General features: G+C 49.0%; 3 protein-coding genes across 3 annotated transcripts; 2 read left to right on the top strand and 1 right to left on the bottom strand.

Moving 5' to 3' along the window:
* The first annotated feature begins 14756 nt into the window (after positions 1 to 14756).
* Positions 14757 to 64323, top strand: LOC149364627 (centrosomal protein of 104 kDa). Its single transcript, XM_089574592.1, has 23 exons — positions 14757 to 15063; positions 19225 to 19316; positions 22481 to 22562; positions 31320 to 31458; positions 31884 to 31952; positions 33789 to 33817; positions 36235 to 36344; positions 39407 to 39462; positions 41151 to 41306; positions 41922 to 41952; positions 43544 to 43763; positions 44597 to 44699; positions 46950 to 47117; positions 47851 to 47912; positions 48907 to 48979; positions 49888 to 49953; positions 50579 to 50703; positions 52170 to 52383; positions 54010 to 54182; positions 56412 to 56520; positions 57682 to 57820; positions 58481 to 58630; positions 59972 to 64323. The coding sequence occupies exons 1-23, from the start codon at positions 14951 to 14953 to the stop codon at positions 60166 to 60168; spliced, it is 2676 nt and encodes an 891-aa protein (XP_089430718.1). The 5' UTR covers positions 14757 to 14950; the 3' UTR covers positions 60169 to 64323.
* Positions 64324 to 73520: 9197 nt separating this feature from the next.
* LOC149364628 (uncharacterized) lies at positions 73521 to 108922 on the bottom strand. The gene is made up of 9 exons (XM_089574589.1): positions 108809 to 108922; positions 94883 to 94941; positions 91263 to 91314; positions 84826 to 84893; positions 81087 to 81190; positions 79557 to 79616; positions 78172 to 78279; positions 77161 to 77192; positions 73521 to 73709 (listed from the first exon to the last, which is right to left on the bottom strand). The coding sequence occupies exons 1-9, from the start codon at positions 108859 to 108861 to the stop codon at positions 73586 to 73588; spliced, it is 660 nt and encodes a 219-aa protein (XP_089430715.1). The 5' UTR covers positions 108862 to 108922; the 3' UTR covers positions 73521 to 73585.
* A 28026-nt stretch (positions 108923 to 136948) lies between these two features.
* Positions 136949 to 138764, top strand: LOC149364629 (uncharacterized). Its single transcript, XM_089568723.1, has one exon. The coding sequence runs from the start codon at positions 137076 to 137078 to the stop codon at positions 138762 to 138764; it is 1689 nt and encodes a 562-aa protein (XP_089424849.1). The 5' UTR covers positions 136949 to 137075.
* The last annotated feature ends 5415 nt before the right edge of the window (positions 138765 to 144179 follow it).

Genomic DNA, 144179 nt, shown 5'->3' on the forward strand with positions numbered 1-144179 from the left:
CATCCTGTATTCTGTCCCGTGCCCACACCTCAGCGCCGCCAGTGTGCAACAACTCGACGTCATCATTCCCAAAATGGTGAAGCGGGCGTTAGACCTCCCGATAACAGCTTCCACGAACCGACTTGTCGGTCTGGGGGTGCTTTGCACTGTCAGGGAGTTGCGGGAGGCCCACACCGTTAGCCAGTACACTCGCTTGGCGCAGACGAGGCCAGGACAGCGCCTGCTCAAGCGCCTAAAAATCACACCACCCTGCGTACCCGAGGACGAAACTCTTCGTATCCCGGGGGAGGGGGCGGGGGGGGGGGGGGACTGGCGACACAGGCTCTGGGTGGACCCTGTCCCACGCAGTATGAATCCGAACCTCCACGATGGCCAAAGCCGCCGCGGTGGTTCAATGGTTATGGTGCTCGACGGCTGACCCGAAAGACGCGGGTTCGATCCTGGCCGCGGCGGTCGAATTTCGATGGAGGCGAAATTATAGAGGTCCGTGTACTGTGCGATGTCAGTGCACGTTAAAGAACCCCAGGTGGTCGAAATTTCCGGAGCCCTTCACTGCGGCGTCCCTCATAGCCTGAGTCGCTTTGGGATGTTAAACCCTCAAAACCAAACCACGAAGGTCGGCGCGCAGCTCGAACGCGGACGCTGCACTCCAAGCACGGCGCCAAACCAGGTGTCTACTACGTCGATGTGACTGGTTCGACCTATTAGGGCCACTACACGGCCGCGGTGGTGCACCGCAAAGCATAGGTCAATGGGTTCTCTTTCCTCGCTGAGAGTGCTCATCGGCCCGAGGAAGTCGCAATTGCCCTCGCGGTTTCCGACCCCAAATGCCGAACTGTCATCACCAAATCGAGATTTGCCTGTGAAAGCTATACGCGCCGTGAAGTTGGCACACTGCTATACGATGCGGTCCGCGACGCAGAACCCCAGCCTAGGCGCATGGTGTGGGCGCCAGCCCATCAGGGGACTCCCAGGGAATGAAGCTGCAAAACGCCGCTGCCCTTATCCTCCGGGCACCCACTCTCCGATCCCCCGATGACGAGCTAAGTCGACGGCTGTTGCGGTTCTGAGGAATCATTGAAGACTGCAAAGCTCGGCACCGACGGTATACCCTCCTTCGACAAACGGGCTGTGGAAGGGCGACGAAGCGTTCTGCGGCAGCTCCGGACCAACACTTCCTGGCGACCTGCCCAGGCTACTTGCTACGGCCCGAACTTGAAGCCCGAGTGTCCGCACTGCAAAGAGAGCCGATGCTCTCTATCCCCCATGATGTGCGCATGCCAGTACAGTCCCCACTTCCCTCCCCATCCCACCCCACTAATGAGACTTGGTTTAGCGATTCTTAATAATTTGGGAGCTTGTGCAGGATGGGTGGGTCATAGAATAGGGGGGTTGCGCAAGCCTACTTGCTGCTAAAGAGGCTTGGGAGGCCTTCCTCCTGAGTGCTCGACGGTCGGGGCCCAAGCGACCCTTGCCTGCCGTTCTCGTGAGGCGGCTTGCACTTGCTGCGGTCCAGTCTAGGGCTGCTGACCATCTGAGGCCGGCACTCACCATCTTCGCCGGAACGTGTCTTATTTGATTGCGTAATAAAAGATGTTTCACAAGCAAGTTGTGAATGCGAGCGCAGGCGGCGGCTGTGTGAAGACCCAGGCTGTGCACTCATGAAGCGGAACAAAAGCTTCAGCGGCGAAGGGATTCTGACGTACGAGATAGCTATGCCCAAAATATGAGACAACGGCGCCTGGATCGGGAAGTACACGCCCGCGATCCCGAAGCCGTTATGCGCAGGATGCACGCTGATCGCAATGGTGCCACTCAAACGCTGGAGCGTAAGTTCAAAGGCATGCATTTCGGCTTTGTACGTTTGGTCCATTACAGACTCTTAAAAGATGCGCATAATCACTCCATTCATCAGCAATGCCATAGTGAGGTGGGGTTAAGCGATTAGCTAGCGCTGAAATTCTTACTAATTTTTGCTTCAAACCAGTCAGTGCGAAGTTGTATCATGCACGAAGTGCGAAATTTTTGTACGAAACGGCACGAGTTGCTTATAAAGGAGCATGTTATTCTTCATACGCAGCCCAATCTTCCCTCATAATCTCCCCATTCCTTCCTACACCTCCCCCCCTCCCCGCCTTCCGCATGACCTTGCGTCCGTCAAGCTAGTTCGACTGCCTCTCAAAACACTAGCTGTTGCACAAAGAAGTATACCCTTTTCACTTCAAATGCCGGATCCGGACACACGCTGTGTTTTATGTTTGATATTTAACTGCTTAAAACACGATACTGTGCTGTTTTCAGGCATCAGGAATATTTCTTAAAGCTAGTGCGCGGTTATGTTTTGTGAAAATTCGACTGCTGGAAAGCGTCCTTCCTCGAACACATTGGAATTAACGAGCCATTCTGCTAATGCGTTCAGATATTGATTAGGCTGTGGATGAGGTCAGCTGCCGCATCGTAGGAGTGGCTCTCCTCATGCTGTGGTCGGGCCAAACCAAAAAAAAAAAAGATATATATTGATTTATGTTCAGTCTTTGTTAGGTCGCATATGCCTTGCCATTTTTTGGTCGCATAGTGAGAGTTCTGTGCACGCTTCCCCCATTTTGTTGAGGTTAATGAGAAACTTCCGGCTTTAACATTTGTCTGTGGTTTACGGCTAAAAAAGCTCAGTTGGATTCGTTAGCATCACTATACCCGCAGCGCGTTAGCAAACATAATATGATTCATGAAACTAGCTTGAATGGTCAAACAATAATCCTCGCAGTATTTATACTGGCATTCTGCATGCGCTGGAAGAGTGAGTGGAGAATGAGTTCTAGCACGTTTGGTGAGAATAGCGTTATGCGTTTTCATTAAAGGCTTTCTCTAGCTTGTTTTAGAAGAGTAGTGGTACTTTGGTACTCGATTTCATTTCCTACTTACAGTTCCAGCTGTAAGCAAGCAAGCAGGCATCCAGGACAGGGTAGGGCAAGCAGGGCAGGCAGGATAGGGCAGGGCGCTTTAGACGCTAAGTTGGGAAGGAACCGTTCTTTAACACCCGTCGACACGGGAAGATCAGTTTCCAGTTCGCGAATTTCGCCGTCCTAAGGTTCCACATTTCCTGTTTTATCTCTTGTATATGAAAACATCACTGGCGATCAAGCACTAAGGTACACTTTTTGCACCCTCCTGCAAAGGCGAATTTTGTCGCTGACAACCCGCTCAACGTTCTGACACGGCGTGAGTTGCCGACATCACTGCCAGAAATCTGTGAGCTTTCGTTCTTTATATACAACTTAGAAACGTGCTGCTAGAGTTGTACAAACGTTTCGTTTTGCACCGTCGTCACAGCTAATTATCGTAGAGAGTAGTCGTTCTGTTTCTTCCCCTGCATAGGGGCGTTTGAGGTATTAAAAAATAAATTAATTAATATGTCGCGCTGTCTCTTTTGTGTTCTAAAGAAGCGTGCTAACGACGAAGCGCTCTAAACCGCAGGGGTGTTAACACCCAGGCACCTGTACTGTGTTGCCGCCCTTGTGTCTGTTTCCCAGGTGTCTGTTAAACGATGGCAGACGCGCCAGTGCTTTAACACGAAAAGAACTTATACAACGCCGAGATTGCACACATGTGACCTGGTTTAGACCTGAGCTTCAAAAAGTAGTTTTGTGTGTGGGGGCATATAAGAGTGTCTGACCACTGCCGGGCATGTGACCGGCTAGGAAATTGTAAGCGACGTGCGCCAAAATTTGATAACACCACTGTTCTTTTCACACACCATAATCAACTCACACACGAGCTAAAACAAGCGTATTACATTGCAAAATCAATCGACACGTGCATCAGCACCCCTTCAGTCACCCTAACAAGCCATGAAATATCCTTTCTTGATGGCACTTAATTTTAAGGCGGAAGCCTTTAATGCCTCATCGTTGTAAGCAGGAGTTGTCGACAGAAATGTCACGCTTTTCAATTGGTCGAAATGGTCGCGACGTCACAGTGCGCGAATTTCGAACGGGCCAATTGTACTTTGGCTAGTAACCATGCAACCAATTAAAGGGATGGTATAGTGGTGCTCCAAGTAAGATAAATAAATAAAACCGAGAAGGAAATTGATCGAGTGGGGGATCGAACCAGGGTCTCCAGAGTGCGAGACAAGCACGCTAACAACTCCGCCATGCCAGCTCGATGGTTCGGAATGAACAAAGGCGCAGTGAATACGGTGTCTTCTTTCACTCCCATCTTCCTCCCTTTCCTTACGGCGAGGTACAGTCGTCCTCCGAGATATGCGAGAGCGCGTGAGATACATTTTCTTTCCTCAAAAACAAATTTACCGTCCAGCAAGGTGTAGAGCCGAATGGGCGATGGCGTTCCGTGGACTCCCTGGTAGCGTTGAAAGACGCTGTCGTGTTCCACTCTTAAAGGCGAAGCTTAACATCTTAACCACACATCAGTGACACAAGCAGCAACACTGCGCTTAAGGCTTTCGCCTCACCGCAATTTAGGTCAACAAAGCGCCCCCCTGAATTTTTTGTCTCGTGTATTTCTTCTTTTGTGCCGATATTCACTGCGTTGCTCTAGCTCTCATGTTGATGCGCGTTTAATCCGTTCATGAATAGGATTCCTGGTGCGGCGTCATTGAGCCTTGGTCTCTTGCTACTTTGCATTTTCACCTTTTTGTGTACATATTGCTGTTTATTTCCAATAAACGTTCACTTGCGAGTGAGCGCTTGTGTCGTGTTGTCGTCTTCTTGTCTTCGTATTTTTGCTCCCGTTAACCATGAATGGAAGAGTGTGTGGGCATACAAGATTCGAGGCAGTTTTAAGCGATTGCGCTGCATAATAGATATAAAACACGGGAACACAAGCGGGCCATAGTGTCATCGCACTGCGTTGGAGCAGCTCGAGTGGCTCTGATGAGTCAGGATTGTCCATGTGCCTCTCGCTCCCTGTGAATAAACCTCCTTCGAAACACATGAAACCGCAAGGTATAGTGTGTTGACATCAGAATGTTTGCATTCAAGGCGTGAGTACAGGTGAAGTAGAAATTAAACAAAACCGCATGAAATTCCGTCTTCACCGGTGACGGAATAATTTACCTCATCTTTGAAGAATGCTGAAAGGGCTTAAGTGGCAGCCTATTCGTGAAATGCAGGTCTTCTTTGTGTTACCAAGCGCTCAGATTGACATCTCCGGCGCCTGCGTGAATTGCAGTTCGGGAGAATCGGGAAGTGGCGCAGAATTTTCGCGTGCTGCTGATCAGATGCGGGAAGTTCCGAGCGACTTGGCGAGAGTAGGATCACAGGCCGCTGAAACTTTCTATGCTTCCTAAAGGTCTGAAGTTCAGTGAAGCTTAATGACACGCAGGAAAAAGAGTAAATAAAGCTGATATTTTGCTCGGCGTTCAGAACCGGTATTATTCATTCACTTAGCACTGACAGCATTGACGGCCAGAACAATACACGTCGCTTTCTTCCTAACTGTGAAATCAAGAGAAAGATTCAGCGGTGCTCATTTCGAAGGGAAGTTGTGGAATCTTGTTTAGTTTTGTAGATTTTTCTGAAAGTTGGTTAATTTTCAAAGTGGCTCTTCGCCCTCCAATTTTTCGCTAGCCAAAGAGATCGAATGGTGCAGTGAGTCAGTTACTGGTGCCTCTGACACTGTTAGAAGAGCGCTCTTGAACGCGAGGGAGAGATTTGGCCCAAATCCGTCCAAGCTGGCCCATTTAATTAAAAAAAAATGTAGATAGAAAGAAGGAGTTCGGTTCGCAAGCGCACGACCGACATATCAATTTTGCCCTATTAATTTAGCACTGTGCCATCGTTCGTCGGGTTACACCTGAAACTGGGTCAGTAGCCCCCGCCCACCCAGCATGGCGCCCCATCGGGCGCACCGCCGCCGCTCTGCTGGACGCTTTCTTTGTGCCCGCTGTTTTCCTTCGTTCGGAGCTCTACGTCGGCGTCATGGCCGAATACGTGACGCAAGCCGCGCGGCTGAGAGGCGCGGCGCACGTTTCACACGAGCAGCGTGCGCTGCTGACACCGTGCCGCAGTTAAGAATCCCCCAGCGAGTTCCCCACCATGTCGAGGTCGGCCGCTGCCGCCGAGGCTTGGGTAACACGCAGCAGCACGTCTTATTAGCAGGTTCTCTTTGCAGCCATTGGCAGTCTGCTCAGTTTTCGGAAGAACTCACTCACTCACTCACTCACTCACTCACTCACTCACTCACTCACTCACTCACTCACTCACTCACTCACTCACTCACTCACTCACTCACTCACTCACTCACTCACTCACTCACTCACTCACTCACTCACTCACTCACTCACTCACTCACTACTCACTCACTCACTCACTCACTCACTCACTCACTCACTCACACACTCACTCACTCACTCACTCACTCACTCACCCACCCACCCACCCACTCACTCACCCACTCACTCACTCACTCACCCACTCACACACTCACTCACCCACCCACTCACGCCCTTACTCTCACGCCCTCATTGTCACGCACCAACTCACTGACTGATTCTCACTCACCACTCACTCGATTACTCAGTCTCGCACTCGCCGACCTCAACTTCTTCTGTAGAGGGGGGGGGGGGGGGGGGGGGGCTCGTGGCTGCACGCGCTTACCTCTCTGTAAACGGACTGGAGCACGCTCAAACGCGAGCTGCATTTCTCCCGCTGATAAGAGTGACAAAGAGGATGAAAGGCGTGACTCTAGTGATTTCCAGAAAAGACCGTTTATCTTGGACACTTTAGTTTGTCTCTACATTAAGAATTTTGTATTCGACCTATGCGCCGTACGAGACAAGTGCGCGTTAAGAACATATCCGCAGGGACACCTAATTACATTATGTGGTGGCAATGCGTTAGCATTAGATTGTATTAATGCCTCTACCTGAAGTGACGTCACTTCCGGTCAGCTTGTGAGAATTATCTGGTCCGGTGACGTTATTTCCTTCCGGCTAATGAGCGGATTTAATGACTGATGACACATTCTTCCCCCGATGAGGTTTCTAATGTTATCGCATTAATAAGCTATGAACAGTGCGCAGTGGTCGACGTCGTGTGTATGTCAACGAACTGAATACAAGTTTATGCCGGCATGTTTATGTCTGAACCATTGCTTGCCCGTAATGCTGCATACTCGTGACCGATGATGAAAGCCGTGTGGAGAGAGCGCTCAGAACCTGTTCATCATTACGCGGTAATTCTCTCTCTCGGCACCTATTCAACCTCACCAGCCCTCTTGAACTTTCTGTGTTTTGCCTAACTCGGAGCATGCTGGCCGTAAACAAGCTAGCTGCGAGCCGCACGTGCTCGGCCAAGGCTACTCTGGGGCCCACGGGAATGCGCAATGGCGTACAAGCGGCCGTGATCACCACTATCTGTAAAGAGAGAAAGAAAAAAGGCTGCGCGGAGCGAACGGTGGAATTACTGTTGCTTGTATCCGCCTACGCGGCTCCACCCGCGCTGTACTCCCAGCGCTGCGGATAAACGGAGCTTGGCACATTTATTCTTTCGTCTCTCTCCGCAGGCTGTCGTTAAATATTAGAGCATGATGTATTCCTCAAGCAAAGAAAGTGAAAACACTGTTGTCCCTTAAGCCTTTGCTCATGGCGAAAGGATGAGAGATAGAAGGCTGCCTTCTCTGTTTTCGCTTGCTTGTCGACTAGTGGACATATTTTGTATTTGCACACACACGCAAATGGCACAAGTAAATAACTTCAAGAGAGAAAAAGAATTTTGCCATGTCCGCTGGCAGGATTGCGACCGCTCTCTGCCTAATCAAATCCGAAGTCCATGGAAGAGACAGGGTAGGCAGATGGTTCTTAACAATAACAAAGTGAAAAGGGAGAGAAAAACATCAGGGTGCGTGCCAACGTTTTGGCAAGGGGACTTGTCTTCGTCTGGGCAAAGCGTGCATCATTGGGAGGGCTGAAATAGGGTCTTCACTCCGAGGAGGAAGGCTTGGTGAGGGAGAGGAGGGTGTGAAGTGGGAATGATATTCGGAGGTAAATCCAGAGGTATACAGTACAAAAAGAAAACTCTGTTTATGCAGCTGCTTCACTAATTAGGAAATGAGGTGTCCGTGGCTTTACACTTTTCTCCCAGGAAGTTTCTCCAATATTCTTGCACGTGGTGCTGCTAATATTTTCTTAACTATTCTCTTTGGTCGCTCAAATAAATGTGCTTTCCGGGCTGCCTTTTCCTGTTCTTTTTTATTTTTGTTCAAATGCTCATACAATGACACGCCGTTTGTTCTAGGAAGGTGACTCGTGACGCTGAGTATGACATATCAATTGGAATAATACATGGGATTACCTCTGTGACTTTTCACTCCTCTCACTACTTCTGTTATGGTTCCTTTTCACTTTTGCGTGTACGCCACCCTCGCATCGCTATCGTATGACGCTTTCCACCTCACGCGCCTCTCATCTTCATCGCTGTGTCGTTGCTTTGTAACTTCGCACTGCTGCTACATCGATACTTTTGATTCCCTGGAATCCGGACAGCCAACCGAATGCATTGCACTTCGGCTACCTTTACCGTTCTCTAGAGGCCTACGCTTCCGCGCCGAGCTCGCACTAGAGCGGCGTACTCGTACTTGCCACAGTTTATACCACTCTATTATAACTCACAATTTATTGCCACTGCTCACTTGAAGTGAAGCATTTCTTTCGCCCTAACATGCTTCCAAATCACTGCGGTCACGTGACACGCGAGCGGTGACCGCATGTGCATGGTGTCTCTTCAGTGTTCACCACTTTCCGGAGCCTTCGCTGTTCCTGCTTGTTTTACTGCAAAAACAGTGCCGCCCCACCCCATCTCCACCCTCGACCCACATCCGCTAATTTCGCCCTCCAGAAAAACTTTGTCGCGTGTTTGAAGCCTAGGCTTAGAGTGAAATCATCCAGTAGAATTAAAGCATCAACGTAACCATCGAGGGTAGATTCAACTGCTTTCGCAAACTTTCGCATCAGGTGCCTGTAAGTCTCGCATTTTTTTCTCTTGGTATTTTTTCCGCAACTTTTTATCCCTTCGCATAGTACTTCTACTAAGCCGTTATTACAGAGAGAGAGAGAGAGAGAGAGAGAGAGAGAGAGACTCTTTAATGAAATGCAGAGAATTTAGCCGGCGTTTAAAAATCGCTGGCATGCTACTCTGCGTAGGAAGGGGAATTTGGGAGAAAAAGACAGGAGGAGAGCAGCGTGGAAGAGGTAAAAAAAACAAAAAAAAACCCGAAGATAAAATGCGGCCATGAAATGGGTACTAAGGATGCAATGGCGAGTATTGATGTAACCTATGGAATGATGGAGCGCATAATTCGACAAATGGGCTGACGAAGTTCACTGCATGAAGAATGCATGAAGGTAACGTGCAAGTGAATTTAGAGCTTATCAAGATGTCCAACGTCTTTTAAATATATAAAAAGAAAGTTCATTGCAAGTCTCTGTTGCCTGAAGCAGGCTAAGGGACCTAAAACTTTGTCCATTGTTAAGGGCACTTTTTATCCCTTCGCATAGTACTTCTACTAAGCCGTTATTACAGACGCTATCAATGGCTTGAGAGGGTTTCCTGCACATAGACTCTAGCTCGTGTAAATGTAAGGTGAAGGAAGAAGAAAAGATGACGAAGGAAGAAAGATGACGAAGTGCGCAGGACATTAATTACCCACATGTCTGGATGTCTGCAGGTGCATAAAAAAGAGGTATTGCTTAAAATCCTTGGACAGCAATAGCGGCGCAGCGAGCTGTTTTGCAGCCCGACTTAGTCGGCTACATAGCACCTGCGTGCTGCGCACGTGACGAAAGCCGAATGGCCTAGGCCTTGGCTAGCGCTTGCGGCAGGACGTAAAGTACAAGTTATTTCGCTCGCACTCGATGGTCAGGACACCTTCAATATTCCTTTGCGTCCGACACCTCACTCTTACGCTACACTGTCACTGATAAAAGGTGACTCTGCACGCTCACTGGTTAGTAGTACAATCGTGTAGTGCACTGAGGTGCCGAGCACATTGTGCATAATTTCCTACAAAATCAACCTAACATAAAAAATTTAGTGAATAACACTTCTGCAAGTTGCCCGGTCTTTATTTTTATTTCTCTTGAAGGGCTAGCAGAAGTAAATTTTTATACTGTACGTGGCAGGTCTGCAGCTTTCAACTTCTGATGGCCTATTCAAACGACTGGTAACGTTTGCAGCGATAGCTTTATGGCGTACACTGCCGGGCACGCGCGTCGGCAGTCCACTGGAAACCGCGCAGCGCCTCATAGCAGTCGGGCACAAAACAGCGAACGAGCCCATTGGTCTGCACTCTTGGAGCTCAGTATAAAACCGACAATAAAGCTGGTTATCAGAGAAGAATCAGCACTTCGGGCAGTGAAATCCACGTTGACATGATCCGCGGCGTACCGCCCTGTCTCGACAAATACCCTTTCAGCGTTTCGCTCGTTATTCCCAAATCTCGCTTTGTGTCGCTGACACAAGAAAACTCAAGCAATGACAGAGCAGATTTTATATCTTGTTATCTGTCGAACATCCATGTAACAGGGCTTCTATATTTTTGCGGCCAAACTCTTGTCAGCGACGTCTGAATGTGCTCGGGAAGCACTCACGGGATTGTGCAAATGACGTAGATCCACGCGAGCCGATCCTGTTTGGTCTAGTTCGTCGCAGAGTCACGTCTATTTTCTGAAAATCACCTATTCTACCAAGTACTCTACGGTGTTTACTGATCAGTCAGTACAGCTCTCTCCTTTTGCAGTTGTTTTTCCTGTAAAGAGTGCACCACTGCAGAAAGACTGTTCTTGTGGTGAAGCTAACTTTTATGCCGCTGTTGCATGCGTTAGGGGTTGCGAGCGTAAAAAGGAGTGATTCACTTCATTTGTTGTGCGCAACAAGCACGCAATTCTGTTCACTTGGCCTTCCCGTAACGAAAAGAACTGCTTTGTTTTTACATCTCTGAATTATTTGAGCTTTTGGTCGTCCGTTTTGAGAAGTCACCACAGTGTTCCGCATGAGAACATTGTGCTGCATAGCACACCGAAATTCGAAAATGGCAGTGATGAGGACTTATATCCTGATGTGCAGTGCTACATTATCTTACTACCAGCCTTCTGGCTCACAGCGGTGGTGGTGGAGTCTTGTGATGCCGAATTTAGCGAAATGCTTTAAGAAATGCTGTCGCGAGGTGCAAGTGTGATGCTGGCTTTACCGCTATCGAAATACAACGTGGCCGACCTGAAGCTGGCCCTAATTTCGTTCTTGTTATCTTAGTAAGCATTGGAATAGAGCGTTGACGTTCCAAGTTGCAGTTTGTAATTCCGTAGAAGTACAGAAACATTGCTGATAGCCTGTGGGGGTGGTAGCAAGCGGCAACAGTGTGCTCGCAAGTTGTGGCAGCAGTTAGAGTGAGCGCTTACCCTACGAGGGTGTGATGGCTAGCTGTGTTTAGTTGAAGGGCGTGTGGTTGACGTGCAGCAGTGCATGGTGCGTGCGTGCGTGCGTGCGTGCGTGCGTGCGTGCGTGCGTGCGTGTGTGCGCGAGTGCGTGCACGCTCGAGAATTCGACAAATAACTTCGGACGGGCAGTGCATTCCCATTTTATGGCTGTTATCTTCGAAAATGCAGACCGTTGAGTTCGATTGCGCTTGAAAAACAAGGTAAGCCTGCGCGTATTGTAATGGCAGGAAAAAGGGAGAGCTTTGTCTCCATCCAACAAGTTAATTGAAAATTCCAACCAAACAGGCAATTATGACAGTGTATCGTTACGGTACCCAAGTACTCACGCGCACACGCAGGATGTATTCGTGTTTTGCTTAACTTCGGTCTCTATTCCTGTTTCCTGTTTCTAAATGGCACACTTTAGTGCTCCCTTCTAGTGAGACACCCCGTGTTAATTCAACCACCGCTGCTGTCCACCAGGCGCAGTTGAAATAACGCTTCTAACACGCGTGCTTAGTAATTGAACTCAGCTTCACACGATGTCACCGCTAGCACTTTGTCTCTCGGCTGCTCATCAGCACAGTAGTAATGCCGGAACAGTTACACCTGCACGTCACGCCTTAATTCTTTGATTCCTTAACAGACTGGCACGTCGCCCAGCAAGCGTTGCACAGGCAAAGATTCAGTGGCCTAGACTTTCGAAACCGCCGCATACGTGACAAGCTACAGTCGCCGATCGCCGCTGCGCAGCTATTCGCCAAATGCGGCACGTGTCCGACGAGACAAAGACGAAAAGTGGGGAAATACCGGACTGGAAGCGCAGGACTTGAATATAATTACCCTTCTTTATCTTTTTTCCTTCCTCATTCAGATTTTCTGAAACATTTCGAGAATCATCCCTACAGGAATCATTTAATTCCAGTCGCTAATGGTGCGCAGAAAACCTGAGACACTCTGGCGTAATAATACGCCGATGTTTCTAGATTTATTTTTTGTAAGCTTACACTGCTGACTATGGACCCTCACACGCCTTGAAAGTTCGCGGCAACCTGTGTTGCAAGCCCCCCGTAACGACGGGGGTGAGGATCGCCTGTCCCCGCGCTGGAGTAGCAAGGTGTCGCAATCCATGCAGGTTTTTCCCGCCTCGCTTTATAGCGAGAACACGCCAGCGGGGGAACTGCGCACGTTTAATCGACAGCTCTTCGCAGAACGTGGATCGTGTTCGCAGATTTCGGACTGAAGAACGCACACACGAGAGCACGCGCACACGTGTTGACGCGTGGAACCTCCAATAGAGGTCCTTCCCTCCGCGTAGGTTGCTTCCACTTAAGAAAATACCGCATTCAAAGCAGCGCTCAGCGTCGTCTGCCTGCAGGTGATGCACATGACATCCTTTTCTTCTTCTGCTTTATTGTTTCGTTCTTTGTCGGTTTAAAGAAATGCAAAAAGAGGTTGCATTCGAAACTTGCTAAAATGTTAAAGAAATTCGGTTTTTTTTTTCGCTCACGCATTTTAAGGGTGAGTTCCCGCAGTTTTGGTGACGTTTGCCCTTAACTGCTGTTCAGGCACAGCTACTGAGTGCGGCTGACCAGACGCGAATTCTGATCTAAAAAAGCATTTGGTTAATTCAGAAACGAAACATTCGTTTTTGTTTCAGGGCTTGTGACAACACTTGCCACTATTGCTCATTAGCTACTGAGTTTTCGATCTGGGCACGATAGGCATTCTGACCACACTGAGATGGCACGACACTTGGTAGTTGCTCGTCGCCCATGACTGAGTGATGGTTTATGGCGCCGCCCACACAGCGACGTCGCAAATTCAGTTCATCGGCTTTTTGTGCTTCGTGCTGCTTGCATAGCGCTTGTCCTGCCATCCCTCTAGCTATGATGAATGACACGACGCCTCGACCGTTCCGAACTCGCTATTTTCTTTCTTGGCTGTTGTGCCAGATACTTACTCACGTGTGGAGGAACACAGGACCGGGCAGCGAGCGCCTAGTAAAACGACTAATACGCAGACGGTGTTCAGTGCTAGAGAACATGCATGCTGAGTGGAGTGGCGCGATCAGATGGAGCAGCGACTGCATGGAGGCGCTAACGCAACTTTAGCCAGACAATAGGAGCTTCATATATTCTTTCGTATATACTCTGACGAATCAGCAAAGGCAAAAAGTGAGTGAGCGAGTAAAAGTTTATTAGAGATGGTGGCAGCTGGCGTGCATGTGGATAGGCCCTCAGCCTAGGGGTCCGGAGGCTTCTGCCGACTTTATGTCATTTATAAGAAGCGCTGCTTGGTCGTCGAGGTGTGCTCCGGTAAGCTTCACCTCCTCCCACAGCTCCAGGGCCTCATTACATTGCAAAGGGCAATTATGCTAAAGCTATAGCTGTGTGATATACCGAGCGACTGACGTTTCGGAATGGGTATAAATTGGTTTAGCGCAGGAAAAGATTTTGAACCTTTCTTGCTACGTTTTGTGCTGACTGTCGTTTTCATGTGCCAAGTAAGGCGACAGTGATAAAAAGGTAAGACCTTACATGAAGAATTTTCGTACACAGCAAGGCGAACACAGCAAGAGAACAGATTTCCCGGTATATATCTATGTAGCTGTCCATTTCAGAGCACAAGAATTACACCCGATACATCAATCGACCACAGATAAGCTTAAAGCTGCTCCTAATCCTTTCTTTTTTTCAGGCCAATACCGAAAACAGGAACGTGTTGAGCAGATGTAGCTAGACGGGACAGCAAAAATCGAGCTTAGTTTAGCATAATACGTATGCGAAATACAGATAAGGAAAACCTACAGAGTACCTTCGCAGCTGGTGCGTTGCGTTTTTAATACGTAGCCTCGCACCTAGCGTCACGCTTAGTGTCACGGCTAGGCTGAAATGTTTGGGCAGAGAACAGACGGACGAGAGCGGCACAAAGGAGACCGCAGAAAACTGTGTTCACTCAGAACTGGGGCGTTAAAAGCGGTACTGCTTGGTTCACTGAGCTAATCTACGACACGGGGTGTAATATATATCGCGATTTTCAGCACCTCTAATTAATATTTTTTTCATTACAGGCGGTGCTTCCTGTAACGCTAGCGCAAGTGAGGTGCACCGTGGAATGCGGGGACACCGGAGGGTGAAAAACAGCGCCAGTGCCTTTTTTTTTCTTCGCCGTCGCTAGGGACAGAGTGAGAGCGTAGGTGGGGAGAGGGGGGCCGTGAGAGGAAAATGGAAGAGTACTACGACACCCCTGGCAACCGTCAGCGTAGAGAAGTAGCTGGGGGTTTGGGGAAAGGGTGTTGGAGAGCGAGAGCAGACTAGGCCCCGCGAGGTGGCCGCCGGTGTGCCCGCGTTGTGCTCCCGCTGCAGTTTGGCCGCAGCAGTCGCAGAGCCAGTTGTATTCGCCCTCCCGTGCGTTTAGGAATGCCTGGCAGCAACGGCGCGCTTTGTGAGCGTGGTGACGACGTAGTGCCCGTGGCGTCGTAGTTGTTGGGTGGGAGTGGTGTGTCGGTCGGCAGGGATGCCGCGCAAGATCAACTTCAGCGTGGTCCAAGTGAGCGCCGAGGACGAGAACTTCCCCGCTTCCGAGCTGAACCTGCACGGACCAACTGTCAAGGGATGGCTCTCCAAGAAGTGAGCGCCCTCGTTTATACCCCCCGCGTTCCAACATTTTTCTTTTTCTATTTATTCCGGACAAACTTCTCGCCAGCGTTTGTACATTTTTTCTAACGCTCGTGAATAATTTGACACTTCGGGGGGCAAAGCCGAACTACTCCAAAAACACACTAAACTGAGTAAAACTGGCGGAATTGAAAAGAAGGCAGCAGGGAAGAGCACAATCCACAGTATAAGTGAAAGGCGGACAGCTCAGAAACTCATGTAGTTGTTGTTGGCGATTCTACGCCGACAGCAGCTCACTCACTTGTCCTGCGGACGTTAGTATGCACCGTTACGAAGCGGCTGTATTGGGCTTTGAGCGCGTAAACAAACCACACGTCGCAGGTGTTGGCGGCGTACGTTTACATATCGGGACTACGGACGTACATGACCGTTTGACATAACCGTGTTATCGGGCATCGCCCTCTTCTCCACAAAAGTTACCTTCAGTAGAACTGCGCATCCCCCGCACAGCGCAGCAATCTTCAACGTCATTGAAAATCAAAATCTGGAAGAATTGCGATGACTGAATGTCTATCTTGCCTCATGTTTGTTGGAACGAAGAAATAACGCTAGATGACAGCGAAGAAATGCACATGCGAGACACGTACAAAGCTGCTTGTAATGTGATCCTTTGTTTTCCTTCCTAACTGAAGATTACGTTACTGGATGGCATTCCGCGCTCGATTCTATCGCTTTTCATTCAGACAGTGAGTTTAAGGGTGGCACGCGTTGGCGTTTTTGTAAGGTTGTTTTGTAAACACATGCTTAGCTGGTCAGGAAGAATAGAGAAGGCGTGCTTTATTTCCGCCATGGCATGTGCGTCTTCGTCGTCGCGTGCCGTGCCGATGACGGCCACTGCGCGCACTCTGAACTAGAACTGCTCACATAGAGCGCACGCATTGAAATTCAAAGCTATAAAAACAGCCTTTAAGCCAACTCTGCGCATATTGATGGATTCGTAGAGCATAGAACCAGATGTGCAGATGTCAGGGGTTTGGTTTTCACTGGCGGCGTGGTTTTATCTTTTTTTTTCTGTAGTGTATGAATTCATATGCATTCATAATATTAGACGAAATTTGCTAACTATTCTCTTGGCTTCAGCCGTCGAGGTGGCTCAGTGGTTATGGTGTTCGGCTGCTGACCCGAAAGACGCGGGTTCGATCCCGACTGCGGCGGTTGCATTTCTATGGAGGCGAAATTCTAGACGTCCGTGTACTGTGCGATGTTAGTGCTGGTTAAAGAACCCCAGCTGGTCGAAATTATTTGGAGTTCTGTACTACGGCATCGTTCATAGCCAAAGTCGCTTTCTGACGTTAAACCCCATAAACCAAACCATAAAGGAACCATCTTCAAATATTGCGTTCCCAAGTATACTCACTTAAGGAGTTTCTCCTGTCCCTCATGTTCTTTTAAACTGCAACTGAGAATATTTTCTTCGCCTCCTTGATGTTCCTGGCTTCCTTTCTTTCTTTTTATTGAGAATTATTTAGGATAAAGCATGCGATTAAGAAATGTGTTGCAAGCGCCTGATGTTCTCCATCTCGCTTTGAGGCATACACATTTTGTGTTTGTGTAGAGTTTACGTGATGATCGAGCATGCGCTGGATGTTTCTAACAAAGTGCAGAGAGAGAGACAGAAGGCGAGATAACCCAATAGAAAAAAAAGCGGTATTTGCCGCGCATTTGTATGGAGTGGTGAGTGTTATATAGCGGGTGCCTGAGCAGTCAGGTGATAAACGCGCAAAATTAATTGCCATAATCACACTGTTCGATGGAACTAATCTGGTATGCTGTAGTTAAAACAGGGGCCAACCTCATATCAACGCAACATTTAACTTTATTAACGCTTTCCTGTCTCGGTTTATTGTTTCAGAGAATCATACCCGTAAACCGCTACTCTGAAGTTTCTATTTTTAATGAACTTTTGCGCTTACATGAAGCCCGTCATTTAACGAATTCCTATTTAAGCTAAGTTCTGCTCATCCCTCTTGACTCTTGCTATGTATTGTTCCTTTTAGCGTTCTCAGTACTCTGATTCTTTCTTGTTTGAGTATTTGCCAGGAACAGTTTCTTTGTTTCTCAATTTCTGTTGTGTGTTTGCAGTAGTGCACTGTTCCTGTCTTTATACAAAATTCTTCCTAGAATGTACGCACTGTCACCCCTGCACTCAAAATACTGACTTGTTTCGCGGCGGCAATGTCTTCGTTTATTCTTGGTTTTAGTTTCTGTGCCTGCACTTGTACGCCAGTATATTTTTGTGCTTCAGTTTCGCCCTTTCTGTAACAACCGCTGAGAGGCTAACAGTATGATATAAATAAAGAAATAAATAATAGAACGACACGGAACGAAAGGTGGACCGTTTTACATTGTGATGTTTAATAATTTATGAGGGAAAGCGATAACAACTGAGGATGTAGTCTCGTGGCCAGTGACATTTTTTTTTGTTCGTTCTTATTTATCAAAGAAACAAAAAAAGTAGAATGAAAAAGTTTTACAGGATCATATCCATAAATCGCTGCCGTGAAATTTTTTTTAATGTACTTTTGCGTTTACATAACTCAACAAACTTTTGCGCACTGACTGATGCCACAAGTTTGCCGTTGCTAAAAGCTTGCTGGTAGGTGTGTGTGAATAGCACTTTTTTCAGAAGGGGGTCGAATACGAATAGTGTTGCTTTTCTGCTGATTCGAGTACGAATAGTGTTACTAAAAACCGAAGTAGGTACGAATCGAGTAATAATAGAACCAGATGGAATAGGAATTGACCATTTTTACGTGTGTTAGCTACTCGTGCGAATATACGTACAAAACGAACAACCGTGCGAAACAGCGAAGCGGTTGTGACGGCGCTGCGATACAGCACTATAAATTATAGATTTAAATGTATAACTGCTTAAAGACACATCACTGATCTCCACTATGCGATACGCAAACGGAGTCAGTATATTAACTCCATGACTGCCATGTCATACGTATAGGAAAATTACCTTTGCTACAATGATGACGGCATCGAACAATCAAGCCCCGCACCTCAGCAGGTGAGAGGGGCGGGAATAGCGTCTAAGCCATGACTTGAGAGGTCGGGAATCAAAGCAGGTTTTGCTGAGCCTGTTCGAGCCCTGCTTTGACGCCCAAACTTGAAGCCAAGTGTGAGCATTATGAACGCTGGGGACTAGAATGAACTGAGTCACGGCGCCGAACCCTCCATCCCGTGCCTTATTCAGATTTCGTGCCACTAATTCGAAAAATGTTAGCAAACTTGAGAATATATTCGTTTCGGACAATTTTGATCATGCACTATTGATTCGTTCGACGACTCGAATTAGAGGAAATTTGATTTGATATTCGAAACGGAAGGATATTCGCGTACCCCCTGCTTGGTGACACAATTATTTTACACACAGAATAGTACATTCTTACTACCTGATTGTAATCTTTTCTTTGTTTGAGCTTAAACAGCAGTAAATATCATCTCCGATGTCTGTTCAGGTGTTGTGCAAGCAAAGAAATTTAAATGATTCACCCAGCGGTCTTATAAATGCACCAGAGTTTATGTTGAGCTGTGTAAAACAGTGCATACTGTAATTTCAGCTTCAAGAAACATCACCCAAAATTGTCTTGTGAAGTGAATTTTTTCAGTTTTTTTTCTTCTAGGCTGTTTTTTAGAGTGTCTATAATATTAGCTATGGATAAAAAGTCTGATATCTTTAAATGGAATCACGTCATTTGATTTCTCCTTGAAAAAGAGAGTTCTCAATACTTCGGTTTCAGGCAAGTAAGATATTTTTTTTTTTTGTACACAGTTCTCCCGTCCTCCCGTGTCCCGCAGTTTTCCTAACCGCCATTCGTTTCTCAAACAGGACTTTTGTGCTCTGAATATGCATGCGTTGCTCGCTGCTGTCTCCAAACCAATTTCTGCTCTTCACATCTTGGCCAAACTACGGCTTGGCCAGAATGAAAGAAGACTGCAAAGCCAACATGCTATTTTACACTACACCTTCCCTATGTTTAAATCACTAAGCCTCCAGACGGTCTTTGGCTACCGGCTCAGGTTTCTGGTAGCAGGCAACTCTAATTAGGTGATACGATGCCATTGCGTTCTTCTGAACCTGCCTTCTTCGTCCGTTTCCCCTAGGTATTCAACGTATCCCCAAGAGATCGTCATTCAGCTGGAGACAAAATGCCGAATTTGTCGCATCCAGATTCTTTCCCACCAATACTGCATAGGTGAGTGCCGTCGCTTGCAGTAATGGGTGGGTTAAAAGTTGAAGTTCTTTGCACGCTTTAAAAACAACGTGAATTTTCTGGTGACCAGGAATTTTTTTTTCTTACTGCTCCTGCTGTTATTGCTTGTTTTTCAAATTAACTATCCCAGCAGCACAGCTAGACTGCCTAATCATGGCAATGTGTTGGCAAAGGCCGGTATTAACAGAGTGAAACTATTAATTTCTAATATGGGGTCAATTATCTGTGCTACACGGGGTCGTTAATTCTTGAGGTATCAGTGTTGTCGAGCACTAATGAAGAAAATTCGCCTGAGATTGATCCCACGGGAGCTCGTTTGACTTGAGAGGGCTAGGCCACGTCCGAAAACAAAGAAAAACACCGACCAGTCGAGCCTGTTGCCACCAAACGTCGTTTGTTTGTTCTTAAGTTATGTTTTGCTTATGTTTTTTCTTAACCGTCGGCGGCATGCAGCAGAGTTACCACATTGCCCCCTAGAGGCGCGATTAGATTTCCCTGGTTCGATTGTAATCGCTCGCGACACTTTTTAAAGCGTTCGATGTCGTTGTCGATGTTTTAAGCACCCTTTCTCGCAAGTTCGCCGTCACCTATAAACTAAGCATAGCCGAAAGTGCCCAGAAATCCGATGCTCACTGACCACCGAGCGCCCCTATACTGCTCTCGCCGCCGCTGAGTTCAGTTCTTTGAGGACACATGCTCGCCCGAATGAACAAGTTTGTTTTTCTTGGCGTTGCGTTATTCTCTGAGTGCTGTCACTGCTGCATGGTGGTATAGGGAGGTGTGTTCAGAAAGTGATCAGAAGTAAATTCACAGGCCTTTTCCTAAGGCCTTTTCTTGGATTCAGACGCGGTGCGGATAATGCGACTGCTTTTAGTCACGTCTATATTGAATCTCAAGGTTTCGATGTTCTTTAATGTGGCATCCTGTTAGAAAATCTCGTTACAATAAAAGCGCATGTTTGTTTAGTGCTGCGGTATGCGAAAAACGTGTGCGCGAAAATCAATAGCAGCGCATCGGATCGTTCGGTAAATGAGCCTGGTTCCACGATTAGAGTGATAGCCCTCGGTGAAAACTAGATGCTTGCGTACGAATGAGGGACTAATAGGTGAATTACTGCTATAGATACCACACTATCTTATCACCTCTTTTTGAAGAAGACTGCCGCGAGAAGTTTGAAAATGAAAAATGTTAGTTTTATTTTGACTGCCAAGAAGTCCACCGCGGAAAATGCAGTGTTGGGCTGCATATAAAAGGTTTTGCTAGGAAGTTCTTAATCACTTAACCAAAAGAGTTGTGCGTGTGTGAAGATAGAAAGTTCGGTGTGCAAGCTATGGATGATTCATAAGGATAATGCACTGCCTCGCATTGCACTCGCTGTCAGAAGGTTTGCTTGAAAAATGAGTTATAATCGTTTCGTATCTACGATAAATCCCAGACTAGGTTACATGAGCTATTCTGTTTTTCTTTTGCAAGCTCAGGAGGCATTTTAAAGGGCTCCAGTGTGCCCGAGCGGCTTGTGTCCAAAAGGCATGACGTATACATATGCTCTGCAAACGTCACAGTTGATTTCCTGTGAGGCTAGTAAGAATGGAGGAAAGACTTGATGCTTTGTGACCGTTCTCATGAGCCCGGCTTGAAGGGAGATAAGAATAACTGGTGAATTCTTGTCAACGGAAAAGTTCTATGTAAAATTTTCTTTACCTTCGGGCACACGTTAAAAGCCAGCGAGTCTGCGACACTGCCCAATATTTACTCTCATTGCCAGTTCACCGATTTTTTTCCCCTTAAAAAATGCAACCTTTGGTTCCCAAACCCACATTATGGCTTTTGTGTAAACTTCCGAAATGAACGTCGCTCGAATGACGTAATGGCGCAGTTGTAGTGACAACTCACCTTGCGGACACCGCCGATTGATGCCTAGGTTTGTCGATAGTTCAATATCGCAGCTATCATTTAGGGCATTTTTAAATGTACCACTGTAGCAGTAGAATGATCTGTTCTATCGGCAACAAATGAAGCGGGGACGGAATACTGAAGTGTCAACACATAAACAAAAATGCTCCTCAAGAAGAAAATTAAACCGGGTTGATTACCACTTCTAGAGGACAGTCTTCGCACCTCATAAGTGAAATTAACCTGCGCGAGTGTTGAGCTTCCACCGGCTAAGATCTTCTCATCTTGCTGTTCGTGTTTCAGTTATTGCTGATAGCATTTACCATATCTGTATTCGAACTGCTTGTCTTCTGCTCTATCATTCTTCAAGTCACCGTGCAAGAAAATAATGCGCTAAAAATTTTCATAGTGAACTTCAAGGTAGAATGAACGCCGGCATGTGTCGGCATCATACATGGGTTCTATTTTTTTTCCCTTTAGGTGCTTGAAGTATATAACAGCTGTATCTTGCGGGTACTCACCTATGGGGCAGAAACATGGAGGATACCGACAAGTTTTCAGCTTAAGGACAACGCAGCGCACTATGGAAAGCAAAGTGATAGGTGTAACGTTAAGAGACAGGAAGAGGGCGGGATTGGTCAGGGAACAAACGCGGGTTAATGACATCCTAGTTGAAATCAAGAGGAAAAAGTGGGCTTGGGCAGGGCATGTAATGCGAAGGCAAGATAACCGATGGTCATCGAGGGTAACGGAGTGGATTCCAAGAGAAGGCAAGCGTAGCAGGGGGCGGCAGAAAGTTAGTTGGGCGGATGAGATTAAGAAGTTTGCGGGGATACGGTGGCCACAGCTGGCGAAGGACAGGGTTAATTGGAGAGACATGGGAGAGGCCTTTGCCCGCAGTGGGCGTAGTCGGGCTGTTGATGCTGTCTTAAAATGCAGGTAAGACTTGTAGATTTAATAAGGACATTCTTACTCATTTTTACGGACAATCTTAGAGTCAGTGAGTGATTTTGACACGCTGGCGAACTGCCGCTATTTCATTCCTTTAGTTCTCAACTTAACTCTTTTCATCGGCAGTTGAGTTTTTAACCGAACAAAAAAAAAACGATTGTTATGCATCGCGGTGCAGGCAGTCGCGTAATATTTTTCATTCCTTTCGTTCGCCCCAACATACTCTTTGTCTAGAATACGCGTAGACGGTCGCGGCTGTACCCTAACCTGCAGCGCTTGTTTGGGGGGTTCCTTATTTACAGCCACCACAATCGACATCTACGTGGGCAACGTCCCCAAAGGGCTCGACGTGGCCCTCCACAACGCCCGCTGGACTCATTTAGGGTGAGTGCACCGTGCGTCACGCTCCAACACGCCCCCTCTCTTTCCCTCACCACCCTCTCCCCTCCTCCCGAGCGTTCGAAGCGAGCGGACAGCGCGCGTTCCTTGGCGCCGCTACTGTCTAAGCTACCGGGCGACTGGCCGCGCGGCTAACGTCCGGCTACAAACGTGCTGTCGGCGCACGTGATTCATTACTTACGGCTCGGCGCGGGTGCTTAACCACGATGCACGCTTTCCACCCTTTTCTTTTGCGACTCGCTTTAGGGAGCACACGACGAAGCTCGCGGGCTTTTATCCGGCCCGGCTTATTACACCGCCCCGGGCAAAACCGCGGCTTTGCGCATGCTTTGGTCGTGAATAGTGGATGCGCTTTTGTGTGTCCGCGTCAGCAACGATGCTCGAGAGCAAGTAGTGTGGTTATGTAAGCGGTTGGCTGGTTTTTGGTCGAGGCGAGCAAATTTCTCTCTGATCATAGCGATAGCTTGCAGTGCGCGACTTCCGTGTAATGTTGATTATCCGCAAGCGCGTTCATCGACTACAAAAGAGAACGTCGTGAGAGGAACAAAGCGTTTTATGTTCTATGTTTTATGAATTGTCTCGCTTCAAAGGCTTGCTGCTCGTAAAAGGTTCTTGTATCAGCACGCCCACGAAGCCTGTGACGACGCAAGTGCTTCAAAGCATGCGCTTTAAACGAACCCTAAACGTCCTTACATCAAAGCTACTGCTTATTGTCTTCGAAGCTTTTCTTCTACTCCTCCTGGCATTGCTAGCGTGCTGGAAGCAGCAGGTGACAGCGCGCTACAGCACTTGCAATGCTTCAGATATCCTGATTCTCAAATGCATTCATGTTGCGCCTGTTTGGTCTTCAATGACAGCGGCAGCTGTTTTCTCTGAGATTTCGGTGTAGCTCGATGCTGACGCAACCGCGAAGGAGTGGGAGGAGAAACGTTTGCGGTGAGGAAAGGGGGCAAGAGGCGGGGGTGGGGGGGGGGGGGGGGGGAGGCGGTGCCCATAGCGACGCGACCCACCTTCATCTTTCTGCTTGCCACTGCCGAGCGTACCGTTGATGTGATGACGTGACTCTCTATACAAATAATAAACCGCTTCACAAATAACCCCCTTGAGTGACTGCTTCAGACGCCATGGAGATACCGGGCCAGGGGACACACAAGCTCTGCGGCGTGCACAGGACCGTGAACAGCAGCGCAGTGTCCGCGAATACTTAGCTCGTAGCGCAGCCGATGCCATATGAGAATGCCAAGAGAGGGAGAGAGAGAATAGCATTTCTTGAAGAAAATAAAGTAAGAAAGTGGCGGAGAGTTCCTCGGTAGGAGGCTCTGCTAGTCCAGAAGTCCTCTGGACGCAGCCTACGAAAGGGTCAGGAAAACCAAGGTGATCTCCTCCTCTCTCCTGGGCGGCCTCCTACCAGGAGGGTAGTGATAGGGGAAGGATTGGCAGGACTCTGCCCTGAGTGCTGGGCTCGCCAATACGTAGTAATACAGATCTGCTTCCGGATGGTAGCATTGGCTACATTCTGCTGAGGATGTGGGGAGAGTACGAAGACAAGATGCAAATGTACACGCCGCACACATCGAGACAAAACCACGCAGACGCGGAAACCCAGCAGTGCAGTCAGCCGAAGCACAGGTAAAACGGAGTCAAAGGCGAGACTGAACAGTGTGTGCTGCGGCAACTGAGGCGCAACGACGCAGGGAGACGCAACAACTTATATGGATATTACTCCAGACGTCTCGCAATAAATAAGGCGACTGAGAGTAAGAGTTAAAAGTTTGCTCAATATTAAACAGTATGTGCTGCAGCAAGTGAGACGCAACGATGCAGGGAGACGCAGCAACTGATATGGATATTACTCTACACGTCTCGCAATAAATAAGGAGACTGACAGTAGGAGTTAAAAGTTTGCCCAATATTAGTTAACCAGTCGTCTTAGCTGCATTCTGATGCGCTACGCCGTTGACAATGCTATGCCGAAAAAAGGGGTTTTATAAACCCAATAAAGACTATTTTTAAAAATTGCTTAGGTGAAACATCCGGTATAGTTGCTCTGTCTACTGTCTCTGTAATTCTTGTTACAGGTGGTAACCGTCCTGTGAGTGTTTTCGTTTTTGCTACGTAATTAACAGCATTACAAAGAAAGTTCATAAGAGCGCTACTCGCCACATTGCCTTCTTCAATACTTTAATAAAGGATAACAATAAACCGAGCGATCGCAGCTGCACACGTTTAGATTGCAATCAGATCTAACCTGTATACCTCGTTGTTCATGCATTTTGAATCTCTTTAACAATGGGAGGACTTGATATTGTCGCGTCGTGTGGCGACGTGGTTGAATGGAGAAGAGGTGACAGACGTGCGAGGAGCATTCGCTTGATCTCGTACGGTCCTGCTCCCAAGCATACCTTGCTTTGCACTTGCAAATAAACCAATTACATTCGTAGCATTATCATTTTTGAGCACGATCAAATGCTGTTAAAATTTTTAGCCTTTATCTTTACTTGGTACGCCCTGCACTTATGGAATATACACATGTAACGTTCCTGTTCATGAAAGAACAATTTGAAGGCATAGCTAGCGTTGACAGCTCTCCTGTGCTCTCGTTTCGATAGAAGGGAGACGCAGTTAATGAAAGCCCAAGTGAGGTGCTTACTGAGTGAGGTGCTTTGCAAACACTGCACTAATGTCCAGACCTCAGTACAACCCATAACCCTGCCCCGGGGTAAAGGGCGCTCGCGGGCTGCACGGCCAACCATGGATGAGGAATGCGCGGTGCTCATCTTGATGAACGAACTCCGTTCGGGCCACAATTCAAGCAAACGTACAATGTGAGCCCGTTCGCCACCCGTGCTTATGAGCTCCTGGCAAAGGTCAGTGCCTCTTTCTGCTGCTCGGATCGTTGCTGCTTCGTTCGTTTGCCGCTCGCGACCTCGCGTTGAAGCAACGCTGTAACACGTGACTGGGAGTGGCCCAATGAGGTCACGAGGCCGAAGAGGGAAGAACGGAAGGGAGGATGATTGACAGGTGTCTCAGAAAAAAGCTCTCCTTGGAGAACAAGGTATCAGCAGCTGCCGCTCCTATTCCACTAGCAGAGACCTCATGGAAGGTGCCAGATGAAAAAAAAAAAAAAAAACTGTAGCTTAGGGCACGCGCTCGACTCGCAAGGAGCACTATCCCTACACATTACAGGGATAGCATTCCCTCGAAGCCTGGTGCTTACCTCTTGGATAGATATCTATGCTATGCCACCGCCGGCGCACTCCTTACTTTTCTGCTGTCCACGCATGGCGCGTTCTACACAGCGTAGAACATAATCCTTATCGCAGAATAATTGCCTCTGATACTTTTTTACAGTCATTTAAGCTGCTCTTTGTATTTCGTTGAGAAGAGGCATAGATAGATGGATAGGTTTAAATGAAGATTAATTCCGGCTGCTGGCTGAGGCAACTATCCTTACACAGTACAGTCCGCGCTTTGCAGGAACAAATATGGTATGTGGGATATAAAGGGACACTGAAGACGAACTGAAGTCAGCCTGCATCGATAGATTACCATGTTCTATAGAACAACTATAGAACTAGTCCCGTTTCTCATTATAAGGAATAACGGGGCTAGTTTAATTTAAACGAAACTTTTACAAGCTAGAAGAGGCGAAAAAAAAAATAAAATTCGGGACAGGCATTGACGCCATTGGCAGTTTTCGCCACGAAACAAAGATGATGCCCAGAAAGTTTGGGAGTCACCGGAATAGATGCTCCACTTAGTATTGTTAGGGGAAGGGGCCAGTAGGGCCCTACCACGACCACCTCTCTGTACTGTAAATATCTAATTGATGATAAATGTTTTTCACCATCACCGCCGATCCCTGAGGCTATAGGCTTCACCTCCGTTTACTTGTAAAGTGTGATCACGGAGTCCTCCTCAGTTCTGTCGTCGCAAATTGGAATCGAATGACGAGAAAGAAATGTTCCATTTTTAAATGTAATTTTCTCTGCAATAAATGGAATTTGCTTCCGAGCAAACATCAACGTACCCACAAGGAGTCGAGCAATCGACTTTTTCTGAGAACAAAAGTTAGATGCAGTTGTCTTCGCGTCCCTTTAAAGGAGTGTAGACACCTAATATTTGTGGCTTGTTTTCTCCTCTAAAATTATGCGGAATACACTACTATGCATAAATATCTAGGTGGCATTCGCCTACGACAGCTGTATAATTTGTTATCGAATATTTCTGTTATGCTGTTCTGGTTTTTGTTTAAACAGCCGAACTGTGGCTGTGACGTCAAAATGTGGTTATATATCACGTGAGGCACGGAAAAACTGTGATATAAACGCTGCTTCATCGTTTTAATTCACTGCAGTGCTGATGCCAGCCTTCCCCAAGAGCCGGAATGACAACGAATATATACTGAAATTTTTCTATGTCTCACGTGACCTATAACCACACTTTGATGTCACAGCCATAGTTCGGCTATTGAAACCGGAACAGCACGGGAAACAAATTCGATTATAAGTTACTTATAATAATGCCTGTATTATAATTCATGTAAAATAATGCCTAACGCATCATTGTAAAGAAGAAAACACGCACCCAAAGGTTAGGTGTCATTACTTCTTTAATGTTCCAACGTTGCAAAAGGGTTGCCAGAGGCGCCGAAGAAGAGGACTTCCGATTAATCTTTACCATGCGGAGCTCTTCAAAGTGCAGTGACACCGCGCAGCCTACGTGAATTTTTGCATTCCGTTTCCATCGAAATGCGGCCGTTGCGGCCAGGATTTGATCCCAGGGCCTCGTCCATTTGAAGCAGCGGACAGGTGTTGCTTATTCTTAGTGCAGATGCTATTGCATATTAGTCGCTATGTGTAGTGCTGGTGTGTGTGAGACCGTCTAAGTTTTGAGTTCTGCAGTGTCATTTAGAACCACCGAATTTACAGCAGGCGCCAATATTCAGGGCACACATTTCACGGTTGTTCACCTTAAAAACACCTAGTGGCCCCGTCCGGGTTGCGGTGGTGGCAGTCCTGCTTGTTTTATCCTTTTCTTTTTGGTTAGTTGGATGGAGCATTGAGGAGAGAGAGGCGAGAGGGGTGTTCGGGAAGCAGTGAGGGCGGAAACGTGAGGGGCATGTTTCCAGTTTAGCTGAAAGTGAAGTAGCGTAAGACTTCCCAGCAAAGCTAGCTAGGTACGCTGTCTCAAGCATTCTAAATATGCAAAAAGGCATATAAATGCTTAGTATGAGGAATAGACAGTGTAGTAAAAAAAAAGAGAAAAGTCACTCTGAAGGATGACATATCGATCTACCGAGGAACATGGGTTCCTATGTACCGCTAAATCTAAGGTGACAACACACAAAATTTTCTATTGTCAGCAGGAAAATGTGTGGAAAATGCAGCACTCGGCAAGGACTATATGCGTTTTTTTTTCTTTTTTATTCGAACATTATCCATAAGATATGATGGGGACTATATGTCTACTGACAACATCGCGCTTTCTCACCAGCGTTGCGGCTAAAGAGCGAAGTGGAATCGTACGCATAATATGGCCTGGGCGTATCTACCTATGTCAACGCGCAATCCTTTCTTTTAGACTTTTAATCAGCGTACACGGGCTGAAGCGAACGTTGGCACAGGGCACAGAAAAAAATTAATTTTTTGGTCTTACTCTGCCCAGCAAGAGTAATGGAGTTCCCCCCAGCAGGGCACTTCCTGTTGCAAACGCAGCGGTGACGTCGTCGTGCTTCCGGTATCAGGCTGGAGCGCGCCGAACGCGGTAACTCATTCACGATGAGGTGGTCCTCCGTGGGTCCGCGGCTGGCAGCCAGGGTCGTTGACCTCCGCTGCTCCCTCGGCCGAGGGAAAGCGGGAAGGCAAGGGAGGAAAGGGAAGCGGAAGAGACGGGGGATGGAGAGAGGGGATAGCCTAACCGTGATTTGCCAGCGTTCGCGTTACGTGACCCTGCTGCTCTCGCCGGCCTGGACGTGATTCTTACTTTTATTACTTTTACCCCAGCCGTCGCTGGGTGCTTGCGCTTGGATTTTGGGCTCCAGCAAAGCGTACACATTTCTTTCCCCCCATTTTTTTTCTTTCTTTCCCTCGTGCGGTTTTAGCTTTGTTCTTTGCAGTGGCTCCCACAGAGGTGGCTGACCTTTGCCTCCCGAGCTGGCTATGACGCCTGCTCCAGACATTGTAGAAATTGTCTGCGCGAAAGGGTGTTCTTGATGAGCCTTTCCGCCTACTGGAAAACTGTGACGCTTGACGCATGGCTCTGTCTGCGATGCTGTGTTGGAGAGCGACCTATTTGCCTGCGAATTATCGAACTAGCCAAGATGAAACAAAGTTGGAGACTGCTTGGTTTTCAGGATCCATTGCTCACTATGGCGGGGTGCCGCTACAGGCTTCGTACTTTCGGCGGCAAGCGCTGTATTCGTATCTTTGGAACAATGTAAGGCACAGCCTCAGTATGATTTTGTTCTGACTGCTGGCCGGAATTTTCTCCGTGCATTCGAAGAATTCTGAGCTGGATAGACGTCTTGAGGATGATTCGTGGCACCAGACGTGTGCCTATAGGCCAGACGCTGGGCCTATGTATAGGATTCCCTCGGTGTACCTTAACGGGTGCAACGTTTCTTATCGCCGATAGCGTTTTTGACATCTTTCTCAGGTCATTTTTCCTCGGCATCTCCTGGAATGTTTGCGAGCGCAAGTACCGCAGGTCGTATACTGAAAAATATCCACCCACCGATCTTTCCACGCATCATGGCGCATTCAGAGACAACCTCTGTCTCCCTCACGGTGTCTACTCCAGTCATACGTGCGCTGGTGCAAACATCGGGAAGGCTGACTTCTTATCGATCGCAAAACCTATCGATCTGTGCCTATAACATTGTTGTGTATAGGTGAGAAGTATGCACGTATTAACGTTAGGCACTGATGCCTCGGTCTCGCAGATCAGTTTCTCAGTTGATGTTGCGGTCCTAGTAAGACAGGGTTCGATCGATCCAGGGTTGTCTTCCACGATGACCGAACTCACACAGGCAGTGCAGTAGAACCCTGATATATCGAGCTCGAAGGGGATCGCGAAATAGTTCTACATATCGGTAGTTAGATATACAAAAAAAGCAATAGATAAACTTTTGACAACTTAGAAGCGAGGGTACATTGAACCTTCGTTGTATGACGGGCTTCTTAACGCGACCTGTCGCCCGCCAATGTGCTGGCACCGCACCGTTCCCTGGAAGTTGCTAGGCTTAACCTGCTTGGTTAGGCCTAACAACTTCCGTTTCTTTGGAACTGACCACTGCCTATCATAAGATGTCTAACAATGTTACCAGTACGCTAAAAATAAAATAGTCTCATTAAAATTAAGATGCATTTAGCTCTCGCAACGCCTTCGGCAGCGAAGCACGCCAGACGAGGGCCGCCGCTAGGCTTTAGTTAGGGTGGCTTCACCGCGTGTGGCGTGGAAAAGGAGTACATAGATGTGGCGTGGAAAAGGAGTACATAGATGTGGCGTGGAAAAGGAGAACAAGAGGTTGAAGGCCACCCTCAAGCACACCCTACGTTCACCTCGTCACGCGGTTTCACAGCACTAGCGCGACCAGCAGATGCTCAAAGCCAGGAAGCCGAGTCATCTCCGAGCGTGAAAGTGATTATACAGCGCCGTTAGAAGCGCCGCTTGTAGGGGTTAGGCGCGTAGTTCGATATATCGAACGACCGGCGAAATTGCAGTTCGATATAGAATGCGACCTTCGTATACTTTTACATAGAATTTTCAAGGGGATAACGTGTGGGTCGGATATGGCCAATAATTCGAAATATCCGGGTTTGATACATCGGGGCTCGACTGTAATCGGCGCTTCTAATTTTTGCCTTGCGGGCTCTTGTGTGCTTGAAAAAGGCCTTGCAAGCAAATGGTTTCGGAAATTTTCGGGGTCTCGGGGTTTCGGAGGCCTGTCCTCGCAGCCTTCGTAGGCGATACGGCTAGGACACCACGACCATGTATACGGATGTGGCTTCGTGTGCACAGCCCCATAGATATGTCTGCGCTGCTCTCAATCGCGCCAACATCCCCTATCTTGGAGGTCGTATACATAAGCAACTTTCCCTGGTAAACTCCTACCACCTAAGATGCATCCAAACACTCACTTTTCCCCATCTCCACCACCTACACCGCATTCACTCAAAATTATACGCTCATGCATGTTCCTGGTGTGGTGGTGTTCCCACATTCACACACATTACATGGGCACGCACAGCTAAATCCAACCACTTCCGCCCAACTCGGCGCTGGAGCACTGGTAGGTGACGATGGCCAACGGCACCCTGGGAGACCAGGAAGCGCTAGTGGCCGTCTCCAAAGCGTCGGCTGAAGCTACTGGAGTCCTGAACTGAGAACCTCACCCACAACCCGTTCCGATCTCCCTTTTTTTGGCTGTAAAAGCTTAATCTCTCTCTCCCTTTCCTACTTCCACCCGCGAACCCTCCTCTCTGTCCGCTCCCCTGCTCCTCTCCACTTGTAGGGAGAGGAAGGAGACGTTGGATCACGCGAACTTACAGATACGACTCACGAGTGAATGACTTCCATGTTATTGCTATGACCTCGAGTAAAGCTTAAAATTGCAAGCCATGTCACGTGGCGCTGATGCCATTGAATAGGGATTAATTGATTCTTTTTTTATATCCCTAAATATTTGGATATCTTTTGATAGCACATTTACGTCACTCAGAGTTATTTCCTGCCTTGCAGGGAAGTCTCCCTGGCGGACAACCTGCATTCGGAGTACAAGTCACGGGAGCTGAAGTCGGTGCTGGTGGATGCCATTGGGGATTTTGTCAAGTTTTTGATTCACGCGAATCACGTAAACAAGTACAACGTCTATAACCAGGTGCGTGCCCCGTTTACGCCCGCTTTTGATTGCCGTTGCAGTGTAGCAGAGGCTAGGTAGATAAGGGAAGGAGACGGGCCTTTGTCCCCGCGCCGTGCGGAGTGGGTTTTTCGGGCTAGGGGTGCGGAGGGATGAATGGGAGGAGTTTACTCCGTTTTTGCTCCCTTCTGTTTAGAGTGTAGGGTAGCTGAGGCGACTGAGGCAGCCCACTCCCCACGGCGCGGGGACAAAGGCCCGTCTCCTTCCCTTATCTGTCTAGCCTCTGCTGCAGTGCCACAGAAACTTGACCGCGAGTGCAGCTTGTGCACGGTTACATTATGATGAAACTAAGTGTTGCGCTTGCTCGACTTTGCGTGATGTGTGCGCAGAGCGCTTACCTTCCCGAAATAAGACGGGTGTTCACTCTACTCTGCGGTTGCTTTCAGGTCGGAATCGTGGCCTTGAATGTCATCGGGGACGACGTGCAAGGCCTGGACGGCTCTGAAGAAGACGAGGTGAGCGAGGCAGGTGTAAATCTGGGAGGATTCCAGGTGACGACTAACGATGAATTTAACTGCGTCGACAACCACGTTTAACTATACGTGGGCTCCGACAGGAGCTGCCTTGGAGAGAAGACGGGAAGATGAGATTCTTGATAATACGAAACGAAATGAACAGGCGTAGAGGGGGAGCCTCGGACCGGTAGCCAATATTTCGACGAAATAACTTGTCTTCGCCTTCCTCTCAGGAAGATAAAGACAAATCCTATTGTCTGAATTACGGAGGGCACTTAAGACTACTTACGTACTTTGAATGCGAGATCATTGTTTCTATATTTATATTTTTATTTTTTTTTCTCTTTCTAATGCCAACCTACTTATTAGCACATAGTCGTAAGATGGCGCATATACAAGGTTTACCTTTGTTCGCTAAGAAGCGACGCGGTTTTCTGGCTTATGAATTGCGTGCTCCCCTCGCATTTTGAAAGTCGTGGGTTCAGTTCCCCGCACTTCCGGAAGAAATTTTATTTTACTTTGATACCACAGTGACGTCATCTGAGATTTTTCATGACCACTTTCACCCAGGAGGTGAACTTCCAAGCATGATCAATGAGCTAGACAGGCAGAGCAGAACGGCGGGTCTAAAAATTAACATGCGGAAAACCAAAGTAATGTTCAACAGTCTCGCAAGGGAACAGCAGTTCCCATTTGGTAGCGAGGTGCTGGAAGTGGTAAGGGAATACGTCTACTTGGGGCAGGTGGTCACCGCTGATCTGGATCATGAGAGGGAAATAACTAGTAGACTAAGAATGGGGTGAAGCGCATATGGCAGGTTCTCTCCAATCATGAATGTCTCTTTGCCATTATACCTCAAGAGAAAAGTATACAACAACTGTATCGTACCGGTACTCACCTATGGGGCAGAAATGTGGAGGCTAACAAAGAGGGTTCAGCTTAAGTTAAGCACAACGCAGGGAGCTATGGAAAGAAGAATGATAGGTATAACGTTAAGAGATCGGGAGCGGGCGGAGTGGGTGAGGGAACAAACGCTGATTAATGACATCCTAGTCGAAATCAAGAGGAATAAATGGGCTTGGCCAGGGCATGTAATAAAAAAAGGCAAGATAACCGCTGGTCTTTAAGGGTAACGGAGTGGATTCCAAGAGAAGGCAAGCGTAGCAGGGGCGGCAGAAAGTTAGGTGGGCGAATGAGATTAATAGGTTTGCGGAGATACGGTGACGACAGCCGGCCAAGAACAGGGTTAATTGAGAGACATGGGAGAGGCCTTTGCCCTGGGCGTTGTCAGGCTGATGATGATGATGATGACCACTTTTGCGGTTAACAACGCTGGGTTTCCCGGTCGATGAGCCATATATTGCTTTCGCATTAAAAAGTTGGCCATCAGACAGAGGCTTGCTCTCGACCCTTGTCTTGACCCTTGCTACAGTAGGATTATGCGAATTCGGCTCTAAAACTTGTTTCACAGCCATGCATCGAACACGCGACCTCATCGCAGGTTCGATACATGGCTGCTGTGACCACGTTAAGATGGCTAAGAAGTGCGAAAACCAAAATGACCGACATAATACTTTGCTCTAATACATTGCTTTTTCAGTTTTCGGGTCTCATTTTCGTAAAAATAAAACTACCATTAATTGCTGCAAAATCTTAAAACTGAAATGTAATCTCCGATGTCGTTCCATTTCATTTGTATGTAGCAGACTTCGCGTTTTGTTAACCAACGAGCGAACAGTTTTCGGTGCTGGGAAACGTGTTGCTATTTTGCCGTGTTTTCAGCAGAAAGAGTCATTGTCTTCCCTTATTATTACACGCTGCACTGGTTTGTAAAAGAAAACGACGTGGCAGACCATCATCAAGCGGTAAGTGGGAACCACTGTAACGAAATACAAGTGTCATACACCGCGCATACGGAGCTGTTCATAGGGTCCATTGCATTCTACGTGTATTTTGAGGCTTTTAACCGGTGTGCACTGAGGGGAATGATGTTTTTCTACCGTGCACAAAAATATCCAGTTATTTGCTTCGTAATAAATTCGTTTTTTGACTATAGGAGAGCGAACATTAGAACACCCATGTATGCTGCTGACCTGTTCATGATCCTGCAGAGCGAGTTGAGGATAACAACTGAGTGCTAATGAAGCTAATAACGCACATTAAATGAACAATTAATTAATTAATTAATAAACCAATTAATCAACAGACGGATTGATTGATTGATTGATTGATTGATTGATTGATTGATCGATCGATCGATAGATTGATTGAGTAATGGCATATCAGCGCACGTTATGGAACCTCAGAAGGTCAAAATTAATCCAGAGCACACAACTGCGGCGTCTCTCAGAATCCATATCCAGCTTCGAGAAGTTAAACCGAACATACCTTGCACCGAGTCCAAAGACCTCTACATTGTCCTTCACAGCGTACTACGCTCTGGCTTCGGTACGAAAATTCCGCTGCAGCTTGTTTCATTTAGCTGTTACACCTGCACAGACTGTCGTTATCGTGCTCTATAGGGTTTGGAGCATTGCGAAAGGTTGCCATTGCCTCATGGCGCTATCACTTTTGCAATCGACGCCGCGTCACGTTTTCGTGTCACCAGCCGTCCGTCACAGTCCGCATAGCTTGCTCGAGTTCACGCTCTCGCCGAATGACGGACACATGGCGGGGCTCACTCAGCGTCTGTACGTGCAGAAAATAAAGCACCCACGGCTTAAATGACAGCACAGAGAGGACACAGTGAGAACTGTTGAACCTTGGTTTTGTGGCGTTTTTTTTCTTTTTTTTTTCTGGTTGCGTTTGTTTCGTACCGCGCAAAGTGTGTGGAAACACTGCAGAACATTCGGTGGCCTCTGCGGTCGAGGATGGAGGAGCTGTGCTTGCGCTTTTCTGTATCTTCTAATTATGCATCATTTTATCGCCTTATCTGTTAATGAATGAGCGCGGGTGGAATGATCGTTACCACGCCCTGCCGTGACAGAAACTACGTCAGCGTGGGAAGGGGTGAACGCCTGAAAGACCGGTTGCTCCGCGAAAAATAAATGACTGAAAACGGATCGCAGAAACAGTGCTTTGAAGTAGACGACGTTGTTGTTCTTTCGAGACTCTTCATCACGCTGCCCATTTCGAGTCGCGAAAAGGCAGCCTGAATATCGCTGAACGTCCTCGTTTGCTAGGAATTTTATCGGCCCTTTTGTTGAATGTATGAGTTTCGTTTTTGGTTTGAGATACACATTGCAAAGGTAGATCACATAATCCGCCGCGTAATTCTTAACTAGCTGAGGTATGTACAACAACTGTTGTTTTTTCATGACCAGCTTTTCTTGGCTGGTTTAAGGCTTTCAACCACGTATCAGTTCACACAGCTTTCCTTCCTTGTAAATAACAGAATGCAATCCTTTTGAATTGTATGCAGCGATTTTTAACAAGCGCTCCATGTAGCTTGTAGCCGTAATGTTAATTCGTAAGCAAGTTAAGCTGAACAGGTGAACGGCTACAGCACTCAGAGAAGCCATATGACTTAAGTGAGGCATACCTTTGTTCACCGTAACTGGGTCCAAAGAAAGTGCACAGCAAAAAGAAACATGTCACCAGTAGTGAATGAGCTCACGACATTTGTATGCCACATGTTCAAGTCATCCAACGCGGTGCCTTTGGTCACTTTTACGTTTACTGGATTTTGTTACGTGACTGACATTGAAATGGCTAGTTATCAAGCGCTCCTAGGGACCATTATGGCAGATACCTGCCATATTTTGCCGCACTGCAAGCGCCATTTGGCACGTGATCTCAGTTCGAAGGAAGGAACTTGTCAACAGCCGTCAGCCTAGCTCAATTGTTAGGTGAACGCAAGCAACGTCTTAGGTTCGATCCCTTTGAGCAGCGTGTGTAACTTGTAACCTTTTACTTTCTGTCCATTTCCACGAAATATTAATAAAAGAAAGTTTTTATTTTGCGTCTTATGTAGGTGTTAAAACTCGCATATTATTTCTTCATGTTAAGAAGCCTTTGATCGTGCTTATTCGATCAAGTGCATCAGGCTGACAGCGAAATTCTGACCCTTCCGCACTGCTGAACCACCAGAACCCGCTCTAGCGGCAAAGACAGAAACAACCTTCCTTCTCTTGAACACGTAGTGTCAAGGCACGAGCCTTGCCTTATAAGCTTGCTCTTCACTGATCATTAGCGCGTTAAGAGGATGTGGGTGCCGGGGCACTTGGCCACGTGCTATTATGGAGCGCGATTCAGCGGTCCTTGCCGCGTGGTGACGCCGCAGGAACGAGGAGATATCCCCCATGGACGATCTGGCCTTTGACATGTACGTGGACACGGAGGTGGCGCAGATACTGCGGAAGCTGGAGGCCAAAAAGAGGGACGCCATCGCCGGTGAGCGACGAATTTGCTCTTCTTTATCCGCGCACTCGATGCGTCACAACATGTGGGAACATTGATGGCAAGCCATCACTACCTGGTTCGAACTATGCATGTACAGTCAAGGAGAAAAGTTTGCGGGACGCAGATTCGCGGGCAAAAACTTATTTCTTCAACTTAATTCTTCGTTGTTTCGCCAGACAGTCGGATGGTAATATTCTAGCAGACGGCGCCCCAAAGCTGCACAGGTAATCGGCCCGATATTGCAAATGGATGGTTTCACTCTGCTCCTTTGCAGGACAGGCCTTTTCAATTCAATTCAATTAAATTCAGTTCAATGCGTTTCAAATATTGGGCCGATTACCTGGGCTGATTTGGAGCACGCCTGTCTCGTCACGCTTCTATGCACTTCATTCACCTGCTGTGCCTAACCGCCTGTCGGTCTACAGTACTAGTTGTGGATTTATCACTGAAGTCAACTCGCAGAAAGAGCAAGTATTTGAAGCTGAAGCATGGTTACGGAAAGAAACCGGGAGAAAAGGATGCGTTCACTAGAAGAGTCGCTCTGGGACGTTAAACCCCTATAAACTGAACCAAACCAAACAAGAAGAACGGGTAGATAGGACAACGCTTCCAGCGCCGTCTAGCTGTCTATTCCTTCTTCTTGTGAACGACCCCTTTTCTGCTGTTCTTTTTTTTTTTTTTTCTCAAAAGAAGTTTGTGAGCGCTGTGGAGCGAAAGTTATAAACCAAAAAATAATCGTTGAAACCCCGTGAAAAAGAGCGGTTGGCATGAAGCATCAGTGCAAACCAATCTCAGCCGAGAGCATGAGTGTGTTTAAGTACAAAATCCGTAAAAAAAATTGCCCTGCATAATTTTTTAATTATGAATTTGTTTTCACCTTAATTACCAACCGTTGCGTTGGTAATGTGGCGGCGGTAATTAAAAGCAGCAACAATGAGAAAGTCTAATTAGTGTTTTTTGCTGATAAATATTCACCAGCACATTTAAACGCGCCATATCCAGCGGTACATGAACACTGTGTGCCAGAGAGCGGCACAGAAAAAAAAAAAAAAGGAAATCTTGCTGCTGCCCCTCAGCATTCTCCGCATGGACACTGCATAAAGCTGTCTGAGGACAGGAGCTTCACTGTTGTTGGTACCAAGCGGTTGGCAACGTAACTAGGAGCTGGTACTCTGTCTTTTTTTTTGTTTTTCTTTACTCGCCTTGCATTTTGCGAGGGCCGTCGAGGCAAATCACCCGTGACGAGGGAATGACCAGCTGATGTGCTTTTTATGCTAATGCGCACTAATTTCCGGGAAAAGGGAACGAGGTCACGAAGAAATTAAGAAGCAAGAGAGTCTTTTGTGCAACTTCCAAAATCATTATGGCGTTTCCCCATGCGGCACTTTTTGCACGGCAGATTTTTGCTGTTCGCTGGTGGTAGGCGTTCGGCGTTGCGTTCAGGCTTCAAAACCGCGTGACCGTGCCCGGATGACGTCAAAAAAAAAAAAAAAACGCACGCACACATAAAAAAAAAGTAAATGGGTTTTCTCCCCCATCGCCTCCTCCTACTGTGATGCTGACGCATTTATAAAATATATGAGGACTTTTGCTGCTGTTTTCCGTTTAGCGTTGAGTGCTTCCGAGAACGACTCCAGGAATGATAATGACCATACGATGTCCACGGAAGCCAATGAAGGGTGCGGCCCTTCTTTTTCGGTTATAGTGAAAAAACGCTTGTATAGAATACGAGCTCTTATTGTGAACGACTTCCAAGCCGCAGTTGACGGAGAATGAACAATCGACCCTGTCGCCGTCGCTACACAGTGGAGTGCGAACACAGAAGAGCCGCCTATCGTGAGCATCGCGAAATACGAAACGCTCTCATAAACTGGAGTGCTAAAGCAATTGTTTCTGCTCGGTTTTTGTTTTCGCGACGTCGGAGGTGACGGTGCGACGGTGTGTTCCGCATGCAAAGCAGCGACTAGTCTTTATTCTTACTCTCTCTTTCTGTTCAATCGCTCACTTGCGCAACTGGAACAACGCCGCGAGCCAGCGTGATGATCGCTGAGACGAAACAATAACGCCGTACTGGATCGAAGAGTTTTCTTTCTTTGACACCGCAGTCAGGAGGAGCCCTTTTTATTTAGGTATTGTTTCTTATTAATCGCAGCATGTTCCCCTGAAGAAATTTCGGCTCGAAAGTTTTCACGGCATTTATTTAAACTTTTTTAGCGCATTTTTTAAAGAAGCAGAAAGTACGCGAAATCCAAGTCGAGGATAAGGTGGCAGTGGTGTGTTTGGAGCTCACCGGATAGGTTGGCTGATAGGTGGATGTATTTGTACTAAATGCGGGTTTGCGGGGCTTTGGTGCAGTTTTCTGCAGTTTCGGAACTCCAGTGCACTACACCTTTCCATCAAAATTCCGTCATTAGCAATGCGCAATTCAACCTTCATGAACAGTAGAAGCAGATCGCGAACTAATAAAAGCATGACATAAGAACGGCATCTTGCTATAGTTGGTATAGTGTTCTGGATGACACTGTAGTCAGCTACAACTCAAGAACGAAGCGGCTTTTCCCCGTCAACGGAGCGTTCTTCCAGCCAGTAGTGACGGCCGATTAACTCATCAACTTGCTAGCGTTACAATGCAGGGAGCGACGTGATAATGCAGGGAGGGGACTGACTCCTTTCATCTATCACTCCTTGCATTGTCCCTCTAGCAGCCTCATGAGAATTGGCCGACGCCATTGTCTGGAAGGGGATCCTTTGACGTGAAAAAACCGCTTTGTTGTTGAGTTGTATCCGACTATAGCAGTCATCCCACGCATTGGCTGCCTGACCATTACAGGGTTGAAAACCACAAAGCACCCCGCACGTAAGATCGCTTCGTTATTGGTTGGCACCCGCAATCTGATCACTCGCGCTAGCAAAAAAAAAAAAAAAAAGTACGCTTATTGGAAAGACGTAAGTTGCTAGTACGAATGAGAAGCTCCGTGAAGAAGGCTCTCTTTCCGGTTCCATAATTACCCCTAATGTCCCCGGTATTGTTCCTCCTTGGCTTTTATTTGCAGAGGAGAGGTTCGTGTTCGCGAAGAAGCTGAAGAACGCAGTCGTCGAGCTTCAAAAGGTAAGACAATGCAAATTCACTTGTTTGTTGCTTTCCATTTTTCTGCACTCCAAGAAAAAGAAAACCCCAAGCAGCAGGAGACTGTCTATACTTTGCCTGCACATATGTTTGGACAAAAACAGAGTCGTCTAGCTTTTATTTGAGTACCTTCGGCAAATAATGTTTCACCGGCGGATAGTTTTGTATAAATGATTACGGCATCCGAAGTTCGTTAATGCGCTGAGCCCTGTCTCTGGATGGGGAATGAAACCCCATTAACTTGTGCGAGAGACCGAATGGTAGTTCAGTGTTGCGAGCCGCATCGAACCTGATAAAGCGCTATCGAATCGCATTCCGCTCGTCGTTAGCATTATTACCGACGACGCTTCTGGGCGTCACGGTGTCACGTGATGTTCAGGTCTCAAGTATGGTTCCGCCCATCGGGTGTCCACCTTAATGCATAAGAAAGCCCTGCCGCTGCATTGCGGGTATTTTTGATGGCCTGCGAAAATCATGTCTGAATGCATTTGGCTCATCTTTGAATAACTTTTACAATGCTTCCGATATGCCTGGAACTCGCCTTCGTCCTTCGGACCATTCTCACCCTCTTTACTTCAACATTCAACACATTCTTCACTCAAATGTCGGATCGAGGCAGCCTTCGATTCAATGAGGCTCGCTCTTCACTTCTTATAAATGTTCCCTTTCCCGTTGATTCTTCCTACACCCAACTTGGGATCATAAGCAGGTCACGTCATGCGACCTGTGGGCATCTACACCTCCCACAGGTCACGTGACAGGGAAGAATCCGTCCTCAGCCCTTGCGTGTGTTGTTCTCGCGTTGCTAAGCGCTCATACGTATACTTTCGCGCACACAGAACGAGTGATCTTTAGGCGCTTTCAGTTTAACATAACACATTACTGCTTCTAAATAAAAAAAGCTTAGTTTAATACGTGCCCTCTTACGCCTCTAATCCCTGCTTTAAGTGGTAGTGACACTTTATAGCATCGTTTGTCGAGGCGCTCGACCTAACGGGTCCGGAAAGGTTGCTTTAAGACGCTGAAGGTAGCCCAGCCTTCTTCCTTTACAGTGAAGTCTGGCTACGCATCTGACACGCCTGGTTTGTGCTGGGGCAGAATGGGCTTTTTTGGAGTTAACGCGGAGGCGGGGCTGGAAACCAGAACTGACAAAGGCACGTCCTAAAACCGGTGCTTGTGCACGCTGGTGTCAGTACCCATATGTGTATGCGTGCGTGTCTGTGTGCTGCGAAGAGATCTGCACTATACGAGCAGTCGAACGACATGTCTTGCGCAGCATTACCAGTCGCATTACGCGCTTCATTTACCCTGTCGCAGCGAGCGAGACCACCCCCCTTGTTTTAATCTTTTGCTATAATGGGCGGAAAGTTTTCCCCGTGGTTTGTTGGGTCTCGTTGTGCTAATGGTCATGGTCCGTCGGCCACGTAGTCCTGGACCGTAACCACGGCTGTAGGAGCGTGTTAGCCAACTTTGTTTTGCAAGAGTTTGCAGTGTGCCGTAACATGCCGGTAATCTGCCTCGCCGGTGCCATAGAAAAAAGGGCAAGTGGAAAGCGGCGGGAACATTTGCTTCGTCGAATGCCACGATTCTGCGTAATAGTCGCGTTTATGCTTGTAATGTGAGGCAGGAGTTTCTGGGGGTCTTAAAGTTCTTTCCACATGCTTGGCGAGGTGGGTGAGAAGCTGGGGAAGATGGTGATCGAGAAGCAGATGGCTGTCGAGATGGAGGACTTTGACCGGGCGCGCCAGAAGAAGCAGCACATCGAGGAGTACCGCCTGAATGCCTACGAGCACCTGCGGCTGCCCGAGCTCATGGAGATGGAAGGGGTGAGGACAACCACCGCCCCATATCCACTGGCACGCGTTGTGTGTTGCTTTTGGGTGGAGCGCGTGTTTCTTGACTGAAGCCAGGTGCACGCGGATTAGTGTAGATGCCCGCAGAGTAAAGCCAATACACCGAAACCGGTTTTGCTCAACGTGTAAATTAAACGAATCTGTTTCTTTGAGCTCGTTTTTTTTTTCGTGATTTCATTCCATGTTGAGATTACGAAATAATTCACCGACAGTAATGGCATCCTAGTCGAAATCAAGAGGAAGAAATGGGCTTGGGCAGGCCATGTAATGCGAAGGCAAGATAACCGCTGGTCCTTAATGGTAACGGAATGGATTCCAAGAGAAGGCAAGCGTACCAGGGGGAGGCAGAAAGTTAGCTGGGCGGATGAGATTGATTAGTTTGCGGGCATACGGTGACCACAACTGGCAAAGGACAGGGTTAATTGGAGAGACATGGGAGAGACCTTTGCCCTGCAGTGGGCGTACCAGAATCGTGCTTGTGGAGTTGCAAAAGAGGGCTAAGGGACCTCTAACGCTATAGGCGTCCGGCTTCCTAACATTTGGTTTTACAAATTTGCAATTTCGTTGACGAATCATTCTCTCTTTCAGTACAACCCTGAGCGGGACTCAGCTCTTCCAGGTAACTTTTGCATTTTCTTAAACACAGAAACCAGTACGCTGCACTTTAAAGTTAATTATGCTGCTGAGAGACGGGTCAGCGCAATTTAGCGCACTTACAACGTCTTAAGCACTTCTGTAACTTTATGCGAGCTCTGCTAGCCCGCTTGTAAACTAAAATAAATCGGCATGGTACAGCAAATCTTTCTGTACACTTCTGGCCGGGCTCGAATCGTCTCAGCACGCTGGGCGCTTCAGATTTTCTGCAAATCGAGCCATCAGCAAAGCCGGCGTTCTACAAATGTCCTTCGATTACATGCAACCGTTGACTCATGTCCCGACCCATGAACGGTTTCACTAGACAGAATTTTTTCAATCGCTTGAACCTCGAGGGTAAAACCGTTCGCTTGCCCAAGGGCTCTTGTACCCATTATGATAAAGTGTGGAAACGCGGTACCATGAGCCAAACACAGTGCCTCCTGCGTACTATAGGCGGAGGCTGTGATGTTATGCGTACTTTTTGTGCTTAGATGGCACCGAACAATATATCGCCAATGGCTGGAAAACGGGCCCACTACTTCGACTGCGCTACCTCAGTGGTCATGGGGCTCGGCGATTGAGCCCAAGGTCGCGGGATCGAATCTCTGCTGAGACGGTCGAGTTTCGATGGAGGCGGAATGCAGAAAGTCCCCTGTACTGTGCGATGGACATAAAAGAACCAGATGGGAGATAAAAGAACCAGATAAAAGAACCAGATGGAACCAGACTGTGCACATAAAAGAACCAGATGGTCGAAGTTCATCCAGAGCTCTCTACAATGGCATTTCTTCCTGCCTCATTTCACTCCCTCCTTCATCCAGTCCATCCCGGCGTGGTTCAGGTGCTCACCGAGAGTGCGACATTACTGCACCTTCCCTTTCCTCACAAAGAATTTAAATTAATTTCATTTCGCTAGTTGCGCCCATCCTTAGCCTTCAGCGCATGCAGCGTCTTTTATTTGGTAGCGATCTGCCCAAGTATAGTCGGCAACAACTCAAGAACAAAGCGGCGAATGACCCTCAAAGGAGGCTTTCCAGCCAATGGTGTCAACCGATTTTCATGACGTCGTGGTTAGTCCTCTTGAACCCGGTAGCACGACATTGCAGGGAGTTGGTAGGAGCAAGGGCATTAACAAGTTAACAACTGATTACTTAACGAATCGATCGCGACGTCATGAGAATTGGTCGAAGCCATTGGCTGGAAGGCTTCCTTTGAGGGCCATTTGCTGCTTCATTCTTTTGTTCTATCCGATTATAGTGGATTCACGTGGTTCGCTTCCTTGCAAAAATTTTTTAGACAGTCTATGGACTGTCTATAGACATCTGTCTATAAAGTCTATAGACTCTTTATAGACAAAACCCATAGAACAGTCTATAGATAATACAAAAGCTTATAGACAGTCTATGGACAATCTATAGATTCATGGTCATACACTTTGAGTAGACTTTTGTCTATAGAGACTCTATAGGCTATGAAAGACAAAAAGTAAGTTATATCTATAGGCAGGCAATGTAGTCTATAAGAAGTCTGTAGACTGTCTATAGACAATTTTTACAAGGGCTGTTCGGCCGCAGGGCCCGTGCCTCCTCCCGAGAAGGTGGGCAAGGGCCTGCACGTGAGCATGGACCCGCAGCTGGAAGGTCCGGGACGCAACGCGCCCGCCGAGCAGCGGGCGGCCGTCGTCTCGCAGCAGCAGCAGCAACAGCAGCAGTCGGCGCCCCGTCCGCCCGCTGCCAAGGTCCCCAAGAACTCGTACCTCGCACTCGAGAACCGGCTCGTCGCTGGAGCGCGCAAGTACACATGTCATCGCTGGCTTACTGCGTCGCGTCCGCAGAGAGAATTGGGGAGTAGTGGCATCTCGGCTTAGCCAGTAGTTCCATGTAAAATTCTTTATGCCATCCGCAGAAATCGGTTTAATGTCATGGCTATATTTTGTTAGTTATGTTGGTTTACGGATCAACACAGGATGTGTGTGGTGCTCATCAACAGCAAATATCCGAGATACGAGGCTCTGCTACCAGCTATAAGCGGCGCCTATGGGAAAGTTTTAAGTGAATCAGCCGACGCGAACAACATCAGTAGACTTCATATTCAAAGCCTGTCTTGTGCCTTTCTGTACCTGATAATAGGCCCTGTTGGCAAGTGTGTATATATATATATATATATATATATATATATATATATATAAAGAGGAAGAACGAAGGCAGGGTTGTTAACCAGAAGGGCATTCCGGTCGGCTGCCCTGCACGGGGAGGAGGGATGAGGGGATTGAAAAGAGAAAGGAAGAAGGGGTGAGGAGCACAGTCAAAGTTTGTCATTCAAGCCAGTCGCTCTCAAGAATGGCGTATGCACATGTATGCGTATGCAACCTTCTTCAAAATAGTGCAACGCGTCTGGAGTGTTCGTAAACAATGTTTTAAGTTCCACAGGAGTAGTGCAATCACTCTTTGACCGCAAGTTGTTTCTTTGGACTTTGTATCGTTTTAGCGTCGCCCTCGTCTCTAATGGCAGCTTGTAAATAAACGTTGTTGAATTGGGGACACCAGGGCTGCCTCCAAGTATGGAAGCTTTACTCAGGTAAAGCTCACTTTGTTCCCCTCTCTTTTTCCTCGGCTGTCACGGGCCAGAATGGAGAGCGAGGAAGACGGCAAGGAGTTGGTGCTGGGTCGGATGTCACTGAGGGACCGCCAAGAGGCTGCTCTTCCTATTGAAGTCTTTGGACTACGGCTGGTAAGGTCAGCTCTGCAGCGTTGTTTCCCCTCGACAGATAAGTGCAGCAAGGAAGAAACGAGTTACTGGAGCTCTAGTTTTATTAAATAAAGTCAAAGCCCACACGTCTATAAGTTAAGAATGTTTGGAGCGATATCTCCACTACGCCATGTTTCGCCAAGGTCATCTGGTATTGCAGTTTGACCTTGAGCAGGAGAAGCGCCAGAGGTGTGGCTGTGACGTCACAGCACGTGACTCGCCGCTGCTCCGTCCGCGGTGCGCCGACCGCCGCTTCGCTAGATGTAGTCATGTGATTATGCACGTGACTCTGCGTTCGCTTAACGAGGCGACGCCGCTCTCGCATGCAGTTTCGCCTTGAATGAGAGCGCGGCTGACAGTGTGTGCCTGAAACCCTTGCGAGGTGTTTCAAGCGTCTAAGCAAGCGCAGCCAAGTGTAACGGAGCTTTCGCTCTGTCTGAATAGACAGAGTTAAACCGCTGCCACTTCTTTCTTTTTTATTTTAAGGTGAAAGCCTTTAATGGCTCATACTGTCGTTAGCAGACGCTGTCGGCAGCCGTGTCGACAGACGCGTCGGCAGATTTGTCCGCCTTTCGGCGTCACTGCTTAAAAAGAAACTGCGCCGAGGGTGGGAATCGAACCAGCCTTTGGCATTTGAAGCGGAGACGCTACCACTCCGCCACGAAGGCTCAAGGTTCGAGCATGAATAAAGGCGCATCTAGTGAATGCATGGGTTTCATTAATAAAATAAAAGGAATAAAGTGAAGAAAATAAAAATAAAAAATAAAAATAAGAAAATAAACAAAAATAAAAACAAAATAAAAATAAGATATGAAAATGAAAATAAAAACTAAAAATAAAATATCAAAAATAAAAATACAAAAACAAAACATGAAAAATAAAAGATAAATAAAAACAAACAGTGCGCCAGGAAAAGCTTTCGCCTTGCAGCACTTTAGAGAGCCAAAGTGCCCCCTGAATTTTTTTAGTGTAGAATATCTTCATGAGCCAGAACTCTGCTCGAACTATGACACAAGCTAGCCAAAAAAGAAACAAAGGCAGGAGGTCCATTAGTCCAGGAGTACTTACTTCCTGCTCTCTGTTTTGGGTTCTTGTACGATAAAAAGTCTATTTGTGCTTGTATGCTGCAAATATCTGGCGCCTACATCAGTGCACCTCCACCATAGCACGCCTCCGTCGCAGAGCGCAGACATGGGCAGTTTTTCTGCCCGTATTTAGGATCTTTTCACTTTGTAGATGACAAAACCAAGTGCGAACATTAAGTTGAATGGGCAGTTTACTAGAAAATGTAGACAATAGGAACCGTATTTTTCAACTATTCCTTCCAGGAGAACTTTTTTCCCCATTAGTTGCGGCTGCCTACGAGGTCAGGGCTAATTCAAAGCCGGCGTACACTGGCCATTATACTCTCTCAATTTGGGTGACACTAAACTAGAAGCCATAACTGTAACCGCGAAATCTGGGGCCGAGTTTTTCGAGCCGTCCTCATGTTTAAAACGGTACTTGATTAGTCGGCACTTTTGCTATCGTATACGTCAGGCTATCACGCCAGCCAAGAACTGCACTCACGTGCGCGATATTCTAGCTGTCGTGCTCCTGATTTGCTAGCGTGAGTTGTAGTGTCCACTCTATAACCAGCAAGTTTTGAGGTAGAACATAGGCAGAAATGTTCCCACCAAGAAATTATGAGGCATAGCATGTCTATAGCAGTGCGCAAAATCTGGCGCACGGAGCTCTCTAACAAAGATTTACAGACAATCAGTGCGAATGATGCGGCAGAGTACACGTTAGCAGTAGTGTTCTTTTGGATGAAGCAGCCGCTGCCGTTGACTGGGCATGATCCAATCCGCCAATCACCAGGCGGCACAAGCCATCGTACCCCCGCCCCACTCTTCCATTCCTGCCACCTGTTGCCTGCCACCCTCTCTTCGCCATCCCTCTTCCACTCTCTCTCTCTCAAAGGGGAGAGAGATAGCCTGAACCCTTGTATGGCAGGTGGCAAGTAGAGAGATAGCCCTCTCTCTACCTGCCACCTGCCATACAAGGGTTCAGACAGATGGGCGGGCGTACAGATTTTGCCGACTTGAGGGTTCTAATGCTAATGCATCGAAAAATGTATCGACGCAGTCGTTTAAGCCGTACCTGCCTTAAAAAAATAAACCGCCTAACAAGATCAGTGAACGAGCCTGCGCTGTGAAGGAATGTCGCGCTGATGAGCGACCACCGACGCAGGTTCAGAAGCTGTACTCCAAGAACTTCATTCAGCGAGAGGAGGCCTTCAAGGAGATGCAGCGGTTCCTGGAGCGGTACAACTCGCGCCGCAGCCGCCACTCGGCCGAGGACGTGCTCAAGGCCGTGACTTTTCTGCTTCAGAGAGGGGCCCGGGACAAGGTGCTCTCGGTGAGCGGCTGCGAAGCGTGAACGGACGAAGAGCGCGCATTCTGCCACACCGTGTCTGGAAACCGCGCATGCATGCCAAAGTCGCTCCTGGTTCATGCTGACCCGCATTGGAGCAATGAGAAAGCAAAACGTCCACATACTATATCGACGTCCGTGGCTCTTCGGACGTCCATGTACTATATCGACGGCCATGGCTATTTTGACGTCTAAGTGTATTTTTTTGCGTTTAATTAGTGAACTAATTACACCTCATCAACCAATTTTTTACGAAATTTTATCACACACTGTTACAGTTACATTTTCGCACATTTATCTTCAGAGAACGACGTAATCGTGCGGGCAAAATTACGAACACTTTTTGCTTACGTGCAGAGCCATATAATGCTCTCGCATTAATAGCAAGCTGGTGTCATTACGTGGTGAAACGCTCACCTAACGCAGCTCAGACAGCCTGGACAGTGCGCGCACTTGTGTAGAACTGTCTAGGCCGCACTAATATGGAGTACGCTTCAGTGTTCTATCCTCACGCATTTAGCAGAGGAGACCGGAACGTTTATTCTATTTATATGCGGGCGCAGCAGCGGAATTCGCCAGCGTATACGTACTATCATTGTCTACTAAGCTCGGCTAGCTAGGTAAGACGTGAGAGTAGTTTCATCGTAGAAGCGGACTTCGGATTATTTTACGTCTACGACTGTACACCAAACTTTAACCCCTTTGTTTTTCCTTGCAGGTGTTTATACAGGCCTTGAATTTGATGCAGACATTGTTCACGCGGTTCACAATCGTCCAGCGGTGAGTATACGTTTCTCTTGCTTCCGACTCCTGCCAGTACTCCCCTTCACGTGTTAGTCTTGTGGTACTTGCATGGGGAGTAGAAGTACTTTTATATTCTTCACGGGGGAAAAACTAAACACTCCGAAGAAGTGACCGCCCTACATGCAACGTGGCCCACCCACTGCTCCTCCCAATATTACTTGAGCCACGTAACTGTAGACGCCACAGATATCTAGAGCAGCGTATGGCTATTGTCCTGTGACCGCAGTCGATGGCGGGAGTTTTAGTGGCAGCTGCACTACGATGCCGCTGACAACCCAGTTTGAGTCCGTCATAGAATTGCTGCTCTCGAAGTAGTCGTATCGCTCTCCTGAGAGCATGATTTATTTTTAAGTCTTGTCTTAGAGAGGTACTGAAAACAAATTGAAGTTGTTTAGTATCGACAGATAACCGCGCCGTAATTGCAGAGACGCTACTTTAACTGAAAAAGGAGCTTTCATAAGCTATAGGAAAAGCCCGAACTGAAATACAGATGTCGCCACTACTGGCCATTTTCGCAAGGAAATTGCGATGGCGTCGACATTTTTTTTTTTTTGACCTCGGATTTTTGAGACTACATCACCATTTGGGGACTGCGAAATCTTTTTCCCTGTTGACGTCAGCAGTTCGAATCGCGTGGACGGAAAGAAATGTTAAATTCTGAAAACCGCTTTACTTAACACTAAATGCGTATTATTTTTGCCGATCAAACATCAACATCGCCGGAAAGAGATATAGAACCGATTTTTACTGTGAGCAAAAATTGTATAAGGTTTTTCTCAGTGTCCTTTTGAATGACGAATGATGTCCTGTATTCAATTAAGTATGTCTTAAGAACTCATTTCCAGGTGGAAAGTGCTCAGTGACTACATGCTATCGTTGTATACATCAAATTTGTATGAAACTTTGAAATTTTGTCATGACATTTCCGCTTCTGACATCGATGCCAACCGGAAAATTTCTTTTATTCCAGAATATCGAAAGGAGACGTGACCGTTGCTGTCAACAAGACTGTACCGCGGATCCTCTACCGTACAGGCGACACCGTACGTGACCTCCATGCCTTTGTGCTAGTGTGCTCTGCTCGCGGTCAACTTTGTGTGACACTGTATCAGCTGCTATGCGGGAGAGGGACCGAGACAGGCCTTTGTCCCCGTGCCGTGGGGAGCGGGCTACCTCAACTGCTTCAGTCCTAGCAACACTGCACCTTCTATACATCTTTTTCCCTTTACCCTTCCTCAAACCTAGCCCGGACATCCTTCCCATGGCTCGGGGACAAAGTCCTGTCTCCTACCTTTTTCTGCCTAGCCTCTGCTACAGTGGCACAGAAAGTTGTCCGCGTGTTCAAATCTTTTCTAAAAGAGAACTTTGAGAGCCGCCATGTTGGGCACTGGGCTGTGCTCAAGTACAGGAAAGAGTTAATGATTGAGATCCGTCTCGTTTTCCCCACAGCACAGAAAACCAACTTTCCCGCGGGTCGTGAAAAGGTCTATAGAAAAGACTGAGTGTCACGAGCGCACATCTGACGCACGTGCTTTCGCACCGAAAAGACGGCGCAATACTCACGAAAGCCAGTGCTTGACTTTGTGATGAAATCATTTAGTGCGATCCCTTTTAGTGCGCTCGAACTGAGTGAAGCAGTGCAGCTGTGCATACACGCGGCTGGGTACCCTAACGCGCACTGGCAAAAGAAAGTTTTTGTAAATTAATCAAAATTTGTACTCGTGTGAGCTGTATCGCTATTGGCTTATTGCGCAGGTCATGCAGATCAATAAATGTCTGAAGTGCAATCTTGCTCGCCTCGAAAGTTCACGATCGAAGGCAATACTGAGGAAGAGCGAATCTCATGAGGAGCAGTGACACTAGAAAGTGAAAAAGGTAGTCGTCTGTGCATGATGTGTATGTTGAGAGCAGAGGTTAGTAGGTTTCTCGAGCATCGTGTTTTTCATCGCAGGCGCCTCGAGTGAAATCTGTAGCCATCGACTTTCTTCTGGAAATGGGCGACTACGAGGACGTCAAGGTGAGAGGGCTACACCTATCTACACTATCTACACCTCGCTCGGAAGGCAGAACCGACAAATCTAGGGGAGTGCCGTGGATACACGGCCCACTCGAAAATCTCGCGATAATGCAAATTACTTTTGTTACTGAGATGTACACTTTATCAGCAACAACCCCTTCCTCAACTGCTGAAACATCGAACTGCGCGAAGATATGAGAGGTGAAACGGATGCCATCGATTTTATGGTCTCCTTGGCTCTTATTAGTGGCAGCAGCTTTTTCAATGTGCTTATTTAAGGCTTTGATATTGAATGCGAAGAGGATAACGATGAGCAAGGAACACATAGCGCCTTCTTAGTAAATCAGCACTGCTATCGTCTTGAACAGTTAGGTGCAGAAATAACACGTCTTGCGTAACTGGAAAGAAATACCTTTTACGAGCTCGAAAATTATTGCCTCTGCATAAATCTGGATTGCTGATTTTCCTTTGAAGAGACTGACAGTGATGCACAAGCGAGAAGTTGTGCCACGAGGTACTTGCATCATGCACATTTCCAAGGATTCCACATCGCTTCATAGCTCCTACACCCCCGAAAGTCTGAGCACCACTCTCAGTTTTGACACAGCATCTTCTGTCCACGCAGGCGGTCCAAGCAATGCTCCACAACATTCTCCGGCCTTTCCCCGAGTCCACCAATCCAAGGCTTGCTCAAGGCCGCTGCGAACTGGTGGAGCAGCTTGTCGCCAGATTTCCACCATTGAGCCAAAGGTACGACGATCGTGAGCTCCGCATAACTTATCGAACCAGTACAGGTAAATATGTTGGAAAGGTGATACAGTGCACTGTGGTAGTCTTTTTTTCTTTTTTAGTTACAAGCATCCCAGATTTCTTTCCAAACCTTACCTTTTTCTTTCCCGAAACCTGTAGATCAGTTATTAAATGTAGTTCAGCTAAGGAAGCTACAAACACATGTCTGTATATATACATTTACATCGTTTCCAAGCACCAGTGCGCTCGTATTACAGCGTGCCATTTGCACTATGACTGTATATCTATTCATTTTTATTGCAAAAGCAATACTGCTCACAGTTTGAGCCCTTCAGCGTAGCGCCTCGGTGGACACGTTTGACCTTTAGCGTGACCTTAGACGTGACGTCATACTAGCTGCGAAAAATCAGGGCCCCAGCTCGGCTCGTCAGTGTAGAGCGGCGGTAGACACGGCGGGCGGTGAGTCTCTCGCTTCTCCCACTAGAGGCGCTGCGGTAGGAGTGACGTCACACTATCTGTGGAAGAAAAGGGCCCCAACTCGTGCCGTCTGCGGAGAGCGGCGGTAGACACGGCGGGCGGTGAGCCTCTCGCTTCTCCCGCTAGGAGCGCTGCGGTTGGAGTGACGTCATACCAGTTGTATAAACAGAGCTCCAACTCGTGCCGTCGGCGCAGAGCGGCGGTAGACACGGCGGATGCGGGCTGAAGAAACGGATGAAGTTGCTTTCGCAATTTCCGGGCTTAACCAAGCTGAGCCTCTGCCATTTTTTTTTGTTGCGTTAGCAACACTACGCCAGATTTTCGCCTCGTCGCGTAGCCGGTGGCCGGTAGGCACGAATGGCCTTGAACAACCGTTGCCTAACAACCGTTTCAGCCGAGCTCCACCAGGTAGCGTCGTCGGCGCCGCGCCGCTGCCGCGCGCGTAGTCGCTCGCTCCCCCCAGATGCGTGCTCTCCGCCGAGGTAGAAGGTGAGGAGGTGGCTCTTCGCGGGGGTACATGCGCGCTTCACCTCGATGGAATCTTGTCGTTATGGAGAGAGCTAAAGAGAAGCAACGGCAACAGGACCAAGCTGAAAGAGACAACGCGCTCGAGAGACAGCAGAAGAACGCGCTGCACGACTCGAAAAGCGTCGCAGCTAACGCAACTGACCAGGCTTAGGCAGAGCTAAGCCACGCCTAATTTTTTTTTTGTCCAGAAACGTCCTCTTCGGACGGCACGTACCAGTCGTGTTGACAGTATTTCTCTGGCTGATATAGTGTTGCAGCCATTAATGAAAAGTGGATGAAGGATGAAATTCAGACTGTACATATGTGGAGCTATTTATAGTACAGCTATCAGGCCAGGCACGTGGCTGTGACGCCGAGCCTGATGAATATCTTTCCTCTCTCCTTACCATCAACACGTCTCTTCTGTACGGTTGCTCACGAAACCGTGGGGCCGAGACCTGAAGCCGATTTTTCTATCGCAGTGACCCGCTGTTCGAGCACATGATGGCGTTCGCCATCCGCGCCCTCTCGCACCCGTCGCTGCAAGTGCGAGAAGTGGCCGAGCAGATACTGCTGTCGCTCTACCGGCTGTTGGGCACCCCCGTACGCCAGTGCCTCGTTCCCGAGTCCACAAAGACCTCCAGGAACTTCACCTACAAGAAGGTCTTCGAAGAGTTCGAGAAGATTGACAAGGAGGTACGGCGTTTAGTAACGGGTGCCAATATACCAGGTGTTCCAGGGAAGAGTTTCAAAAATGTTCAAAAATAGGCTTCTTGCGGTAAAAATATGGCTGAATTGCGGTCTGGTATTACCAGTGTTGGCGCACAAAACCGGTGAATCGTTTTGAGTAGTAAGCTCGTTAGCTAATTTTTAATAATTAACTTTCTAACCAGTAAAGTTAGACACCTAGTTGCATATAGAGATTTGTAGCCGCTCGTTTGTTACAGCCATATCAGTTTTTAGGATTTATAAAACGCGATTACCCTTAGCGCTGTGGCTCGACAAAATTTGGCCTCTCTGACTAGTTAAATGCACTGAAAGGTTGCTTTGCCTGCATGCTTTTCGAAAGCGCATGTATTTTTTCACGATGTATCCAAATATTGTTAAGCCACAGCACCGACGATAATCGCGTTTTCGAAATTATAAGAACTGATTGCCTAGCTGTGATAGTTAAAAAGTTAATTATCAGAAATCAGTTAACCAGATTACTACTTGAGACAATTCACCGGCTTTCCGGTGTCCGCCAACACTGGTAATACTATGCCGCAAAAGCCGCGTTTTTACCAAAAGAAAATCTACTTTTTAAAATGGCTTAGTCTTCCCTGAAACACCTGGTATGCTTGCTAATTCAGACACCACGCAGTAGACTCATCTTGTAGTCACGAAGCATTTCAGAATATGCTTCAGAAACGGCCCCACAAATTTTTGCTTCTTCGTCGGCTACGCAGATGGCCGGAAAGAACAGAGGAGTAAAATTTTGCATTATGCACGTAATGTGTCTCAGGAATCACAAAACGAAAAGGTGCCACTGTCGGGTGGCATAAGGGGGTAGCAGGTGCACGCTACAGCACAACACAATGTAGATGCAATGCAAGCGCACAATACAGGTTCTTGTGTGTCGACCGCGTCCGTTGCGCTCTTATATTAATTGAACACTGAGAACAACTTCACGCAGTTGTTGTTTTCAGTAAAGATTAATTCTTAGGCTCTTTGTGGTTGTTGCAGTTTGTCCGGCAGCTAAAGTCTCTGTCGTTGGATTTTGAAACGTTCATTAAATCCTTACCAAAAGGCCGGGTTGCCACGGTTTTCAAGTGAATGTAAATGTGATGTAGGCTCTGGGATGCTCGGCGGAAAAGCTTGCGAAATCGGCCGGTGGCGGCGACACCTGCACATCAATTTTGGTCTTCGCTAGCTTATAAAAGCTCACCTTTCAGTGAGAGTGATCTCTTTGTCGTTAGAATGATTGATAGAGGCCAACTTGTCCTCAGTTTCTCTTTAACCGTGTTCTTACACAAACTAACTCAATTTACTACTTTAATTAAGAGCTGATAGTGATTGATGGTGGATAGTGATGGTCTCGGAGCCGTATTCGGCTTTTCGCCTCTCTACTGGTATTTTAAAATGCATAGTGGCAAAATAAAAGGTCTAAAGAACCTTTCATTCCTTGTCAATGGGAGTGGTTACTGCCTAGCGGACGCACCACAGCCGATAGTCGATGAAGGCGTGTGCGGGAGCATCGGGCGTCCAGTATCCTGCTCGACCACCTGTTGGGAATTAGCGCTTGAGGTGCAGCTTTGCATTCTCCGTGTACCCGCTGCGCAGCCCGGCAGTGCCCAGCGGCCACCCCGTCGCCAGCGGTCAGCGTCAGCCGACAGCCCCAGTTCGGGCTCCGGTCGGCGGGACTTCGTGAAGGAGGTAGCCGCGCCGTCCAGCCGTTCGCTACAGGAGCTGCCCAAGGCGTCACAGCAGGAGCAGTCGGCGTTCAACTTGGACAAGTGAGTGCACGGCCTCTTGCGGATAAGCGCAGAGACGGATCTTTGGCCACACCACATGTAATTTTTTGGCGACCTAAAAAGGGCTTGAGACACATGATGCACGTCGAATGTTATGTTTCTGATGGCGGTGCATCTGCAGTGGTAGGGCCACGCTAAGCAGGAGTTGTTCGAGGCTTTACCATACCTTACAAAAATTATTTTAAACAGTCTATAGGCTGTCCACAGACTTCTGTCTATAAAGTCTATAGACTCTGTATAGACAAATGTTAGAGAAGTCTATGGGCAATACAACGCTATAGACAGTCTATAGACAATCTATAGATATATGACCATGCACTTTTGGCAGACGTTTTTCTATAGACTGTTTATAGACTATGAATATACAAAAACAAATATCTATAAGAAAGCAATATAGTCTATAAGAAGTCTATAGATTGACTGAAAATCATTTTTATAAGGGATAAGTATTGTTTTCACGCCAGAAAACTGTTTTTGCGAGAAACGAGGACAGGGATAGTCCTAGGAAAGCATGTTTGTACTAGAGGATTATCCAGTACTTGAAGCATATGCTTTATAGTGGCGGAACGACCGCATCGTATGCGGAGGGTGATGACTTCGAATCTCGGCAACGACAGAAAGCTGACATTTCTAGTTAGGAAAACATTGAGCTCGGCAAGTTGGTAAGGATTCATACTGTTGAAACAGAGCAAGAACAAAAACAAAAACGACAGACCAGAAGAAAGGAAGACTTAGTACAAGAGCTGACTCACCACTAAGGCTTTATTCGGATAACTTAGCATTTATAAGAAATGTTCACAGGCATAACACATGATCATACAGAGTAAAAACAAGCACGATCGCCAAGAAACGCGAGCTCCTTATCAGACAGACAAATGGAATGTTTACTAATGCACCTTTGTTGCTCCTTTACGATATGAAAAGATTCAACAACTTCCCGCGCGGTCTGATACTGGTTTGTGTGTAGTGCTTGTGTGTGATGCAACGATGCGGTGCACGTTATCTTATTTTTCTTCATTAGCTCCCAACTTTGACAGTGAGCTACAAAATAAGATAGGCCGCTCGTATGTAAAATTGTTTCTGTGCTCCTTCAAGTGGTTGCTTAGGCAACACCCAATTTACCCGATGTATCGGGTTACGCAGGACAGGGTAAAACTGTACATAACTCCGGTGCTTCAGGTAACGAACTTACACATTAGTATAACTTCCAATTGTCTTTCTGATAAAGAGCTCATGTTTTTTGGCGATTTTTCAGCTTTGAGCGTATCTGGACTCGGTTTTTGTACGTTTTTACTGTTTATGATGGTGTGTCATGCCTGTGAATGTTTCGTTATAAACGCTTAGTTTTCATAACAAAGCATTAGTTGTGAGTCAGCGCTTGTCTTTCTGTCTTCAGTTCTCGTGGTCGGTCTTTTTTTTTAGAGCGAAAGCTCTAATTTTTGCACTACAACTCCCAAGGTCAAGTTTGGTGCGTGTTTGACCTTGAGCCGGCGGAGCGGAGGTGTGGGAAGTGACGTCATAACACGTGACTCGCTGCAGAGAGGCGCCGAAGCTGCGCTCGCTCAGAGCCTCACCGCTGCTGTACCACGTGACTAGCGAGAGAGACAAACAATTTTATTGCCAAGGATTTGTAGATAGTGGGCGACGTGACTAGCGGAGGGTATAACAGCTGCTTCGTTGGCGCTCGGTCGCTCAGTCTCGTCATGGATGAGGCGCGCGCCGGACCGACTACGGCGCCAAACCGTACGTAACCATGTTTAACAGAGCTTTCGCTCGTGTCACTAGGTTAAACAAGCGCTAAACCTCTGCTAGTTTTTTTTTTTGCGCTGTTTTTACGACTATTTATAGTCGGGGAAAGCATTCCATGGCCTGGTGTTCAGATTTTGCTGCAAACGACGGTTGAAAATGCATCACCCAGTTTCTGCAACTGGGACATCATCGTTATTTGCGTGCGTGCGCTGGCGTAAGACTCTTGGTTGTCAAGGAAGACAAGTTCTCGAGTGACTGCACTGATACGTACGTCCGTGCACCGCATTCATAGGAACTTGTGTCGAAAGTTTAAAAATCACGATAACAATTTCTAAACGCCGTGGCGCGGAGTCTATAAACTGCGTTTGTTTAGCGACGAGCAAGCAAAACGAGGCTGGGGAAGAAGACTGGAAGTATTTTAAGAGGCTGAGTAATATGCGGGCATCATTCGTTCCCTCGCAGGATGTGCATGTTCTGCGAGGAAACCAACGAGAAGTTCAACGCGGAGACGCTCAACTACCACTACTGGACCGAGTGCCCCATGCTGATGCTCTGCTACAACTGCAAGCAGGCGAGTCTGATCGGCATGCTCGACCGCGCGGGGTCCGCGAAACGCATTGTGGTGAAGCTGAACGCGAACTATGTTTCTGTTGTATAATGCCTGTGGCAACACCCGTCCACAAATATGGATTGTTTTTTATGCGGTGAAAATGGAGTCATGGGCAGTGAATTTTCCTTCAGCGCAGGAACGGAGGACGTTACCTCAGTAGCACAGGTAATTTCCTCAACATTGGAAACGTACTGGCAAAGGCCAGTCTTACAAAGGACCAGAGTGAAACCATCCATTTGCAGTGTTGGGCCGATTACTTATGCTACCGGTATCAGGTGTCCCTATATCCATACGTCAGTGCTTAATTGTATTTAATAAGTTAATCAGGATCTGAGTGGAATTTCGTCAGCCTAATTGCTGCACCGGCGCATCGTTTCTCTGTCCTTTATGTATTTCCTCATGTGCATGTGCGCGTGTCTGTGAGCGTGTCTTTTTTTTTCGCACAGGGTTTCTTCTACAACGTAGCAAATGTTGGATAGAAAATACAACATTTACAATTCAACAGAACTTTTTTTTTGCCGAACAGATATCAGTATACGCCGAAACACACAACTGGAAATACTCTACTGTTTTAATTCACTCAGGCGTTCCTCAAGTAAGCATACTGAGGCTCCTACTGTCCCTCGTTTGCGTTTCTGACTTGCCCTCCCGGCTGCCCTCAACAATACGTCTTTTTGCAGGCAATAGTGCTTTAAATAAGAGTGTTGAAAAGTGCATCATACATCAAAGTGCATGTCAGGCATCTCCCGAGTTTTATATCCTTTTCTTTATGTAATGCCCTTCGGGTTTTTAAAGGTACAATAGATTGTGATGATGATGAAATGGTGATGGAAGCAGACGCCGCGATAACAGATGCTTTAGTCTGTCTCCGTGGTTCTTAAAAGACGAAATTGCTTGAAAACAATCAATACAAGTTCCAATAAGCGGCAATACGCAAGGCGACTGCATATCCTGGAAGGCTATTCTTAGATACAGAGGGAGAGAGAGAGAAACTTTTAAAGCGAGAAAGGCTGAAGAGGTTCCTCGATGTATCCACAGTAGTAAGCAAAACAGTTATCACCGAGTGGCTGTAAAGTGGTATTTTCAGCATGTCTTTCTTTCTGTTACCTTCGTTCGCGACAGGTTGTGGAGATATCGGGACTGACAAGGCATCTGCTAGAAGAGTGCGTGTCGCGCAGTCAGTACAGGCTCTGCATTCGATGCAAAGAAGCCATCGCCAAGACCCGCTTCGAAGGTCACGTCAAGCTGAAGACATGCGTCCGTGAGTTGCACGTCACTGCACATCGGCTTTAGGCCGCACTCTTAAACCAGCCCGCCAATTGTCTTGCATTATTCCAGCAAATTCGGTAAACGAACTTGACATCGGTGGCAGGATGATCCCTTTGCTAAGCACAAGGGACTGCATTGACGTTAGTGCCGCCGAGTAAAATATTTGTGAAAAGAGAATAATCACCCGTTGGCGTCCACCCAAGCGCACTCATACGGCTAGAAAGGAAGGCTGTACAGCTTTCACAGAGACCTTGTAGTTCAAGGCGTAGTTCAAGGTAGCATCTGCATAACGCATCTGCAGCCTCTGTCAGAGTATATATTCAAGCGTCCTGAATAGATGTTGATATTCGCTGGTTTTCGGACCCTGATGCGCGAAAGTTCCGGTAATGCGGAATTTCGACAATTTTAGGACGCCTGCAATGAAATAAATTGGATTACTGCACGACTATTTTCTTTTAGATGACATAACACTTTCTTCAGCAGCCCTCGGAAGTGTATTTTTATTTCTTTCATTGTGGACCATAAGGTTCGTCCCCACTCACTTTCGATGTCGAGCTCTTTGAACAGCCCCGCAAATCGTACAGCTTTGCATGCTTCAGCGATACGTTTTTTTCCTTTTTATTTATTCGTTACTTACGGTGTCTTGCTGCAGCGGCGAAGCCTCCCCACCAGGCCAACCATTGTCCGCTCTGCCACCAGAACTTCGCGCCTGGTGACGACGCCTGGAAAGTGCACCTCATGAGCGAAGTGGGCTGCGCGTTCAACCCCAGGCGGAGAAACAAGTTCTTTCGATGGCGTTCCGGTAAGGGAACGTGTACCGAACGGCCAAATACACCGGAGGAATCAAAGATCTCCGGGAGAAACAACATTTCTTGCGGCGCGCTGAACCGCGCAGCTTGTGCGGGAGGGATTTCTCTCGAAACGTGAAAAACGCGAAAGTGAAACGCTGCTACGCATGTTTGATGCACCAATACGTGCGTCACGTTTTACACCTACAGTTATTATTGATGGAAAATTGAACAAAAATTCGATACTTTCTGACGTTTCGTACTTTTCGCAGTCGAACACGCGAATGAAAAACACAAAAATTTTTGCACCGAAAACTGTTATGCGAAGACTGACTCGGAAGGCACTTCACGTAGCCTGGCAACAACTCACCGGTAGCGTGACCATGACGAAATGACGGGTCACGACGCGCCTCGCTCCAGACACGTGACCGTACAGCCTTCGTTGTGATCGTCCAAGTAGCCATAAAAACTGTAGGTTTTAGAATTTATTGTAGGTTTGCCATTACCAAAAGACAGGAAGCGGCACAGCGACAGCTTTCACCGAGTTTGCCGCGTAATTTAGCAGAGAATAATTACTTCATAATATTTTATGCAGTCCACAACTGTAGCCGCGGGTTGCCAAGCCTACATGCCAAGCGATCCCTGGATGGGCACTAACCTCGATCGTCAGAATAAAATTCAGCTGCGGCAGCCGGCTTATTTAGAAAGACTGTGGCGTTGATACGTCAGTGGTGTTTGGTTTATTGGTTTATTAGGGTTTAACGTCCCAAAGCGACTTTGGTTTGTGGGGGTTTAAGGTCCCGAAGCGACTCGGACTATGAGAGACGCCGTATGTGAAGGGCTCCGGAAATTCCGACCACCTGGGGTTCTCTTTAGCGTGCGCTGACATCGCACAGTACACGGACCTCCAGAATTTTGCCTCCATCGAAATTCAACCGCTTCGGTCGGGATCGAACCCCCGACTTTCGGGTCAACAACAGAGCGCTATAACCACTGGGCCACCGTGGCGGCCACGTCAGTGGTGAGACGCAATAGCATATAGTGGTCATTACTGGAAAGCCACGCGAAACAGTGAGAATTCCTGCACGTCTGCAGAATCGGTAGCTGAATTAACCCGCTGCTTCTGTAGAGCCGTTTAGTTTGAAGGTATGAAGCTAATCGTGGCAGTCAATCGGCTAATGAGAATGAAACTAGCTTCCCGCGACGGCCAAAAGCTGTTCAGTTCGCAACCGCTTTATTAGTGTGCCAACGTGTCGATACTTCTTTGAAGTAACAAAGCTCTACATATGAGACTGGTCATGGCTTAACTAATGCACGGGCTGTTCCGCGATGACTGACTTTCTGCTGGCACGCAGGTTCAGTGTGGGAGCCGGAGTACAGCGTGACGGTGCCGGACAGCATGGCGGGCAAGTTGAAGATCCTGGGCGCGCTGCCACCCGAGTACCGCCAGTACACGCTGCACCACTCGCGCAGCAAGTCAGAGCCGGCGCCCGCCAAGCGCAGCTCCGGCACGCAGACCAACGACGAGGACGACGAACCCAAGGCCCAGTGATTGGCTCTGCCGCGCTGGGCTCATGCTTCGCCGCTGGCGCCCCTTGCGGCCACAGGCGGCGATAGGTTAGGTGCATCAGTGAGCGGACGCAGTGACTTTTTTGCAGAACCACGTGGGGCCGTAGTGTAGAGAGAAGCGCTTGTTTGGATCAGCGTAGCGAATGTCTGTGTTGAAAAAAAAAAATGAATGCATACTGTGAAAATTTTTCAGCCCACCGTGACGGGGGCGGAACGGTAGTGCTGTCCTTGCAAATTTTTTTTTATACAGTCTATAGACTGTCCGTAGGTTTCTGTCCATAACGTCTATAGACTCTCTATAGACGAATCCTACAGAATAGTCTATAGGCAATACAAATGCTATGACAGTCTATAGACAATCTATGATGTATGGTCATACACTTTTAGTAGACTTTTATCAATAGACAGTCCATAGACTATGAATATAAAAAAACAAATATCTATAGGAAGGCAATAGTGTCTGTAAGAAGTCTATAGACTGTCTATAGACCATATTTATAAGGGTGCCGAGCGTGCGCCCATGGTTTCTGCGGTCGAGGAGGTGTCCCTTTCGCTCTCACGATGCCTCACTATAAGCAAGAGCGTGAGAGCGAGAGGGACGCGCCTCCTCACTCTTAGCAACAGCGCCCCCGCAACTCAACAGTCCTCCCGTTCCGATCGCGGTCGCAGTGGGCTGCAAAGTTTTGCAGAAATTGTACGCAGAAGAGCGTACGCTTTGCATAGATTTCGAGGCGAGCGTACTGAAGTGGTAAGAAAGCGACGGAGAGAAGTTTTGCTTTTTGAACTATCAGAAATGAGAAATCTCGTTTACCGTCCACTTGCCTGTCTCCCTGTCTTCAAAATCTACTACCGCGTGCCGGCCTCGGGCATACCGACAGCAGAAGACAACGAATAATGAACGTGTATACCATTTTTCCATCACCGTGCTAATCATCGTCTGAACGACGGAGTTGTTTTTATACTCGTTCTCTGGCAACAGTGGCCTACTGCCTGGAACTTTTATCCTGCACGTTAGTCCGCACATATCGTGCGCGGTTCACTTCTGTGAGCACTTTCATTGTCTTTACTATGCTTCACAACACAATACGTTAGGTAATTGTACTATGCATGCCTTCAATTACAGGCGCCATGTTCATATTAATATTGTAGAAAGAAGGATTGCGCACTAAAGCTAGGCAAGACCGGCATGAAAGAGTGTTTCCACGACAGAGGAAGGTGGACAGTAGGACTGAACTGATCGATCATCAAGTTTCGTCTATTGCACAGCCATATAGGCACTGTTGCAGCACACGACTCTAAAAGCGAACTTCAGAATAACGACAGTGGTACGAACAGGAATAACCTTGCCAACTGCTTTCGCTAGCATATCTTCAATTGCCCCTCGTTCGCTTTTTGGTTTCCTCTCCTTACTTGCCATCGGCGCGTAATTCCATTCTCTCGAAGGTACAACACACTGGCATCTGGTTCTGCCTCCTGGCACCTCTCTGAGGTTTCTGAACGGAGGTATTTGCTCATAAGGATATCAAAACACAACCTAAAAGTAAACACGCCCAGGGGAAATGGTAGACACCTGTGCTATTAATTTTTGGATAAAAAAGAAAATGTTCCTATGAACAAGAGGATTCTACCTGCTATCTTGTGGGTTCAGCTCTAATCGACTGCGCCTCAGAACCGGTGGGAACGAGTGCTTTTATTTGTGGTCTTTTCGATTCTCACGAAATTTCTCCTATTTGGTTCTAGGTGACTCTGGTTTAACCAGAATCTGTTGGGGGGGGGGCACCACTCTCATCGGCGCCATGTTGGTTTTTTTATTACTCTTGGCTTCACTGAGCACAGTGTGACGGCGAGAGCTAGCAAGAGAAATATTTGCCGTTACTTTTCAGAATTCTGCACGTTTGGTAACCTAACAAGACGGAGTGGTACCAGAAAATGTTCGAATAGTGAAATGGGCTTAGCTACGCAGAACTATTTAACATTGCACTCTACGTCGAAATATTTAATATTTCACACCTCATCTTCCGACAAACTCGGTGCCTTGTGAACAGTGGTTCCCTTTCGACAACGAATGCGTCAAATTTTCTCTCAATTCTTGGACTAAAATACTCCAGATTAGGATGCTTTTTGAACAGTCAGGATTACTTATTTTCAGCTGCAGCAAAGCCACATTTCCCTCCTTTCCCCATTCCACCCGCGGTACAAAAGAAATGATCAAAAGTGATGAAAAATGGTTCCCTTCGTTGCCGTCGCTCAACCTACTCTCTATACGGAAAGGAGTAAAAAGGGGTTAAGCTGTCCTCTAGCACACTCCCTTTTATAGAAGGGAGTGCGATTGTCGTGCGGGCATGTCCTTGGGTTATTCTCTTCTTCGCTCTCGTTTGGGGGAAGTGTTTTTTTTCCGTAGTGAGTAACTGACTGAGTTCTAAACTGCATGAGTCCAAAGTGTGCTAACTGATGTTGCCCATACAGAAAGCGGGAGCACTGGGGCTGTAAGAAGTCGTTTTGGAGTGGTTGATATGACCAGACTTTTTTGCGAATCAGTCACTTTTAACAGTTGACTCTTTTCTTATTTTTTTGTTTGTTATAAATAAATAGTTAACCCAGTGTTAAATTTCAACCTCAACTAACGCCACTTAGCAACTGCGAATCAGCAAGGCGCTATCGCGCCATATCATCAACGCTGTCCAGTTGAAATTACCGAAGACACTTTGGAAATTCTAAAGTGTGCTTGGCGAAAGCCTTGTGGTCAACCCACTGCCGCATCCCCGAACCGCTTGGCGCTGAATCACTGGGTCGCTTTGGAGCCATGCGTCTCACTCACTCGACTGCAACGAGACGTCTGGCGAAGGAGCGGCGGTGTAGCTGTCACCGCCGACGCGCGCGTGCTCATTCTACCATTACTATGTGACGTCACGGATGCTATGCACAGCTGCGCCCCCACTGGCGTGCCGGTTGCTAAGGAGGGGAGGAGGTTGCGCCGCTGCGCGGTGGAGAGGCCACAGTTGGCACGATTCCAGTGCACGGACGGGCACCGCGAGTATGAGCCATAAAAGGCTTTCGCCTTATATCGTCCAAACAGAAATGAAGCTGTCTGCGTGATTTGTTGTTTAATGTGCCGCTAGGAGAAGCAATAGAGAAAATATGCCCGTTTGGTTTCAGATGCCTCCTCATTGGTTCTGTATAGTGCAGTGCAGAAATGAACCCATTGGAAGGTAAATTTCCTGTTATTGCACGAAATTGTGCATGTTTGCCTTGCCCGGGTAGCACCGAAACGTAGTGAGAATGGAAATTTTTTTGTCAAACTTTAATACATTGTTGTTCGTGTCATTTTTGTAATATTTTTCGAACGCTACAAATAAACGTAGGAACAACCTCTTCCTAACCTTAATGAAACATTTAAGCAACCTGCATGCAACTTTCGCCAGAATGTTAGCGTAAACCTATAAGACCGGAGGTCCGCCAGTTGTGAGATTACTAAGCTGAATTCAAGTCTCTGCAAGGAACAAAGGGCAACGAGGACGACACGCACTGCAATACAGCTCAACCAATACCTACAACTCGTATATTCACCATCTAACGGCTACCACATGGCCCCAAGATTATATAGCCAATCGTGAAGGGTGTCGCATAAGTGGCAGCGGTGAATGCATAATACGCAAAATTTTTGAATGAAATGTTCGAGCTGTGCATGCAATCTACGGCCGAAATCATCTGAGGAATGTAACTGCAAGGATCCGTTAGTTGAAATGTCGTTACTGCTGAACAGAGGCAAAAGTTCTGAGACTGTGCCTGAGATTGATTTCAGCATTACAACGTTTAAAATTAGAATGTTCTCTTATAGTTATGTCTTGAACGTTAAATTAAAATTTCGAAAACAACATCAGCAGAATGTCTAGTCTGAACGTGAAACGAATGTTTACATTACAGCGTTAAATATTTATTACACATTAGCATAACTTTCCAATGCAGTATGTAACGTTACTGTGACTTGCCCAAGAATTTTAGAACATAAATGAATGGTCGGTGCTTTATGGGCGGTGCTGTAACAAGAGAGATGAATCCGAAAATGTTACCTGCTCCAAAATAGTCATTTGGCTGTTAATCTTTTGGCGATAACGCTCGAACAACGAATTTAACGTAACCCTGCACAGTTTGGTGGCCTGGATTACGAATAAAAAGAAAACCGGAATAGCCTCTGTCTGTCTCTTTTCAGTGCAGTTTGGGAACAAAACGGGCCGTCAGAACTCGTCGATCACCGTGCCATCGCAGCGACGGTATCACACAGTAAAACGCACTGCATTTGGCCAGGACGTTACTGCCACGAGCAAAACAAGATGTTATGGCTTTTGACAGTTCTGTCACATTATTTCAGTAACAATGCTACTGCACAGCGACCTCATAACACGCATAGCGCTCCGACCGGCAACGGTCGAACCGACATAACGCCGCGTGGCGTCAAAATCGATGCGGGCTCCGTCAAAGGCTATGCTATCTGCACCCTGCAAGCGGATGCGTGGGTATCTAGGCATCGCGGGCATCGAGGCACCCTATAAGAAGCTGAGTGAATGTACCGCTGAGAGAATGGAATCACGCCTTATTCAAGAGGAGAATGTATTTGGCAGCATTTTTGGGTAATAATTTATCGATCTTCCGATGATCAGAAAAGAGCAAAACGCTGAGGTAGCGTATGAGTATCGAGCGTTAGCAATATCGAACGAATATTGCATCATGGGCTATCTTTGCTGTATCCGGTATCCGGCTGAAAGATCACAAGAATGACGTCAGAAACAAGAAGGTGGCTTCCAACGCACTTGCTGACCATGCCGAAAGCGCGACGCACAGTATCGCTTGTGAAGAGGCCGCAGTTATCGGCCGTGAGAAAAACTGGACGTCACGCCAATATCTGGAGTCCTTGTTTGTACAGACAACAGATCACACGCTGAATCGTAACATCGGTAATCTGTCGCCCGCGTACGCTAGATGCCTGCGGCGATTAGTGCAGCGTACTTAAGCTCTAAGTTGGAAATTTTTTCCTTCAGTGAAGAAGGCTTCCGTGTGGAAGCCGAAACGTCTGTCTTATTGACTACACCTTTTTGGTCGGTGCCTCTATTTTTAACTTTCAAGAAGGCATGGTTTGGGGAACCAAAAGTCATCGGTGCGAATCCCTCTGATATGCTACGCTTTCATTAGACTACTAATGTTATGCTCCGCGTTGAATCGTTTGATACCACTCCAAAAATTCTACGCCAATTAGGCGGTACCACCCACTGGTCCCACTTGAAAGGCCTTGTGTTTCATGCTAACGCGACCTTGAGTAATGCGAGTATTAGAGCTCACGCTCTAAGACGAAGAGGAGTGCACATATTCCAGGCATCGGGTCTCTTGTTCGCAGAAGCTGAAGGAACTAACCAAAGATGCGCCGAAGTGTTTTCCGAATTTTGCAGCCTAAAACCTGGCTCAGTAAGATTTATTCATAAAAAAATCTGTTCTTCATTCTTTCCTCAACATACTCGCATCTTATCCGTAATTTCCCTCCACGGGTGATGCGTAGTGTACTGCAACACGCATGGACGTTTATCCTGTTTGGAACCTTAATTTTATTTTGAATCATTACCTGTAACAGTGTCGTTTCGTGCCCACCTGTCGTATACAGTGAGAAGGTGTCTTAGGTTGTTTTTTTAAGCGATGTTTATTGCCTCAGGGCATAAAAGGGTATGTAATGATGAATGACGAGGATGCTTAAATAAATGACAAAAGGTTCGCTGATCTAATGAAGTCGAGGAGTGAATGATGATGTGGTCCCCGCGTCCAAGCGGTATATGTATCAGGATTGTTAGGCGATAGACCCGCTGCCGCCAGGTGGCGAATTCTTGTCGGCTTCAGCGCCGTGCACAACCAGAGCAATGGTGAGTATCGGCCTCAGTATTTCTTTTCTTGGAGACTGGGCACCCGGGGGCGATGTGTTAGGAATGTTCGCAGTACAAAATAAACAGGGACGCAGAGGAGGTACCAACAGAACAGGACGTCCCCTCTGTGTACGCGTTTATTTCGCGCTGCGAACATTTTTAACATGGATCAACACCACCTGGCTCAAGAATCTTTGCTTCTGAAAAGAAGTGCTCGGATTGCTCCTGCGGCTTAGCGAAAATTTACTGGTGCTAGGCACCAGAATGGCTGGTGATGATGAACAGCCATTTGCGCTCTGCTTCAGTGACACGATTTGGCGTCTAGCTTACCCATACCTGCAGTGGGAACTGCTTCTGTTTAATCTGCTAGCAACATGTGTTTAACGCTAAGGGACTGGACTGGGAGGCATACGGATCTTGACATGCTTTGTTCAGTGGGACCGTAGAGGCGGCCTTGGTTCGAGTGCCAGTTAAGTAGCGAAGGAGTTGTTTAGCGTTGTAAACCAGTACTTGAATAAGACAAGCCGTTGACCCAGTTGGTGCTGCATCCTATTGGTCAACAGCGCTTAGAGACACGGAATACAAAACAAGACGACATATGCGCTTATGTCGCTGTGTTTTGTGTTCCGTCCGTGCCTCTAAGCGCTGTTGACCAATATGTAAACCGGTGCAGTATTTGCATCCTTTTAATGCTGGGTGGATCACCGAGGCTTTGAGAATACTACGCACTCTTGATTTTTCTGAACAGCTTTTTCTGGAGTATCTCCGTCGTCTGTTCCGAGCTCTTCGTACTCTTATGACACTTGAATAGCAGAAAGGCTTTTGACGGGACCAGGGCGGTCTAAAAAGCAAGAATGGACCGCCGAAGTGTCGGTTTTTTATTGGCGCGATTTTAAGACAGTTCTCCACAGGAATCTTGCGGCAAGTCCAAGGGCGTCCGCAGAATTTTTTGCAGGGGGGGGCCCCGTTGGTGCCCCGGGGGGGGGGGGGGGGTATGTTCGTAGCAAAAAGGCGCTATTTGCGGAGTAAGTTTATTTATTTATATATAAATAAAAATTCAACAAAATGCACACATGAAAGAAAAATTACAAACAGCAAATTAAAGCGCGGCTAGGAGAGGTACATTGGAGTTTATCAACGAAGAAACAACTAAAATTAATAAAAAATGCAAAAAGATGCTATATCACTTCGTGGAGAAGAGTGCTCAGTCTTCCTGCATACGGGTTCTCGACTCACCCGGATTGATGACCAGCACACAGCACAATATGTTCGCAAACACGCAACTACAGTCACTCAGTCAGTCTTCCTTGAACAGCAACTGTAGGCGCCTCGGATTTTTCTGGGCGAATTGCGTAATTACACGTGTGATAAATTCACTTCTGTGCTTCATTACACGCTCTCGGTGCACACTCATCATACACATTGATTGGAAAAACTGTTGAACGCGTACGTTGAAAACAAAAGATGACTATATATACAACGAAAACTTATTTACAAGATAAATGCACGCTCGCAGCTTCATACACCTCGCTCCATCTTGCTTGCGCATCCGCACAGTCGAGCAACCCCACACACACTGCTCGCCGCTCGTCGTTTTCTCGTCCGCTGTCTTGGTTGTTCTCAGCTTCGCTGACAACCGGCCACTAAAAACACCCAAGCACAAACACAGAGGCGCGCACACGTGCGAGGCCTTACTTGCCGCAGTATCCCCGAATGCGCACTTTGGGGGTGAAAGGAACGCCGCGCAACTTCCGAGGGGAAGGGACACTCGCCACTCCGGTCGGAAAATTTGTTTTTGTGTTTTTATGGGGTTCAGAGCCCCAAAACGACTCAGGCTATGAGGGATGGAGTAGTACAGAGTTCCGGGTAATGTCGACCACCTGGGTCTCTTTACCATGCACTGACACGCACAGTACATGGGCGCTGTTGTGATTTGAGGCCCAGCCAGAGGTGACAGGCGAGCCAGGCAGGCGCCATCGGGCTGCGTTGACCAAAGGCGCTGGTTTTCACAGAAGACGCAAAGAACGCTGGTGTGGGGGCGCCTCGGGAGACTGCGTCGCCGTGAACAAAAGCAGCTAATCCCCTTTGCCGGAGATTCTGAAAGCGGCGCTTCTACCGAACTGCGCTACACGTGGATCGGAGGAGACAGCGAGCGGCGGCGGCGCCAACTCATCGCCCGCTTGCCCCTGAGCAGCCCGACAAAGCGGGGGTGGACACGGCTGATTTGTCCTTCCCTCCTTAAGAATTCATCGGTGACCGGCGTAACGACATAGGCGAAAACAAGATGCCCCGTGCACTGTCTGCCTCCGTGTCGCTATCTCTCTAGAGATCAAAGAAACAGACACCCATCTCAAGGCGGCTCGAAACACATGCTCGCCGGTGCCGCTGTATGTCTGGAACAGGTCGCCCTTCAGTAGAGCTAACGATGGCGTGGTTTGAAAACGGCGGAACGACGCACGCCCGGACGCGGCATTTCGCAGATGTGACCATGCGGGGCTGCTTTTACCCTTTTGACTGAGCGCACCACCGCCCCTGGTGTGCGGCCATCACTCACGGTTCGAGTGAGTGATTTTCCAGGGGGGTGCAACCGCCCCCCCTTGCCCCCCCCTCCGGACGCCCATGGGCAAGTCACATATACCTAGGACCCTGGAACACTGATCATCCTGGTCACGGCACCAGTTAACTTTAACACTGGTGATCCTCCTGGTCGCGGCACCAGTTCACTTGAAACTCTGGTCCTCCTCACGGCACCAGTCAAGTTTCTCCTCCGGATCGTCGTGGGAATGGCCGGTTTGGTCGGGTCGGATGCTCGTCGATGCGACGAATGACAATGACTCGAAGCCCTTCACGTCTTCGTCCGCTCGTCCGGCGACACGTTGCCGGTTGGGGCAGCAACTCCAAACTTCTTGCGAAGCAAAACTTGTTTATTGAAGACGGGGCCGAATACAAGAACTTAGAGAAAAAGGCGGTTTAAAAAAAAAGGCTTTTAAAAGAAGGGCTGTAGAAAAGCGGCCGAGTCTGAGACTCGGCGAGCTCCCCTCCGCTCTTTGCTGCAGCGGGTTTTTATCCCCTCGATAATTGGGCGGAGCTTTATTAAACCTGCTCTCGCCCAATTTCGACCAATACCGCTGCAATGGCACTGTAGATACAAGTGGGCGGAGCCCTGTGCCCGCCAGAACCCGACTCTAGAGGCGCCAGTAAAGTCCACTACTTAGCTAGACAGTCGCGGTTTTCAGAAGTCGCCGACCTTACTGACCCGCACCCACTTGAGAGCATCTTTTTTCAATAAGAACCGGTCGTCGGCCCCCTGCGACCCCGAAAGGGCTGTTCGCGGTCTTTCCCGTTTCCCGCGGCTTGGACAGCGTCCGAGGCGCGCGACGCACTGTCACCATTCCTAACCCCTTCAGACGGACACGGTAGGGGGAAATTAGCTACTGGTGCCGTAGGCGCCTAGCTTAACAAAGCTCTACAACCGCCTTAAATTCATTTCATCTATAGACGGTCTACAGGCTGTCTATAAAGTCTAATACAGCCTTAATTTCTTTTTGTCTGTAGACGGTCTATAGACTATCTATAAAGTCTATAAAAGCCTTAATTTTCCTTTGTCTATAGACTATCTATAGATTATAGTCTATAACTGTCTCAATGTCCTTTTATCTATAGACAGTCTTTAGATTATTTATAGATGAAAGTCCTTAACCGCCTTAATTTCCTTTCGTCTGTAGAAAGTCTAGGGGGGGGGATAACACCTCAAAGCGACTCAGGATATGAGGGACGCCGTAGTGAAGGGCTCCGGAAATTTCTACTACGGGGGGTTTTTTAACGTGCAATGACATCGCACAGTACACGGGCCTGTAGAATTTCGCCTCCATCGAAAGTCAACCACCGTGCCCGAGATCGAACCCGTGTCCTTTAGGACAGCAGCCGAGCACTAACCACTGAGCCACCGCGGCGGCGTAGAACATCTATAAACTAATGTCTAAGATGGACAGATAAGAGCATTAATTTTCAGTTGTCTTTAGACGGTCTGTAAACTATCTGTAGACTAATGTCTATAACTGTCTTAATTTTCTTTTGTCTATAGACTATCAATAGACTGTACAACAGCTTTAATTTTTGCTTTTTCTATGGACGGTCTATGCACTATCTATAGACTGAAATCTATAACGGCCTTAATTTGATTTCGTCTATAGACAGTCTCCTTACTTTACTAATCTATAACCACATTAATTCCCTTTCGTCTATAGACGGTCTATAGACTATATAACATAAGTCTATAACAGCCTTAATTTCCTCTGGGCTATAGACTGTCTATAGCCTAAGTCTATAAAAGCCTAAGTTTCTTTTCGTCTATAGACTATCCATAAAGTCTATAACGGCATTATAATCTATAGATAGTCTACAGACTCTCTATGGACTACAGATAATCCATAGTCTGCAGACCAGTCTGTAATAATCAAAATTTCTTTTTATCTGAAAATCTATACACTGCCTTTCGACCAAGTCCAGAACAATGTCCATTTGTTTTTGCACTTCACGCTGAGAGGAACTGCATCGGGTGACCGCAACTACGGCTAGCGACCTCCACCTCCTTCGATATTTCGGGAATTAAAAAATAATAATGTGTGGGGACAATACAACGCCCTCTTGTGTATTCTTTTCAGAAGCCTTGAAGAGGTCTTTTTCATTATACCGTGACGTATATAGTGGATACAATTCAATGATATATGATGCTAACAGGTAAAGCGAGGAAAGGCAAGCCATTCCTGCAGTGAGGATGTTCTGAAACTGTACTACATCAAACAAATACGCTCTCCCTTTAAGGAATCACTCGAGACAATTCCATTCCATCTTTCGATCGTTACTGTCTAACGCGCTTAATTCAGAAACATTTCATCAGCAATTCCACAAGGAGGGAAGACGATTGCGAGAATTCAAGGATGTTACCATCTCTTAGAAACACCGAATAGTCTCAAAGAGCCTGGTCCTCTGTGCGATTAACATCTGCCATTTATACCTTTGCAGTTTGCATTCACGTGACAAAGTACTGCGCCGCAACAGTCACAAAGCCAGTATTTTTTCGTTTCTCCCCATACACCTGCTGCTTCGCAGTCGATAACACGCTGATGTTGCCCATACCAGTTTTCTAAACACGAACACACGCAAAAAAGACGTTATGCTATTCAACATTATAATTATTATTCGAAAAGTGTGCCACATACTCTTCGGTCGGAGATGCGGCGCACATGGACAAAGCAGTAAAGTTTCGGTTTTGTTTACGCGAAAACAATGTTTTAAAGCGCGAGTGGAGAATTTAAGCTCATAAACCAATTTACCTCTGTGGTCTTGGATACCTTATCATGCTACACATGGCAAGAGTGCGAGCGGTAAAGATACGACCGTGAAATGGCTTTCTGTTTCATGTTTCACCCATTTTACCGCGAGACGGCGGAAAATGATTCGAGTTGCAAAAACCATGTGCGCGCAGATGAATTGGTGTCGTTAAAGTGAGCTAGTGTCGTCGGCGTGTCCTCTCGTGGATTACGTTTTCATTGAAATCCAACTTCATCGTCAACTTGCGGTAAGTCTACACGGTTTGTCATTCATTCGGTCTCCTAACCCACTCTAAGCAGAGCTGTATTTGCAGAATAGTATGGGCGTAGCGACAAACTTCCTGTTATCTTTTGTAGGCGGAAGCCATCGGGCCGGTTCTGTGCCGCCATGTTCTTCCTCAGGCGCGAAAGGCAGTCGGTGCGAAACCCGTGATGGTAAATCGCACCTCGCGAGCTGTCTACTGGCTTTTTCGTGTTGCAAGGTGGATGCACGGCCATAAATGTCGCTTAGCTCGCGAATGACGGCCGAAATGGGGCTATGCGTTAGTTAGCGCCGTGTGAGCTCAATTTACTTGGCACCTCCGAAAATGCACACTCACGTTCTGAGGTGGACCACATTTTTTTAATCTTTGTGTTATCGCCTGTCCATATCATAAAGTGCTGTTCACTGAGTGGTGTGCATTGCTTGTTACGTCTGGACACTCGCTCGGTGCGCGTCGTGGACAGCGACGTGTAACCAAAGATGTTGTGTAACGCTATAGACTGGAGCACTGGACGGTTGTCAAAGTTGTCAATTGGCGCTGGAGGAATGCTTATAGTGTGATGGTTGACTAAAAGCTGTTGCCGACGCGAATTCCCAGCGTGCACAAACACCGCGAAGAAGCTACGAGCTGCATCCAGTCTCCCCTTTCGTTGCACACGTATGATTTCGTCCATCCGTGATTCGAGCCGTTGACCGCCGCCGCTGGCCTGCGGGCACTTCATTTTGAAAGCTGAGTAAAAGGTCGCCTCGGCAAGAGATGGCTTACATTTCGTTCCGAGTGGTTCGTTCATGAATCCCGCTCACGCGTGCACAATTTTATCCAATAGGATTTGTGCGAGGCAGCGTATGTGTTTCTGATCTCAGACTACTAATTACCAAAACGCCAGTGTAACTTGGCGCTTATTTGTGCCACAAATGCAATTCAACTCGTGCTGTGTTAGTTGATGAAAACGTTGTTTCATTAAAATAGTTCATATTTTGTGCGCATTCTTTGCTTTCCTTGATTTTTCTAGCAGCGTTAGGGTCCCGGCATGCAAGAGCACTCTTTACAGCACTGTTCGGGCTGCACTTGAAGGAAAAGCTTAGTGAATTTGAGGCGGTATTTCACCGCGACAGTAATGTCAAGGTGCAGTAATGTATGCTGTCTCAAGCTCACGGCTTCTTTTCAAACGGCGCAGCTGCAGCCACTGTGTGCTATTTTAGTTTTTTTTTAATAATGAGCGCTGCACGGAAGCCCTGCAACCCGCTTGTTTTTACGAGCGCGGCGCTGATGTATTAGTATGCTGTTCCGTCTTTGTGCTTTAAGTTATGGGCGCAAAATTGTAGTGAACTGGTTCGCGTCTTCTCAACAGCTCGTTGCGAGTCATTGCGGATATATGGCACAATTCTTCGAAGTCTTCTGTTACAATTGATGTAAACAGGCGGTGAATAGCATTGGCGAGATCATTTCTCCCTGCCTGACACCTTTCCTTATTGGAATTTTATTGCTGACTTTGTGGAGGACTGCGGTAGCTGTGCAATTGTTATATCTTCCAATATTTTCAAATAACACTCTTCTACACCCCGATTCCACAGTGCGTGCATGACAGGTGAGGTTTCCACTGAGTCAAATGATTTCTCGTAATCAATGAAGGCTATGTATAGGGGTTGGTTATATTGTGCGCACTTCTCGATCGCCTGATTGATAGCGTGAATATGGTCTATCGTCGAATATCCTTTACGAAAGCCTGCTTTATCGTTTGGTTGATTGCAGTTTGGCTCAAATGACCAATGGCGAAATGTTAATGCAGTGTCTTCTGTCTCCGACAGAAGGCGTAAAGAGTGTAAGGGCTACAAGTTTGTGGCCACGGCGTTTTTTAATGAGTCGGTGAGTGTGTGCGGTGGTAGGCGCTCTGCGTTGCCTCAGTACTCCCGTCTCGTGCTGTGCCAGATGTAGCACAGTTCCCCCGGCGACTTTTTCATCTTGCCGCCTTCGCTGCAGTAAGCCTTCTGGAAGTACAGGTCGTGCTGGAACATCTTGTTGACGCTGCAGTGAGAGCAACAGTGCAGAGGTGTCAGTTCAGCGCCACTTTCTCCATAATACACTGATGGGAACCTGCAGTTAAGCCTCGTGGAATAGGAGCTTTGACATGCCACGAAAGGCTGCAGCAATTACGGCTGCAAAATTTACATTGGTTTGGTGATCGTGAAATGTAGAGACATGGGAAAGTGGCAGTGGGCATAGTGAGGCTGATGATGATGCTTATGACAGTAAGTCGTTCAAAATTGCGCACCCAGAACAGAGGCATGCTTCCAACAACTTTCTTGTGCGCTAGAAGTGCAGCGCTATGCGCCCTAACCCCAAGCATTACGCAGGCTCCCCGAGGGTGTTCCTTCATGTGAATACATTTTTAAAAAGAAATTGAGGGCTTGGTCGCACGGGCGTCCATGCAGCTGAATACGCAACTGAGTTAAATATGCTCCGCTCAGCTATGCAGTAGCTGCTGGCAAACTTTGACTTGCTTGTAAAATGTTTTTCTATGTCATTCTAAAAATAAAACTTCGCACCAAATGTATTCGCAAGAACTTCTCCCTGTTGACATGTAGGGGGGGGGGGAATCTGACTGTGCAGCCTGCTCGTGGCCCCCCCCCCCGCCACCGAATACGGGCCGGTGTAGTTTCGGCTACTAGGCTTTGTTTCGGTGCAATGCCAGCAGTGGGGATGGGATGGCCGGGACCCATCCTCTGGGGATGCAAACCCCCAATGGGAGTGGCAGCGACTCCCAGACGACTGTGAGGGCCAGTCGTGCACGTGAGGTCCGATGCCTGAGCGGAGGCAGGCCTGGGTTTATACTCAGGTTGGACCCACGAAATCCGGCCCGGAAGGCATGTCAAAACGCCAAAAGGTTTTCAAATACATGCTACCTTCCTTCCTCTGCGCGCGGGGGCGTGCAAGTCTGGCTACCGACGCGTCGGTTTCTGGTTACGGAGAAACCAGGTCCGCGCGGGGGTTCATAGTGGCCAGGCTCTGAGGACCGCCGCCTCGGGGAAGCGGCCTTACGGCCGGCCGCAGGCTTAACCGCCTGCGGGATGCCGGGGGATGAGGGCTTAGTACTGCCTCGTAAGAGTCTGGCGAAAACCGAAGATGTGTGGAGTACCGGTGGAGTAGGCCCGGGTCATCTCATCCTAAGCCACGTTCTTGGTTAGTGGCCCGGTCGCCCAGCCTTGAACACTCTCTCCTCTGTAGGAGAAGAGTAAGCTAGGGGAGGAAATAAGTGCATGGATGGTTGGAGGAAGCACAGATGGACCCCCCGGAGCGACCAGTTCTGAGGCCGCGAGGCCGTTGACGTTCTGGACCTCCACGGGCGATCGGGACTATCACACATACTTCCGGTGTCCGAAAAACCGCGAAAAACCTTCGACGGCTAGTAGCCGGCAGGTGGGAAAGGCCTTCTAGTTTGCGAGAGGAGCCCCAGGTAGCTACTGACCCCGTGTTAGGTTTTCCTGTCTCCGACGGTCGGAGCCCGTTGCGTATGGTGGGTGGTCGGGCATCCCGTGAGTGGGGCCGCACCATTGGGCAATCTCGATGCTCTCCCTGTCCTGGCCAGGCGGGCCAGTAATGGAGTCGAGATAATTGAAGGATCAGAGCAAAAAACTCGCTGTCCCCATTCCCTTCCCACGTCCCATTTCCCTTTCCGCTACTTCCCAGGGGAGGTCAGGGGAGCCTCCCCGGGCCCGCTCTCTCGGCTGTGGGTCGCTAATGTAGCATTTTCCCTAATATTTTATTTTTCCACCCACGGGTGGTCAAATTACAACTTGCCTACGGGCCTCCTCTTTTATTTTTCAATTGGGTTAAGCCTGTTGTGTGTAAACGGTGCAGGCAGGGGCCTATTATTTTTATTTCCTTTTCGGTTGCCCCAACCTATTCAATGTTGACATGTAGTGGGGGGGAAATCTGACTGTGCAGCCTGCTCGTGCCCCCCCCCCCCCCCCCCCCCCCCCCGCCACCGGATACGGGCCGGTGTAGTTTCGGCTACTAGGCTTTGTTTCGGTGCAATGCCAGCAGTGGGGATGGGATGGCCGGGACCCATCCTCTGGGGATGCAAACCCCCAATGGGAGTGGCAGCGACTCCCAGACGACTGTGAGGGCCAGTCGTGCACGTGAGGTCCGATGCCTGAGCGGAGGCAGGCCTGGGTTTATACTCAGGTTGGACCCACGAAATCCGGCCCGGAAGGCATGTCAAAACGCCAAAAGGTTTTCAAATACATGCTACCTTCCTTCCTCTGCGCGCGGGGGCGTGCAAGTCTGGCTACCGACGCGTCGGTTTCTGGTTACGGAGAAACCAGGTCCGCGCGGGGGTTCATAGTGGCCAGGCTCTGAGGACCGCCGCCTCGGGGAAGCGGCCCTACGGCCGGCCGCAGGCTTAACCGCCTGCGGGATGCCGGGGGATGAGGGCTTAGTACAGCCTCGTAAGAGTCTGGCGAAAACCGAAGATGTGTGGAGTACCGGTGGAGTAGGCCCGGGTCATCTCATCCTAAGCCATGTTCTTGGTTAGTGGCCCGGTCGCCCAGCCTTGAACACTCTCTCCTCAGTAGGAGAAGAGTAAGCTAGGAGAGGAAATAAGTGCATGGATGGTTGGCGGAAGCACAGATGGACCCCCCGGAGTCTGACCAGTTCTGAGGCCGCGAGGCCGTTGACGTTCTGGACCTCCACTGGCCGGGACTATCACACATACTTCCGGTGTCCGAAAAACCGCGAAAAACCTTCGACGGCTAGTAGCCGGCAGGTGGGAAAAGCCCTCTAGTGAGCAAGAGGAGCCCCAGGTAGCTACTGACCCCGTGTTAGGTTTTCCTGTCTCCGAGGGTCGGAGCCCGTTGCGTATGGTGGGTGGTCGGGCATCCCGTGAGTGGGGCCGCACCATTGGGCAATCTCGACGCTCTCCCTGCCCTGGCCAGGCGGGCCAGTAATGGAGTCGAGACAATCGAAGGATCAGAGCAAAAAACTCGCTGTCCCCATTCCCTTCCCACGTCCCACTTCCCTTTCCGCTACTTCCCAGGGGAGGTCAGGGGAGCCTCCCCGGGCCCGCTCTCTCGGCTGTGGGTCGCTAATGTAGCATTTCCCTATTATTTTATTTTTCCACCCACGGGTGGTCAAATTACAACTTGCCTACGGGCCTCCTCTTTTATTTTTCAATTGGGTTAAGCCTGTTGTGTGTAAGCGGTGCAGGCAGGGGCCTATTATTTTTATTTCCTTTTCGGTTGCCCCAACCTATTCAATGTCAATGTTGACATGTAGTAGCCCGTTGTGCTAAAACATAAAAACACACACTTTAGACGTGTGAAAGTATCAACAAGTACCACTGAGCACTGCGGACTACGACAAACTTATACCATAAACCAGAGCCTGAATTCTGTTGCATGCAAGCGTATGTATATGAGCGCTTTTCATTCACATGCAATGAATTCTGTTAACAGTGGTGGAACATGCGGATACTCACCTCTCTTTCATCTTTTTGTAGCGGCAGTAGGTCTGCAATAATAAACATGCAAGTCAAAACCCAAAACAGAAAAGGCAGAGCAGAGCTCGTATATAGCATACCCCGCGAAGACCGATGAAACTGCTATTGACGAACCGCTCCTCATTTAAACAAATCCATGCAACGCAGGTGGTGGGAACGACTCATACTACGGAGAATTATCTTGTTGGTCGATCATGTGCGTTGATCAATGAAATACTGCTCTAACTCAGAATAAAAATTCAAATTCTAGACACATACAAGAGGAAACATGATTAGGACCATGATTAGGAATGATTAGGACCTTTCCGAAGACGAAAAAAAATTCTAATCGAATGACTGCTCACGGATCTTCTGTAAATGGCTGCATTTTATCAGCTGATAAACCCCGCTTGTTTGAAAATAAGTTTGCAACACTGTTTTGTCCTTGTATACTTAGCCAAACGCTCATCCGGGCTCGCGTTTTGATTGATAGAGATATTTCTAAGTGCAGTTTTTGAATCCAGTCAAGTTCAATGTCGATAACTGCACGCAAGCGTTCGTCCATTTGTATCAGTTGTTACTTCACTAGGCTTGCTGTTACCAACACGGTGCAATCGCGATGTAGCTGGTTACCACCGCTATAATAATTGCGTGCCTTAAGTTGGCCCTTTTATCAGAGAGCCGCAAGGTAACGAGCGTAAAATATGTCATTACGGTATATTACGTGCTCAGCAGTGCTAAACCGTAATTTTTTTTTTTGCTGCGCTGATTTTTATGCTTGCTATTTTTTTGTGTTCTTCTTCGCCACTATGCTACCAGTAGTGCGGTTTTGTCAGCGTTACTTTTTCTCCTTGCTGCTTTCTAACGGTACCGAAAAAAAGAGAACAAATCTGAGAGCTTCATGTTGGCTGGGCCTGCAGCGAGTTTGTACGTAAGTGAGCACGAAGAGATGGATAGAGAGAAGGGGAGAGAAGCCATATTGGTGAGAGCACAAAGTGTTTTTGGACGCACCCGCATGACGATGGTGAGGTAGATTTGCTCCATGTCGGCTTTCGCATCCAAGTCAAGCCGGTACTCAGGTCGAGGGTAGGCCCTGATCAGGGCTTGCCTCCGGAAGAACTGCGGTCCACGAAGTGCATGAGGAGCAGACACTTGGTAGCTTTCTTAACGCGTTCACTGCGTTGCAGGTCACCGGTAGGTCACGTCATTTATACATGCTGTGTGACCACGAATACTGGGTCACGCGATGAAGCCGTGGGACAGTGGGGGATTTTTCACATAGTTCGCGAAAAGGAATGATTATGATTTACTGACTATCCCCATTGTACCGGGTGGGCACATTGTCGGCGCCCCAGCCATAGTTTTTATGGCTTGGTTATTTCATGCAGTCCACCACTCTGAGAGTCCCCTTTTGGCACGCCTGCACAAAGAGGGCTCTGTTGGCGACACTACGTGTAAGGTGTGCAAAATCGAGCGCCAGCGCCCTCTGGGAGCGATGTTCTGAGGCTTACGCACTGCATCACGACGTGTTCGATCGTCTCGGCTCCGGCATCGCACAGCCGACACAATGTGAACGCGATCCTCTCGTCATACCGGCGACGGTTCGCGAGCGTTTTGAGGGCACCTGCCCTAGCCTCAAAGAGCAGCGCACTGCCGACGCTGTTATCGTACAGACTGTCCTGGCCGATGGCCTGCTTGTGGCTCCGGTAGAAAGTCAGGGTGGCCTTTCGCGCATCACAGTACGCGTTCGGCTTCTGCAACCCGTTCACGCACATAGGCAGCCCACTTCCCAGCCGTTGTCTGGCGCAATGAGGTCCTTGAAAAACCCAAACTTCTCGAGTTGGTAGACCCTGGTCGTTCAGCTCGTCCTGATGCACGTAGAAGCCAAATACTCGAACACGCGGCGCGCACATCGCTCCGGCGCCATGGTAACGTGGCGACCACGGTATTGCAGCTTGCTCGTCGTCTCTGAGGCTTCGAAACTGGACCAACCCAGGTCCCCTTGAACTGCCTCGTTAGCGACCTTACAATGACAGCCCAGCGCTATGCGTCCTTCCTCACGCTGTCATGCCAGGTAGCTATTGCCACCTGTCGGCGGTTCAGAGAAACTGGCGTCGCCCGTAGCTAACTGGTAGGTCATCACGCCGCACTCAAGAAAAGTTAATGCCCCCCCCCCCCCCCCCCCCCACACACACACACACACACCCAACAGGTGGAATATGACGCACAGGCTCCGAAAATCGATGCAGCAGTGAATGTTTTAAATAATGCTGCAGTTAGAAAGCATACCCCCCTGTGCGCACCAACATATAACGTTTCGCCCAGGAGTTTGGCATTGCTATAAGCTTCGAACAACTGCGGCGACGGATGCGAGCAAAAGCAGAACATGTACGAACCCGGAATCCTGGAGAAAGTGGCCTTGTGCCCTTTGCCACCAGTCGCGAGTCTGTGCCATTCTGCGCAGAGAGACAGTGAGAGCGAAGCGTAAAGGTGGTGTGGTGGCTTGCAGAAACCACAGTCAACGCATTGATCGCTAGCACAGCACACTGGACCTCGGTTAGGTTGAAAATCTACTCTTAGGTCTACTCGTGTCGCAACATTAGTGTGAGAGACACCTAGCACCCTGCGAGTTACGCAGTGAGTGGCTTTTGTATGACACACAAAGCTGGGTGCACTAAGAAAAATAGTTGGAAGTATCGATGCGTCATGCTAGGTTTGTGCAATGAGCCGTTGAAAAGGACATATAGAGCAGCCCGGGAGTATTAGAAGCCATTACTTCAGCACGCCAGTAAATCATTGCAGTAGTCTTTCTCCAAGAGTATTCTGTCGGAGAAACCACGCAGCAAATAGCGTTCCTTGAGCGAAATTAGGAAATCATTTTGTATTGAGGACGGTGCCCATGATCGTGCTTCAGCCGGAGTGCTCTCTATGCGTATCGGTCACATTAATATTACATGTGCCGAAAAGGTGAGCCCGGGCTCCAGCAGCTATCTTAATCGTTTTTCCAAGCCGGCTGGCCAAAGCCTCGCTGTACCCTTAGGAATATCCACCCACAGAGTGAAGCAGCCTGGGGCGACTTTTCCTGGCAGGAGCAGTATTGAAGAATACTCTTGGCGTGTGACAAGGGCTTAGTTATTCAAAGAACCATCGGCGTCAAATGAAACGGTGACAGCGGAGTGCGTTGCCAGAAGTCCAGTTTTCGACAACAGCGATAGGCGCGCTGCTTTTACGGTTTGCGATAGTTTTCCCTCTCACTACTTTGGCGTTCGTTTCCTCGCTTTTCCGCTGGAGCTGCGCATTCATACTTTCCGTTCATCGCACCTTGCGCAGTGCGGCTTCGCTGGCGGCAGCGGTGCAGCCCGCGTTGGTGAGCGACCGCGCTTAGGTCCCTGGCCTGAGCGCTTTGATTTTTAGGGCGTTCGCTCTACGCACCCGGGCACAACATCGGAAAACACCTCATGCCGGTACTTTGACCTTCAAGATCAGCCAAGGTCAAAGCGGGACTTGCGTGTCACGTGATCAGCCATTGGTGTCACATGATCAACCGTGCAGTTATGTAGACTAATTACTGGGCCGAATTATCATTAGTTAGTTAATTGCATACAAACCACACTTTGCGATGTAGCATCGAGCTATATACCGTTCGAAAGCTTAGATGAAGTGTAAATGCAATGTGCTGGTTAGCGACCGGAATTAGCGTTAATAGTTAATTACAACTAAAGACAAACTTTGAGCTATAGCATCGAGTCATACACCGTTGGAAAACTTAGGCTGAGTGCAAATGCGCTGTGCTAGTTAGCGACCCGAATTAATTAGCATTAATTAGTTAATTGCAGTCAAAACCAAACTTTGCGCTACAGCAGAGTGGCGCGAGCCATGAGCCACATGCACAGAGCTGCGTTCTTAGACAGGGAGAAGACGCTAACCGCTTTCGCAGCGTTGAGGCACTTGAACTGCCACGCCAGCTTGCTCATAGCATACGTCCCAGTCCAGAGAACAGGATGCTGGTAGCCTGCCTTGGTGTAACCTCCTGCAACATTGTGCCCACAGAGCTGGTCAGTGTCGTCGCCATTGCTTTGCCTAACTCTCCACTGGACAAAGACGAAAAGTCATAGAAGCGACTGCTGTCAATGGGCACTACCGAAGGCACTTGTAACTTCGATTCTATCTTTCGATCCATTTTATCTATCGGTGTTAGGTGTCGCTTGGAAAAAATGAAAGCATCGAAGTACCTGTATAGAAAACACATTTACAGTGTATCATGTATTTTACGATATTCGATAACGAAAAAAGTTGCCACAGATTTCGAGGCTGCTGTGAGTTCGAATTTGGGGTGGCGGTGCTCGGTAGCACACTGAAAAAATTGGCAGTGGTTTAGCTCTGGTTAAACCTGGAGGATTGCGGAAGCAACGAGAGGGAGAGAGAGAGAGGCGATGGTTTTTGCCGATTTACCTGTGCTGCCTGGGAACAACACCCCTTCGCACCTACTTCAAGTTGCGGTGTTTGTGCGCAAAAATGAGACTAGTCTTCATGTTCAGGAGCTTACAGAGCAGTTATTTTTACGTTGCAAGTACGATAAAGGTCACGCACTTTTTCACACTCGAGTCAATGGGATCATCAGCGCCGGCAGTGTCAAATACATCAATCTGCTGGCGCATTCATTTCGATTTGAGAAGCAACGTTACAGCGAGTGTAGTTATCAATAAGCTAGCGAAACTTCAGTATAACTATACCTCGAGGATCGTCGAGTCGACGTGGCTACGCTTCACACTTATCCGATCGTAAAATGCACCTTCATAAAATACAACACGCCAACGGTGCTTCGCTTAAAGCCCGTCCGCATAGCGGGGCTCTTTTGGATCGGCGGTTTGAGGAAATGCTGGCGTTAAGTAAAATAAATATCTAAATAACAGAGATTAGCATATGTTGTGCCCAATAAAAACTTTTGGCCTTTATTCTTTGTTGTTTTCCGTCTAGCGTTTAACGAAGAACGTTCCGCTTCAAAGGTCTGTTACACACAGTACTGACGAAATAACTGCTCTGCTTTCCGAAGCGCACGGAGCATGCACATTTAGCACAGGGCAATGGCTCATGTGAGCCGTAAATACCGCAGTAAGTATCGAAAGGTACCGGACAGTTTCTAAGAACTAAGAACATTAGGTTTAAAAAAATATTCTGCTGGGCTGCTTATGGAAGTGATCGTTTCAACGCCCCCACAGCTACACTCCGACGCCGCGCCGATGTGGAGCCAAAATAAATCGGAGCTGAAAGAAATTCGTTTGGCCGGATTCGTCTAAAACCCTTCAGTATACAGTGCGGTACATGAAATATACTAAAAATTCCAGAAGCCACGGATAAATTTCTTGGCTTAGCAAATCATATTACCAGCTTATTGATATTGAGGATTTCAGTGGTGCATCTAAGTACCGATGATAGAGTATCGAGTATCTGTATCGGAAATCAATATGGTTAAGTATCTTGTATCGGTACCGGAAGTAAAATTTTTGAGGTTATCGGGTATCGGAATCGAAGATACCTTTTTCAGGTATCGTTGCCCAGCTCTGCTTCATGAACATTCCGCATTCCTAGGCTCATTTGCTGCGACTGCATCGCGGAAAGTCGATGGCCATGGAATGGTATAAAATTCCATTCACCGTCCCAGTCTCCCGACCTTCGTTTTTGTGTAATAAGTACATCATCTAGGCGAATACATTAAGCACAGATCAAATAAGAATGTACGCCCCTTCAAAGATACATAGCGGTTGTAGGGGACTTTAGATTGGATTCGAAAGCCAAACTCTGAAGAAATAGAAGACAATTCATCAGGCGCTAAGCTTCGGCAACCTGGCTTTTCTCTAAATGTGCCTGGTTCATCTCGTGTGCGGAGGTTCTGGCGCCTCAGCATTTTTGCGCGCTGTCCAAGTGTAGAAGGTTGTCTGTTGTAGAAGATTGTATGCGCTACGGACAGCGCCAGCAGCAGCGCAAATATCAGGTGAAAGCTCTTCGAACCTTACTGTCGCCCATTTTGTTTATGGATTTGAAGGTACCACCCATCTCCGCCCTTTAGTCTTATAATATCAGTATTCTATTTTTCTTTTAAAGTTCTTCATCATCAACTCCCGCTAAGCATCTTTCCTCCGGACATGATCATAAACGACAAAGTCACAGGGTTCGCGCTGCGTAATAACTTTCTACTACCTATAGGGTCAGAACTGACTACGGGAAGCAGTGCCTTCAATTCTTGATCCCATCGTTTTCAAATTCTTTAAATTTGGACATCAAACTAATACTTTCTTTAAGTACAAATCAAAACTTTTCCTTCTTTATATGCGATTTTCGTTACACCAATGCTATTTATTCTATGTATCATGGTATGTATTCTATGTATGTATTCTAAAGTTTGTATTTGCATTTTCTGTTCATACTGTGTATCTTGCTATTTAATATTTGTTTTGCTTCGCGCTATTGTTCGTGCAGATTGATATTTTTAGCCTCTGTTTTCTGATTAGTTGTGCGCTGAAATTTATTCTCATGGGAGGTCCCACCGGTGTTCTTGTACATTGGGACCTCTCGCTGTATATTTTTGTAACTTCTTTCGCAACCACAAATAAATAAACTTCAACGCTCCAAAACATCGACCGCGAAGCCGTGCTATGGAGCCGAACGTCACTACCACTAAGCAGCCAGGCCGGCTGTTAAACGCCCAATTCGCGCCGAGCAGCGGAAAGCTTAGCTACTGAGCCGTGGTAGCAGGAAACAGTGAGGTTGGGAAAAATGCATATATACCTGCACTGCTTTCATCGACATGACATGTTTTCACCGCTCTGGAAACGCTTCGAACTCAAACGACGCATGCTGCTTCCATTGCTCCGTTGTGCGGAGGCTGATCCGGCGCCATGTACGCTGGACACTTACATGTATTGTTCTTTTACTCCTACAGATTATGTAGCAGCTAAGTCTATTCGCGTCTAAGTTGAAGGAAACACTTACTTGAAAAATAAACTCAGTTCTACACTATGGGTGTGCGGGTTGGAATCGCGAATATGTAAATTTCTATACCCCGTCGCGGCGGCTTAGTGGTTACGGCGCTCGGCTGCTGACCCAAAAGACGCGGGTTCGATCCCGGCCGCGGCGCCTGAATTTCGATGAAGGAGAAATTACAGAGGCTCATCTACTGTGCGATGTTAGTGCACGTTAAAAAGAACCCAAGGTGGTCGAAATTTCCGGAGCACTTCACTACAGCCTCCCTCAAAGCCTGAGTTGCTTTGGGACGTTAAACCGCAATAAACCAAACGAAGCCAATAATTTTATATATTATTTATTTGTTACTTGTACCGCCTTCTAAAGCATTAAAGCAGATTGGCTGCAGATGTGAAGTACGAACGTGACCAAATTAATTCAAATCATATAGAAAGCAACCCTAAATGTGGTATATAGAAAGCTGGATGGAAAATTTGTAAACCTCGGTATATGTGAACAAAGGAATAATAACGAACGAATAAGTAATAGGCTCGAAAGGGTCTTGGACCGATAGACATGATTTTAGACTGCGCATTTCGCAGAAAGCTACTACCTGATACGTGAAAAGCTTGTCTAGACTAAGACGCACACACTTGCATGTAAGCATTTTTCACATTTCCGCAGGTGCGTAGTATTGACGCTTACCCGCGTTGTCCAGCAACTTCATGATGTTCATGGATCCATAATACCCAAATGTTGCATAATTGCCCATGCTGAAAGAACAAGTAACGACCGAGTAAGTTTCTATTCTGTCTCTCTATTAATAGAATTTGTCCATTCTGTCTAAAACACGCATTTTCGTTATTCCTTCAGTCTTAATGAGCGAGCAAAATTAATCGAAATCTTAACAAGCGACTACAATATGACATTTTAGATAGTGATAAAAGTGAACTTTAAGAGGGAACCATTTACGACAGCGAAGGTGCATTTTTTTAAAAATATATATGATGGCTTGAACTGAGGACTCAAAAGACTAATAACTTAAAATAAAAACCTGCGAAACAGTGCTTTAGATTCTGCATTAAATAATTTGCTGGACATTTCGTGCTCACAATCAAAACTCGCACGTAGCTTTGCTGCAGATTAGATAGGCATGTTTGCTTTATCCCGAGCCCGCATCCCCGAACGCAATGTTGCGAAACCGAAACCGAAACAAGACCGCCCCAAGTCGGAAGGCAAGACAAGCCAAGCAAGCTGAGAAAGGGAAACAAAGGAGCGCCCCTTAGGGCGCCAGTCGTGTCATGTAACCTGGAATAAACGGATGTCGTTTGCACCCGCTGAACGAAGTTGTCTATTTTTAACGAACGCGACATAATATAAGCTGGTGCCGAAACCCGGGATATACCCTGAGACCTAACGAAGACGACTACCTGGATGCGACGGCAACGAATAACGAAGAAAAAGCCCATTTCTACTCCAAAGCCGCCGCCCAGTGCTACCGAGTGCAGCGACATGGACAGACACAAAGCGAAGAGATCAGCTGTCCAATCACAGGTGACTAGACTCATTACGGAAATTGACTCCTGCATGAAAAGCCGCACGGGCAACGAAAAGGAACTCAGTGTCTTTTTGGCAAGAATGAGCTCTCTGCAGACCCGTCTAAACGAAGCTAACGCCGCTGTCGAGACGTTATTGCCAGCGGAAGAAGCGGAGCAGGGCTATATCGAAACCATCGAGTATGACGACAAGATCGTTACATACATTGCGAAGCTCCAAGCGGAGATTCAAGAAATCCAAGGAAGGCAGCCGAAAGAAGAGCCATCACCGAGCAACGACGCAGGCGCGGCAACCACGACCTGCCAGGTGAAGCTTCCAAAATTAGAGCTCGTAAAATTTGACGGCAAAGATGTGTCCTGGCAAGAATTTTGGGAACAGTACGAGCAAATGATTCACAAGAACGATCGGCTAACGACCTTGGACAAGTTCGGGTACCTAAAATCGGTTGTGACTGGCGAAGCAGCAAGAACGATCAAGGGCCTTCCCCCCACATCGCAGTGCTAGGACGACGCCATCTTGCTGCTGAAAAGACGCTTCGGCGGTGAGGACGCCATCGTGCAAGCGCACATGCGAAAGCTCTTGGACCTTGAGCCTGTGCGAAACGCCGAAGACATACGGTCCCTCCGACGGTTGTACGATGCCCTCGTCTCTCACCTCCGGGGGCTGGAGGCGCTCGGCCAGAAACAGGAGACCTACGGCACGCTCCTCTACCCCGTGGTACAGCGCGCCCTGCCGAAAGAAGTATTGCTCGAGTTTCACCGAGCCGTGGCGAGGGAGGGACCCTCCGAAACGTCAACACAGAACACGGAACGAACTGGATCTGCGCTGCGGAGCGACGACGCACCGGGGCAGCCAAAAGAAACAGCTACAAAAGGTACTCCGTCTTTATTCTTGAAGTTACTTGACTTTTTGAGGATTGAAGTACAAAGCCGCGAGAATCTGGTTGCTCAGCAAGGTACTGGCAAGAAGCACCAGGTGTCAACGCTGAAGACGTCAAACTTAACTGGGAGTTACAAGAAGAGCATCGGAACGAAATTTAAATCATCAGCTGCTGTACTGCAGCAGTCAGCAAGAGCAGATAATTGTTTTCTTTGCAAGAAGAATAACCACGAATCCGCTGCCTGCCGTGCTGGCATTTCTCTAGAAGAAAAGAAGAAAATGCTACGTTTGGGAAGACGCTGCTTCCGCTGCATGAAACCAAATCACCGTTCTAACGAGTGCAGAAGCAGCATTAAATGCGGTAACTGTGCAGGGCGGCATGCGACAACAATGTGCGACCCAGAATTTACTCATCCGAAAGTCAAGGCAAATGCAACCGATGTGACAACAGTCCCAGTGAATTTGCAATCTACCGTGAAAGAAACTCGCAAACGAGAAGTACTGCTACAAACGGCAACGGCGTTGTGTGCCGGTGAAACGAAAGCGGTATACTTACGAGCGCTCTTTGACGGCGGAAGCCAACGTTCATTCATCACGAAGCGAGCCTCAGAAAAACTCGGGTGTCGAGTTCTCGGAACAGAAACGTTGAAAGTTGGCGTGTTCGGTGGACACCAGTCGGAACGAGACTTTAACAGAGTGCTGGTGTCGCTAACCGCACAAAACAAGAAGATTCAACCGATCGAAGTTCTTGAGACGGACATCATATGCGAACAACGAATTCCGATTCCTGAACACAGGATCAAGAAACTACTTGGACCTTTGGCTGCGGCCGACAGGACCTGCGATAACGAAAGAGGTGATATCGACCTCCTCATCGGAGCAGAGCATTACTGGGAATTTGTAACTGGAAGAAGCAAGCAGCTAGACGGAAAACTCCGAGCAGTCGAGACTGCATTTGGGTGGTGCATTCAAGGACCTGTAGGGATAAACATAGTTGACTCACAGAGCATGCAAACCATCGCCCTCCGCATATCATTGGCCGAGAGTGATACCATGAACTGCTTGGAACGTTTCTGGACCCTGGAGTCTATCGGAGTCACGGATAACGACGACTGTATTGGGCGACAGCTACTCGAATCTTTCGAAGACGTTATCAGGCGTAGTGGATCTCGATACGAGGTAGCCCTTCCCTGGAAGCAAAACATAGATCTAAGTGACAACAAGGGGACTGCGGAAAAACGCCTGTCCCAACTGACAAACCGTCTTCGAAGAAATCCAGAATTACTGGAAGCCTACGACGCAGTCATCAGACAGTATTGCATGGAAGACATAGCTGAGCCAGTAGTAGAAAAAGAAGAACAAGGAAAACTGATCTACTACATGCCTCATCAGCCGGTGTTCCGAGAAACGAGCAATACCACAAGACTGCGAGTGGTTTTCGATGCTTCTTCGCATGGACAGAAGTTAAAGTCATTGAATCAAAACCTCGAGAGTGGTCCGAATTTGACAGCCGACCTTGTCGCACTGCTACTGAATTTCAGGAGCAACAGAATCGCCTTGGTGGGAGATATTGAAAAGGCATTCTTACAAATAGAGATAAGAGAGAACGACAGAGATGCATTGCGCTTTCTGTGGTACCATACGAAGCCAGGTACGAGTGGACCAGCAGGCGAGGTGCAGACTTTGCGAATGAAGCGAGTTCCTTTCGGAACCACAGCGAGTCCTTTCTTGTTGACAGCAACTCTTCAGCATCACTTGAAGAATATGGAAGAAGAGTATCCGGACACAGCATCACTGCTGGCGCATTCCTTGTATGTGGATGACCTCTTAACGGGAGCCGAAAACGAAGAGGGAGCCCTGAAGATCTACGAAGAAGCTAGGACCATCTTCAGCGCGGCCTCTATGACACTCCACAAGTGGGCGTCCAACAACCAGGCATTGAACGACCGGTTTGCGACGGATGATTGTCAAGCAAGACACTTAGGATACCTCCCAGGGATCCTTAAGGTGTTAGGACTGACGTGGAATCCCAGCACAGATAACCTCACCTTCACCCCACAGTCTATCGAGCCGCCTGAGCCAGGAACAAGTACTAAAAGGTCTGTTCTGAAGACAACAGCAAGACTGTATGACCCACTTGGATGGCTAGCTCCATTCACAGTCCGGGCAAAGGCTTTATTCCAAGAGCTGTGGCAAAGAAACGTGGAATGGGATGACATCCTACCAGAGGATCTGGACGCAAAATGGATGCGGTGGTGCGAGGAACTAACCGAATTGAAAAGAGTTCAAGTGCAGCGCTGCTACAAAGCAGGCACAGTCGAACCTGCCATCAAAACAGTCCTCCACGTATTTGCTGACGCAAGCCCAGTGGCATACGGGGCGGTGGCCTACATCTGCGTAACAGATGCGGATGGCATCGCAACTTCGAGCATCCTCATTAGCAAGTCGAGGGTCGCCCCGATCAAGCAACTCACTCTTCCGAGACTCGAATTGATGGCGTGTCTCTTAGCGGCCAGACTGAGTCGATACATCCTGAAAAGCCTAAAGGAACCACCACAAGTGACACATTTCTGGACCGGCTCGGCAATCACATTGCATTGGATTCACGGGAGAGCCCTCGCAATGGAAACAGTTCGTGAGGAATCGCGTAACAGAAATTCAGCGTCTTACCGACACCTCAGCATGGAGACATTGTCCCGGATCCGAGAATCCGGCGGATCTCATGACCAGGGGAGTGACAGCAGATCAGCTTGTTGAGAGTTCCACCTGGTGGGAAGGAACGCCCTGGATGAAGGCGACTGAAAACAATTGGCCACGCTTCTCTCAACCAAGGAGCATTCCGACAGTGGACGAAGAAAAGCGAATTGTGGAAGTCCTTCATACAACAAGCTCCACTGAAGTTCCGAAGCTGTTAGACCCAGATCGATACTGCAATGCAACAAAACTCTTCCGAGTGACAGCTTGGATATTACGATATGTCAACAAGCTGCGACATCTGAGCACTAACAAAGGATCACTGACGGCAGTTGAACTGGATGATGCCGAGAAATACTGGATACGACAAGCTCAGCGAGAAGACCTGAAGAGGGAAATTGAGTGCGCGAAAAAAGGAGATCGCTTCCCAGCGGACTCGCCCTTGAGGGACACTCCAGTGTTTGTTGACAACGACGGTATTCTACGTATAAGCGGCAGACTTCAACAGAGTGGCAAGCCGTACAACGAACGCCATCCAATTGTACTGTCGAGGCGACATCACCTAGCCGAATTGCTCGTGCGTCAAGCTCATCTCCAAGTACTTCACGGGGGAGCACGGGATACTTTGGTACAGTTGAGAGAGAAGTACCATGTTGTACGAGCCCGCCAGCTGGTAAAAAGAATCATCAAAGGGTGCATAACCTGTCACCGCTACAATGCACGTCCAGCATCGGAAGTGACTGCACCGCTTCCACATGATCGAGTGACCCAGGCTCAATCCTTTGAGGTCACAGGGGTGGACTTTGCAGGGCCACTTCTAGTAAAAGGAGAAAAGTCGCTGTACAAGTCCTATATCACGCTGTTCACCTGTGCTGTTACACGGGCAGTTCACTTAGAGCTTGCGAGGGACATGACAGCGGAGTCGTTCTTGATGACCTTCAGACGTTTCATCTCAAGGAGAGGTGTACCCAGAGTCATCTACAGTGACAACGCGCTTTCCTTCAAGAAAGCCAACAGAGATCTTTTATACCTCTGGAACTCTATCCGGAAACCGGAGGTTCTTGACTACTTTGCAAAGACACGAATCGAATGGAAGTTCATAGTAGAGCGCGCCCCCTGGTGGGGTGGCTTTTATGAGCGACTCGTCGGATCAACCAAACTTGCGCTCAAGAAAGTTATCGCTGCCAAGTTTCTGTCCTTCGACGAGCTAGCAACGACCTTGGCCAAAATTGAAGCTGTCTTGAACTCAAGACCTCTAACTCATGTATACGACGGACCGGAAGAACCGGAACCTCTTTGCCCTTCTTTCTTCTTGACAGGAAGACGCCTCACGTCGCTGCCTAGCGTGGGGAAAAACGAAGATGACCAAATCAACATATCCCTTCAGAGACTGTGGACCCGACGCCAACAGACCACCGAAGCTTTCTGGCGTAGGTGTACCAGAGAGTATCTTGAGGAACTGCGAAATGTGCAGAGTCAGAACGAACGTCAGGGAAAAGCGATCAAGGAAGGTGACTTGATTCTTCTTCGTGACAGTCTTCAACCACGGCAGCAGTGGAAAACCGCAAGGATTGATAAACTGTTTCCTGGAAGAGACGGGAAGGTGCGATCGTGCCTTCTGAGACTACCTGGAGGATCAACCCTCAAGAGACCAATCCAACTCGTGTATCCTCTTGAGTTAACGTAAAAAGAAAAAAATGACTGAGGTCATTTTCGGGGGGGAATGTGTTGCGAAACCGAAACCGAAACAAGACCGCCCCAAGTCGGAAGGCAAGACAAGCCAAGCAAGCTGAGAAAGGGAAACAAAGGAGCGCCCCTTAGGGCGCCAGTCGTGTCATGTAACCTGGAATAAACGGATGTCGTTTGCACCCGCTGAACGAAGTTGTCTATTTTTAACGAACGCGACACGCAACCCCCCCCCCCCCCCCCCCACACACACACACACACGCAGGCACGCGTACATTAATTCATCACCGACAGTGACGCTGCACTAAGGTAAAGAGGGTACTCACTAGGCCATGCTGTCTCTGTAGAAGTGGGGTCTGAACATTCCAAAGGGGACATCTGGGGATGAAAAGGTCATTAGGTGAAGTCGAGCTCAACCGCTGGCTAGCGGAACACGAAACAAGACTGCGTTCAAAACAATCACAATTGAAGAGACGGACGCAGCACAGGTGATTACTCACTGCTCGAATGGTTCCCAAACAATCTACGGACGCAAAACACGTCTTTTGAGCGGTGGGAGGTGCTCCTGGCCAGCGATGACCTGGAGGACCAACGGGCCCTCATACAACAGGTCGGCAGGGCAGCTCAAGCCAGTGGAGCCCTCGAATGAGGACCCCACCCATAGGTTTTTACTCCTGCTGCCGTGTATGTTCTGTGATTGTCTTGTTACGATCATTGAAGTGCCTTGCAGCAAGCACCAAATAAACAAGTAATTCTTTGCTATTCAATGGCGTCGTTCAATGCAAAGTAATAAATCGCATTATTATCGGCATGGGCGAACCTTTGACATGTGCAGAAAGATGCGCCACGGAAAGCAAAAGCAGCTGCAGCAGCGAATCAGTCAAGTCGAAGCGGTGGCCAGATCAACTTTGCAGGCATCGAACTTGCGATTAATGTCGAACGGCCTGTAGACGGATTAATAGCGGCATTGCCTTGCCACTGAGGGGTTTGAGTGGCACTGCTTTGGATTAATGCGCCGGCCAGTCAATCCAAAGTACTCAAGCAGAACCGTTCTTGGCAGCAGAAAAAATTCAGGGGGCACTTTGGCTCTCTAAAGTGCTGCAAGGCGAAAGCCCACCTGGCGCACTGTTTGGCGGACGCCTTACGCCACCTGTCGGAGCGGACAACTATTTTTTATTAGTTGTCCTCTGCTCCGAAAGGTGGCGCCAAGCATCCGTGGGAGATCTCATTACTTCGAATCCGCGCACTCTGATGTCATAACCATTTCGACCAACCGAAAAGCGTGACACCTCTGCTGACAACCTTCTGTCGACAACGATGAGGCACTAAAGGCTTTTGCCTTAATATGTTTTTATAACATGTTCTTCTGGAATCGTATCGGTCAGTGTATTGGCGCCGCAGAGGAACACCACAAGGTAATGCTGAGGCGGATAGTTGTCAACTTCGCGCTTTTCTTATGTGTTCCGATGTCTTGGGGGGGGGGGGGGGGGGGGGAGCTCAACTCAGTTAAGACTTGGTCGAGGAAGGATGGGTCAAGCTATAGATATACCAAGATGCGTCCATTTGGTTTTGTGTCCGATTTCGATCACTTTCTGAAACAAATAATTCTGTGCCGTTGGGGTGATTCGGTAGGTAAGAAAGGGTTTAGCTTTATATTGCTTTATCAGGAGAGTCGCCTTTTCCCAGGGAATGCGTGATCAGCGTTCGTGTGTGTGTTCCACTCATGGCAGCACCTGTGCAGTGGTTGGCGCATCGCTTAACCACTGCACCGCTGAGCCAGGAGTGGAATGAGGACTGCCAGGAATCTATGGATGTAAAGTGGACAATGACCCAATCCGCACATATAGGGATTAACTCATTTTCGCTATCTGAACAACTGCCATCCGTGAACACTGGATCTGAGCACCGAAGCCGAAGTGAAAACCGAAGGCATCTAATCCACAGTTGATCTAACTACGCAATCATTTTTTTTTATTATTATATCTGACGGATAAGCAGCGAACGCATTTTCTATTCTCGCAGAGGAACCCATCAAATGGTGGCATTACATGTTAATTATTCGTGAAAAAATGTACAGTAAGCTTCAAATGGAACGCGAACAAGTCTACGAAAATCGAAAGACCAAAACAAAAAAGCTTTTAAGTTTGGTTTGGTTTGGTTTATGAGATTTGAAAGAAATGCGAGAGGAATGACGCGCGTCCCGGCAACCGCGTCCGCCGAAGCAGAGATACCCCCTTACTCGACGCTGGTGCACTCTAAACAGAAAAGAGTAAAACGGGAGTAAGCTCTAGAGGACAGCTTATTCCCTTTTTACTCCCGTACAGGCGTATTTAGAGTGCGGTGGTACGCAATGCCCCGATGCGACACACAGGGAAGGGCGGGTGACTCGGGCAAACAGCCAAGGACATATAAATATTACATGTCCAACATTCTTGAACAAAAATGTCGAATATTGGATCACTGAAAGGTACTGTTATGGAAATATTGAAGGTAATTGCCCATTCTGCCGAAGTGTAGACAATTCTAATTTTTTTTCATCGCTCGCATCGAGCGGTTAAGATTTACATAGAAAACCAATGGGGAACGAAAGATCAGCAGATATATTGATTGTTACAGTGAAATCTGCGGAGCAACTGACCAAGGCGGTCAGACCTGTGACGCAGCGAAGGGTGCTAATAATCTCTGGCTCCGGACAGGCCGCCGTTGGAAACTGAATCTGGCAACGTTTAATGCTAGAACCTTATCCAGTGAGGCTAGCTTAGCAGTGCTGTTAAATGAATTAGCGGGTATTAAATGGGATGTCATAGGACATAGTGAGGTTAGGAGATGAGGCATATACAGTACTAAAGGGCGGGCACGTACTGTGCTACCGCTGATCCTGAAGGGTAACGAAGTGGAATCTAAGAGGCGGCAAGCGTAGCAGGGGGCAGCAGAAAGTTAGGCGGGCGGATGAGATTAAGAAGTCTGTCGGAATACGGGGGGGGGGGGGGGGGGGGGAGGCCTGTATCCTGCAGTGGGCATAGTAAGGCTGATGATCATAGTGAATCTTACAATATATGAATAAATTGCGTTCATAAACTTTTCCCGTTCAAAAGTGCTGTTGTCCAGACTTGTTGGCAATGATTACTTGTGTTCTTTGATTTTTTTTACTGATCCCACCTGCCACAAAGGTTTACATAGGGACAGAAGCGGCGACTACGAGAGAAGCCACGTCTACAAGCAAGCACCTGCCGTTTGAGCTCTCGGTGAAACTTTTGCAAATGGAGATATTGTTGCGGTAGAAGTGTAATAGAATTACGGCGGTTTAATCATGTTAAGCAAGCAGCAAAAAAAAAGATCCCAGTGTGCGAAACTTATTTTGTTCCAGAGAAGAAGGCACTCATTTAATCGTAAGCTTTACCCGCTTGCGTCTTGTAAAGTACAACAGTAAGGCGGTAATCTCTGAGGGCCGCCCAGTGCGACGTAGGTGTTGGATGATGTCGACCTCTTTTTTTTTTTATTAGAAGGCTATGCTCCCAGTCGACGTGACGCCATGGTAAAATCTACTAGGCAACGCACAAAGCTATCGCATATCGTTATGTGAAGCTTCATAACCAGAACAAAAACATCAGTTTCCACAGTTATTGACACGACCGCTAGCAGTAACTATTTAACAAAACTTCCATAGTCTGTCGACTATCATTGATGTCCTGTCAACCAAGCAGCAAATACTGAATCGCAATACTATTCTGTAAAAAATAAAAAATAATTTATTGAAATTTTGAAAAAAAAATTCAGTACTAACGTGTGGAACGTTGTCATCACTATCTTAGAAAATAGACGGCAATATATTCCGCGTTTAGAGTTCCTCAAAACTTTGCGACGCTTGGACGGAAGCATATGCATCGCTAAAAGGTGAATACCACCAATGCTCAAATATACCCAGCCGTAGTGGTCCTATACGTACACATGGTATTTGTGCCGTAGTCGTAACTGCCTTCGTCGTCGCTGAACATCAGGGGATGCCTGTACACAACGAAAGGAAGCAGTGCTCAAACGCATGCACCATAGTCGGGCATTCAATTGCTGGCCATTTGAATATCATCAAGCAGGAAAAAAACTGCCCTGTGTTTACGCTCCGGTGCGTGGCGTGCTCAAAGCGTGATTACAATACACAGTAATGCGATATTACATGCAGCTGTATGAGGGATTCCCGATATTGTATGTAGAACTTTTCGTTTTTGTTCCTTTTTAATGCGAAGTGAAGCATTCAAAAGAATTTTATTCAAGAATTTCACATATTTCCTTTTTTCAGTGCGTTAGCAGTTGTAGTGGCCATTCCCCGTATTTAACCGTGGTATGGTTGTCTGAAGCCTGCTTCTTGGCAGGCCGCCCACTTGCCCACAACTATATATATATATAAAAGAACCAACATCTACAGAAACCAAGGAGCATAGGAGATTTCTTTTTTTAATTTGCGGTTTTCATTAATGGGAGATTAATAAAAGCAGAAGAAAACACTCAGAAGTGAACAATCTCAAGGTATGGTTACATGTAAACATAAATACACCCGAAAGCAGCGCATTTCTCAGCCGTCGTCGAAAATCAGTTGGTAGAGCACCGGCCGCGTAATTCGGAGGTCGTGGGTTCGGATCCCACCGGCGGCATGTGGTTTTCGCTCTTCTGTTTTTATTGATTTTCTATTGATAAAGCCACAAAATAAAAAATAGACATCCCCTATGCGCCTTCGTTCCTGTGGCTGTTGGCTTCTTTCATATGTATAACGAGCCCCTCATTGCATTTACCTTGTCTCCTTTATATATATATATCGGGTGTCCCAGCTATATGTAACCAAACTTTTAAAAAAGGTGAAGTGTCCTAGTCCAGTGAAACCAACTAAGGGTTGTTCATAGTCGCGTGGCCTAGTCCTGAGTATTTTTTCGCTCTTCAAAGTTAATTAATTAGTTAAGTTTAATTAGCTAACTTTTTAATTATTAACTTCAGGAAGAAAGTGTCAATGCAAACGCTCTAGATCACCTCGAAAAGCCGCTAGCATTGCTGTTTCCGTCAAGTTACGATTTACGTAGCTTCATTTATTGGCCTCAAAAGAAAGTTGTCACGTGACCAGCTGCTCGCTCACTTCTCTGCCCTAATGTGCACCCAAAGTCTCATCGAGGAGAGGACGTCAGAAAAATAGATTTTATTCTTTAAGACGCGTCTTGGGACGTTGAAGTGGCATAGTTGCCACGTGGAAGCTTTTTCTTATTGTGCGGGTTATGGTTAAAGGCCGGTAAAAAAACTACTTTACGTAAATATTACTTTGCTGCAAATGTATCAGTAAGCTGTTTCTCAAAGTGATCTACAACTTTTCCATTCACACTTTCTTCCTCAAGTCAGTAATTAAAAAGTTAGTTAATTAAGCTTAACTAATTAGTCAACCTTGAAGAACGAAAAAATACTGCAGACTAGGTCACGCGACTCTAAACAACCCTCATTTGGTTTCAGACGGCTAGGACACCCCGTGTTTTTTAAAAGCTTGGTTACATTTAGCTGGGACACCTGGTATATATATATATATATATATATATATATATATATATATATATATATATATATATATTGAAAGAAAAAGCGGCTCCCGTTTCTGCGGCGATAATTGCGCTCTAACGTTAGCAGACTGCATGCGGAGGAACTGCCGCCCGAACCCACTGGCGCTTATTTTGAAATGAATTTAAGCGCACAAGAACACGCACATAAGATGAAACACACAGGACAGGCGCTAACTTCATCTGATTTATTCGCAGGTAAGAGAGCAAAAATATGTACATAAAACGAGACATGCGCGATAAAGAAACACATCGTCAGTTCACATTACGTGCTCAAGATACCTGTGCTCTGCCTCAATAAGATTAACTGACTTGTCACTCACACAGTCACGCCCCCTCTTCCTGATGTGAAAGGCTTTTAATAGTTCACGTGCCGTCTTATCACCGCCTCTGCCAAGTATCTTTTATCTCCTTCATCCGCGGCTCGCATGCTCTTCAGTTCGCACAATGGTCTGCCAAATGTGTCCCTCCACCCCTTAACGCCCGCAAATGTTTCCCCGCCCGGTCACTGACACACCGCCCGGTCACTGACACACCGCCCGGTCTGGCCTATGTAAGCCCTCCCCCAGGTCAAAGGTATCATTAAACGACACCGTGGTGTCCTCCGCACCGAAGAAACTCGCCCACCTTTGCTCACGCATTTCGTGCGCGGAAAAGAAGAGTGGCTGCAGGGAGAAGCACTCAAAGAGGTATGTCGGCTGCTGTTCCGGTGTCGTTTACGAGATACCTTTGACCTGCGGGAGGGTTTACGTAGACCAGACCGGGCGGTGTGTCAGTGACCGGGCGGGGGAACATTTGCGGGCATTAAGGGGGGGAGGGACACATTTGGCAGACCATTGTGCGAACTGAAGAGCATGCGAGCCGCGGATGAAGGAGATAAAAGATACTTGGCAGAGGCGGTGATAAGACGGCACGTGAACTATTAGAAGCCTTTCACATCAGGAAGAGGGGGCATGACTGTGTGAGTGACACGTCGGTTAATCTTTTGCAGGCTGAGTACAGGTATCTTGAGCACGTAATGTGAACTGACGATGTGTTTCTTTAGTGCGCATGCCTCGTTTTATGTATATATTTTTGCTCTCTTACCTGTGAATAAATCAGACGAAGTTAGCGCCTGTCCTGTGTGTTTCCTCTTCTTGTGCGTGTTCTTGTGCGCTTAAATTCATTTCAAGATAAATCTGAGGACGCTTTCATGCTTTGGCGCTTCTTAATAAGATCTTTCGTCTCCTGAGATAGCTTGCCGGTATCGTGTCGAACCATTCTACCGCCTACTTCTGCTGCGCAATCCGTAATGGTAGCTTTGAGATTATCGTTCATTATTTGATGATAGTCTTCCTCAGTTAAAGCCGAATATCTTGTGTAGCGATATCCTGAATTCCTCTACTTTTCATTTTACCGATAACTCGTTAATGGGCGTCCGCTTCACTAGTTTCCTCCGTTCCCTCTTCAAATCTAAGCTAATACGCGACCTTACCATTCTGTGGTCGCTTCAACGCACCTTTCAGAGGACCTCCACATCTTGCACGATGCCAGGGTGAGCACATACTGTGAAGTCTATTTCATTTTTAGTCTCACCATTGGGGCTCTTTCACGCCCACTCCCTGTTCTCTCGTTTCCGGAAGAAGGTATTCATGATACGTTAATTATTTCTCTCTGCGAACTCTACTAGTAACTGCCTCCTGCTATTCCTGGAGCCTTTTCCATAGTCGCCCACCGCCTGGTTTCCCGCCTACTTCTTGCCTCTACCCTCGCTTTGTAGTCGCTGTTGGTATAGTGCACTGTGTTTTTACTTTGGTCATTGCCGATTCTAGGTCTTCATAGAAGCTTTACGACATTTTACGGCAATACTATATGTTCAGGCGGCACTGAACGCCCTGTGCGAGCGCACTAACCGAACCAAAAAAAGCTCATGAAGCGACCAGTTGTCACTTTGTGGCGCCGTCGTGTTCCGTGCAGCAGACAGGCGGCCTGGAGGCGGCTATGAAACGGCTCTCCACTTATAAATGAAATGCACTTCCTGCGGCAAGTCATGATTCCACAGACAACAGGGCGGGCTTCCTAATTACATGCGATTCATTTTGCGGAGTCATTTGTGGGTTGCACTCTAATTTCGGGCGGTTTCTTCACGCAAACGGCTCCTAGATTTGCCATTTGCTGAACCTCATTGCGTCCAGTTGCAAATGCATCTGCAGATCGATCTCGTGAGCTCGTGTTTGGATAGCATCGAAAGTAGAACACCACCTTACCGTGCAATGAGATACTTGGGGTCGACATATGGACTCTGATTCCAGTACATGGTGGAGAAAGTTTTCCGAATGACCCATAAATTTTCCAAATTAAATTCTCCGAGAGTGCTATTCTGTGCGGAAAAAAAGAACAGTTGCAGTCTTGAACGCGATGAAAGGGTAATAGCAGACAGAAGAGTGTGACGATGTTCGACCGAAATATGACACGCGGTCATCAGGTTCCGCACTGGGAACTAATACTGTGATGACGTGATGAACTACTTGCATTGTAGGAGTCGTAGTGACATAACCGTCAATCTGCGAAACAGCGTGGTTCGCCCTGAGCCGGAAAAGGCAACTGAGCAGGCTTTTCAGTAAAAAAAAAAAAAAAAAGGCTGTGGGCTCTTGCGTCAACGACCAGTAAAGCTGAGGCACAGGTGTTTTAAGGTGTACAACGTCCCGGCCCCAACAGTTGGTTTTCACGACGGCTTCGCGAAGAACCGCTCCAGCCGGTATTGCATGTTCTTATTGCAATCGGTGATAGTTTAAATTCGAACACGTGGTCTTGCAAAGGCCAGCAATGCTCCCCCGCAGTTGTATCATTTTTTCCGACTGCGACCTGCGTTTTTAGCGCACAACAGCTAAATTCATGAGCGGTAATTCAGAGAAATTTCTAAATTTCTTAATAGTTTTTGATGATAGTTTAGGTTTATTTTTTGGAGTGCTAGCAGAGCGTGAATATGTTCTGTACAGCAGAGCGGCTGTGCGAATGCTTTTAGCTACCTGAGTTATCATTCACAGAAAAAGTTTTTTTTTTTCAGCCAATACTTACCCCCGATCGAAAGAAACTCCTCCTGTATTTCAAGGAGGTATTTTAAGTTCTCTACATCAGTGATATCACTGTAGCTCTAAACTTTCTTCTGAAACCAAACACAGTGCTCGAAGGACACATGATCAGAAGAGTAACAAACATCTCTACATTAAATAAATGAAATATTCAATAAATATCACTTTTAGGATATAGCACTGTGTTTTCTAGTTATCAGTAGAATATATTGCGCAATGTTTTAGTGGGCGCAACGTGATGCTCGTATATATTTACCTATTCATACTGTACCCTAAATATAAAAAAAAATAGGTCTTAATAATAATAATCATCATCATCAGCCGGACTACGCCCACTGAAGGGCAAAGACCTCTCCCACGTCGCACCAATTAACCCTGTCCTTTGCCAGTTGCGGCCACCGTATCCCCGCAAACTTCTTAATCTCATCCACCCACCTAACTTTCTGCCGCCCCCTGCTACATTTGCCTCCTCTTGGAATCCACTCCGTTACCCTTAAGGACCAGCGTTTATCTTGCCTTCACATTACATGCCCTGCCCAAGCCCATTTCTTCATCTTGATTTCGACTAGTATGTCATTAACCCGCGTTTGTTCCCTTGCATCTCTCGGCCACCGTGTTCTCGACGGACCCGTCACCAGCGTCTTTCCCTTGGACTAATAAAAAAAGTTATACAGTACTCGAAGCCGGTTACGCTAACTAAAAAGTACACCCCTGCATGTAGCGTTATGCACGTTGTTGCAACGACCGCTTAACATGCAAGTCTCGCGCGCACACCTCAGTAGTGTTCATTACAAGGACACACATGCGTTTCGCTTATCTGCCACGAGGTTGCATCGAGGCTGATGCATGGCGACACCTCGCTGCGATGTGCTGTTTAAAAATTATTCGCGCTGTTCGGCTGCCACAGGCAGCCGTTGATATATGGGCGCCACGCTGCTGGCTGCAATTTGGTGGCGATGCCAAGGCTAGCAGACGACCACTCGACCATTCGTTTCGGAAGCAGCCAGTGCCAAGCTGCTCTTGAACTGCAGGAACGGGCGCTGCACCCTCGCGGCACCGCCGCGGAACTTTGCGGAACTGGTGCAGGGAGTGCAGGCAATCGAACGCACCTATATTACTTTGGTTTCCTGCATGTTAATTTTTAGCTCCACCGTTCTGTCTAACTCATTGATCATGCTTTGCAGTTCATGTCCTGAGTGGCGTAGCAAGACAGTGTCATCAGCGAATCGCAAATTACTCAGGTATTCTTCATTATTTCTTATCCCCAACTATTCCCATTTCAGGCCTCGAGATACCTCCTGTAAGCAGGCGTTGAATACAAAATGCTAAATATGCAGTTGTGAGCCATCAAAGGTGTCGCAGCCTTCTGATGCTGAGAAATATTGATTGAAGATATGGAAACTACCACGCTGATTGCCACAGGTCTGTCTGAAATGGCCGCATTATTTGCGTATTGATGGAAAAGCGAACGCTACCCCCCTGTGACTCCTTGCTTCAACATGAACCAAATTACTTCCCTCAACTCTATCCTTATATGGAGTGAAGAATATATTATGCATGACGGGCAGCGTGCGCAATGCCGGCTTAAACGGGCAACTGATAAGCGTTATGAACCGAAGCGCTGCGCTTGCCCCCTCGCCCTACTCTGGGTATAAATACGCGCTGCTCAATGACGCTGGGTCTTTTGGCCCCCTGGCATCCGACGTGTCATGACTTCGATACATGGTGTCAGAAGTGGCCGGTGTTGAGGCCCACTTCTTGGAAGACCTGCACAGACCAAGGAAACAAGTGGCCGGATGGATTTGCTACGGCCACCGGATGCACTTCGCCTCAAAGGGGACATCGCAAAGGACTGGTAGTTGTTCAAGCAGAAGTTCGAGCTATTCCTTACGGCGACAGAACCCGCCGAAAAGCCACGACCAGAGGCAACGAAAACTGCGCTAATGATCATTGAGGTATTTAACACTTTCACTTTCTCCGAAGGCGAAAGCAGCAAGGACTACGCCACGGTAGTCAAGACGTTTTGATGTCTACTGCGAGGCGCAAAGGAATGAAGTGTTCGAGCCCTACTTCAGGAGGCGTGTGCAGGAACCAGGTGAACCATGCGAGCACTTTTTGCGGGATTTGAATACTCAAGCACGGCTCTTACTTTGAAGGATTACTCGATTCAATGGTCGGGGACCAAATTGTGTTTGGCACAAATGACGACAAAATACGTGAAAAGTTATTAAAAGATAAACTGACACTCCAGAAGGCAGAACAGATCTGCAAGGCTGTCGAAGCAACAGCAGAACATCAAGAAATGTGGGAAAAAGACTATAAGCAAGTGGACAAAGTTCAGAAGACGCGCTCCGGCCCTCGTCGACACCGGCAGTCCTACAACTGCCAAAGATGCGCACGGTCACACGCACCGCGGAGCTGTCCTGCCTTTGGGCGTACGTATCACAACTGTCAGGGAAGAAACCACTTTGCCGTCTGTTGTAAAGCAAAGAAGCAAATCGACGAGCTCACAGGTGCCGAGGAGGAATTTCGATGCCCTGGATGCGGCTTTGCGCAGCAAGGTCAGGGAGCGCGACTGGCTTGTTCAAGCAAACGTTGGCAACTGGTCGGTGAGCCTGGAAGTTGACACCGGTTCGCAAGCCAATACTCTACCCCTCAGTGTCTTCAACAAAATGCAGCAAAAGCCACCACTGAAACCAAGCTGCGCGACTTTGCGGTCCTTCGGCGGAAGCAAAATTTAACATATTGGCACAATTACATCGGAAGTGAAGCTAAACAGTCGCAAAGCCGTCCTGCAATTTTTCATCGTGCGGAAAGGGCAAGCAATACTAGGACTTGAAGCTTGCGAACGCCTCCAGCTTCTCTTCCGGCAAGTGCACAGCGTGTCGCAGGACGCCACAGAAGGAATAGTGGATGAATTCAGTCATCTGTTCAGCGATACAAGTTGCGTTCAGCGTCGCTACCATATGGTTCTCCGCGATGACGCCGCGCCGGTCGTACAGCCAGCGCGAAGGGTGCCACGATCCCTTCGGGAGCCACTGCGTGAGGAGCTGTGGAATCATTGCCAAGGTGACGGAGCCCACAGACTGGGTAAGCCCTCTTGTAATAGTACGTAAAAAGGATGGAAGGCTCCGGGTATGCATGGACCCTAAGAAGATTAATGAATGTATCAAAAGAGCACTACCAGATGCCGACACGAGAAGACATAGAAGCTGAACTGGCTGGAGCAACGACTGTCACGCGCCTAGATGCAACATCTGGCTTCCACCAGATACCATTAGACGAGGGAACTTCAAAAATATGCACCTTTACAACGCCTTTCGGGCGGTACCGTTTCCTGAGGCTATCCTTCGGAATTTCTTCAGCGCCAGAAGTTTTTCAAAAGATTCTAAATGAAATTTTTGAGGATCTGCCTGGAGTAAGAGTATATGTCGATGACATATTAGTCTGGGGCACATCAACGCACGTCAAACGACTGAGATCAGCGCTAGAAGCTGCTGAACGAGCTGGTTTGACTTTCAACGCGACCAAATGCAAAATTGGCGTGAAACAGATTCCTTGGCGACGTAATCAGCAGTGAGGGTCTAAGGCCAAGTCCCTCCCTGGTAAAATACATGATGCAAATGCCGGAACCGAAGGACAAGCAGTCAGTGCAAAGAATGCTTGGGGTAGCAAACTACTTCGGCAAATTTTTACTGCCGCTGGCGCACAGGACAGCACTACTGCGACGCTTACTAAAGCAAGGCACAGTGTTTGAATGGACGGCAAACCACGCCAAAGAGTGGAACCAGCTATGCGACATCATGATCAAACAACCACTGCTATCGCTTTTCGACCCTGCGAAGGAAACTAAAATATCGTGCGATGCATCACAGAACGACTCAGGCGCTGCTCTGCTACAGTGTCAAGATGACAAGTGGAAGCCGGTCGCGTATGCGTCTAAAGCACTGACGGAAACACAGCAGCGATATTCGCAAATAGAAAAGGAAGCGATGGCGATTGTGTATGGATGTGAAAGATTCAATCATTTCACATATGGACGGAAGGGTATCGTGGAAACCGACCACCGACCTTTGATTGCGATATCCCATAAAGCAATCGGTGACATGCCACCAATGCTGCAGCGCTTCTTTCTGCGACTGCTTCGTTATGACATCAGAATCGTTTTTGTTCCAGGAAAACACCTCTTCCTGGCCGACATGCTGTTCCGGGCTTCAGTCGACTGCGACAAGGCCGGCATGGACAGCGAAGATGCAGAAGTCCATGCCGTGAATGTGGTTTTGTCTCACGTGAGCCACAGAACTTTAACGCGACTGGTACCCGAGACAAGCAAAGATAAATACCTAAGCAGGGTACTCGGGAGTCTAGGCAAAGGCGAACATGTCGAAGGCCAGCTGAAGCCATTTAGTGCCTAGCTGTCGCAAGTCCAGGGTATTTTCTGAAAGGGATGCAAGGTTATTTCCACCAGTATGAAGCGTGAAATACTGGAAAAAATTCACCAAGGCCACTTGGGTGTTACTAAATGCAAGGCAAGAGTCCGGGAAGTGGTATTCTGGCCTGGAATGAGTAGCGACATTGAAGATTTTGTTCAGAAATGTGCAGTCTGCAGGAAATACTTCTACAGCCAGCCACGTGAACCGCTGAACATGCGCCCAGTACCTGAGCAGCCGTGGCATTGAGTTGGCATTGGTATTTTATCTACTACGGCGGCAGGCCTTAACTCTCAGCTTACGACGCGCTGTCGAACTTTCCAGAGGTGGAACTTCAAGATGCTTCTGCTGACACTGTCATTCAAGCAACTAGCGCTCGCGAGATACGGCATACCTATGGAAGTGTGTTCAGACAATGGACCGCCATTTTTAAGCCACCAGTTTGCCACATTTGCAAAATAATATGATTTTCACCACAGTACTTCCAGCCCTAGATACCCCCAGTCAAATGGTCTCGCAGAAAAGTGGGTGCAAGTGGTAAAACCAATATTAAAGAACACCGCTGAAACCAATCAAGATTTCTGGCTCGGTTTGCTGGCATACAGGACAACTCCGCTGGAAGGAGCCGAGTCACCAGCAGAGATCCTTCAGTGCAGAAAGCTCCGAAGAACGCTGCCAAGCATTCAAGATGGTCCTGGTCTAAATATTGTCAAACATCGTCAGAGACCGAACAAACGGCAAGCACTGCCTCCTCTGCACCAAGGGGACATTGTGCGCGTGAAGAACTTCTGGGACAAAAAAAAAAGGGTCTTGCAGCGCTGTGCGGAACCCAGGTCCTACAATGTTGTCACAGAGGCCGGAAGACTGCGTCGCAACCGAAAGCATTTGGTGCCTACGAAAGAAACCTTTCAGCGTGAACTTGATGACAGCGAGGACACCTTTGGAAACAGCGCATCGCAGCAGCACCACCACCACCACCACCAACAGCAACCGCCGCACAACCAGTGACGTCTGATGGGGATGCGTTGTCAAGCGCCCCGGTGTTAAGACGATCGCAGAGACAGCGTGTACCCCCGCGTCGTTTGGCATACGGCAGGAACTTTAAGCTAGTGTCTTGAGCTATTCCTTATGATGTTAGCTGATCCTGTGCTTATAAACTTCCCTTCGTCCGTTGTTCTTTGTTATGATAGAAGAAAGCTTGCCTCCTTGCCCTACTCTGAGTATAAATACGCGCTGCTCAATAAAGCTGGGTCTTTTCGCCCTCTGGGCCTCAGCATCCGACGTGTTATGACTTCGATACAAAGAGGTTAAACACACGTGCCTTGTGGTACCCAGAAATGGTGCCAGGCTGCTTCTGTTCTTTTTTGCTTCTCTGCAAAAAATTACCTTAAACATCTGTATTCGTTTCATCATTAGTCTGATGCCTCCTCCTTATGTATTTTATACATGTCAGTTTTCTCCGCATTGTCAAGCTAGGTTATTGTTTTTATATCAATGCAACCATTGTTATATTTTGAGTAGCTTCCTTAACCTGCTACGCGGATTTGTGGCTATGACGTTGTGCTGAGATCAAGCAAGCTGGATTGAATTAAGGCTTTGACAGTTGCATTTCGATGGTAGTGAAATAAAAACACTTGTGTGCTTCGCGATTCGGTGCGTGTTAAAGAAGCGCAGGGTGGACTGAATTAGAATTCTTAGCAGTACACGTGAAGCATGGCTGCTAAGAACTGAAGGTTATTGCACTCACATACGCTGTGCCAATTTCTTTAAATATTGACTGAAGTTACGTGGGGCACACTGTACAGCTCTTTATAGAACCCTCGATGGCTCACTGAAAGGCACCGTAAATTGAAGCGATTAAAATGCACAGCTGCAATAAAAAAAAAAAAACATTTTAAACCCTGCATTGGCTCCAGTGAATTATTTTGATTTCCGTAACATTATCACTGCTTAATTGGATCGCACTATGCGATTACTTGACGCCATCTGTCATTGTCTTAAGCAGCGCCAGGAGTATTCACTGTTATCAATTTCGAGGTGAGGTTGCTACATTTTAGAGACCAGCACGAAGAATGGTGGGTTTATCCGTCTAAACTCTATCTCTGTACAGAATAATCTCAGCGTCAGTTTGCTAAGGACTTTGAAGCACTGGAAGGCCACACAAAGAAAGGTGTTTGGCCAGTGGATCAGCCTCTTGATACTATACCATGATGTGAATGTACTAGTTATTGCATTAATAGCGTTCTTTTCATTCACAGATTGCTTTGTTAATGCTGTCCTCCAATTATTACCAACGTTGATAAAAGAAAAGCTACGCTTCCTGAAGAGGCTGCTAAAAAATTATTTGTGGGTTCATTGTGGACGGCATTGCCTCAGACGTTTGGAACGGAAATCTTACAAGTCGCATGCCTTACACTGGTTAAAGCAAGCTGCATGGGACGTATAGTATCTGCAATGGGTCATGTCGAATACATTTCGTTTGTGTGTCTCTTTACTCCTGATGCATTGCAACACAGTGTTATTGTGCACTGTGCATGTTCTCCCGAAAAAATGCAGATTTCATGATTTGTACACTACTTGTAATCGAATGCAAGCTGCATCTCCCTTGGTAGTAGCTATCAGCACAGCGCTGATGTCCGCTTTCCAACGTGAATAACACTTGGTGGACACTTATAAGTTATATGGTTAGAGCCACGCTTTTATAACATGATTCTTTAATGTGTGGCTTTTTGTGTGAAGATGTTAAGCATTTTTTCACTTAATGCGGATTTCAAAAAGATTGTATGGCAGAAAACAAGTCTATAGTGGGCAACCTGAAGGTGCTGTCTTATTGTGCGGTTACTTACTCATATATGCGACAAACGACTTCTGCTTAATTAGCATCCATGCATAATTTCTTCCTACAGGTACAAGGTAGTCACTTTTACTAGAGGCACCATTCATTAACGGTGTTGTTACTAGAAACAGCATAGTAATGCATACTTCGCTCTGGTTGAGGTCGTAACTAGGTTTCACTGAAGCAGTAATGATGACAGGCCAAAGCTAGTGCTTGTTACTAGGTTTTCCTGATGAGGTTAGTCATGAATACTACCTGTTTGGCCTAGTAACGGTTACTACTGTGAATCTAGCAGCACATGTGACAAGCCATTAACTAGGTTTGCCTCTCTTTAAAAGAACACTAATCGTATTCGATTCAAATTCGTAAAAAAATACTATTTGCACATACCCCTACTCGAACATTATTACTGAAATCGTTCTCAGCCAACATTCCGATTGACGGCCAATTTAACCAACGCAGTCGATGCATACCCAGTGGATGAACCTTACGCCTTCACAGTTTGCGTACAGGAGAAGATTCTCATTAGGCGAATTTTAGGGAGAAACGGAGTTACAATACTGACAATTTTCACCATTTTCAACATAGCACAGAAGGATGAAAGCGCGAGCGCTTCAGTATAGTGTGATGTAGCCTTTCATTAGGCGGTCATATATTAGTACGCGATCATTTACATAAAAATAACACTGATAGTTCGACGGTTATGTGGCTGCGTTTTGATCCGTAACCATCAAAGTATCAGCATCCCTCCTTCTCCGTCACCTAATCTCACGTCCTACGGAAAGGGCAAACAAATGTTCTCACCTCTACGGCCCGCCTCTACTTCTACCAGTTATCTCTAGATCCGTCTTGTCCTAACTGTCCACCTCTTTATGCTAACCTAAAACACTGGTTTTTCATTTGGGTTGTTGCCATTCAGTGACATTATTACCTTTATCCCCCCGGCCTCTTGGCGTGCCTGGTTGGAGCCATCTCCACTAGAAGATCAAGGGACCCTGGTGCGACCACCCTTCTCCTTGCCGCTTTTTTTTTATCACTGCTGCTACTACGATAGACTTACCGTTGCAATCTTCGTCAAGTATTCTGGGTCGAATGTGTCCGTTTTGTTCATGTAGAAAGCAAAATACTCCATTTGTAGTATCTGCGAAAGTAAAATAATCGCTGTGTGAAATTCTCCCGCAAGTGCTTTGGAGACGTCAGCGAATGAAACGCGATTCTGTTTGTTGCATTTCGCACTCAGAAGTAATCTTTCGCTGTACTTATTTAGTTAGCTCTGCAACATTTTGCATTTTATGAATGCATCGTTTTTGCGACCAGTCAGTGAATTCAGTTTAATTGAATGAATACATTTTACGCCTTCCACGGTAGCTGGTTGTGATGACTTCACAAGGTCACGTGTCCTTGTGACGTCATCGTCGTTTGGACTAATGAGCGTTTTTTGTGACTAACAGGCACAAAATCGCATGACGGGAAGTCTAATGCTGTCGCATTAATAAGGGCGAAATTTCCAGAACTATGCGGCGGCGCTGAGAGAGAGAGAGAGAGCGTAGCCACTACCGCCCAGGTCAATCCCTCCCTTCTCCAGCCCTTTCCTATTTTTCCCGAACCTTCTGTCGGTGATCGCCAAACTGCCAAGGTCGCTGGAAGATGGTTGGTTGGTTTATGGGGTTTAACGTCCCAAAGCGACTAAGGCTATGAGAGACGCCGTAGTGGAGGGCTCCGGAAAGGAGGACCAGGGCTGTGTGCATGGCACGCTCGCGGGGCAGCTTCCTCGTTGTCCGTTACGGAAAAAATTATAATTTTCATCACATGATTGCAGCCATCGTGTGTTCTTTTCCCTTTACTTAACGCAACGACGGCCGCACTCCAAGAAGGGTTGCTGTAGGGTGTTTGTCCGAAAGGCAGATTATGAATGCTCGCCGCTACACAACGGCGCGGTGAAAAACTCACCTTGAGGTACAGGCCCGCCCGAGACTTTTCACTGGAAGCCGCCGAAAGTGCATACGAGTGCTGGAAGGAGTCCAGCAGCATGCTCATGTATTTGTAGCCAAGACCACTAGACTGCATGGGGAGAAGGAAAGAGAAACAATTCCACGTTAAGCAAGATGCAACGTCCCATGCAAGGACTGCGTTTTTAGCAATGAAAGGGTCAGACTGTGGCAATAAACACGCCAAGTCTGTGCAATACACAGTGCGCATTGTTCATGTCTACTGCTTAGTTGTTTACTCTGCCCGCGGTCAACATCGAAGAGTAAATGAACGCCTGAGGGATCCCAAACTACTTTTCGCCCGCTTCTACTCTAGAGTGCAGAAAGCTGATTTTGTCAGCAAGGCTCGTAAAGCCAAACTATGCCTTAGCGATGTAGGAATATCAGGCACCGGTTCTGCTTCATCTCTTTTTGTTTATGACCACCTGACACCAGCTAATAAGAGCCTGGTTTCCAAAGCACTAAAGTTAAAGAAAGAAAAAGACTAGAGGTTCTTATGGACAGATAACTGCCAGATCAAAGCCAGAAAACAAAGAAATGTTGCCTGCTGTCGGATTTCAGCACGGTAACGGATGACTATGAAATCGTGACAGTCAAAAATAGTAGCGATGTCATCTCTGTGCTATATCGCCCTCCGAGTGGTAATATTGCACGCTTTATGGAATTTTATGAATCTTTCTTGGACTACGTTTGTGATAATAACCTTCGCCTGATCTGCGCTGGAGATTTTAATATTAACATGCTTGAAGAATGCAATTCTGTTTCCCAGTTTAATGACTTTATGGTTTCATCTGGTTTCAAAAATTTAATAATCACGCCAACTCGTATCACAAGAACTACATCATCAGTACTTGGCCTCCTTGTAACTAATATCGATACCACTGTTTACAATTCTGGCACTATTGCGTCCGACATAAGTGATCATTGTCCAGTTTTCATGGCATATTCTACCCACTCACCCAAATCTATCAAACAAAAAAAGTCCTTTATTACTCAACACATCACCCAGAATGGTTTACAGGCATTTCAACAGGACATTCTTTCACAAGACTGGTCACTTGTGATCAATAAAACAGATGTTAACGATGCCTATAATGAATTCATTACACGTTTTGTGTGTGTGTGTACGCTAGGCATTTTCCATTGAAGGTGCACAAACCTTCAAAAAAAGCCAGGAAACCATGGGTAACTCGAGACCGTTTAAAGAAAATTACAAACAAAAACCGCCTCTACCATTCTTTCCTGAAGACACGCTTAGAAACAACCTTAAAAGAATTTAAGAAAGTTAGAAATGAACTGAACGGTGAACTTTAATGGGCAAAGTGTGCATATTATGAGCACCTGTTTGCACATGTTGCCCGGCAGAGCCCAGACATTGCTTGGAAGGCTATGAACAACGTCCTTGGCCGTGAGAGCAAAAACTATATGCCAGATACTGTAATGGTAGATGGTAATGAATTACGGGACAAAGCTCTAGTAGAACACTTCAATCGTCAGTTTGTAAACGCTGCTGCCGCATGTAATGGCACCCCCTCCACAAATTCGCACCATAGTGTTGTCACTGAAACCATATTGCCACATTCCTGGGCACTCTCGTGGCGCCGTCTCCCGGCCGAACTGCCTTCCCCGCTATTCTGGCTAGCCTTGACCATGGTGGCGGGCAGTGCTTCTTCTTCGTCGTCTCTTCTGTGTGGTCCCCTCGGGAGTCCGCTGCTGCCTGGTGCTGCACAGTAAAACGTGTCCTGGCCGTCCCGACTGTCTAGCCGTGACATATTTGGTGGAGGTGCTGGGTAACGTCCCATGTACACTGACTACGAAGACGCCTTTGAAGTCAGTTCTCAGGGCGTAGACACAACCCCCGTGCACAAAGCGAGCCGCCGCCTGCTAGGCCTAGAGCCAGAGTTTAGCGGCCTGACAAAACCGTCAAGGAAGATGACAACAACCACTGGTAGCCAGATCACTCAACGTTTTGGAGCTGACGCTCCGTTCGTGCTCCACGCGCCCCGGTCACCGCCGACGTTCCAGGGAGACAGGTTTGAAGACGTTGAAGATTAGTTGGCCAGTTTCGACCGTGTGGCAGCCTTCAACCAGTGGGACGGTGAGCGCAAGTTGAGGAATGTATACTTCGCGCTAGAGGATTCGGCAAAGATCTGGTTCGAGAACCACGAGACCTCTTTTGCCACCTGGGAGGTTTTTCGGTGTGAGTTGCTGGCGACATTCGGCAACAGTGAAAGAAAAGAGAAGGCGGAAGTCGCTCTGCACTCCAGGTCGCAGCAGCCAAATGAGAGCGTCACCATGTTCGTTGAGGACATGATGCGTCTCTTCAATCGAGCCGACCCTGCTATGCCCGAGGCCAAGAAAGTGCGCCACCTAATGCGCGGCGTAAAGGAGCAGCTCTTTGCCGGACTGGTCCGTGACCCGCCAAGAACAGTGGCCGACTTCACTAGGCAGGCAACGGGTATCGAGCGCTCTCTGCAGGAACTAGGCGCGCACTACGGACGTCAGGCTACCGTAGCAGCCGCTTCCCAGTGCACGCCTACGTCGCTGCCCGCCGAGGAGCTTCGGGAGCTTGTAAGAAGCCTTGTTCGCGAGGAACTGGCGAAACTTCGCCTTGAAGTTCCACAGGCCAGTGTCGCTGCCGTAACGGACGTGGTCCGTGACGAAATCTGACGAGCTGTGCAGCCGCCGTACAGCGTACAGCGTACAGCGAAGCACTAAGAAGTCCTAGGCCAGCGATGCAAGCCTTTTCCCCCGTCGTTCCCGTGCCAGTACCATCCCTGCCAGTACCTGCCATGCCAGTACCACCCGTGCCGCAGGAGTTCAGGCCCCCCATGAGCAAAGCGCACGTGTGGCGTACGCCAAACAATCGGCCGCTCTGTTACCACTGCGGGGAGCCCGGCCACATCCTCCGTCACTGCCCCTACCGCAGAATGGGTTTAAGGGGGTTTTCACCTGACGCACCTCGACCACGCTACGGTGAAAGACCACAGGATATCGAGCTGTACCTGGCTGATAACGTGCAGTCCTCGACCCCGCAGCGACGCCAGTCCCGATCACCATCCCCAAGGCGGTTCTCTTCGCCCGGCCGCCCGTCGTCCTCTGGCCAGTTCAGAGGCGCGTCCCCACATCGGGAAAACTGAAGACGGCGTCCTCCGGGGGTAGGGCCGCCGCTACTGGAACGTGTCAAGAGCCTCCACCCGAAGATTCGCCGCGACGCTCCGATCGACGACGTGACCCGACGACATCAACGACGCGCTGCGACCGACTGGTTTCCGCCGAAATTCCGTTATCCACCGACAACCATGACGTTACCGCACTCGTGGATATCGGCGCCGATTTTTCAGTAATGAGCAGCCGGTTAGCCACAGCCCTGAGCAAGGTTCCAACTCCTTGGTCCGGGCCGCAGATCCGGACAGCTGGTGTCCATGTCGTAACTCCGATTGGTGTCTGCACTTCGCGAATCCAGATCCGCGGTGTTACTTTCTCTGGTTGCTTTGCTGTGTTACCCGAGTGCTCCAAGGACCTCATACTCGGTTTGGATTTCCTTCAGGAGTACGGTGCCGTCATCAATCTTCAGGAGCTAATCGTGTCGTTTTCCACCCAAGGCCCTGTCGACGACGATACCGTGCCACGCAGGGCTAAGTTGTGCGTCTGTGATGACCAGGTGTTGATCCCGTCAAGAGCCAGCATGTTTGTTACCGTAGAGTGCGATAACAGCCCCAGCACTCGTGGCATTGCTGAAACCAACATCTCGCTACTCCTGGGTCGGCAAGTGTGTGTAGAACTGAACTTTTGGTGACCAATTCTGGTTCTGAACCTCAGTGTCTGCCTGGAAAAACAGCTATTGCGTATTTCGAAGAACTTTGTGAATTCGCAGGACAGCACGCGTTGTCCGAAATCCCGGCATTAGTGGAGGCGCCGGCCACTCCCATAAAGACCGACGTGAACCCGAACCTCCCGTCTCATCAGAAACGCTGCCTGGAGGGCATTATCGAATCTTTCCGCGACTGTTTTGCCTCGACCTCCAAGGTCAGGCAGACTCCGATCACAAAGCACCGCATTATTGTTGACGCAAACCAGCGACCGTTATGCCAGCCGCCTTATCGGGTCTCTTCGAAGGAACGTGACGCCATTCGAAGTTCAAGAAATTCTCCAGGACGACGTGATACAGCCGTCGACGAGCCCGTGGGCATCGCCTGTTGTTCTTGTGGCGAAGAAGGATGGGACCCTACGGTTCTGTGTTGATTACAGGCGTCTCAACAAAGTCACCAAAAAGGACGTTTATCCTCTGCCACGGATTGATGACTCCCTGGACCGGCTACGCCACGCCACGTACTTCTCGTCGCTAGATTTACGTAGTGGCTATTGGCAAATCGAGTTGGACGAGCGCGACCGGGAAAAGACCGCCTTTATTACACCGGATGGTCTGTACGGATTCCGGGTGCTCCCTTTCGGACTGTGCTCGGCTCCTGCCACCTTACAGCGGATGATGGAAGGTGGCGCCGTCTCGTGGCGCCGTTTCCCGGCCGAACTGCCTTCCCCGCTATTCTGGCTAGCCTTAGCCATGGTGGCGGGCAGTGCTTCTTCGTCGTCTCTTCTGTGTGGTCCTCTTGGGAGTCCGCTGCTGCCTGGCGCTGCACAGTGGTTGGTTGGTTTGGTTTATGGGGTTTAACGTCCCAAAGCGACTGAGGCTATGATAGACGCTGTAGTGAAGGGCTCCGGAAATTTCGACCACCTGGGGTTCTTTAACGTGCACTGACATCGCACAGTACACGGGCCTCTAGAATTTCTCCTCCAAACAAATTCCAGCCGCCGCGGCCGGGATCGAACCCACGTCTTTTGGGTCAGCAGCCGAGCACCATAACCACTGAGCCACCGCGGTGGCTGGCGCTGCACAGTAAAACGTGTCCTGGCCGTCTCGACTGTCTAGCCGTGACAATATTCCTCCAGCCAACTGATGAATCTGAGATATACAGTACTTTTATGTGCCTGCGGAACAGTAAAGCATTAGACATTCACGACCTGCAGATAAGACCAGTCAAGTACGTTTTACCGATAATTAGTCCTGTACTTGCAGATATCTTTAATTTAATTCTAGAGTCTGGAACCTTTCCTGAGCAAATGAAAACAGCCAGAGTATCTGTTATATGTAAAGGTGGCGAACTCAACTTGTCCACTAACTACCGCCCAATGACTGTGCTGCCTATCTTCTCCAAGGGAATTGAAAAAATCATTTTCACTCGGATAACACAATTTTTCGACAAAGAAAACGTTATCACAGCTGCACAATACGGATTTAGGAAAGGCAGATCAACGGAATCAGCTCTGTTAGCACTCAAAGAAAATATGTTACGGAATATTGAAAATAATTTGTTAACTGCTGCCATTTTTGTAGATTTCAGCAAGGCATTTTATTGCTTACATCATAAAGTGCTCCTTAGTAAGCTGCAGTCATATGGCATTCGCGGTAATTGTTTGGCTCTGCTGGAGTCCTACCTCAGCCACAGCACTCAGTGTGTATATGTAAACGGTTATATGTCCTCCCTCCTACCAATTACTCACGGCGTTCCACAAGGTAGCATATTAGGACCGTTATTATTCAATACTTATATAAATGATCTTGTAAACATAGATGCCACGGTTCAATTTATAATATATGCTGACGACAATCCCATACTTATTCTCGAGTACAATGTGGACCGACTAATAATAAAATGCAATGAAGTCCTCCAGATGTTATCCATATGGTCTCAACTCAACGTAATTAAAATAAATACAATGAAAACAAAAGCAATTATATTCCGTGCCCGTAATGAGCCTGTTGAAATACATCAGTCTATTAATTTTCAGTGCCATGACATAGAAATTGGGGCCGTTCATAAAATCCTCGGTGTACATTTTTCTCAGAACTTAAGCTGGGATGCACACACTCACTATCTTAGGAAAAACTATCCTCAGTTGCAGGCATGATATCGCGTTGTCGACGACTGCTTCCAGTAAAAGCTAAACTTCAAGTATATAATGCTTTATTCAATTCCTATTTAAACTACTGTTCGTTGGTATGGGCCACAACAACAATGACAAACTTAGACAAACTCCATTTGTTACAAAAGAAGGTTATCCGCTACATAGGAAATATCGAACCAACAGCCAGTACTAAAGATGTGTTTGTTTCCTTTAACATCATAAGGGTTGATAACTTATACGAATATCGATTACTCCAAACATTCTTTTTCCTCTACTGAAGTCAAGAACTTACTCTCATCTCTGGCATTTTTAACACTACGTAGCGCGGAGATACACACAAGAAGTAAAGATGTCTGGGAAATCCCCCACTTCCGCACATATTATAAACATCAATCCTTAGCACATAACCTGCCATCAATGCTTAATATGTACCAAAACACAACACGTCTGAATCCCAAGAAATTGCGCACGTACTTCATAACATTGTGAACAACATTCGATGTTATACTTGTTTTTTTCTGCTGTGCTTCCTTTGTTTACAATTTCGTACTGTTATTTATGTCAACTTGTACTATTTTTAAGTATCTTTAGCTCATTTTGGCAAATATGATGCATCACATACTGTATTATGTTGCCGCAACTAGTTTTCTTTGCGTATGGTGTACATTGCTATATATTCACATTATTTTTTTTCTCAACTTCACTGTTCTGCCATGTAGCGGTCTCCTGGGCCCCGTCAAGCTTCTCACCCAGCTTTTAGCCCAGGAGACCATTCCAGTTCTTTCTGTGAAAAATAAAGATTGATTGATTGATTGATTGATTGATTGATTGATTGATTACTAGCAATGTTCTACGCATTCGCAGCGAGTCTGACGGGGCTAAAATGGAGTAGGGCTCTCCTTCCACCTCGCTGACTTTCTCCTGAATAAAAGAGCCATGGATTCTCTTTTGGACACAATCAACTTAACCTCCTTTTTGAATGACCATCGTTCCGCTATTCATTTCAATGCTAGAAGCATACGCAAGCACTTTGATGACATAGATAACTATCTTTCTGCACTTTCTAGCACATTTTCATTAATTGCTATCACCGAAACATGGTTATCTCCTGACGATAATAATCTGTTTTGTTTTTCTAACTACATACCGGAATACTGCCATAGACAAACCAGCAGCCACGGTGGTGCAGCCATATACATGTATGTTTCTGCAGAACTAACAAACGAAGGCAAGATCTCACCTTAGCTGTACCAAACTGTGAATCTGTTTGGATTGAATTAAATTACCACTTTCTTGGCATTGACAACAGAAACTTCATATTTGGCTGCATTTACCGCTCACCATCTACATCAGTAGCTGATTTCTGTACAGCCCTTGATCGTACCTTGCATGCCATCGCACTAGAAAACAAAAATGCCATTATTATGGGCGACATCAAATTAACTTACTGGATAAAACATCAACAATGTATGTCAACTACCCTAGCACTTTCCAGAGTTCCGGTTTTGAAAACCTCATTGAAATCACTACTCGTGTCGCCCATGACGGGGGATGCTCTCTAATTGACCATGCTCTCTCCAATTTACTATCTTCACCACTAGCTCGTGTTCTTGACATCGACATTACTGATCACCGACCTATACTTATCCGCTTCGATAACAATACGAAACTCAGCTCAGCCTCTCGCACTAAGATGGTTCTGCAAAAAGATAAATGTATTAATGCCATTAAACATACCGATTGGTCTGTAATTAAATCACTTACCAATCCACAGGCAGCCTTTTCAAAATTTTTGTCACTAGTCTCAAACTACATAGGAACCTACTCGCAAGAGATGAAATGTAAAAAGGCTGTAGCCTTTCCACATAATCCTTGGCTCTGCGAAAGCGTGAGAACTTATACAAAAAACTAAAGAACAGCCTTTCAACAAGAAGTTACACACCAGATACAAAAAAACTCAGCAACAACATTACGGCTCAATTAAAAGCGGCTAAACGGGCGTACTTTGAACAAAGAGTATTTGAAGCAGGTAACAATGCAAAGAAAAAATGGGAAGTAGTTAATACGTTTCTGAATAGAAATGTACGAAATCGCCAAATATCCAGGATTTTACACAACGGCATCGACTATGACCAACTACTTGAAATAGCTGAAGTCTTTAGCAGTTTCTTCTTCGCTAACGAGCCTCCACCGTCACCTCACCTTATCAGAACGGATAGCCGCATTTCATGCTCATTTTTCCTGTCTGCAACGTCACCCGACGAAATTTTAACTGCCATAAATAATCAGAAAACAAGTCCTGGTACTGACAATATTCCCCCCAACCACATCAAAATGGTCGCACCTTTCTTTCTTTCTTTCTTTCTTTCTTTCTTTCTTTCTTTCTTTCTTTCTTTCTTTCTTTCTTTCTTTCTTTCTTTCTTTCTTTCTTTCTTTCTTTCTTTCTTTCTTTCTTTCTTTCTTTCTTTCTTTCTTTCTTTCTTTCTTTCTTTCTTTCTTTCTTTCTTTCTTTCTTTCTTTCTTTCTTTCTTTCTTTCTTTCTTTCTTTGCTCTTTCTTTTTTCTTTCTTTCTTTCTTTGCTCTTTCTTTTTTCTTTCTTTCTTTCTTTCTTTCTTTCTTTGCTCTTTCTTTTTTCTTTCTTTTTTTCTTTCTTTCTTTTTCTTTCTTCAAGACATTCCGTTACAGAAATGCCTTGGGGGACGCGACAAAAGGCAATAGACATGCCTGACGGGGCCGCCCCCCCCCTTGGCTGCGGCGGAAACAACATAAAATAAGCACAATAATTACAGAGCAAAAGAAACATCAATACTGCATGATATGAAAGGGCATGAACAAACACAAAAAATACAGGTACATAAAAACAATAAGTTGGATCAGTAGTGTGGTGTTATGAAAAACAGTGATCTATGTGCGCACGTCTTCAATCATCACAGTGAAGGTAAAGATCCGGAGTGAAGGCGAACGAAGTTATCAGCACAGCATGGTCTTTAGTTTTCATTTAAGAAAAAGTCTAAGTGTTCTCAGTCGTTGCACCATGGTGGCAGTAAGCAGTATCTCAGCTAATTCAGGGTGCGCATTGAGGAAATCCGGAATCAAATAACTTAGTTTTTGATCACCGTATGTTGTACGCGAACGGGGCCTTAATGGTATTAAGATTTGTCTTAGATAATAAGGACCAGGTTGCGCATGATATTTAGTTTGAAATGTTATATCTGTTTGGTGAAGATGCGAAATTTCCAGGGCCAGTTTTTGTTAATGGAGTTTGTGAATGGGCATTATTTTATTACCTTTAAAATGAGGTGCAGTGTCCTCCGAAAGATCTAAATTGCCTATTGCTCTCACTGCACGCTTTTACTTAGTGTCTGCTGGCGATTTTAACATTTACATGTTGACCACCTCTGTACCCCAAAATACTCTCAAGAATTTTAGCTTCAAATGGCTGCGAAAATTTAATCTGCACACTTATCGTTGGGGATCCCACCGCTGCCACCACTGTTACGGCATGACTTCCGAGTATGTCTCACTGTTGGGACTGTAGCATATCAGCCTGCTGCCACTGTTAAGGCGGAAGCCTTTAATGTCTCATCGTTGTAAGCAGGAGCTGTCGACAGAAATGTCACGCTTTTCAATTGGTCGAAACGGTCGTGACGTCACAGTGCGCGAATTTCAAACGGGGTCAATTGTACTTTGGCTACTAACCATGCAACCAATTAAAGGGATCGTTAGTGATGCTCCACGTCAGTGAGACTTACTTAACTAATTTGCCTAATTAACCTTTCTAGTCAGACCAGATAAATAAAACCGAGTAGGAGATTGGCCGAGCTAGGGAATCGAACCTCGGTGTCGCAGTGCGAGACGAGCACGTTACCACTCCGCCATGCCAGCTCGATGGTTTTGAATGAACAAAGGCGCGTCTAGTGAATACGGTGTCTTCGTTCACTCCCATCTTCCTCCCTTCTCGTTACGGCGAGGTTTAGGTGTCCACCGCGATATGAGAGACAGATGATGATGAAGAAACTTTATTTCCGCCAGAAGACCAGTTACCCTCCGGGTCCGCACGCAGGCGTCCAGGGAGGGGCAGCGTCGCTGCTGGAAGACTAGCAACGATATAGTCGCGCAGCTTCTGCTGCCAGGCGGGTAGCGTATCGTTGTATGCTAAGGTCGGCAATTCTGAGTATGGTCTCCCATCCCTTTCCATTATTAATTCAGCCATATCCTGGTCACTGGGGCATCTCCATAATATGTGTTCGAGTGTAGCGGTATGCCCGCAGAACTCGCACACCTCCACATCCTCCCTCGTGTCACCTCCTGTCCAGCTCCTCCAGAGCGGGAATGCGAAGTTTCTAGCTTGGAGTCTTCTCCAGTCATAGGCCTCAGCCTAGCTAAGCGATCTATCCGGAGGAGGATAGATCCTTTTGTTGTTTTTCTGATTTTCTGTGATGCTATTAAAAGTATTGGTTTCCTCTCTAGTGCTGAATTCGTATGAGGTGTCCACGGCTCTCCGGGGTAAAGAGGAGCGGGCGAGCCTGTGGGCGGCCTCGTTTCCAACCAGACCCGAGTGGGCTGGGGTCCAGATGATTAGAATATTGTGGGCTGGGATAAAGTCTTTTAGATATTTAGCCGCCATTTCGTGGATTCATCCCTTGCTGTAATTTCTAATTGCGGCTTTGCATTCGCTTACTACGTATTTGGTACCTAGCTGGTTTAGAGCGATCGCTATTGCAACCTCCTCCACCACAAGGGGTTTTAACTCAAGGTGTCTTACAACGCCTAACGTTCTGCCTGCGTCCCCGACGGCTACGGAGACGGTGTCTCCTAGCATGCCTACCGCGGCATCATTGTAGGCCACGGTTCCCAGTGGCATCTTGCCTAGCAAAGCAGACATTTGGGCTAGTTGGTGTGAATTCATGGTGGGAAAAAACGGCGCAAACTAAGACAGAAAACACAGAAAAGAGGGGAGACACTACAGCGCTTGTAGTGTCTCCCCTCTTTTCTGTGTTTTCTGTCTTAGTTTGCGCTGTTTTTTTCCACCATGCAACTTGCCTAGCTTAGCAGCCAGCTGTGCGACCCTGCTTTTCCTTCTGCCTTAGTCGTGGATGGGATGCATGTTTCTGGGTATGGGAGCGATAATAAGATGCTCTCTTATTTCTCTTCCCAGATCTGTTCTGGTGTTCACTGTGCTATCGACGGTTACCCATTTCGCTAGCTGTAGGTATTATCTTCCTGCGGGTGTGGATGTTAGCCTTTCCATTCGCGATGTTCCAACCGGTTCAGCCAGTTCTCTCCTATTGTTATGCAGGCCCATTTTCTCCAGTATATCATTGGACGTGGAAATGGGCAGCCCTAGCGCTCGTTTGACACATTTTCTGATGATTGTGTCTAATGCCTTTTCTTCGGTTTTGTTTATTTTCAGGAATGGTGTTGCGTAGCATATCCTGCTAACGATGAAGGCCTGCGTGAGCCCTAGTTTGCTGGACTCTGAGAGGCCTTCCCCCCTTCTAGATACCTTTCTAAAGGCTCTGACGACAAGTACAGCTTGCGCTTTGAGCTTGTCCAGCGTACTTTTGTTTTTGCCTTTTCTGTTAATATACATGCCTAGGATTCTTATTTCCTCGAGAATTGGTATCGTTTTATTTTCAAGTGTAACCTCGATTGCCGGTATCCTTTGACTGCGCTTGCTCATTGCTACAAATAGCTCCGACTTTTGCGGAGAGCAGCCGGGACCCACGCATTTCGCATGCTCGTTAATAATATCCGCTGCCTTCTGTAGCTTTTCTTTCATTTCTGATTCGCCTCCTTTGTTTAGCCAAACATTTACATCATCTGCGTAGAGGCTGATGTTTAAGCCTTCTATCTCTCTAAGCTTGCGGGGAAGGTCCCTCATTGCCAGATTAAAGAGAAATGGGGAGAGGACAGCTCCTTGTGGGGTTCCTCTACATACCATGGCGAACTGATCGGATGTGATGCCCTGAAAGGTGATGATAGCAGTCCTGTCCCTTAGGAACGATCGGATGTAGTTGTAGGTGTTTTTTTCCTACAGCTATCTCATTTAGCCCATCAAGGATGGCGTCATGGCTGACATTATCAAAGGCTTTCTTAAGATCTATACCTAAGATCGCCTTCAGGTTGCCGAGGTCCAGCTGATCTACTATATCTCCATAGAGTCTGAGCATTGTATCTTGGGTGGTGAGCCCAGGCCTAAATCCGACCATTTCATCTGGCCAGAGGCCGTTATCCTCCATGTATTTGGTCAGTCTGGTCAGTATGACCTTCTCAAGCAGTTTCCCTACACATGTTGTTAGTGAGATCGGCCTGAGGTTCTCCAAGCTCGGATGTTTGCCCTGCTTGTGTATAAGCGTGATCTTGGCCTTCTTCCACTCTTCGGGGACAGCGCCTGCTTTCCACTTGGTTGAGATACCTAGTGAGGCTATTTATTGATTCCTCATCCAGATTTCTCAACATTCTCTTATCTACTCTGTCGAGCCCCAGAGCTGACCTTCGTTTTAGCTTCAGCAGTTCCATCCTGACCTCGGCTCTTAATATGGGGGCATCCAACTCCTCATTTGGTTGTCCCTTATAGTCGTCATATTGAGCGGCTTCATGGGGAGCAATATACAGTGACTTGAGCGTGTCAATAAGTTGCTCATCTGTGCCATTAAACTTATACCTAGCTTTTATTTGCTCAGTTCTCATAACCGTCTTAGATTTATTTGGGTCTGTAAGAAATTTCAGCAACTGCCGAGAGACAGATACATTTCCTTTCCTCAAAAACCAATTTACCGACGAGCAAGGCGTAGAACCGAACGGGCGATGGCGGTCTATGGACTCCCTGGCAGCGTTTCAAGACGCTGTCGCGTTCCGCTCATAGAGGCGACGCTTAACATCTTAACCAAACATCAGTGACACAAGCAGCAACACCGCGCTTAAGGCTTTCGCCTCACCGCACTTTAGGTCAACAAAGTGCCCCCCTAAATTTTTGCGCAGAGCTGAGCGAAGAAATGGTCGAGGCGACGGTGAGTCAACGACCGTTTATGTACAGTGTGTACAAGGGCTTTACATGATCGGCACAAGGGCAGATAGCACAACGGGCTAGCACAAATGAGTAGGGCGATGCCCCGGGAAAGCGTCTGTCTGGCGTGATATAACCCGATTTTAATCCGGTGTATACATTCAAAGAAATTACAGCCTACTATCAAAACAGTCATCGCCTTTACCCAAACTCATGTAAAGGCCTCAAGAAGGCGGATGAGCGGCTCCTTCTCCGCCTTCTCACCAATACATTACTGTGCCCGGCAGCACTAAAGCATTTTGACACCTCCTGTAACGGCAGCTGCCCGCACTGTAGTGCGGTGTCTTCTGACACCTATCACATGGTGTGGGCCTGCCCCTCCAACCCCGCTATTCCCCCCATCCCCAACCCAACCCGGGAGGACTGGGAGGCGACCCTGCTCGGCTGCCACGACTTACAGGCCCAACAAGCCTTAGTCGGGCGCGCCCGGGCGGCGGCCATTGCAGGCCCCTACCGCTCCAGGGGGGAATGGTACACGGCTGCAGTCATACACGAGGGAAAACAGGTGGACGGCCTCTCGTTCAGAGCGCCCAACTCAACGCATGCGGAGGAGGTGGCGATCGCCCTAGCAGCCTCCCATCCCGACTCTATTAAGGCGAAAGCCTTTAATGTCTCATCGTTGTAAGCAGCAGTTGTCGACAGAGAATGTCACGCTTTTCAGTTGGTCGAAACGGTCGTGACGTCACAGTGCGCCCATTTCAAACGGGGCCAATTGTACTTTGGCTAGTAACCATACAACCAATTGAAGGGACCATATAGTGATGCTCCAAGTAAGTGGGACTGAGCTTAGTTAATTGCTTAATTACCCAATTAGCCTAATTAACTTCTCTAGTAAGGCCATATAAATAAATAAAACCTAGTAAGAAATTGGTCGAGCTCGGGAATCGAACCCCGGTCTTCGGAGTGCGAGACGAGCATGCTATCCACTCCGCCATGCCAGCTCGATGGTTTGGAATGAACAAAGGCACGTCTAGTGAATACGGTGTCTTCGCTCACTGCCATCCTCCTCCCTTCCCTTCCGGCGAGGTTTAGGTGTCCACCAAGATATGACAAATACATTTCCTTTCCTCAAAAACCAATTTACCGACGAGCGAGGCGTAGAACCGAATGGGCGATGGCGTTCTATGGACTCCCTGGCAGCGTTGCAAGACGCTCTCGCGTTCCACTCGAAGCTTAACATCTTAACCACACATAAGTGACCACACTTTAGGTCAAAAAAGTGCACCCCCCCCCCCCCCCCTGAATTTTGACGGGTGTCCACCGAGATATGTGAGACAGTTACTGCGTAATTTTCTTTCCTCAAATACAATTTTCATTTTCTTCATTACGGGCCATCTTCGTCTTTCTTCTTTCACTCTGTAGGGTCTGCTCGCGGGCAAGTCAAATCTCGCGCCGCTCACCGCGGGTACCCTCGGACCCCTTCTTCCCGAGTGGGGGGGCGGGGGGAGCGAGGCTGGGAGAAAGCCTTTATAAGGCGAGACCGGAGAGGCTCGCGGTCTCTCGCTCTCGGACCAGCCCTGCAAACGGACCACCTGACCCAGCTGCCACGACGACGACCGGCCCCCCTGATGTGAGAATAAACCCTTTGTACAAAGTCCTGCCTCGAGTGACTGCCTGTGCGTCCCCGCGCAGAGGAATTGCCCACAAATAATGGCGCCCAGCGTGCGGCTTTAATTAACACCTTGTGGACGATTTCTCTGCCGATTTTGGGATGTGCAGCCAGACTCGTGGCAGGCCCTCTTTGTTCGGGGCCACGCCGGACCGATAGGGTTAAGGAGCGGGTCAGGCGGAATGTTCGCGGGGTAGCGACTTGTGTAGTGTTGTAAATTTGTTAGGGGTTTTGTGTTATTTATGTAGTTTTCGGGCGTTTTGTGTTGTGTATTTCCGCGTGTTTGTAGATAGATTGTTGTGTATGTGAATGTTCTTGTTGCCATGAGCAGTTAGCCGGTGCGGCCGGACAGTTGGCGCGAACTATGCCTCCCAGAAAGGATGTTTCAGCCACGGCTTTGGATGGCGGGGCAGCCGGTAGTGAGACGGCCGACGCGGCGGCCGTAATGGGGCAGGTGACTGAGATGTTTGCCGCATTGGCCCGTCAGCTCGGTTCGGTGGCTGGCGCCAACCAGGCCGCAGCATCGGTAGCATCGGCGACAGCATCGCGCCCGCGGATAAATATGGAGGTCCCCTCCTTTTCCGGGTACACGGACGCAAAATCAGTCCACGAGTTTTTAGAACAACTCGAGGACTACCAGACGGCTCTGGGCGCCCCAGATGACGTAATGCTAGGGCAGGTCCTGCCTGTAGCACTCGTCGAGAGCGCGGCGCGATGGAGGCGCTGCCAGCCGACTTTCCAGTCGATGGCGGACTTCAAAGATCGTTTCCGCGCCGAATTCTTGCCGCCTGATTATGAGCGCCGGATGCTGGAGGAGCTCGCGTTGCGCACCCAACACCCAGAGGAAAGCCTCCTCGAGTACGTACGCGCAATGCAAGAGCTGTACAAGAGGGCAGATCCGACGGCAACCGACCGAGATCAGGTTGCGCGTGTGATCAGGCAGTGCCATCCACGCTTCAAGCCGTATCTGCGGGGCCGCAGTTTTACAAACCTCGAGGCCCTAGCACAGGAGGCTAAAACCGTGCAGGCGGATTTACTCGCCGAACTGCGCTACCAGCCGCCCCCCAGGCCGGCCGAATCGCTAGAACCGGGATGCGCATGGGATGGAGGCCGAGAATGCGAGTTGAGGGCTCGGCGCGCCAAGGTAATGGCCGTGGAAAGGCAGGCGGAACCCCCTGTTGTCCCTCGCGCGCTTGACCCGTACGCATTCGAGCAGCGGCGTCGTGCCGGTCTCACAGGCCACGCGCGGAGCGAGCGTCAGGAATGCGCGGAGAAAGGGGAGAGTCGTCCCCAACCGCTTCGTGGAACGAGGGGTCCTCCGTCCACGCGGCGGGTCAACGACCGGCTTTGCTGGAATTGCAACCAGCCCGGCCACGTGGCACGCGAATGCCAAGCTAGGCGTATGCAGGGAAACGCCAGGCGCTGGCGGTGATGTCTGGTGGCACCGACCTTTCACCGTCAGCGGGAGAATTTCATGGTTGTCAAGGCGCTAGTCAGGAAAAGAACTCCCGCGCCGGCGACAGGGAGGCCTTTGTCCCGCTCGTCTGTAGAGCTCAGGGAGTCGTTCCGCGCTCAAGCCCTTTTATGCTAGTGCAGTTAGCGGGTCGATGCTACTCTGCACTCGTAGACACGGGCTCAACGCTGTCACTGGTCGGTGACGAGGTGTACGAGGCCTGCCGGATAGGTAACATCCGTGTCAGACCGGCCGAAACCCCGTTAAGCTTAGCAGCTGGGGCGGCAAAGGCAAAGGGAGCAGTGCGTCTTACGATGCGTTTTGACGGCAGAAAGCGGAGACATCGCTTCGTCTATCTGCCTGGCTTGTCGATACCAGTAATTCTGGGAAGGGATTTTCTCTCGAGCGAAGGCATTGTGCTCGACATGGGGGAGAATGGCTATCGTTACAGCCAGCTCGCCCCCCTCATTCCCTTCGAAAGCGCATCCTTGCCCGGCTGTCCTGCACAAAAGGTGGTTGTCCACACCTGTGCGACAGAAAGGCAGGTGAGCTCCCTCGAGACGCTGAGAGACGGTGGCCCGTTAGAAGCGATTATTGCGTCTTTCTCAGGACCCAGTAGTCAGCGCCGAAGGCTCGCGGAAACTTTACTCCCGTTTTCGGATTGCTTCACGGAGAAACCGGGCAGAACCGACCTGCTTCAGCACGAGATTCAGACGGGTGATACGCGCCCTTTCAGGTGTAACCCGAGGCCGTTAAGTGCGCATAAGAGGCAGCTTCTCGACTGTGCCCTTGACGAGATGATTGACACCGGTGCGGTGAGACCCTCACAAAGTCCCTGGGCGTCACCAGTGGTTCTAGCGCCGAAGAAAGATGGATCGGTCAGGCTGTGTGTTGATTATCGTAAGCTCAACTCACTGACGCCTACGGTTGCGTACCCTTTTCAGTCGATCGAGGCTGTGATGTACGCGTTAGGGAACGCGAGGTTCTTCACAGTCCTAGATGCAAGCAGAGGGTACCTGCAGATTGAGGTGGCCGAAGGTGACATTGAGAAAACCGCATTCACCTGCCACCGCGGGCTCTTCGAATTTACTCGACTCCCGTTTGGTTTGTCTAACGCCCCGAGCACGTTCATGCGACTGATGGACATCGTGCTGGGCGATGCAAGGTTCAACTACGCCATGGCGTACCTCGACGACGTTGTGATATTCTCACAGTCGTTTGAGGAGCACCTCATTCACCTGAATTCCGTTCTCGATAGAATGAGACGTGCCGGTCTAACCATTAATCCAAAGAAAGTGCAGTTGGCATCGAAGAGAGTGAACCTCTTGGGCTTTGTCGTGGATGATGGCACACTGAGACCGAATGATGACAAACTGCAGGCAATTCTGAACTACCCCTGCCCCATGGATGTGAAAAGCTTGCAGAGGTTTTTGGGGATGGTTGCGTTCTACAGGCAATTCATCCCGCGCTGTTCGGAGCTTGCAAGGCCGCTGAACCTGCTGTTGCGTAAAGGCTCGAAGTGGGTCTGGGGCAAGGAACAGAGTGACGCATTTGTTGCCTTGACTCGCGCGATAGCGAATACCGCTAGTCTGCGCCTCCCCGACCTGAACAAGCAGTTTGTCTTGCAGACAGACGCTAGTGACTACGGTGTTGGAGCTGTTTTGTTGCAGGAACACGAGGGCAAACTGCGCCCTGTCGCGTTCGCTAGTCGCACGCTCACATCGGCGGAGCGGAATTACTCCGTGACCGAAAAGGAATGCCTGGCGATCATGTTCGCATTGTCGAAGTTCGACATGTACCTAGACGGAGCGGTCTTCACCGTGCAGACAGATCATCAGGCATTGTCTTGGTTAAAGAGGCTCAAGAACCCCGCAGGCAGACTCGCGAGATGGGCGCTGACGTTGCAACGTTACGCGTACGCCATCGAGTACCGCCGGGGCAGCTTGAACAAGGTGGCCGATGCTTTATCGCGCGCACCGTGGAATGCTGGCGGAAGCGCTTCAGAGGCGCAGCCCAGCTTTGTAAAAAGCGGCGTCACCGCTGTTGGAGAGGAGGAGAGGGCGGACGGGAGTGTCGCGCCCGGTTTGGAGAGAGAGGAGACGGACAAAGGTCCCGCACGGTGCTGTGACGGAAGGGAAACACAGCAGCTCGTGGCGGCGACCGCTCGCCTGCCTAGGAGCGAGGCAGAAAGAAATCTGTCTTGGGGAGTAGCGGTCAGTAGAGAAGAGCTGATGGAGGCCCAGAAAGCAGACGGTCTTTGCCAGCGGGTGCTGAAGGAGCTTGCGAGCAGCGCAGCTTGCACCGGGAACGCTGAGGGCAAGTACGACGCGTATCTGCTGGGCGATGATGGCTTGCTGCTCCGCTACATCCCCCAACTTGACGAGGAAGAGGCGATAGCATCCCCTTTCCGAGTCGTGGTCCCGAGAAGGTTGCGGAAACGGTTCCTGCAGTACTTCCATGACTCAGCGCTGGCAGGCCATGGCAGCGGCAGTAAGACTTACGACAAGTTATGCCGTGTCGCGACCTGGCCAGGCATGAGAAAGGATGTGCTGGGATACGCCCGTACCTGCCCGGTATGCCAGGTAGCCAAGCCTCGGGCGGGCAAGCCCGCTGGCATGATGAAGGCGGTAGTTAGCAACTACCCGTGGCAAGTGGTCGCGTGCGATATCATGGGACCCCTCCCTCGGTCCGCGCGCGGAAACCAATTCATCCTGGTAATAACGGACCACTATTCCAAGTGGGTTGAGGTTTTCCCCCTTAGGAAGCTTGTGTCGGAACGAATTTGGGAAAAACTGTTGGAGACTTTCACTCGTTTCGGTTTCCCTTCCGACCTGATTACAGACAATGCTTCGCATTTCACAAGCAAAGTCTTTGTAGACTCCTGTCGGGCGCTTCAAATCCGCCACAGGAGAACGAGTCCCTACCACGCTCAGAGCAACATAACCGAGCGGGTGAATCGAAATCTGAAGAGCATGCTGGTCGCGACGACCGAGCAGCACAGAGATTGGGACGCGCGGCTGTCCGAACTGGCGTTCGCTACAAGGACAACCGTGAACAGGTCAGTGGGTATTACACCCGCTTACTTGAATTTTGGGAGAGAGATCGCTTTTCCGCTAGAGAATGCCCTACTCGACGCGGCGGGGCCTGCGCCCCCTCCGCTTTCGCAGTACGCGGCAAGGCTCCGGGAGCGCCTGGAGGCAGCGCAGCGAGCAGCCCGCGAAAACCTCGATGTGGCGCGCATGGAGCAAGCGGATCAGTACAACAAAGGTCGCCGTCACGTCGTTTTCAACACGGGCGACTTAGTACTCAAGAGAACGCACCCACTTAGTAACGCAGCGCGCGGTTTCGCCGCGTCGCTAGCGCACAAGTGGGCTGGGCCGTACGAAGTTACGGCACGGACTACGCCGCTCACCTACCAGTTGCGGTTGTTGACAAACGGCGAAACCGCCGGTCCGGTGCATGTCGTTGATTTGAACGCTTTCCACCTTCGCAAGGACGATGGCTGCGAAGCGGTGGAAAATCAGCGCGATGCGGCGATCTCACCCCCGGGAGGACGAGCAGGTAGCGGTGCGGTTTTCAACCGACGCTACAACCTGAGGACCAGGTAGCACCCGTGTCTCTCGATGAATTTATCACTCGCAGTGCTCTCGCCCTCTCAGTATGTCTTCTAGGAAGCTCCAGCGGACCGACGCCCGTGGCTCGGACTCCAGAAGGCAAGGCAGACCACCGTCGAACGGTGGCCGCCATCAAGGCGCGCCACCCGGCTGGCGGCAGGAGCCGCGCGAGTAGCGCAGGTTCCACGGCCGCGGTGGCCCCCACCGCCAGTCTAACCGCGCGCCTGACCACTGGAGAGAACCTCCCAGTGGTGCAGGACAACGCAAGAGGGCCAGTGACGACCGGGCGCAGGGCCCCCCTCAGCACCCAGCCGGCGCTTCGGCCGCCGAGCAGCCGCAACCCAAGCGGCCCAGGGTCCTGCGGCACGTGGCCACCTGGACCACGGTCGCCAACGGAGCGGCCATCTCTTACTGCGCGCGGTCCAGGTGGCGGGACCAGGCGCAGCCCCTTCGCGGCGGTGACCTCCAGGAAGTGCCGCTGCCTTTCCGCGGCCTGACCCTGGAGGAGAGGGACCAGGAGCCCCCGGCCGTGTTTAGTGACGAGGAGCGGGCCGGCCTGTGTTCCCTCTGCGGCACACTTGTTGTGCACCGGCCCCGCCACGAGGCCGGTGCGCTGCATAGAGCGCGCAGGGAGGCGGCGGAAAAGCTCTTGGCGGCTGCAGCGCCTTCCCCCGCTGCGCCACTGCAGAGGGGCAGCCCGGAGGAGGCGGCCCTCCGCATCCTCCAGTCCAGCCGCCCAGACCTGCTGTCCCCGGCGGCCGAGGAGCTTTGGAGGGCGCTGCCGGCAGGGCCCCCAGCGGAGCCAGGCGCCTCGCCCCCCCAGGCGGCTCGTGAGGAGCCCGTCCAGCCAGCGGTGAGCGGCCCCCCGGCGAGCACCCCTCCCCCCTGCGACGACTCTATGGACCCGTACCCGGAGGTCATCGAACGCCTGCTGGCGGACCCCGGGACGGACGTTTGAGGGGGGGGGGAGATGTAGGGTCTGCTCGCGGGCAAGTCAAATCTCGCGCCGCTCACCGCGGGTACCCTCGGACCCCTTCTTCCCGAGTGGGGGGGCGGGGGGAGCGAGGCTGGGAGAAAGCCTTTATAAGGCGAGACCGGAGAGGCTCGCGGTCTCTCGCTCTCGGACCAGCCCTGCAAACGGACCACCTGACCCAGCTGCCACGACGACGACCGGCCCCCCTGATGTGAGAATAAACCCTTTGTACAAAGTCCTGCCTCGAGTGACTGCCTGTGCGTCCCCGCGCAGAGGAATTGCCCACAACTCCCACTTCCTCCGTTCCTCTACGGTGCGGTTCAGGTGTCCACCGAGATGACAGAGATTTACTGCGCCATTTCCTTTCCTCAAAAACCGTTGTGTTGCAACGGCAAGGCATCGCGCCGAACGGGTGGTGGCGTTCCGTGGACTCCCTGGCAGCGCTACAACACGCTGTCGCGTTCCACTCCTAAAGGCGAAGCTTAAGCTTCAGCTTAATTAGCAGTTAATTAGTATTTAGGCATTAATCAGTAATTAATGATTAATTAGTGATTTGTCATCACTTAGTAATTAGTACTCAATTACATGTGACGCCACCAGTGCCACAGAAGCACTGAAAGTGGTGCGGAAAACGCTTTCGCCTCTACGCACTTTAGACAGTCAAAGTGCCCCCTGACTTTTTTATCCTCACAGACTCTCGCGGAGCCTGTCGTAACTTTGAGTTCGGTTGGATCACTCCACTCGCTCACCAAATTTTATACCGCAGTACTCGCGACGGCGATCCAACTCATCGCTCAATCATATGGGTCCCCGGCCACCAAGGCATGCCAGGTAACGAAGACGCCCATGAGGCAGCCGGCGCACTCACTCACCGGGCACCAGGCGTCCCTTGGGAGGAGCTTAACCCAGACCACAGCCCTCTCCTTTCTTTTAAAGAAATTACTGAGCACTATCGTGCCGACCACCGGCGATACCCAATTCCTATGAAAGGACTGGGTAAAGCTGGCGAACGAATTCTCCTCAGGCTCTTTACAAACACCCTGCTGTGACCGGCGGTTCTCAAGCACTTTAATCCTTCTTTTGACGGCCGCTGCTCATTCTGTGGGGAGGTGGCCGACACCTTCCACATGGTTTGGGCATGCAGAAAAAGTCCTTCTCTCCCCCCAATCACCCCTTCCCCTACCCGAGAGGACTGGGAGGCGGCCCTGCTCAGCTGCCAGGAACTATCGGCCCAACAGGCCCTGGTTCGGCGGACTTGTGTAGCGGTCTCGACCAACGGGATCCCGGAATGAGGGACTCCGACTAGTATTGTAAGGGGTGAGACCCATTAGGGGCCTCTCCCCGAGCACCTCTCTGTACATTACAAAATAAATGCTTTTCTCCTCCTCCTCCACCGCCACTGGGGTCCGATACTAGGGACCTCCACCTAGTGTTTGTAAGGATCGCTCCCTTACGGGCTGATCCAAGCATACCTCCTGTCCTTTATTAATAGATGTTTTCACCACCACCACCCCCCGTCTGCTGCTCCGGGAGAACGCCGACTGCGCTCGGAGCGAGCGGACGCATCTTATATGCGGTCTGCGATTTTCCGGCGATTTCACCAGTTTCCGGCTATTTACAGCCACCAATTTTTCACAGGACGGCCCGCCACCGATCCGGCGTCACCTGTGGGACTTTTAACCACTTTCAGGCGAGTGCCTTCAATTTTACGGCCGATTTGCGGCCACGCCCGACCGCGGGAGCTAGGCCTAACGGCTCAGCACGCCTAGTGCGTGCTCTGCTCCCACCTGCGGCGGCGACGCCCGCTTCGCCTCGACGGCGCTTCCCTGCATTTAAAGATGCAGTACACAGTCACCGGCACGGATGTTACCGCCGCGGAGCTGGCCGATGGCACTTGGACGGCACTCGAAATGCAACGCCGCTACAGACGCCCGCCACCACCGGCAACGCCGCCGGCCACCACCCAAACGCCCGCAGCCACCACTGGCCTGCCAGACCAACGACCCCGCGGCCGTCTACCACCGCCAACTAAAAGACGACCACTTCCTCGCCTGCCTACAGAGGACTACAAAATCGTCTTCCGACCGCAAGGCACCGTCGACCTCAACGCAGTCGGCCCGGCCAAATTGGCGATGGCCATCTACAACGCCGCCAAGATCGACGGCCGCCTTGCAATCACCGCCGACCAAGTCCGCGTCCACCCCACAAACAACACTGTCACCATCAGCACACCGGAGAAAGAACGGGCGTTCCTGTATGCTAAAATACGAACTTTAACCATTGACTCCAACGCCATCCTGGTAGCCACGTACGCCCCAGCCCCCGATGACTCCGTGCGAGGAATCATATATAGAGCCTACAGTCACGAGACCGACGCTGAGATCCTCGCTGAGCTCCAAGCTCGAAACCCCGATCTCCCCGTAGTCGCCACACGCCGCATGGGCCGCACACGACATTTCGTGGTGACTATCGCTAATGCCAAGCTACCCCGCTACGTGAGGTACCTCGGCTTCACTTTTGAGGTGTTCCCCTACAAAAGCCGTCCGGAGGCATGCTTCAACTGCCGGAAGCTAGGCCACAGGGCGGATGTGTGCCCCCACCCGCGACAACCAACCTGCCGACGCTGTGGCGCAGCCCATGACCCTCCTCCAGCTGGCCAACCGCCCACGTGCCAAGCCTCATGCATCGTCTGCAAAGGTGCCCACCCTACAGGCAGCAGAAGCTGCAAATACCGGTTCACGTCCTCCACTCGGCCCAAGTCTTCCCCATCGGTCACTGACACCGATACCGGCTCCAACTCGGCAAACCCCGGACGCCAGTCCCGGTCCCGAGACCGCAAACGCGGCGACCACAACCTACTGCGGGACGACTCCTTCCCCCCGCTTGGCAGCGACAGCCCTTCCAGCAGCACTCGCAGCCGTTCCACATCCGCCTCACGCAGCTCTCGGGCCAGCTCTCAAGGCCGGCCGGAGATCAAAGCAGCCAAACAAGTTGGATGGAAGACTCCTGCACAAGTCACCGCTTCTCCACCAGATTCACAGGTAAGGGAGCTGGCAGACATGGTCAAGGAACTACAGCTACAATTGGCCAAAGCAAACGCTAAAATTCATAGCCTAGAATCAGCACAGGCAAACCCCAAATTGCAACCGCAGCAGGTGGCTCACGCTCCCACATCCGACCCCGTAGGTGATCCACGCATGGACACTGAGCAGTCTAAGCGCACGAAGCGTAAAGCACCTCCCCCCTCCTCACAAGCAGACATAGATGCCAAATTCGAGGCAGCTGATACGCGAATGGCCCAATTCGAGGGTGCCCTCCTTCGTCTCGCCCCCACTATTGACCGTCTAGTAGAAAGCTGCGCCACAATGGCAGCCAACATCCAAACCCTTCATGCCAGGCTCGATACCCTCACGAATCCCCCGACATCCGCAACCCCCTTAAAGTCGACAACCCCTCCTAACTACCCAGCACCCATTATTGTCGCTACGTCGGAGAGTGCAACCGCGCGCTCACGTGCAGGCGGCATTCTTAAATCACCCGTCGTGCTATCACAGCGCCCCGAACCCTACGGGAAACGCGATGGCTAGCTCCCCCTTCACAGTTTGGCAATGGAACTGCAGGGGCTTCAAGGCGAAGCGGCGAGCCTTGGAGCACACCCTGCAGGCCCAGCCGCACCCCCCCCCCCCACATCATCGCACTTCAGGAAACCTACATGGACACGAAACTTACCAGCTACGCCGCATATAACCAACAAACGACAACAGACCACCGGCCCAACACCGCCATCCTGGTCCACCGAAATTTAGCAGCTAATCATATAGACCTTAGTTACCCCGAGGTTCCGCACACTTTCGTACAGGTCCTACCGAACAGCCGCTCACAAGCCCCGCTCCACATCCTCAACGTCTACAGCCCCCCTAGCGACAAAAGCACACGAGTGGTAACCCTCGTTCGTAAGGCCTGCGCGACTGCACAAACAGGGATGCTACTCATCTTAGGTGACTTCAACGCGCCGCATACCGAGTGGGGCTACCCCCGCAAAGCATGCGGTCGTAAGGGAGCCAAATTGTGGGAGACAGCCCAAACACTGGGCCTGACACTACTCCTAGACCCCGACAGGCCTACTCGGATTGGAAACAGTGTCTCACAGGACAGCTGCCCCGATCTCACTTTCGCCCGCAACATCCCAGACGCACGCTGGGAAAACCTCGGCATGAACATAGGTAGCGACCACTATGTTCTCAGCACAACCTTCACGGCTACACACAGCAAAGCCCCCAACCGAACAATCAGGCACACTAACTGGGACGCCTTCCGATACGTGCGCGCCAAACGCACTTCGGCCCCCATAGACGACCTGGACACATGGACAAACTCGCTGCTCGAAGACACCGCCAATGCCACCTCCACGACTACCCAGGACGAGGATGGCCCCTCTCCCGACGCCAAACTCATACACATGTGGGAGGCCCAGCGCAGTCTTAGGGCTCGCTGGCTCCGCCAAAAACACAATCGGCCCCTCAAGCTCCGTCTCGTTCGCCTCGAGCGAGAGATCGAAGCTTACTCCATCAAACTGAGTCAGGAGCAATGGCATCAAACCTGCGACCGTCTTAACGGCCAGTTAGGATGCAAAAATTCGTGGTTCTTGCTCAGACATCTACTGGACCCAACTCACACCAAATCCACATCTCACAAGAACCTCAACCGTGTCATACACGCTTTTCAGGGAACAAATGAGGAACTCCTCGCTACCCTGAAAGACAAATACATCAATACTTCCACTGAAATTCCCATTCCTTCAGGATACACGGGTACTCAGAACACCACCATGGACGCCGACATCACGGCAGGAGAAGTCCGCGCCGCCCTCAACCAGATTAAAACCACCGCGGCCGCTGGCGACGACCACATCACAAACAAGATGCTTCGTAACCTCGAAGATCAGTCCGTCGAGGCACTCACGGACCTCTTCAACCAACACTGGCATGAGGGTCGCCTTCCAGACACTTGGAAGCATGCCAAAGTGATTTTCATACCTAAGCCAGGCAAACGACTCGAGCTGGGCAACCTTCGGCCCATCTCGCTCACGTCCTGCCTGGGAAAGGTCATGGAACACGTCATACTCAATAGACTCCACACTCACGTAGACCAAGAGGACCTTTTCCCCCCCACTATGATCGGTTTCAGGACCGGCCTCTCCACTCAAGACATTATGTGGCAAATCCAACACGACATTCTCGATCCGAGACCCATCCGAGCTACACGAACCATCCTAAGCCTAGATGTCAGCAAGGCTTTCGACAACGTGTCACATGCTTCCATCCTGGCAAACCTCTCACAAATGAATGTAGGCACTCGCACTTACAACTACATCGCCGACTTTCTTCATAACCGCACAGCAGAACTACACATTGCAGACCTCCACAGCGAGAAGATCACACTAGGCACCCGAGGAACACCACAAGGAGCAGTCCTATCTCCGTTCCTTTTCAACACTACAATGAGAGGCCTCCCTCCGCTCCTGGAAGAGATACCTCACATTAAACACTCAATATATGCCGATGACATTACCCTGTGGACCAACTCTGGCTCTGACGGGGAAATCCAAAACTCCCTCCAAACAGCAATCAATAAAGTACACTCCTTTGTACAGGCGAACGGGCTCACATGCTCCTCCACGAAGTCCGAATTACTAGTCATCAGGGACAGACGAGCTCGCCTGCCCGTACCCGACCCGCAAGAACCTATTGTGCTTCAAGTCGACACCCATCCCATACCTCCGGTCCGCACCATCCGCGTTCTGGGTATGTTAATACAGAACAACACGCAAAACGCGGAGGCCATTCAGCGCCTCCGCATCACAGCCAATCAGATCAACGGCCTTATCCGCCGCATCAGCACCCGCCGGAGAGGTATGAAGGAGGATGACCTCTGTCGGCTCACGCAAGCTTTCCTCATTAGCAGGTTAGTCTACTCCTACCCCTACTATCACCTCCGCCGGAAGGACGAGGAAGCTGTGAACAGCATTATACGTTCAGCGTACAAAGCGGCACTGGGGCTACCTCAGTGCGCCAGCACACAGCACCTCCTCCAACTCGGCATCTACAACACGCTCACAGAACTCATAGAGGCACACAAGACCGCCCAAATCCACCGCCTCTCACGCACTAAACACGGGCGGCTCATACTTGACCGTCTCAACATCAACCCCATAGGCGACGTCCACCCCACGACGCCCATTCCGATAGGGGTCTATAGCCGCCTAGTTATAAAGCCAATCCCCAAAAACATGCTACCTGGCCGCCATGATACGCGCCGTCAGCTGAAAGCCCAAGCACTAGATGCCACATACCTTGCCGACGAACACGCAATATACGTAGATGCTGCACGGCAAAGTGCAAACACATACGTGGCTTGTGCAACCACGCCACAGTCTTCTCTCGTCACCGCCGCCACAGTAGTAGCTCACTCTCCGACAGCGGCAGAAGAAACCGCCATCGCGCTGGCCATCGCGCTGGCCATCGCTGACCCACGTACCCGCACAGTCCTCAGCGACTCCAAAAGAGCAATACAAAATTACTCGGCAGGTGTTATCTGCCACCCCGCTGCACGCATCCTTCGCGGCTGCACTCCCGACCATAAGACCAACCTGGTCTGGGCACCCGCCCACGCGGGAAACTCTGGAAACGAAGGGGTCGACCGACTAGCCCGAGGACTAACCAACCGGGCGGCCGGCCCCACGGACCCAGACGCTCTTGCCGAGGCTCCCCAGACCTTTGCCGAAATTACCAACCTCCACAGAGAGATGAGACGCCAGTTCCCGCCTCCACACCCCGACTTGAATCGAGCGCAAGCCACCTTGCTCCGAAGGTTGCAGACACACTCCATCCTTAGCCATTCTAGGCTTTCACTCATCACAGACGGGGAATACGACCCCGTCTGCCAAAATTGTTACCAGGGAGAAATCGCCACCCAGGCGCACATCCTCTGGGGTTGCGCTCGAAATCCGCCCCCTAGAACATTACTGCCAGCTCCCTCCGAGGAAGGATGGAACCAACTCCTCAGAAGGCCAGACAAGAGCATCCAACTGGCACTCATTTCGTGGGCCCAGGAAGTCGCCCCCACCTGGGGGCCACACCAAGCCCACCTGCCCTAAATCCCGCCACTCTATGGCAATAAAGTTGTTTCTCTCTCTCTCTGCTGCTCCGGCTGGTTGGTTGGTTGCGACTGAGAGAAGAATGAAAAGGAAAGTGCACGGGCCTGCCAACTGGCTCCAGCCGAGCCATCACCGCTGCCAGAGCGAGGATGAACGCGGTGGTCGGCAGCGGGAGCGGTCGCACGCCACGTCGGCTCTGCCAATGATCGCTGCTATTTGCGATCAACTTTTTTCACAAGCAAGCTAGGCGGCATCCTTGGATACCACATTTGCCAAGGTGCGCTCAATTTTGTTGAATTTTCAGAGCCTTGAAGACCGCCACGTCTCTGCGGCGCTAAGCCTAACGGTGGCAAGGCCTGCACCGGCCGCGTTCGGGGATTCCCCGGCTATGGCGGTCCCAGGCCAAGTCACCGGCTACGATCCAACCTCCCTAAGGATCGTCAATATGGAAACCGTGCAACTTGAGGAGCCTCTTCCCAGTGAAGAGGAATATCTTCAAGATATGGTTCGCGTATGGCGCGGACGAAAGAAGACGAAGACCCCCAGGAACGCCAACGCGAACGCCGGCCAGCAAAGGGTGGCGGGGTGCTCTGCGCATATGCAGGGTGAGAACGCGTCGCGAGCTGATGCGCAGCAAGCCAAACAGCCCCGATGGAGGCCACAGTACACGCCCCGCATCGGCAAAGAAGAAATTATCGTGGTGCTCAAACCACGCGACACCATGGACCTAAAGGCTACCTTAGGTCCTGGCGAAGCCTGCGCTGCCTTTCGCAGCATCCTCGGGGACGCGGCAAGTGTGGGACTTGCTGTGTGGCCCGTGTTGGACCAGAACCTCCTCGTGTGCACTCTGCAATCTGTCGAAGCTGCGGAGAAGCTGCTCCGGGACATCATGCTGCCAGTAGGAGGCCGCAAGATACTGTTACGGGGCCACCCCAAGCTTTCCGGAGACTTCTGCAAGGGCGTCGTTACAGTCTCCCCGGACGAGACGTCCGAAACCGTGAGGAAGAAACTGAGTGAGGACCCCAATGTGATATCTGTGCGGAAACTGGGTAAAACACAGACTGCTGTGATCACCTTTGTGGGGACAAGGGTGCCGCGGACCGTGCTCTATAGTTGCGAGCGTCTCCCCGTCCGCTTCTATAAGAAAACGATCCCTGCCTGCCCACTCTGTGGCACGGTGGGGCATCGGCCCGACACCTGCCCACGGCCGCAGCCTGGGCGCTGTGAACGCTGCGGGGCTCAGGTTCCTGCTGCTCCTGACGGCGGCCCAGCAGAACATCAGCGCTCCCCGTGCTGCCTCATCTGCGGAGGCAGCCATCCCACCGGGGCGCCTGGCTGCGCGGGCAAGTACCGCAAGGTCATCAAGCCGGGACCCCCACCCGCCCCAAAGCAGAAGCAGACGCCAGGACCCAAAAAGACCCAGACGCCCAAGGCCGGACCCAAGCAGGCTCCGGGACCCAAGCCCGAACCCAAGAAGGCCCAGTCCGGGCCGCCAAAATTTGTCAAGTCCGGGAACCCGACGAGGTCACCGGTCCTGAAAGCCGAGGATTTCCCGCCTCTGGTACCGCGCCAAAATCAGGTGAGCAGTTGGAGTGGGTTAGTCTCTGGGCCCACCCCCCCCCCTCCCTCTCCCACCAAATCCGCCCTACAGCGGCAGGTAGAGGAGCTCAGGCGCCAAAATCAAATTCTCGCCCGTAAAATTCAAGAATTAGAAGCTAAGACGGCCGGGCAGTCCGAGCCCATGCAGAACGCTGAGCCCGATGATAGCGATGACGGATCCTCAGTGTCATCTTGCCTAACTAGCGTCTCGCGGCAAACCGCGGACACGGTGGTTGATTCGGCCCCTGCGGACGCTGGCCGCTTCGAGGCCCTGGAGCGTAAAGCCGAGCAGTTGGAGGAGCGGGTGGCAGCGCTCCCGAATCAAATTATGATTGCGGTCCGCGAGGCCTTTCAGGACATGTTCAGGTCCGCATTTGCTGCAATGCTTCCCGACATTGCGGCCCAGGTGACTGACTCTGTCCTTAAGGCGGTGCAGCCCTGGGTCAGCTCCCAAATAAAAAAATACTCTCTCCTGTGACTCCCCGCAGCTAAAACGTAAAATCGACAGGCAGCGGAAGAAAGCGGTTCCGGCCCGATAGCCGCGGCGTTGATGCAGGCTGCGCCGGCCCCCGAACCGAGTGGCTACCCAGCACCGTAAAATAAAAACATCAATGTAAGGGTTCGGTAGCGTTCGCGGGGGTCATCGGAACGCGGCTGGGGGTGCTCAAAGCGAAGCGTCTCCTTTCTTGGAACGCGGCCGCTCGCGAACGCGCCGGGAAGTACGGGTGTCCACCCACCCGCGGTACCGATTCGCACACGTGCTGGCACGGATGTGTATTTGTGTTTGTTCTATTTTAATTTTAGGGTGGAGGGAATGTTCTCTGCACGTACTGGCACGACCGTGCGTTTGTATTTGTGGAAAAGGCGTTTTGCACTACGGAAGCTGGAGGGCTGGCCAGGCTCTCGATAAGCCAATCATGTGAACATCGCAACATGATTGGAAGCTACGGAATGTGGGCCGGGCCTTTAGGGCTTTAAAACTGGGCCCCGGAGCCGTAAGCAGGGTTCTGCGCTAAGGTGAGATGCAACGCATCTTCGGCAACGCCGAGTAGGGGCCTCCCCTAGTATTAGCCAGATCCACCTTTTTGTTGTTTGTCCTTGTGCCGTTTAATTTGTCTCGAATGCCTTAACTTGTGTGTGCAATGTAAATATCTGTACATAAACCTCAGTTATTGCCTTTCTTTATCCCTGCGTGTCAACACATCTTGAGACCGTCTCTGACGGGGCACCGCTGGTGCGAAGATCGAGCTTCAGTCTTCGAGTTATCAACCGTCTCTGGCGGGGCACCTATGGTGCAATAAGGAAGACGAAAGAACCTGTGTGAAACTTTACTGGCGCAGTCGACAGGATCCTGCGGCCATCAGAAGACGGCGCAGGAAGAAGACAAGGCAGGGAGAAAGGTGACGACAAGGCGACAGGTCAGCGTTCGTGAACGGACCTGCGGAGACACGGCGGCAAGGACGCAAGGACCACGGCAGGTGTCCAGCGACGCGGGACTGCGTCCGGTCAAGGAGGCAGCGCGTCGAGAACTCGACAGTCACCGGCGGGTCGCAGCAAGGCGACAGCAGCGGGCACAGAACCAGCGGCGTCCGACACCTCATCGCAGCGTGCGGTGAAAGTGGAGGTGGACTCCGACGCCAAGGAGCTGGCAATGCGGATCGACGCATCGAAACCGTGAGTTTCCTTGGTCGCATTGTTCACGTCCCTGTGTTCGAGCCGATAGGACATCTGAGGGGTACGGAAAGCGGTATGGAGAGCTATCCAAGCCTGCCCTCACTTGATGTGAAATTTACAGTCGACAGGATCCTGCGGCCATCGGAAGACGGCGCAGGAAGAAGATTGAACGCAGGAAGAAAGGCGACGGTCAGGCAACAGCAGCGTTCGAGAAAGGACCTGCGGAGAGACGGCGGCAAGGACGCAAGGACCACGGCAGTAGTCCAGCGACGCGGGACTGCATCCGGTCTAGGAAAACAGCGCGTCGAGAACTTAACGGTCACCGGCGGGTCACAGCAAGTGGCGGTAACGTGCACAGGACCAGCGGTGTGCGACAGCTCATCGCAGCGTCCGGTGCAAGTGGCGGTGGACTGCGACGCCAAGGAGCTGGCAATGCGGATCGACGCATCGAAACTGTGAGTTTCCTTCGTCGCATTGTTAGCGTCCCTGTGCATGTGTTCGAGCCGGTAGGACAGTTGAGGAGTACAGACGGCGGTATGGAGGGCTATCCATGCCGGCCCTCACTCGATGTGAGGTACCAGGTTGAGTTAGCGAAGGCGCGCTTAGCGGACCTTCAGGCTCAACTCTTGAAAGTAAATGGCAGAAAGGCGGTGCTTCGCGAGGAAGAACCTCAGGATGTAAAGTATGTCTTGAAGGTTATAGAAGCAAGACGCCAGCAGGTAGAGCTCGAGATCTATAAGATCAAGGAGAGCAGAAGAGCCAGTGAATCAGCCAGGGAGAACTGCTCCGATTCCCGAGTGGTGAGGCCGCCTGTGCTGGAAGACAAAGAATTATGCTTGTCATGCACAGATCAGGGAAACAGCAGTCAGGACGCTGAAAGCAATCAGCCGGTTTGCGGGAATGCATCTTTGTTAGGAAATGCCGCAGAGAGCGAAAACGAGATTTCTGAAGGGATCACAGCTTTTCCGCCACTGCGGGCGGCTAACAAAGAAAAAGAGCAGCCCAATTCTGATGGTCTAGGTCCAATCGAGACCAAATTGTCCGAGACCAAGCAGGAGAGTGATATAATTCCTGCAGGCTCTATGAATGAGATTGTGATCTCTGACACGGAGCTAGGGACCGGAGAAAATCTGGCGTTGCTGCAAACACAGACTGTGTCGGCCATAGGGCATGAAGTGCCCCGTAGCGTTCCTGGTGACAACAGCTCTACATCTGAGGCAGAGAGCGGAGGTGGGCCCGCTGGGCCGACCGGGCAGAGCGCCGCAGAATTGTCGAACGCTCCCGGTGAGTGTCCGGCCAGGTCGTTTGAGGACCCGGAAATGAGTGGCGACTTGCTGCAAGGCAAGCTCGGGTCAAGCGACGGCGAGTCAGCTCGTGCAGCAGACGATGCCACGAAGCCGGCCAGCGTCTATCAAGCAGGGAGCGGCGATTTAAATGTTTGCCCGTGCAGGAACGGTGCAAATAGCTCCAAACGCTCCAAAGTACCAGGGGACAGGCGCATAGCCTTCACAGTGAATGTCGGCGCGTGGAACAGTACGTTCCGTGCTGCGGTACGCCAAATTATGTTCAGCAAAGCCGGCCGCACTGTTACAGCTGAACTCGGCAAGAGAGATGTTCCTTACGCAGCACGCGGTTCGTACCGGCGCGCCAGAGAGAGCGGGCCCTCAGGTGCGTCGTGTAGTGAGGGGTTTGGACCCATCAAAACCCGGGACGTTTTTGATCCTGGAGGGCACCATCTTTTCAGTTCGCGCCCCGTTGTGGCGCCAGCCTAATGAGTGAGTTACCGTTTAGGCGTTAATTGTGTTACTGACAACACGTGGTGGCTCGAATGTACACAGGGACGCTCGGTGCGACTAAGGAGGCTCACGTGGCCACTTACGGACGTCGTGCGAGTGCTACTGAACGCTCAAGTTGCGAGTGTCTGTGTGTGTGTGTGTGTCCCGAGCAGGACGCGGGTGTGCATGCTGGTGAACTGCGTACAGCCCATCAACTTGGACGCTGTGTTACGGCGCACGGCAGGCATGCCGCTGTATGTATTTGAGTGTGCAATTTGCGTAATTTTGTGTTGGTGCCTGTGTACATCTTTTGTTTTTGGTTTTGTTCGTGCCAGTGTTTGTGTAGCTGCGGGATGTCACCCACAGGGTGGTTTTGTGACCCGTACCGATCCCTTTGTTATAATTCTAAAAGTGGCATTTGAGCCCTTTGTAGAATCTTGGGAAGGGCGTGTAAGGGTTCGGTAGCGTTCGCGGGGGTCATCGGAACGCGGCTGGGGGTGCTCAAAGCGAAGCGTCTCCTTTCTTGGAACGCGGCCGCTCGCGAACGCGCCGGGAAGTACGGGTGTCCACCCACCCGCGGTACCGATTCGCACACGTGCTGGCACGGATGTGTATTTGTGTTTGTTCTATTTTAATTTTAGGGTGGAGGGAATGTTCTCTGCACGTACTGGCACGACCGTGCGTTTGTATTTGTGGAAAAGGCGTTTTGCACTACGGAAGCTGGAGGGCTGGCCAGGCTCTCGATAAGCCAATCATGTGAACATCGCAACATGATTGGAAGCTACGGAATGTGGGCCGGGCCTTTAGGGCTTTAAAACTGGGCCCCGGAGCCGTAAGCAGGGTTCTGCGCTAAGGTGAGATGCAACGCATCTTCGGCAACGCCGAGTAGGGGCCTCCCCTAGTATTAGCCAGATCCACCTTTTTGTTGTTTGTCCTTGTGCCGTTTAATTTGTCTCGAATGCCTTAACTTGTGTGTGCAATGTAAATATCTGTACATAAACCTCAGTTATTGCCTTTCTTTATCCCTGCGTGTCAACACATCTTGAGACCGTCTCTGACGGGGCACCGCTGGTGCGAAGATCGAGCTTCAGTCTTCGAGTTATCAACCGTCTCTGGCGGGGCACCTATGGTGCAATAAGGAAGACGAAAGAACCTGTGTGAAATTTACTATCAATATGGCTGGCAAACCTTCTCAGAAAGCTAACAAATTAGAACAATTCGAAATCATTCAATGGAACTGCAGGGGTTTCAGAGCCTGCAGAAAAAGGTCACATTTCCAGCTCTACCTGCAGTGCCTCGGTGACATGCCGGCGCTTCTTGCTTTGCAAGAGCCCGGCAATGATGCTAAATTCTCTGGGTATAGCTCGTTTCAGGGGGGCCCCGCGACCTGCATCCTGGTGCATAAAGCATACACCGCGATTCAGGTCGATCTTGATCTGGAGACTGAGCAGGAATACACAATGGTGAGGGTTCTGCCTCTCAGGCGTCGCGACCCGTCAATACATGTACTTAATGTGTATTGCTCCCCGCATAAGCCACGTGTTACTTTTAGCGAAATTTTCTATCGTGCTCTCAAATTGGCTGACAATGAACCCCTGGTGATGATTGGGGATTTCAACGCACCCATTCTACACTGGGGCTACCACTTCGAGAAAGCCAGGGGACGCAAGCTGGCGGAGCTCATTTCCACCCTTCGTCTTACGTTGCTCACGGATCCGTCTTGCCCCACACGTGTGGGCAACTCGGTCACCCGTGACACGTGTCCTGGCTTATCTCTGGTTATGAACACTATAAACGCCACATGGGAGAACCTGGGGGATACCCTGGGCAGCGACCACTGCCTTCTCCGCATCACGCTTTTGGCGAAGGCAGCCCGTAAAAAATGGGGACAGGCGAAAATAACCAATTGGCAGCAATTTCGAACTCAGGACATCCCTCCCGTACTATTCTCCGCCGGCTATGCGGAGTGGGCAACACAGGTCACCAACATACAGAAGCAACACACGCAAACACTTCACACCACCGACGAGATCCCCGCAGTGGACAATCACCTCCTGCATCTGTGGGAGGCGCGCCGGAGTTTAACAAAACGATGGAAGAAACACAAGATGAATCGCAAGCTTAGAGCTCGCATTGCACAACTTACGGAGCAGGCTGCGGCGTACGCCGCCCAGCTCACAGACACCAATTGGATAGAACGCTGCAACTCGGCAGCGCGTCAGATGAGCTCGAAGAGGAATTGGCGTCTCTTACGCAGCCTCATCGACCCTTCTCGAACGAAAGGAGAGACGCAAAAACAGCTCCGGCGGGTTCTGCACGGGTACCAAGGTACGACGGCGCAACTTGCGGACACTTTGTGTGACAGGTATCTCTGCCGCACAAATGACCCGGTTGGGCCCGAGTACACGTACTCCGGCAAGCCAAATCAGGATTTAGACGCCCCT

The sequence above is a fragment of the Amblyomma mixtum genome, chromosome 2 (genome assembly GCF_055824585.1).
Source record: "Amblyomma mixtum isolate Tamu chromosome 2, ASM5582458v1, whole genome shotgun sequence".
NCBI classification, from domain to species: Eukaryota; Metazoa; Arthropoda; class Arachnida; order Ixodida; family Ixodidae; genus Amblyomma; species Amblyomma mixtum.

What these genes read in the sequence shown, in the direction of transcription:
- LOC149364627 (XM_089574592.1), top strand. Translation starts at nt 14,951, where the DNA reads ATGCCGCGCAAGATCAACTTCAGCGTGGTCCAAGTGAGCGCCGAGGAC. An exon ending in GCGGGACTCAGCTCTTCCAG is followed by an intron (nt 41,953 to 43,543) that starts GTAACTTTTGCA and finishes GTTCGGCCGCAG; the next exon opens with GGCCCGTGCCTCCTCCCGAG. An exon ending in TTTCCACCATTGAGCCAAAG is followed by an intron (nt 50,704 to 52,169) that starts GTACGACGATCG and finishes TTTCTATCGCAG; the next exon opens with TGACCCGCTGTTCGAGCACA.
- LOC149364628 (XM_089574589.1), bottom strand. Translation starts at nt 108,861, where the DNA reads ATGCACTTTCGGCGGCTTCCAGTGAAAAGTCTCGGGCGGGCCTGTACC. An exon ending in GGGCGGGCCTGTACCTCAAG is followed by an intron (nt 94,942 to 108,808) that starts GTGAGTTTTTCA and finishes CGTTGTGTACAG; the next exon opens with GCATCCCCTGATGTTCAGCG. An exon ending in CACTTTCTCCAGGATTCCGG is followed by an intron (nt 78,280 to 79,556) that starts GTTCGTACATGT and finishes CGTGGACCGCAG; the next exon opens with TTCTTCCGGAGGCAAGCCCT.
- LOC149364629 (XM_089568723.1), top strand. Translation starts at nt 137,076, where the DNA reads ATGGCGGTCCCAGGCCAAGTCACCGGCTACGATCCAACCTCCCTAAGG.